Raw genomic sequence first — 144,179 nt, forward strand, 5'->3', positions numbered from 1 at the left:
AGCCAAAATTATCTCTTCTGTTTGCTACAGTGTAATCCACTGAAAGTGTCCAAGCCACTTAAGTATTCAAAAGGAATCAAACTAAATGGGAGTGGAGGGCAATGGGAGCAGATAATCATCAGGAGGGCTGGTCTGAAGGGGAAAAATGGCCCTACAAGTTATCTTGCTGAAATCTAACTCATATTTAAGAACCAATCATTTCCAGTCTCATTGCACTGTGCTCACAGGGGATGATGCATTTTCAGAGCCAAGGTGCAGCCTGCATGTAAAATGTTTCATAATTGAGTCTTTATTCATTTCTTGCTAAATTTTTTTTTTTTTTGTAATTGCAGTGGGGTCCCTGGTTGCCTGGTGGCAGCCTGCTGCAGAGAGATCAAGCATGCAGCTGAAGTTAGGCTCCAGCAAGGGAGCTAGGGAAGAGAAATTAAACAGAAAATAGATGTAATATTGTACTAATCAGGGGCACGACTTGTTTGTGAAGGTCACTGTGCGCCTCAGACCTACTAGCTAACGACATACACAGTGAGGTGAATACAAAAAATAGATGCATGTGGTGCAGTAATTGCAATATTAGAAGAGTGCATGTGGCCAGAGGGGTCTTAACAGGGCAGGGGATCAAATGGAGACTGAATTTAGGATTTACAAGGTACAGTGTTGTGGCCTTGGTGTTACCTGTGGCAGCAAGAGCATGGCTATGAACCCAAATAAGCGGTGAAAGCAAACAGATTTCAAGAATGCAAATCCATCTTGAAAATAACATCACAGTTTACATTTTTGTTTTGCCTTGTTTTTGACAAATACGGTGAAACTTAAAATTAAAAATCCTCCTTCCTTTTTCGCTTAGCCCATTAGGAGTAGGATCACTGCACTCTGTAATGATACACTCAATTTCATCTGTGAGCAATGATTATTGCTCCTACTTGCATGGGAGACCTCTGAGACTACCCCAGGTCATTCTAGAGAAATGTTGTGGTCAATTAAGCACTGTGAGGGTCATTCTTCCTGCAGAATGAACACTGAGATAAAATACTAGCCGGCAACAGGCATCGAAGCTGTTTTCAGCTGAGGCATTAAAGCCAGCATCCAAAAGATACAAAATCATGTTAATGAAGAATGAAATTGTTACTCTGAGCATATTAACTAAATCTCATTTGTCTCATTAGATCTACACTCAAATTCTGTCTATTTAGTAATTAAAGAATTTGTCACTTCAGCTCTTCTCTGTGCAATAAATTTGCAAGGGAATTTCACCTTAAAAATGGTAAAACATATTTATTAAAAATGTCATTATTATTTTAATATTAGCAAGAAGCATCTTCAACTGCATTTCACTGACATCACTCTACTAGATTTAAGTGAATGGATTTTAAAGTGTATCAAACAGTACAATTGGAGAATCATTCAATATTGGGATATTAAAATTTACTGCTTTCAATTATTTTGATTCATTAATTTTGAATTTTATTCTCATTCATTAATTTGATGTCATTTACCATGCTATCAAAATATTCACATCATAAACATTTTTATTAAATATATTTTATGTATCCTAGAAAATTCCCAGCAACAGAGCAGCCCAACTTTCAAGCCTCATTTATTCTTCTTCCTTTCTCTCAGACATTCTAGTTGCTCTAGTGCCAGAAATTCAGAATAAGAAAAGCTTCTGCATCACTCTTCTGTATGAATCCCTCCCCCCCCCCCCAACTACAGACAACTAGTGAGCATGATAAAAGTATTTCAGGAGCCATTACTAGCTTTACATTCCTTGAAATAGTATTTAAAACAGGGATGCATCATAAACCAGGCATAACCTCACATCTCTGATTTCCATTTTCATTTGATTCTAATAACCAACTCACATTATGCATCTGAATCTTACATATAAAAAATTTCCACTAGTGTTTTGCAGCAAACAGAGAAATCAGTCCCCCAAACCAAAATAAAACCTCTGTAGTGAACGAAAAAATGAACTAGTCAATTAACATGTGTGCATAGCAGGATAATTTGGAACAGAAAATGATTATTGCAAAGCATTTCTGGAGAACAGCACAAAATCAAAAAAAATTACTGTATTAGAATGTTTCTGATAACAAAGTGATCTCAAACCTGTGACTACTCAGGGAAATTATTTTAGACTGATCTAGTGTTTATAATATACCTGCATCTCACCATGGACTGCAAACATGACATGCATAATTAGAGGAAGAGGGGGAAACAAAGTGACTATGTAGTGGACCATGCCACAGCTCAGCATTAAATTCTGTTCCGTATTTGCAGAAAAAGGTGGCTACTATGGCTCTGATCCCAAGTTCTGTTTATGTACATTTTGCTCTATGGAGGTAGGCAGACTAAAGGAATTAAGGGTGTGTAAAAAAACATAATGCAGAAGTCAATGGTATTAATCCATATGCAAAGAAAACACTATAGGCAACATTAAAAGCCAAACAACATTTAAATGGGAGCATATTTAGCATAGTGAAAAATAAGTGAATGTAGTTAATAGTTTGAAATTAAGAAATTTAAAAAGGAGTCTTTGCTAAAAATCTTCTGGCAGCAATTCTACAAGCCTGCAGAATTGTCTCTCTCAAGAAACATAAGAAACCGCATACCTGGTGCTGGCCAAATGGCAGAAAACATGTGATGAGAATCTGGATGTCCTATCAATTACTTCCCCTTCTAAATTCCATGAGCTAAAGTCTCTGCAGATGTGTATCTAAAAAAAACCAACACAACAACAGAAAGAAAGTGATTGAGCTGAAGTATTAGATTTTTTTTTTTTTTTCTTCTGCTCTTCAGTTTCTGTATCTTTGAGTAAACATACTGCAGGATAATTAAAAATCACTCCACTAAGAACACAGTGACTACTAATACAATCAGGTTGAACAGGTCTAACTTGAAGTTTTATTAGACTAATACAGCAATAGGAATTGTAAAGACCTAATGTTGACACATCCTCAGGAAGGCTCGTCTTTGGAGCTGTAGCCAGCTGTGCTAGCCTTCCAAGCTATTCTTATGCTCAGATCCTCTGGGTTGATGTACATTCACACTGAGAGGCCTAATTTTCCCACAGCTTTGCATTTCACTTTGCTATAGTTAAATTCAGAACAAGTTGACAGTAAATTTCTGATCGATGGGCTCCTGAAACCCTGCTTGCTCTCTGTGCTGAGCCCAGCCTGAGATCTGCTGGCACAGCTGCACCACTGCACACATGGTGCTCCTTTACTAGGAGATCCCTGAGGGATAGTTCATTTGTTTCAGGTTTAGATTTTTAGGAGAGGACAGTGCAGGAGAGGGTGAAGTTTCCTATGTCATTCTCTAGCCTGTTTTGTCTGGAATTACTCTTTCTGGCACAAGACATTTATATTAAAACAACTCCCCATCAGTGCTCCATCTTGAAGTCATCTCAGTAAGACCTCAAGCAACCTTGAGAACCTCTGTGCAGCACCTAAAGAATTCATTACCTTCTGAATACTGTGTCCCTCTGTAAGTGGCAATTCATATTCAGTCAGCAAAATTCACCATTAAGGTTATTATTATAAAGTTGTGATCGTAATCTCAACAGGTATAGTATCTATACTCTTTTGTGAGTCGCTGAAGTTACTTCTTAACATGGATCAAAGTGCCTTAAAAACATGAGTTTACACATTCAATCTACTGCTCATTTGTGAGGACTGTAACGATAAATAAAAAAGGATATTATTTATAACATAGGGCCTGTAAACATTCACCACCATCTCCTTTTCCGTGAACACACAAGCCAAACTAAATTCATAAAAGTTCTTGTTATTTCAGAATAAAATAAATATCCCTGCTTTTAACCTGTTCAGTCTCAGATCCTACAAAAGCTCTGGCAATGAGATAAAGGCTTACGTCACGGACACTGCTCTAAACTCTTTGCTGCTGTTGCTCATTTGTCCTTACTTGGAAAAAAAAAAGAAAAAAAAAAAAAGGGTAAAGCTCTTCAAGCAAGGATTCATTTCCTGTAAAGCAGCTGTGGAGCCTGCATTCAGATAATTAACAACAAATAGAGAATTTTGTATAATTTCCTGGACTTCATTGCCTTAAATTTCCTCTAATTATTGCAACATCCTCTGTGCTTCATAACTACTTTGATGTCCCCATGAAAGCATTCTAATGCAGTCTTCTCTGATGCCCCCATAAAATTGTTCCAACTGGAGTGGACTGAGCAAGTCCAGACAGTTGGATAGCCGTGTACTCTGAGATCCAAGGGGAAGAAATAGTTTGGAAAGTCTTTCCCAAAGACTGCATTCATACTCAATTTAAAATTTTTTGGCCAGGCAAAGAAAAAGGGGCAACAGGCACAAACTGGAACATAGGAAGTTCCATACAAACACGAGGAGAAATTTCTTTACATTGAGCATTACAGAGCATTGGAACAGGCTGCCCAGATAGGTGGTGGAAGCTCCTTCTGTGGTGATATTCAAACCCTATCTGGTTGCTTTTCCTGTGTATCCTATTGTAGGGAATATGCTTTAGTGAGGGAGTTGGACTAGATGATATCCAGAGATCCCTTCCAACCCTTGCAACTCTGTGATTCTGTGAAACAATTCCTTTTTGCATCCTTATTTCTTATACATCACTGTTCACTATTTTGTTTTGTTACTTTTATCTTTTTCAGTACCCAGAGTCATTCTCTCCTTCCTACATATATTTTTTTTTTCCAAGTATTTCTTACCTCATCTCTTGTCCTAACAGCAGACTCTGAGTTATTAGAGTTTCTTATATTGATTATCTAACTCTCTGTATGATATGAATACTGCAACTGCAATTTCACTGGTCCCTATTGTCAGAGCCAGGAACACTGACACAGCATCTGACCAAAGAGAATCTGAGAGCAAATGTCTCCCCAAAAACAACAACAACAAAAAAAAAAACACACACAACAATCAACAACCCCCACACTAAAATGATAGTAGTAATAATCTTATTATATTCATTCCTTCAAGAGAGTAACAAAATATCTTCCTACAGTTCTTTTTTTAGCCTACAGTATGTGTATGAACTCTAGGGAAAAAAACAAAGCTCACAAATTTTAGATACTGCAGTGGAAAGAATAACTGTAAAATATTATCGATATTCACCATCTGAATTCCAAAAACTGTCACAATAGATTTGGTCCCAAAATAAGATAATTACATTAACTCAGGAAATAACAAGAAAAGAATCAAGAAAGCTCTTCTTGTGCTTGAGAGTTTCATACAAATCCAAAAAAGTTCTGTTGTCTCTTCCAAGCTGGAACTCAAGTGATCAGACAAAACAAATATGATTAAGAAATATCCCAATTGATAAATTTTCCCAGTAAACAAGTTAGAAAGTAGATCTTCCCAAATTCTCTTTCTTGCATCTCTGTCCAGATCAATTTTTCACACTCATCTTCTGGTCCCACTATATGAATGGTCTACAGATTGCAGAGGCTAAGGAACCCCAATCGTCCTCCTGACAGTGGCCAGGAGAAACATGTAACACTTCTTTTTTTAGCCACAGTTATTTGAGATGTCCACAATTCCCGAGTATTTTCCTTCAGGATGCACCTGATTAGGCGTTAGTAATCATCCTTTACAGAAATTTTCAATGAAATACCAGCTCTCACTTCCCTTGGAAAAATTAGACCACCCTTAAAATTTTTTAAGTCTTCCCCAATGGTTGTGTTAAGTTTAAAATCTTGCTCTAAGTCTGCATTATTAGAGAGGGATTTGCACAGGCCACTTTGATTCAGTAAGCACAGTAGAGCACCAATCATAGAATCACAGACTCATTGAGTAGCTTGAGCTGTAAGGAACCCAGCTGGATCATGATGTCTAATTCCTGGCTCCACACAGGACCACCCAAAATTCAAACCTTATATCTGACCACAACCCTGGGAGCTTGTCCCAGTGTCTGACCACTCTTTTGGAGGAGAATCTTTTCCCAATACCCAGCCTCAACCTCTCCTGATTCAACTCCACACTGTTCTACTGGGCTTTAAATTCCAGTGAAATCATATGTCTTCTAATGAAAATCAGTGCTAGCACTTTTACTTCATTCTGGCAATGTGGATGCAAACTGGCTGCCCAGCTCTAGCTGCAAGCTAAGTAATGAAAGCTTTACACATCTCAATGTCCATAATCTTTTCTTACTCCAAAGATTAAACTCTCATAGCTGTTCTTTCTGTCCTAGTGCACTGCTGAATGAGGAAGTAATCTTTTTCAAAGTACATTAGCAAAGTCTTTTGAAGATACATAAGCACTATGACACACAAACCTGTATCCTCGCAGACTATATAAGGCACAGTTTAAAACCTGACTGGAAAACAGACTCTGCTTCTTTGTAGTTTGTCTTAAAGTTCAGCAAAAGCCTAACATTTGAAGTTAATACCTTTCTGGATAGATTGCTTTTCTACAAAGAAAATATCAGTTTGTCAGAAGAAGATGTTACCTGGTATAGTTTGAACTCTGTATGCACCTACCCCTATATAAGAAGGATGCTGCACCAAAATAAAAGCAGCCTAATAAGAAATTGAAGAGCACACATCTCTAGCAAGGTATTTAAATTAGCAATGCTTGATATATGCTGTATAGATAGAAATCACAGAATAGTACTTGTAGGGGGCAGCTCTTCCCTTTTTGTTATTAGGCGCTATATATATATATATAGCAAATTAATAACTGACATTTCCCTAACATTTCTTAAGCTGATTAATTCTGAGAAGTAATTCCAGTAAAGGTATCAAGCCAGGCTACATTAAGTGATAAGGATTACACTAATTCATCTGCAGCATCTTGATAAACAGTTTTTCAGTGACAGATGAGACGAATTTAATTTCTACCAACTATGGCCTGAATTCCTTCTGATTAACTCCTGAACGCAGACATGCAAACTGACCCTACTGACTGAACAAATCAAAATAACATCTGCCTGACTTCTAGTTGTAAATCTGTGAGCAGTAATTTGTTAATTCATAGTATTATGTACATAAACAATAGTAGATTTATTAGGACACTTCAGAGGAATCTTGATACTACTTTTTCACAAATTCCTATGGGCACCCTTTTCCAGTTCCTTTCTTAAAGTGCATGTCATGTCTTTCTTCAGCTTTATTACTCCGAGATTTGTTCCAAACTCCAGCTAACTAGGAAAAATGATCCAGAATAAGTTTTACACAGAAGGAAATATAACTTTTCCTAATAGATAGGCAAACCTGAGCAAGGCCATCTCAGTCAGCATAAACCATTTTAATATGATTTCACAAAAATATTGCACACGAGTTATGATCAATTATCCAGCTGGAGAAAGAATTGCCAAAAACATACCAGCTAATCTGTTCCCATAAATTTCAGTATAATAATGACTGTAAAGTAGACTATAATATGCGTTTCATTTCTCTGTAACACATACAGTCCTATTATTTCCCCTGATTTATCTTCAAGTATTTCTGTACCTTATGAACTCCACCATATACATAGTAATTTGTCCATCTGTAGGAAATACTTCATAATAGCAGGCTAGACAATATATGCACATTTTGCTTTTGCAGTCCAGTAGTTTAAAATACATTTTTCTTCATGACTAATATACACACATGACATCTCAGGCTAACCTCACCCATCTTCTTACACACTGTCATTCCTAATAGGCATATCTTCATATCCTTCAGAAGGACAATATCAAACATTTGTCTATTATACTAACCATTTTATTAGAAATCAAGAAGTTTACAGACATTTCTCTACTCAGAAATAACAACAGGTTTGTATTGTGCTACTGAGGATAGCAGAGTGAATGAGAAGTGTAGACAAAAGATACCGATAGACTATTACCTGAGCAAACAGGACGCAATTTAGAGAGCAAATGTGTGTACACAAATTTCACCTAAGGATTCAAACCACAACACCATGCTTTCACTAACTGGTTTTTACTTCATTAAAAAAGAAAAGAAAGAAAGCAAAGATGAGCGAGTAGGGTAATCACACGAGTATCTGGTGGCATATAATTCTTTCCTTTTCTTATACCCAATGTCCAGGCAATAATGTAATGTTTAATATTTATATTAGAAAATTTGCTTAAATGCATTAGCAGTTACAGAGTGAGTTTTCATACTCCGTACTAGATTTACATCCATTTTCAAAGCTATTTGTAGCATTAATTTCCTACTTTAATCTCTACTGCTGAATGCAGTCAGTCTAGAAAGAATCACAATCTCATTCTTTCTACTTTCCCAGTTCCCTGATATCCCTGTTCCCTGGTTGTCTTTTTCTATAGGAACTATGACATTACTTAGATGTATTAAAACGTGTTAATGAATTACCTTATGATAATGATTACAAAAATATGTAGACTTAAAATGACAGTTAACACTGATCTCAGAATACTGTCAGGATTTGACAAGGCCAGATCACTCCTACAAACTATCCATTAAACTAGGACAATTTCTATACCTAATTTTTTTTTTTTTTTTTTTTTTTTTTGTAATGTCAGCAGTATTTCTTTAAAGAAGTTTCTGTATCTTCTTATATAATGAGCATAAAAGAGAATCTTATTCTCAAACTAGGCATTAAATAAATGCAGATTTTAAATGTGCTCCTGTATGTAATCTCAGCCATGTCACAGTGCAAAGAGTCAATGACATTAAAACAGAGCTGTCTGCTCTTCTCCTTCATGTTTTGTGAATATTGTTTAACCAGCAATTTTACACAATGGGTTTTATCTAAATTAACATTGTTTCACACTCAATTTGTTGTGCTTAGTTTACCCTGCCTTTCATGCCAATTAACTTCCAGAAATGCTTGGTGTGCAAAATGAGGGTGATTTAAATGAATTAAATAGGAGCTTAATTGTACTGTGAGATAATAGCTGCTTTTCAGTTTACACAGAAAACTCCATTAATGCATATGTGTTTTAATAAGTTGCTTTTTTAAAAGTATTCAACTCAAAATCATCTGGGAAGTCAAAGTAGGTAGCGACTCAAAAGCTTGAAATCTATTTTACTGTTATATTTAAAAGATTTACTTGATAAGGCAAGAAAGATGCTAAACAGCTCTTTGAAAAAAAATTACATAATGTCAATTGGGAACAAAATTTCTTGTGATTATCAATTGTCTTGTCTGATCATCTCTAGTAAATGCCAATTAGTTAGCAGAAAGTTGATTCCCTTTAGGTGCACCATAAGAACAGAACCGAGTAACATTTTATTTTCTATGACCAAGGTAACGTCAGAGGTAAACAAATTTTTCAGATGCTTACTTAAACACTAGAAAGTACTTTCTGCTGGTCATAACACTTCTCTTGCAGTTTTTGATGGGGGATTATGTCTGAATCCTCCACAAAATTGGTCTTTTTATTTCTGAAAGTCCTCACCATCAGTACAGAAAATAAACACACATATACATAAATATGTATGTACACATTTTCACAGAAGATAGTTAATATAGTTAATTATTTGTAAAAGTTTTTGAAGAGCTGCAGATTTTTTTTTTATTTTTATTTTTTTTAATGACTTCTGAAAAAGAAGGAAATCGTCTTCAGTGATATTGAATAAACAGACATGAATCATGGATCTTAATGAAGGGTTTATGAATGCTATGAATTAATCTGACCTGAGATGGTGGTATTTACACAGATGCAAGCTCTCTGTCCTCATTTAAATGTGAGTGTCATCCATTCCCACAAGCACTATTTTTAATGTTTACAACTACAGTGCCTCATTCGTACACCCAATCTGAACATCACCTGTCAGAGTGGATACACCATGCTGGTGCACACTCCCTTCCCACACATCTCAAGGCTTAATGGTAGAGGACAGCTCAGAAGCGGTACAAATTCCTGCTGGCAAGAAAGCTAAGTTTGCTTTAATGTCAAAAAGGGACTAACCATCTGGTTCAGATATTACAGACTTTCCAAGAGCAGTTATAAGTCATCCGCTGCAGCAGTTATCTGCTAGCATTTTGCATGTCTTTAAACAAGCAACAGTTCACCTCATATGTTCAGCTGTTAACATATTTTATGAAGTTTACAACAAGATGACATATGACATTCCTTTGTTCAACTGTCAAAGCTGAGATACTATCCCACTGTCTCTAGGTGATCAGGATGCAGGAGTACTGTAATGGTGATGAATGTTGCAGAAACATTAAAGAGAAATATATAGTGTCAGAATCAGACAGGCAGATGTTTTCTTCCTAGTCCATACTATAATCAGTCCCAAAGGCTAGCAACAGAAAAAACAGACAGAAGTTGTTGAAGTGAGAGTGCAACAGAAGTGATGCTTATGTTTCTCCTTTAAAAAATAAATAAATAAATAAATTGAAGGCAGCACTCTAAATCTACCTGAATTCAGAACGGTAACATTTGTGAGTGTAACCTGCAAAGAGGCTTTGTGTAAATGTTGACATGTAATAAAGCTGTGTATAGAGTGTAAGTGTAGTGTAGCTCACACAGTTTTGTCAGTAGAGAACTTTAAGAAGCACCCCCTCCTGCTGGTAGCAAAGAGTCAGCACCTACCCAGAACAGCAAATCTCCTCCTTCCAGCTCCCAGCCTTAGCTGCTAATGATCAAAAGTGAAAAGATGCAGTGCCACCAGTGACCACTAAGTTTAAAACAATGAGGAAAATGGTCTTTACAACATGCCAAATGAAAAATCATATAAACTACCCATAGCTGAGTTCTACCCTTCATTTCATATGACACAAGTTCATAATGTTAAACAGAATGAGAGTTTGCCTAGACAATGCATCAGAACAACTTCAAAGGATGATTTCTGACAGATGTGATAAACTGTCTTAAAATTCAGTTAAATGCTAAATAAAAATGTAGACAACCTCCTGAGTAGACATTATTGAAAATAAGTCTATTTTCACTTCATACGGAAGGAAGCAACCTTGTGAAGCACTTCACACACAAAATGAAACTCGAAGGCCTGTTTAATAATGAAATCCAGAGAAGCCAAATTAGAAGCCTCTGTGCAATTTCACAGGATTCAGAGGGGTGCCCAGCATGATGCATCCACTCACATGTCTGCGTTCTTGTGAAGAATAGTTGATGGAGTAGACTGTGTTTGCCTAAATGCATGACCCACATCAGCGTTAATTTTGCAGACTGAGGGACCAAAGAGTAATTAGACAAACAGGAGTATAATTAAAGAGTGGCACTTTTTCCTTCTCATAAATTTCAAGTGCAACTGGGTTGTTTATAGATGAGACAGAAGTCAGTGCTTGCTGCATTATTAAAATTCTGAGTTAGGAGAGCACCTACCAGCTTTCTCAAGACAAACAACAATAAAGCACTGGCTTCAGCAACTCTGAAGTAAACATGGTATATTCACTTTCCAGCAGATGCAGAGGTTTATCTGTGCTACTTTTAGGATCTGGTGAAAGCAAAAGTGTATCTCATTTGTGGCCAACATAATCAGCTTACTCTAAATCTTTTGTTTTCTATATTAATAATGAAGATTTATTCAGTTTGAGCTGTCTAAAACCAGAGCTAACAGAGAACATCCAAGAACATTAATCTCTGTCCTCTGCAACTTAATTTCGGAAAACTGGAGGCAAAACAAAGGGGGAAAGAGGCTTGCAAGTGCTTTTAGAAAGTCAAACACATTTCTTTCCAGATTCTGGGGCTGTTTCCTCTGAGCTAAGGTATGGGCAAAAGCATTTTTTTCCCAGCAAGCTGCAGCATTTCAGTTCAAGTATATTTTTGAAGGAAGCCTTTATTGATTCAACTTCTTTTTAAAATCCATCTTCACAAAAATTGTTGGCAAGTTGCCGCCCTTTATTAAAACGCCTCCTCCCAGAATACTAAACACCAAGCATGGATTAAAAGAGCCAGTCAAAGTCATTCATCACACTGATGAATGTCAGAATTTGGCAACATTGGTGGAATTAGGGCTTAAGCTTCAAACTGAATCAAACCAGATATTAGCGACACAGTTGATACGTTACAAACCTTAATTAATCTTATTAATTTCTTGCTTGCTCTATTTGGAATGATAATTAATGTAGTTATGATTAATAACAGGATCGCTAATTGCTATTTTTCCTCTATTCTCTGTAAGTGCCTGTTTCTTTCTTTCTTTTTTTTTTTTTAAAGACAGTATTTTGTGTAATTTGTATTGCATGTTTCTGAAGCATTGATCTATTCTTACACCCAAGTAGCTTATTACAAATGTGTGATGAAGTGATAATTACTGTCAAGCTAAGCAAAGCATATCACACATTCTTGAGTATTATTTAAATATCTTACTGCATTTGTCAACTTTGCACCTAATGAGAAATAGCAGGAAGAGACAAAGTTAATACAAATATAAAGGACAAAAATTAATGAAAGTGATAAATATCACAGAAGGCTCTTAAAGCAGGCCATGGATAGTAAGCTATAAAACTAAGACTGGGTTACCTTGCAGAGGTCAAGAATTAAATTTGATTGTCTTAAACCAACACATCTGAGATCACAACTACACTACAGCTGTAAACTAAACTGAAAGCCAGATCCTACACATCTTATGTTAATTCTTCCAGTGAAGCAAACAAACAACAACAACAATCCTTTAGACTCAGCAAAAAGCACTGCACATTCATCAGCATTATCCTCTTTCAGGGAGCAGGTAGGGGAATTTCTGTACATTAGGAATGATGTTGGTTTTGGAAAACTAGTTTGAAATTTTATCCTTCAGTACCTCTTAATGTAAAGATACTAAATGCAAATATATGGATACAAAGCTTTTTTCCTTATACCATTAAAAAACAAACAAACAAAAAAAAACTTTAAAAAACATTCAAATAAAGCAAGATTTATTATTACTATTTTTTAACCTAGGAGGTAGAACTATACCTTTCAAACTTTTTGAGATAACTCTGTTTTTTGGCTTAATGAATCAGAAAAAAATTGGAAAATCAGCTGAGATTGAGGATCTCTGTGGAGGAGGACCTGAGTGTTCTTGTGTACAGCATGTTGGCCATGAGCCAGCAGTGTGCTCTGGTAGCTAACAAGGCCAATGACATTCCGTGCTACATTAAAAAGAGTGTGACCAGCAGGTTGAGGGAGGTGATCAGCCCCTCCACACTTACAATATTGAGTCCAGATCTGGGCTCCCCAGTTCAAAAAAGACAGGGATTTCCTCAGAGGAGCCCACTGAAGAGCCACAAAGATGATAAGTTCCTGGAACATCTCCCAGATAAGGAAAGGCTTTGTAACCTGAGTCTATTCAGACTGGGGAAAAGAAGACAGAGAGAATCTGATGAGTGCCTATAAATATTTAAAGGGAGATGAGAGACAAATGGATGGGGACAAACTCTTCTCATTGGTGCGTAGTGTTAGGACAAAGAACAATGGCCTAAAACTTGAATGAAAGAAGATTAATACAAACATGCAAAATAACATTTTTGTAAGAGTAACAGGGCACTGCAGCAGGTTGCCAAGAGAGGATGTTAAGTCTCATTCTATGGAGGTATACAAGACCTGTCCAGCACCTTCCTGTGTGACCTGTTGTAGCTGGACTCAATCTCTTGAGGTCCCTTCCAATAACAGTGATTTTATGACTTTGTGATTCTGTGATATTATGATGCATTATTATGCATTACTTTGATTGTTTCAAAGCAGCACAGTAAGAGGCAGCTTTTGTATACAACTACAAAACGACTGGATCTCTGCTCAGCTCTGTTCAATATACAGCATTCTTTTGTCACTCACCACTGACAGCAGCTGATCAGATCCACAAGTGTTATTAACATCCTTTAAAATAATAAAAAATAAAAAAGGTAAACGCAGAACAGGCCAATTGTTTCTTTCCTCCAGAGAATTTCTAAAATACTCCTCAATCTCTCAAGCATACAATCAACAAATGTACTGCAGAGTGGCATGGTCAAGCTGGTATTCTACAGGTTGCGTCACTAGAAGGATTACCACAACAGATAATAAAAAAATAAATGCAGTGCTTGCCAGCATCCTAGGCTTGCAGAAAAACTTTAAAGAGAACAACCTCCAAAATGAGATCTTTTCCCAGGGGCAGTCAGCCCTTAAGTGGGGTCTAGGAGAGGTGCAGCCAGGCTCTACCCTGTCTGATCAAACAGCTGAATTGCCTTCACCTGTGCTCCGGTGGCTAACTCACTCCTTGCCTCAGGTGACCAATCAGAGGTTCAAGCTGTGATTCAACAGTCCCCATACACTCAAGATAATTTTATGCATTCTTTGATGATTTTAAAAGTTCTTTTCCAGAAAATTATTGTTCATGTGATTACTGTGTACAGTTCTCTTTCTAAATACTCATTAAACATTATTATAAGATCCACTGCTTCTTTCCTGACAAGATGTTAAAACTAATTTCCAAGAAACTTCTTGTTTCTTAGCAAAATATTTTCTTTTTTTTCTGGGAAACAGCATATGGCTTCAGTCAGCTCATCAGTTAGGTTTTAATGGACAGTGATATCACAGCCTTTGAAAGATTCAGTCTGCCATGCTTGGAAGAAAAAGTTTGGGGTGGGATATGTGTGTGTTTGTGCTTGTCTGTGTAAATTAGATTTACTAACAGTAACTTCTTAAGATTATTCTTTTATTGTTATTCAGATAAAAACCAAAGTTTTAGTATTTGTGCTGTTGTGGATGACGTTTGCCAAACTGTATTTATAACAGAAATTTTCGCATCTTGTCAATATGGAAGAGGAATTATCTCTTTTCATGTGCAAGAAATTATTAACTCTAGATGTGGTGGTCGTGTTCCAACAAGCCATCATTTTCCATTTGCTACAGACTTAATATATTGTTTCCAATTGTTTTGTTGTCTTTTAAAATCCCTGCTTAGCTGTTGACTGGTAGCATGCTATGGAATAAATAATATGTTCTACTTCAAACAGGGCTGTATACCAAGTATAGAAAACTGACCTGCTAAACACCCACAGGGGAATTAAAAAAAAAAAAAAAAAAGGTATCATTAGAAACTTGCTATTCTCTGCTCTAAGTAGCTGCAGTAACCATGGTACTGTTGTATATGTAACACTAAAGGTACAGTATAACAATCCCAGTGGAATGGCAAACGTTGAATTTTAATGATTCCTGCTTTGTTTAGGTTGTAAAGTGCTTTGGGATAGGTATCCTTCAAGATGAAAGGTAGTTCAGAAATGTAAGCTATTGCTATTATGCTTTGAATTAATCACTTGCTTTCCCTTCCAGAGTTATGCAGGAAAAAACAAACAAACAACATCTATTTTACTCAAGTCTGAAAAAAAAGGAAGAACCCTACTCCTCATAAAATAGAATAAAGAAAGGGAAAATAAAAAGCTCCTTCAAATCAAATGGGAAAAAAAATCAGTCTCATGTTGATATATGTAGCTTTCATCCTGCATTTCTTAAAATCGATACCCATTTGAAGGAAAGAGAATGAGCTACAGAAACAGGTTTGAACCTTTGGTTGTTAAATACCTACTTGGAACAGATTCTGACTTGGTTGTGTCTGTGATCCACTGAAGTAACTGAGAAGAGAAAGCCTACCACCCACTTAACACCTCCAGTGTGAACGAGCCACTCTCATAATGCATAGTAATTAGGGTAACCAAGATGCAGACACTTACTTAATTAAACTTCACTGCAGTGCATGAGACACAATAAATTTATACAGAATAAAAGTAGAAACTATTTATAACTAAGTTGGACAGCATATTCACGCAAGTGATAATAAAATTTATGTATATGGACGGACAGATAATTAACACCTGTAAACTACTCAAATATGCACTGGCACACAAATAAAGATTGCATGTATGAGCAAGTGATTAATGGGATATAAAGCAAACTTCTTTGATCCGATTTCTGAAAAAATAATAATCAGAAAATCAGAATCACAAAAACTGGAGAACTGTTATTAAGGCAGGAGCATCCTACTTTGTGAATATGCAGAACAACGAATAAAGACTTATACTGTGCAAATATCTAAGAAAATTCTTGCTGCCATCTCACTGGATTTATAATCTGAATGTTTGTAGGTGCAAGTGAGAAGCACAAGAAGCAAGGAAGTCAATATGAGAAAAGGTTTGCTCTTCTGAGGACTTTGTCAGCATAATTGTTATTAAAGAGATGAAATGTATAATTATGTAGTTGGTATAATTTATTACAGTCCCCTAGAGCAAACAAACATTATCTTCACAAAGACTTTTTAAAATGTATAATCCTAGCCATGGAGTTAAATGAGTAATGATTTGGAATATTTTAATACCCATAATTGATAAAGCTCTATAAAGAAAGTTTCAAGAATAAAACGATCTCTTTTGAGCATGAGAATGGTTTCAGATAGCTGTTTCACTCTTCTTGTAACTAGTTCATACTTCACACTGGCAGTGGTCAGAAGGTGATGGCAGCAGAAGCTACAAAAGAATTATATTTTACTACACATGGTATAGTACTGAAAATGTTTGATTATAGACTTTGATGTACACATCTGGCCATGAATTCCTGAAATGAACCTTTTCTTAGCTCACATGTTCTTTTTATGGAAACTATTGGCAATAGAAATGACATTTCATCTAATTTTAGGGAAAAAAAAAAAAAAAAAGAAAAAGAAAAAGTTAAAAATATATATGTTTAAGGACCAGAATATAGTTGAACTGGAGGATTCCCATCTGCACAAGGACAAAGAGCAATAGGCACAAATTGTAACACAGAAAGTTGCATATGAACATGAAGAAAAAATATTCATGGTAACAGTGCATTGGAATGAGCTGCTCAGAGACTGTGGAATATTCTCTGAAGATGTCTGAAGATGTAGCCAAAACCCACCTGGAGGCTTTCCTAGGCAACCTACTCTACAGAATTTTCTTTAGCAGGAGATTTTGGACCAGCTGATCTCTAGAGGTCCCTTCTAACCCCTATGACTCTGTGATTCTGTGTTTCTGTGGAAATACAGCAATAATAATTGGCTATAGTTACATCAGTGAAAAATATCTGAAGTGTAGTTCTATCCTTTGACATAAGCATATGTGTTGTACTTCTTTCCCAGTGATACCAGAATCAGTTTCTGCCTGGCTTTCTAAATGGCCTTCAGTCACTCCTATACTTGACTCTTCTTAATACTCCCATAATCACTGCTTTGAGTAGGCAGCTTTGTACTGCGTGTACAGTGCAAGTATGCATCAAAGTTATTGATTCAGCATCCACTCCTAGCTTGCTGTGATTTTTCGCATGCTTTGCCAATTATACTGGCAAAGTGCTTGTTAATGTCTTCTTCATCCCTTCTAGAGAGTTCAGACATGTTAATGGGTATATTATTTACTGTAATAATTCCAGAACCTGCTATTAAATTAATAGGGTAACGCAATCAAAAATCCCACAAAAGCTGTTTATTCCTGATCACTGTCCAACTGAGCTCACGTTATGGTGGCATTGGCCATTTGAATTCCATGCTGTCCTATTGATAATGCATAAATTACAGAGGGTTATCATAAGTTAATTTGATTTTCCTCCTCAGCCAATTATTTGAAGCGGCAGTTGGTAATTGAATCCCTATGTTACTTTACTATTTGTCTTTTCCTTTAAATTATCACTTCCCATTTCTTCCTACAGATGGAAGATATGTCAGTGTGTCTTGAGTAATAGTCTGTATCATGTTATTACAAAGCTAAATCATTTTCCCACTGATAAGCAAGTTCAAAATTGGGTTTTCCTCGATTGAGGAAAGAATCAAGCACCTGTAGGTGCTTTCTTTGAAAACAGTTACATCTGGGAGAAGGCTGGGAGACTTTCATTTGTACATCTACTGCTATTTTTATTTTGCCTCTCAAGAAAAGAGTTATAAGAAGGGCATTTTAGTCACAGAGGTTTTGTTTGAAGAAGTAGAAGAAAAGAAATCTCACTATCCTAACCTTATTGGCAGCCACAGTGTGATCACAAAACACTCCCCTGTCAGACTGGACATCTAATACAGATTCACATATAAATGACTGTCACGGGTTAACTAAGAAATATTTTATTCTCAGAAGAGCCCAATTTTGCCTCTAGACTGACTAATGATTTCAGTCTTCTGGACCAAATGCTCAGGTAGTATAAATTGACATTATGTCACTGACTGTAATAGAGCCAAACCAACATCTATGTGATGTGTATCTGAATATTTGTCACAGTTTGCTGAACCAGGTTCTATGCACTAAAAATTGCCTCTATTTTCAGACTTCACTTCTGAAATAAAGATGTCATGTCTAGCAGGACATCTGAATTCTTGTGCCAGAGACTGTGAGAGTGTTTCTCAGGTATCTCCTGTCTTGCTGGGCTTTGCTGATTTTTTGTTAAACAGTGCATGAAACGGGTTGGACATGTGAACATAGTGAGCACTGGGGAGAATTTTCATTTGTCAGATGATCACAGATTGCTTGCTTTCTAACATAAAAACTCCACACATCCTAGACCAGCTTCCTCACAGAACCGTGCTTCTAAAAGCCTTTGTAAATCTAAAATTGAAGGCAGGAGAAATAAAGATATTTACTCTTAAAAATGATCAGCTCAGTAGAGTTACTCCCATGGATCTGTATCTCCAACTACTGAAGAATGAAGCAGCTGATACATTAGTACATGGGTATGTAGTCTACCTCTCTCTGAGACTGCCATATTATTGTTATGTTGAGGAAAGTCTTTAAAAGATTCTGCAAGTCATTGAGACAATGCAAAGAGGTCAGTAGGATGGCTGATTGACCCCATGCAGAGAACATTTATTTTCCAGTGGCCGAATGGGCTGAAGAATAGTTCAGGTGGAACAGAAAGAAAAACACTACCAGATTTGCCATTTATTTCATAACGAATCACATAAAATGTGGTTTCACCAAAAGACACAAATCTAGCAATTACTTGAGACTACCATGTCTTTTTTATGTTAATCTTTTGTTTGTTTGTTTGTTTCCTCATGCTTGCAGAACAAAAAATGGAAAAAAATAATATTATCAAAATGAACTTAAAGTTTCAAAAGCCATAATCTAAAGAGAATCATAGAAACATTATTATTTTAAATCTCTTTTTAAAACTTAACCTCTATTCCATTCCTCCTCAAATAACAATAAGAAAAACCAAAACCTAATGATTAAGAAGGCTTAACCTCTGACATTTGAATGCTTGTTTTTGGTGATTCTTTTCATCTCAGATTAAAGGGTATTTCTTCAGTGCTATATAATGATTGGGCTTTTATGTTGCTCCCAGAGTTTCTAGGGCAAAGTTTTTTAAAACACTCCATGGCAAAAATGCATTTGTACTATTCTGATTTACAGTGTGTTTTCATTTCTTGTGACACTTATTAACAGTTCTTAGAATTCATCAGCGAAACTTGGAGCAAAGAGGGAAGGTGGTGGGTCAGCTTTTAGAATAACAGAGTGCCAAAATGTAGACATAGTCCAGTTCTGTTTATATCATGCACATCCTAGAAACTGAGCTATGAATCTAGTAGAGCAAGAAAATGCTGCTGAAATCTATTTGTTGTGGTTTCCCATGTAAAAACAGAATCTTTTTATCGGGAAAAAACTAAAAGCAATGTAATCTCCTTTTTCCTTTTCTTTTTTTTTTTTTTTTTCCTTTCTTCCCTCCCCCACACTTTTTAACGACAAATTCCTAGGAAGTGCATCAGATTTAGTTTTACAGTTCACCATGAGAACTTTAGTTTTGACAGCTCAGCTTGGCCTAAGTAATGCTCTTGCTACAGTTATCTGTCATTTACAGGTAGCAAGTCTCTGCTGACTTCCTGAGCAGATGTCAGCCACAAAGCCCATCAATCATGGCTGGGAAGACAACTTGTTCAAATAGAAAAGGAAAAGAGAGAAAGAAAACACATGTGAACATTTCTTATTTTCCAGCCAGTGTGTCTGTCATATGGAATCTTAAATCCTGGTTCCTTGGAAGCACCCTTCCTCTATTCCCACCCACCACAACTTTCAGAGAAGTTGCTAAGCCTTGGCCATAATGCTGGTGTACTGTGAGGCATAAAAGGCAGACAGACAGGATGTCCCCTTGTTAAAAGTCATGAAACCTAACAAATTGGTTCTACAATCCACTCATTGCGACTATATTTTATCTCATTTTTTTTTAAAGACACATATGAGTTCTACTGTGTGAACTCTTATCTGGTGCTTTAACCCCCATGTCAGGATAATTGCTTGTTGTGATGTGAGCATTGTGAGTCAATTGCACAGATGGGGTTCTGATCTTACTGCAACAGAAGAGCTGGCCTCTGTTACTGTGAATTAAAGAACGTATTAGCTTTAAGTAAGAAAGAGACAATTAGAAACAAAGCCATTCTTAACTTTTGCAGGAGGATGTAACAATCATAAGCTAGTAATGACAGTATTTAAGCTTCCTTTCTCTATATAGAAGTATTTACTCAAACTGGCAATTATTTTTAATATTAAAGAACTAAATTGACTACGAGGGCCTAGTTTGAGGTGGCAAGCCCTAAGGAACTAGAAGGCTGCATTTTGAACAGAAGTAGGGAGATGCTTTTCTTGCTTTATGAAATGCTTAACAGTCCAATAATTCATTGCTTGACACTATTTCATAGTATCACAGAATGGTCTGGGTTGAAAGGAACCTCAAAGATTATATTTTCAACCCCTCTGCTCTGGGCACGGCTGCCAGCTACCAGACCAGGCTGCCCAGAGCCACTTCAGAAGACTATAGTGGTGTGGCTAGATGTTACTTTCATCTGATAGCAAGAACATCTGAAAGAAAAAGCACTTCTGACAGGCATGTGAGCACAGGGTGTTTTACATAAATGTTCTGAAAACTAAAGAAAGATGTGAAGAGTTTTCGTGGTTTGTTATTAACCATTTGCATTTCTCATTATTTGTTTGTTAGCCTAACCTTTCAGAAGTTTGTATCTGAATGCAGATCAGAAATGGCATGTTGTGAGTCAATGGCCAGTTTCCTAATTTAGATTGTGGTGGGTGAACTTTAAGAGCCTGGAAAAGTGAAAATTATTTACCCAGTATCTTTTACCACCTTTAAAATCCTCCTGGTCCTTAAGAAAGAATCACAGAAACCGAAGCCAGTCTTCACTACAGAACTGAAATGGGTAATTTGGTAGCTTTCAACATACAGAAAAAAATCTGATACAGAAAAATGGAGAGGTGGGATGAATGCCAAATAAGAGTAAACATACTGATATACTTAGAAGACCAGAAATTCTATCAGAATTAAAAGAATTCAAGAATATACTGAAGTTCGAAGAAATAGTGAAAGATATGATATATTCACTCATAACCGTGATTCTTCTCGTAAGAAATATGATACACAACTTTTTTACCTGCTTCTCGTGAACAAAGTAATTTACTTCAAGTCTCTCTTGTTTACTCAGACCTGTACCAGAGTGCCTCTAGGCAGGTTCATTTAGAACAGTAAATATATGAGTCACTCTGAAAGTAATGATTCCTACTTACTTCCATGGAAACTACAACAAATACAAAGAGCACAATAACACTATTTGGTAGAGAAAATTCTCAGGTACAATAAAGTACTTATAAACAAATAAAGTACTTATAAACATAGTCACCACCATCACCAGCACTGAACAGGCTTGCATGTCATCCAGAGTGTGACCCGTCACTGCCACCACTGCTGAAATGTATCACCCACCACCTTACAGTGCTCACCTCCAATGTTAGGTCTCCGTAAACATTCAGCAAGCATTGAATGAAAATCAGTGGGTGAATTTTTTCCTTATGGAGGAATTCAGTTCCACACCTTTGCTTCATACACACTTTCATGTCACATGCCATTTTGTCAGACTGTCCCTCTGCTGCCATTTGTCATACAGCAGCAAAATGGAATGGCATATTAATGGGAAGGTTCTACCTCTACAGCCATACCACCAACATCCACCTCTGATGCTGAGGGCCAAAATCATGAAATAAGAGGCATTATTTTCAGGGCAGCCCTCATATCTATTTTCTAAGAGTTTTGGCTATATAATTTGAATGGAGACTTTGCTGGTAAAGTGCCTCTAATTAACACATGTATGAAACTAATCTTAACACTCTGGAACAAAATTGCAGTCACGTTATTTATGTGACTGCGATGATGCCATATGAAAAAAAACTCCACAACTGACACCACTTTTGCAGGCACTCAACGACTTATCTGCTACTACCCTGAAGACCAGTTGTTATTTATTCTAGGAGCTAATAGAGATTTCTATCTTCTATCCTGAAAATAATTCAGTATTTTTGAAAGTCTCAAAACAGAGAACTTCAGTTGAAGAAGAAACACGATTCTATACACTGTCTTTCATCACAGCTCTCAGTTACATGTCTGATTCAAAGTTACCAGTGTCAGTGGTAAAGTCCATTGGCCTCATGTTCCATGGGAACAGGCAGTGGACAATGAAGGCACTTTGTTCTCTCTTTCCTAAGTCTTTTCTTCCTTGCAGTTTGACATTTTTGGCACTGTTTATGGTAACAAGGACAGGTTCTACTGTCAATCCTTATTTTCTTTCTTTCTTTGAGATTAGCAGTCCATGAAGTACAGTTGCTTTGTTCCTGACCTTCTAGGGCTGTATCTATTACTTGTTGAAGTTAGGGCGGATTTTCCCATTACGATTCCTTACCCACCAACAGAAAGACAGAAAATAATCTTCCTTATAACTATGTATGCAGCACATGCAATAAGCTGAAAAACAGGGACCATACCTAGAAAATGATTGCTGAATGGCCAGGGAATTGATGCTCTTAAAGCTTCTTTGACAGACAGATACCTACAAGTGTTGAATTGTCACAGCTGGAGGGCACTCAGTCACCTCACAGCAGTTCATAGGAAAAGATCATTTGCAAGCAAAACAAGTTTGCTTAAGAATATATATATATATTTTCTCTTTGCAAACTGTATTAAGAGATTTATTATTTTCTAAATGCATTCTGACCTGCTTACAGGTCATTTCCAATCAACTGAGTGTGAATGTCTGATATTCAAAATGCGAGCAGTGGCACTGGCACTGGCACAGGATTCACACAACTCAGTGGTGCAGTCTTTGTGAGTCAGGTTCATATGCAAATGGTCACATTAATAATGATTTTAAAATGAAGTTTCTGGAAAAATCATTCAGCTTTTTCTTTCCTACTGTTTGTGGAAACTACTAAATTTACCAAAAACTGCATTACAGGTTAACTACTGGAAGAAAAAGAAATAAGCAAAAACTACCTATCATTGATTTTCAGCAATGAATAGAAGCCTACCAAGGTCAACCTGAATTTCTCATGAACTTGTTGGACTTCTGTTTATTTTCCATTCACTAACACACTGTTTAATTTCTGGTCAGTGTGGAGAATTCAGGGCATAAAATTATATTCTTTTAGCTGTTCAGAAGTAGTAACCAAATGAGAGAACACAGCAGCGAGGATATATTGTCTTATGCATTATCATAGTCATTACCTGCAGGAGACAGCTATGACAGTGTACAGATACATTTCATTTACAAGGGCTTAATTACACCCAGATCGGCTAATTTAACTTATAAGTTACCACCAACCAGCTGATGGAATATTAATTAAGAAAGGCTTTCAATGAAGTTAGGATTATATTCACAGGAAGTATTTCTTCCTGACTATTATTTCTAATGGCTTCCAACTAGAATATTCAAGTGCTTAGCATTACCTAAAAAGTGAAGACTCACACAAGTACATTGATTCCAACAGCACTATTTACTATACCTATTTTTTCTGTTTATATAAATAAATGGTAGGAAGAAAAAACTATACTGATGACATCTCATTACTCTCTCAGATAAAATGTAAATCATACAGTATAACACAGTATTTTTAGGTGTGATGAATCGAGCAGTAAGATGTTGTTTCTCTTCTTACTTTTTATAGATGACTAAATTATATGCCATGCATTCCTAATTCTACATCTTAAAATAATTTTATTTGACCACTGATGGAAGAAATTATGACTCTGAGAACTGGATAAATTTGGATAAATTTCCAAATCTTGCCAGCTCAAAAATAACAGCATTCATTTTGTCACCTTGTTTTTGCCCAAAAAAGAAACAAATGGATTTTTACACCAGTCATAGACAGTTATTCACTATATTATTTCAGCTGCTTTTTTAGACCCAGTCAGATCATTCACATGTCAAAACTAATCGTAGTGAATGAACTACAAACATGGATTTAATAATTGCTTCTTTGCTGGAATTTAATATTTGTCTTCCAGTAATCTAACAAGGGAGTTAGTGCTGTTCAGCACAATTCCAAGAGATTTGGAAGAATTTCCTAACTGTATTTTTACTCTTTCAGATAACTTCTAATTAATGGAAGCATATCACATGAGCATTTATTTGGTTAAAAAGCATTTCATTATCTTACCCTGGGTGAATCCACTCTGAATTTTAATGTGGCTGTAATATCTCCTCCATTCTGACAATTTCTGTCTGGTTTTGAACGCTGCTAAATACTCTGCCCACTACATCAGGTGGATAGTTGTGGTATGGCAGCAGAGGTTGAATCTTCCCGCCAATATTCCACTACATTTTGGTGCTGTGTGACAGATGGCAGCAGAGAGGCAGTCTGACAGAATGGTGTCTGGCATGTCTGTGAAGCAAAGGTGCCTTCTGGACTTTCTCCACGAGCAAAAAAATGAACAGATTGACACTTACTGATGCTTTCTGAATGTTTATGACCAAAAAGTGGATGTGAGCACAGTCAGGTGGTATGTGGTGCATTTCAGCAGTGGCAAAAGAGACAGTGTCACAGTGGTTATGACTGTGGCATAGAATCACAGAATTTTAGTATGGCTTACATTGGAGGGGACATTAAATATCACCTGGTTCCTCTTGTTCACTGCTAATGAAAATGCACATCTAATGGTGGTGACTGTGTTGAAAAATAGTGTTTTCTATCTGAGAACTTGCTCTATCAAATAGTATTATTGTGCTCTTTGCATCTGTTGTAGTTTCCATGAAAACAAATAGGAGACATTACTTTCAGAGCAAGCTACATAGTTAGGCCAGTCAGTGTACATTACTCTGCACGGAAAAAATAAATGATCATGCTGAAATAGAGGGATTATCAACATCCAGTCTCAAAAGTGGCAAGTCTGACAGCAAGTTATCTAGTTTTAAGAAAGAGTACCAATGCTTCCTTAATAAAATACATTAACTACCTTAATTCAATACCCATAACCAGAAAGGCATCTTCAAGATTAATCACTGGCCCATTGGGAATGTCTTTTTCTAAATCCCTTTACTGACAGGTTGTTTTCTCTCCTGAAGAATTTTTTTTACACAGATGAATCATATGTGTTTGTGCATTTTCATATGTTTTAGTCTCATTTCTTAAGAAAGAAAAAGGAGGGATATTAGAACCAAGAACCAAGAACAATCCAGAAACTAACTATTGTATCAGAAAGCTACCTACTTGCTTTTGCAGTTGAATTGATAGTAAAAACACAAAACAATACAAAACAGAACAAAACTTGAAACCCTGAGAATAATTTGATATTTCATAGGTAAGAAACAAAGAAAAGAAATATGAAGGTTATAATTCCTGCTATTTGCTTACTTGGCAACCATAATACTTACTAATGGATGGCATTAAAAACATCTGTTTGGTCATGCATAATTTTGGTCAGATGTTTCATGGCTGACTGAACAAAAGCAGTCAAGATACAAATTGGGTCAGCGCTTCAGGCAGCTGTAACAGTAACACTTAACACCTGAATGTTGTGCCTAGTATCTCAATCTGATTATGATCAAATATTTACTACTAAATTTAATAGAGATCTTTTCCTTTTTTACATGAACACAAGCAGCTAGGTGGAACCAAGACAGATCAAGTTAAATGGAAGATTTTCTTAAGAATAGTGGAAATTTATGTGCTACAGCATTACTTAGCAGAAAGATCTTCCTATTTTATGTATGTGTTTCTGACATAGGGAAGTTCTGGAAAATTAACGTAAGATACTTTAGCAGTTTAATGATTTTAAATAAGACTGGGTTATATTCAAATACTTGATCTGCTTGTTTTTCAATGGGTCTCAAGAAAAGAAATAGAAACCGATGCTGAATTTTATATGGCTAAGCGCAGCAGATACATTCCAACTTGAATGTATACATTTTAGGTCCCACATTTAATAATTTTTTATTTCTCAATGAAAAAATAAAATAAAATTGAAATTTCCTACTACTGTGATTCTGATCAGTGAAACAGACCAAAATAGAAATGACTGAGAAAATGTTTGTATTTGGCTTGCAATTCTGAAATAATAGCTCAACTGTGTAACTTGTATTTGCATGATCACATGATCACTGCATGAAGTTCATGTCTGAAATCTCATGATTTTTTTTTTTGTTTGTTTTTTGTTTTTTGTATTTTTTTATTTTTTTTTTTTTTTTTTTTTGTAGGTATGGTCCAAACTTTTAGTTTGGAGATGAAAAGGATTTTATTGCTATTTTCATTATCTTTCCTCATATTTCATTGCTATTTACTATTTTTCTAGCCAGAAGATCAGCAGAAGTCATAGAATAATGTGAAAAATGGCCTCATGCATGAAAATTAATTATAAAGTCCACTAAGAAATTTTAATTAAATATTTTCAGTAAGGTAAATTAAGAAAGGAACTTCTCACAGTTGTGGAGACAGGACCTACTTCAGCTCTGAAGCCCACAAAGATATATGACTGGAGTTTTTATTCACAGGGTAAAAGATGTTGTTCTTCCAGAGGACCATCAGGACAGCAGTCTACTTTCTGACTGATTATCCTGCCTTGATCATTTGTAGCAGTTGCTATTGTCTGTGGCTTGTAAGGAGTTTAAGAGTATTTCTATGCTCCATTGTTGATGCAACCAAATGATTTTGAATCATGGTAGTCTATATCTAATACGACAGCTACTGTGCCTTTGTGGCTGGAAAATTGTTGCTACATTACTCCATCTTCAACATTCTTTCAGGAGGATGATAAATTTCACTTTCTTGAAAATGGGCTTTCTTTTCTTTTTTGTCTCCATTATTGAACTATTCAGGACCTCCTCTATAAGTAGAAATTGTGACAAAAATCTCTCCTCTCCCTGCAAGATCTTGGCTTGACTTTTTGTTTGTTTGGTCTGACCTTATAAAACATAACTTTTGTCATGAAAAAAAGAGTATTGCTGTTGGCAATGGGACTATGGTAGGCACAATTATTTCCTGGTTTAAATATTTACTATTTTGGGTATTTTCCTGATACTAGGTATCTAAGGTTAAAAAGAGGTAACTCTTTAACTCTGGAATGATCATTAGAGCCTTTTCATCTATTTTATGCTTAACGATGACTCCTAGCTCTCATTCCTGGCATTATGAAGTAGTATTTTACTTTTATTAGTTTCTACCATGTAAGGACTTGAAAGCACTTTAGAAAATAATAACTATTACATACATATATTACATACATTTTGTAGGCAGGAAAACAGGAGAGAGAATGGATGATTGGATCAAGGTGTCCAAACAATTCAGTGGGAGAGTTAAAGGGCAATTCCAGAAACCTACTCCTGTTTTATTTAAAAGGTGTAAAACAAGGGCATGCAGAGACTGTGAGGAAGCTCTTAACAATGCATATATAGCAGGCAGTGGTAAATTAAAGCACAGGAACTGCAGGTATTTCCTGAAATCTATGGTTTGGAATGCAACAAATTCATTATCAGTTATATTGAAAGATCCTGATCAACATCACTAAATATCAAAATCTTCTTTGTTTAGAAGTTTTTGGAATAGCATGTTTTGTTTTGTTTGGAATTTCACATCTGACGCAACAAAGAAACAGGATTCTTATGCTGACTTGTCTGATCTCTGATGATTTTCTCACAGCATTTAAATCAGATAACATCTCTAATCCCATTTTGAAGTTCCTTGATCTCTACCTACTGTGCTAATCACTTTGTTTCTTCCATTTGCTCTACTTATTCAGGCTGCCATCCGGTTTCTCAATCTGTCCGTTGTCCCAAGGTTGATGCAGGCATGTTGGTGTGTCTGAATCCTCCAGGACACCTGATGGCAGCTGGCAGATGCTGCTGTACACCAGCAGAGCTGGGAGTGATGCAGGCAGGGCTGCTGGCCTGCTTCTGCTAAGCTAGGGCAGCAGGGGATAACCATGTGTGGGTAAATGACATCTGCTGCAAAATGACAGCTTTACCCTCGACATCCATTAGCTGCCACCAGTACACTTCTGTTGCACAAGGCTGGCACTTTATATAGCAGCAGGAATTTCAGGTGATAACATAATAAGAGAAACAATTAATCAGCCACATAATAAGTAAAATTGTGTGCTGTGAAATTCTGCTGTGTGAAATACACTTGTGTCTCTCTGTTGACAGCAGCTCCTTCCAGCCAAGGCTCAGGTCCTGGTATGTGCTGTCTTTATAATTCCAACATTACTATGGATTATCTTCTTTTCAAAATGTTGGAACATATATATGTGTACTGTTAGAAATGTTCATAGCCCAGTGGACGTTAGAAAACATCTTAATTTTCTCTTCCTTATCTCTTTTATTCCAGCCTTTGACTCACTGAAAACACATTAATGAATTTCTTATGTGTAATTAGCATTTAATGTCTATTAATTAATGTGCCCAGGAAAACAGAACCTTCTCTATTCATTTTTCAAAAATCCATGGAAGCTGCCCTTTTGAAGACATTACTGAAACACTGCCATGTACTTAAACAGTGCTGTGAGCCTCAAACAGCTAAGGACCCTGGATGGCCCGAATCCTGTTCCTTCTGGCATCAGGAGCATCCTCTCCTTCCTCTCCAGAAGCCTGCTAAGAAATGCTGCAGAGCTAGTTCAGCAGTTGTTGTTGCCATCCCATGGATATCAATGCAGACACATGGGTGGCATTCAAAAGGGGAGGTAGTACAGGAAAGGTAAAGGTGAGACACTAAATCTCATACCTACTTCTTCTTTAAAAATAAATATATATGTGTGTGCATTTCCACAATTACAGTAACAATTTATGTCTTGCAGGAAAACCTTTCTATAGAGCCTGAAGCGTTATTACGATCAAGGGAATAAGATTCATTTATTATTTTATGCCATTTTAGGTTTGTTGGCTTCAATAAGGTTGCTTTTGTGAGCATGTATTTCTGACTTCATATATGAAGTCTCAATCACTACAATTTACTTGTTCTTTTAAAGCAGTAATGGAGAATCAAGGCACAGAAAGATTAAGAGAGTTGAGTGCAACATATATCTAAAAATATATATATAAAATCAAATTCCTTTATTTAAATTTTTGACTCTAATTCTACCTCTTTCGTAGTATGTGAAATTTCTGAGCTTAGCAGAAGACAAGCACATTCTTTAATTTATTCACATTCAGAACACTGTGAGGAAACACAGTTTTACTGCTATTCATAAGTCCCTCCAATCAAAATATCTATTGCCATGCCTGATTAGCAGTATCCAAGAGTGTTGGCATGCACACTCCTATCCAATCTCACTTCTGTTTGACAGTATCTATGACTCCTGGCCATCTTCCTTTGTGTGAGCTGGGATGTGCTGATGATATCCCATGATAATGCTCTGGGAACGCTTTCTATACTCTAAGAACTCTCTTATGTATGTTTTCCCATCAGTTTCAGAAAAATAAAAAGATACTGTACACTAACTCCTGCCAACTGCTTCCTTTTGCCTCAAGAAATAACCTTGTAGGCAGACTCCAAAATGGCCTCATCAAACAGAAGGCTGCTTTTCTGGTGTCAGCGTTTCATCTTGAAACAACTTAAAAAGAGTCTCCCCAATCAGGCATTACTATAGAGCAGTTTGCAGAGATTCTGCTTTCAAAAACTGTAAATAACAGCCCAAAGTCTAAGGGATCCTAGTGTCCACTAAACACTGGAGCTTCGTTCTCATCTTGCGTAAGCATATACAGTGCAGGAATTAACACCAGACTTATACTGGGAGTGCAGCTGTGTGCCTGAAGCCAGAGATGACCATTGCAATCATTCTGTTTCATCTCTTACTCCTACATCAGCCACAGCGTTCCCAGCAATGACTCTTGTATAAATGCAGAATCTTGTTTTAAGTCTGACTTTTTCCCCTGTTAGTGTTTCTGGAGGAAAATGTGAAGTTAAAATTAAAAGGAATGTGATTGGCATGTGGAAAGATGTACATAAAGAAAAGAGAGTTAAGGTAATTAACTGGTAATACATATGCAAGAAATTATGCCTGAATTGAAATCAAAATGTCAGAAGCTGATTCTCTTACAGTTTTTACAGTACTGTAACTTCATTTTGCTTAGAATAAAAGTACTTCTGATGTACATACAAGTGCAGGAAAAAGTTCATGTCTGAATTGCAAAGGAGCTTGTACTCTTTAAATTCTCAACTTGTTTTGGAAGGATCACACCAGCAATGCACTTGAACTGGAATTTAAGGAATTTGCGATCTGCGTATTACAAGTAAGTTTTAGTTTGCCAACCTCCACTCCCTTATGACTTATCAGCTAAGTAAAACAGTCTCCACATTTTCACAGGTTCTTGTGGAATTGCAGACATGTGAGGTTTGGATCTCCGTTTTTTTTTTTTTTGTTGTTGTTGTTGTTGTTTTTTTCAGTTAGCTGTACACTTGTACAAAAAGTTATTTCCCTCAAATCTCAGCAACTGACCTCAAGCATTTCCATGACTCACAGAGTACAGAAACATCTGGAGTCTTCCATAATGTATGCTCACTTCATGTTCCTATTCACTATGACTGGAAATATATCTTTATTTTCCTTCAATAAGGAGAATCACCATCTTTTTCAATACAATCAGGAAGCCAAGCCGGAGCATTTGCCCCAGTGTGCTTTCTCAGATGAGCTGGGAGCTTGGAAGAATGACAAAAAGCTGATCAACATGAGATAGTAAGCATGTGCATAGGTGGTGGAGAGTATGTGCCCATGGATGGCATTAATAAGAATCACTTGCAGTGACTAATTTCTGCCTTAATGTGCTGTCATCACTCAGCATCCTGAGAAATTGGACAGTTTAATTGGATAGCTGCTAATGAAGGTACAGTTCTTCATGTTCAATCAGGTTTAATTCTGGATCCTGTCAAATAAGAATGCTGCCATGGAATTAGCAATTTAAAAGTTCTAGTTCACATAAAGAACAAAGATACTGTTAAAATAATATTATCCTGAACTTCAAATAAACTACCCCAAACACAAGCCCTATTTCACTATCTTTAGTACTATAATTCAATGTGGTTTAAATTAAGAAAAAAATACATAAAATTACAGCTAGCCTTTTAAAATTTTTTAACATTTAATTTGAGACAGAACTTGTTATTTATGTTAGTCTGCAATTATCACTATTACAATTTTTCAAAAGAATTTACTTGTATTAACCTGGGAAATAAAATTGTTTTAATATAGGTATATAACCACTTCATTGCAACAATCAGTTTTTAAAGTAAGTAACAATGTTCAGTATGATTTTTTTGAATTTAGGAATAAGAAATAATTTCAAAAATTTGTTTCTAAACATAAACTGTTTTAAAGGTCAGGGGGTGTTTTGATCCCAAGTCAATTTAAATATATATTTAACCTTAGGAACCAGAGCAATCCACTGAAATCAATGGAACACTGTTGACATATGCAGTCAAGTTATTAAGAAGGTTAGTAAAACATTCTAGAATCACTAATTTCAGGGAAGTTCTTCGTTAAACATAAGTGTTTACAAACTGATTCATTTAAATTGTCTGAATTTGTTTCTTTTATGTTCAGTGATTCACTGAACATATGATATTAACATATTAATTCAACTACCTGCAATGCTGAAATAGCTAAATAGTTATGTTTCAATTTATAGAGGTATGTCCATTTTAGTTTACCCTCTCCAATTTCTTTGCTCTAGCATATTATGGCCAGAGTGAAAAGAAAAACAATCACAGCTAAGTCTGCCAACAAGCATGTTTTTCAGTTTGAGAAAAACCCAAAACATTATTTTGATAGGCTACAGAGTGTGTAATCAGAGATATTTGAAAGCCACATAGACAAATAATGCTTTATTGTCCTAAATTACTCAAATCATTTGGAATGAATACAGTGATAGAATAATCAGTATTTTTGAAGGCTAAATATGTAAAACCCTTGATATTTTTTCTTATTCTAGCAATATTACTACTTCACAAGTCTATGGGTCTGGATGGGATCCACCTGAGGGAACCACTGAGCTGGTGGAAGTGTTCACCAAGCCACTTTTCATCATTTATCAGCAGTCCCAAATGACTGGAGATTTGTCAATGTGACATTTACAACACAGGACAGAAGAAGGACTCAGGGAACTACAGGTCTGTTAGCCTGACCTCAGTATCAGGGAAGGTTATGGAGCAGATCAACTTGACTAGGATCACACAGCGCATGCAAGACAACCAGTGGATTAGGCCTAGACAGCATGGGTTCATGAAAGGCAGGTCCTGCTTAACCAACCTGATTGCCTTATATGACCAGCTGACCCACCTAGTGGACGAGGAATAGGCTGTGCATGTAAGTCTACACAGACTTTAGTAAATACCTGAAAAGAGGTTGTAGTGAGGTGGGGGTTTACCACTGTTCCTAGTGAAAGGACAAGAGGTAAGGGCCTCAAACTGTGTCAGGGGAGGATTAGGTTGGATATTGGGAAAAAAAATATTCTCCAAAAGAATGGTCAATCAATGGAACAGGCTGTCTAGGGAAGTGATGGAGTCACCGTCCTTGGAGGTATTCAATAAATGTGAAGATGTGGCATTAGGAATGTGGTTTAGTGGGCATAGTTGTAATGGGTTGATGGACTAAATGATCTAAGAGGTCTTTTCCAAATTTAGTGGTTCTATGTTTCTATGGTTCTGTGATTCTATTCATCAAGGACTGGACTACTGAAATGTCTCTCTAGTGCTGCATCCAAGAAGGACTCTAAGGAGATATTCTTTAGTTTGTAGAGGAATAGGTTACATATGCTTACTGCATCATTTTTCATTCTTGCTGTGATAGTTGCCAAGGAATGGATTAATGTTGTTCCATTTCACAGTAGCAGTGAAACTGTAATTCACAAGTATAAAATGCATTCTCTTTGGATAACAGCTTTCTAATACTTAGAGGGAAAAGAAGTGTTATATTAATAGAACGAAAAACTTTGGGTGTGGTAATATACTCTTTTTACCACTTTACAAAAGCATTAACACACGAGGTACAGACCAACAATAGCAAAAATTCCAGTACAAAGATTGAAAAAAATGTTGTTATCTGTTTTTTTGACCAACTGTGTAATAGCATCACTGAAACAAATGTGTTGGCAAAATATTGGAGCAAAAGACTCTCAAGACTAATTCCCCTAATGATGGCTTTCAATTACTACTTTTCTTCCATGTTCATGTCCCTATAAGCTGATTTCAGTCTTCTCTATGCATGTTTGTGATATATACATTACCAGCCATGTACGAATTTAATTTTTAGAGTCAGAAATAATCAAGAGTGAAAAAGATGTCTTGGTAGCCAACAGCCAAATCATTTTACAGATCTTCCTTGGATGTTTTTGCATTTGCTAAGTGTTTGTCAACCATCCACTTGATCCCACACCTCTGTAAGTCTGATTTAACTCAAATTGGACCCAACTTTGCTGAAGGTATGGAAAAGCTTTCTATTCTAAAATGAAATCTGAGAAGGTCATTTCTTTCCCAGGGCATAAAAGTAATCCTTCACTCTTTCCATTGCTCTGCTATGCTATTCTTAGATCAGGAAAATGCTATGTAATGTCTATTTTCAATGATGCATGATTCATCATGCTCTTTCCAAATCATTTAAACAATTATCACAGAATAGCTAGGATAATTGTGCCAGTCTAGATGAATCTGTATGGCCTGTTCATACAATGTTTAGGTTTTGTCCTATAAAAATAACACTCTGATTGCCTGCAACATAAATCTCTAGTGTTTCAGATACTTAATTGTAAAAAATAAGAAAATAAAAAATCATAGGAAATACTATCTTAAGATCAGCTTGACACCTTATGTAAAGGTGTTTGTCACCTCTGTATACTATGTATACTACTTAGCATAAAACAAGCTTCTCTAAAATAATGCTTTCTATCTTATGATCTTGGCCCACAGCATCAGAGGTGGGTATTGATGGTATGGCAGTAGAGGTTGAGCCATCCTTCCAACATTCCATTATATTCTGTTGCGATATGACAGATGGCAGCAGAGGAGCAATCTGACAAAATTGCCATCAACGTGGAAGACTGTATGAATTAAAGGTGTGTCACTGAATTCCTCCATGTACAAAAAATTGCATCCACTGGCATTCCTTGATGCTTGCTGAACATTTCTGGAGATCAAAAAGTGAATGTGAGCACAGCAAGGCAGTGGATGGTTTGTTTCAGCTGTACTGATGTTGACAGTGGGTCACCTTCACTGGTGTAGACTTTTATGAATGCAGGCTTTTGTTCATCACTGATGAAAATGCATAGTTAATGGTGATGGCTGCTGTAAAACAGCATTTTGTAGCTGAGAATTTGTTTTATTCAATAGTGTTATTGTGCTGTTTGCATTTGTTGTAATTTCTATAGAAATAAATAGAAGACATTACTTTTGAAGAAACCCATGCATATGCATATAGCAGACTCCCTTAGAGAACCAGCTCAATGAAGGATGGCTGTGAACCAGTTTGAGCCATGTGGTTTCAGGAAACATCCCATGTCTCCCTTTTTCTTAGCAGTATGGATACAGGCTCAGATTATTTAAATACATCTCCTGCTAGATTATTTCCAGCACCAGAAACAGGCAGTGATAAAGAAGCTGATCCTTGGAATCAATGCAAAGATTCCCATTACATTTTGCAGACCTTAATAAAAGCCCAGGTGACCTGTTTATCTGTGAAACTGCTGCAGTTACTAGATGGATGAATTCCTGTGCATGAAGGGAGATAATAATGGTGAAGAGTTTGATTTAGGACAGATACACAACATCTATCTGGCTCAAGGAGATTCTGTGGAAGATCTTGCCTGAAAATATGGAAGTCCAGCCTCTACATTTCCTTGTACTGAATGAAATGAAATTGTTTTAAGGCAGGGATTTATTTTCCAGCTGTTGATAAATTCTACTAGTGACCTGGTAAAATGGAAAGTAAAACAGAAGTATAAGGAAAAGTCATTTTTTGCAAAGTTTTTATCAACAAAGCAGTAACTGGAAATTGCCAGTTAGAACTCTGAAACTGAATTTGCATTTCTGAGATCAATGCAAAGGCAGGAGAGCTAGACAGAACATGCAACTTCCCATTCATTGCAAGTCCCACCTGTCTGCCCCAGTGGTGGTGAGAAGAGCCACCTCCCATGGGAGGGATTCACCCTGTAGCTGGGCCACGGGCATGGGAAGAAAGTTCTGTTTGGTTAGAAACTCTGCTTTTAAAGCATTATGCAGACAGGAAAAAAAAATGTCTTGGTCTTCTCGCTGATAGAAAAAGATACCATTTTCCTCTTCCCTCAGAAATTTTTTCCAGGTCCAGCTCTGGCCTGGGAATTAGCCTGACAGCCTGGGCTGCCCAAGGCTGACTGGACACGGTCTCTTTGCTAGCGGGTTTGCCTTGGCCTCACTGTTATCTTCCTGAATGCTAGTGAAAAAAAGAATCAAACCTCACAACTAAAGAAATGAGTTTCTTCTTCAAGTCCTTGCACAAGACACAAATGTACTTATATAGCTGCAGAAAACTGTAAACCCTGGAAGTTTAGCCAGATATGAATTATCTGGAAGTTATTTGTTGCTACAGAATGTAGGAAGTAAGCACACAGGTGTGTTCAGCATAAACAGTCTAATGACAAGATAACTAGGATGGGAAAAAAATTTCCATATGGGTAAGTAAATAAATAGAGCTAGCATATGGTACAACACCACTGTGAGCACAAAAGACACATCCAGACTCTGCAAGGTCTAATTCCTGCTGGCAGGAACTGATTCCATTATCTAAGGCAGTATTTCAAGACTGCCTATAAATATGAAGGAATTTGTGCATACACATCAATGAAAAGAAATGAACTTCTATTTAAAATGTAAATTCATCAAGTGTATCACTCATTTATAATTACATTTTGTGCATCAGTTGAGCCTTCAAACCCTGCTGGAACTGATGCCACCTTGTGTTCAGTCACTGCCCACAGCAGAACCTGACCTCCCTGTGTAGTCCTGTTGAGATGAAATGCCTCCAGCAATACAACCAGGAAATCAAATATTGTTTTCTTCAAGGCTATTTCTATACTACTAAGGAAGAAGTACTCACAGTATTGTATTTATTTTAACATTGCATGAAATATGATTTTAGGAAGTTTTCTATTATTAAATGATCAAATTTACCTAATGGATCTGTCGGTAACCTGAATAGTAGAACACTGGTGAGCTCTGAATTGGGATGGCCAAAAATAGGTAGATGCCATGGAAAAGGCATTTATTAATCATTATGGAATTCTTTGTTGTTTAACATGGCTAAACATGCATTCTGTTCAGATCTGCTCTAAAATACATTCCTAGGAATTATTATTATAATTTGTTATTTACATTTACAAATGTTGTGCCTATTGCATAAGCCTCCGGGCATGCTTACAATTGTTTTAAAGACGCTTACTAATACTGAATTGTAAAGAACTGCTAGAAGGCAGATAACACCCATATGGAACTGATGAAGTCAGATATAGCACTTGACTATGAACCAAATGCTGCACATTTTGGTTCTTGAATAAGTACACTAAAGCTCCTCAAACTGTGATTCATATAGAAGTTAGTTTTCCTCGCTCTGTTTTTCCTGCATGCTCTTGATTATAAATCTAACAAGCTGTCCGTTTCATCACCACTGAAATTAATATTTACATATCATAAATGTCCTTTACTTCTATGTGATTATCACCTTTCACTTTCTCCTCTGGGACAAGAAAGCACTGCCTAATGAAAAATACATTCTCATAAAGGCCACCATTAACAGAGGTCTGAAGTGTCCTTCCATGCCCTTATGTGACCAATGATTACATGATTAGAAGTTATCTTACATTTAAGATTCTAAAATAATTACTTTCTGCTGCCTGGCTGAAATATTTGTTTTTATAGGAGAAATAATTCTGGAAGTCTGGTACTTCTATGCTATGCTAACCTTTATACTAACCTTTTCCTGATAAGGCAAAAAAAAGCAGGCTTAGGCTGATTCCACCAGAGAAAGAGGAACAGAAAAGAGACAGTATGGTGCTATACAAAGAATTTGCAAAATACTTCTCAGCAGAAGTAGCCATTGAAAATTTGTATCTTAAAATTTTTTGCAGAATATAAAGGAACACTTAGGTCTTCCTAAAACTCATCATTCATAGACTAAAAGACAAGACCATAGAAATGAGGCTGATTTCAATGTATAGTTTGCTTTATTATAACACCATTTTATTGGTCTTTTGGGACTTCTGTTCCTTTTAAATTGTGTTTCCAAGTATTTGTTTTTTGTTGTTGTTGTTTTTTGTTTGTTTGTTTTTTCCCTGCAGTTAGAAGATCTTGAAAATATTTTGAAAAAAGAAGAAAAAGACAGATACAAAGCAGCTCTATGAGGTGGAAATATAATGGTAACATCTACAAGCAAGAAGCTGCTATGAACAGGATGCAGAGAGATGATTCTGGATGGCGAGACACTGCTCATCTCTCTAGTAGTGGTATGAGTTACTGAAGTAAGAGATGAGAAAAAATTACTAATGACTTACTTCTGCTTCCAGTAAGAGGCCTGCTATTTGGATTAACTTTTTAGCAGAATGTTCAGTCTTCCTTAAAGATTTCAAGTGAGAGCTGTTAGAAGTGGAGAACCAATCTATACCAACTGCATACACTCATGTACTCACACAGTATTTTTTCCACACAGGACTTTTATAACAGCACAATTTCAGCTGTTTTCCTGGAGATACATAGATCATGAATGACACTTTCAAAATAGATAGTAAGGTTGCGACTATGTCTCGTATTTTGTGTTAGACTCTAATGCTTTCATTTATCAGAAGACCATACTTAAATGCTGTCTGAAAATCAGGTCTCTGAGAAATCTCACAACAAATAGTCACTTTTGAAGTTGTTGATCTCTGCTGTTGAAGTATTTCTATTTAGTATTTTACTTTTTATTCTTATGAAGGAAAAAGACCAGATACTAATACTAAAAACAGTCATTGAGGCACAAGGAAAAAGCAAAGGTCTTAAAAATCTTTAGTTCCATTGGGGGATGTAATTAATCTACAGCAATTCCATTAGTATACTCTTAAACAAGAACTCATAAGTAGTTTAAAAAGAAAACTTCATATGAAAAATAGTGCAAACCGTCTGTTACCCCACTCACAACAAAACAAAATAACAAAAAAAGAAACAAAACAAATCAAACGACAACAAAAAGAACTAACAACAACAACAACAAAAAAAAACGTTACTCAAATCCCAGTTTTTCTTGTATATTAATACCCAGATGTAAAACCAAATGACATTGTTAACAACCAGGTCTAAACCGAAGTTTGAATTTCCTATATAGTGACAGATTAAGACATTTAAACCATATATATCTGCTAATCGGTGTTAACTGGCAGAGCAACGTTTGCACAGGCTGGCTATTGCCTTATTCTAAGAGAAGCATAGACTCCCTTTGCTTTGCTTCTTCTTCTGTAGGATGATGTACCAGTAAGTAACTTTCAGCAGGAAAAAAAAAACACAGCATTGCAAACCAACAGTTAGCTTCAGCTGTTTAAGTTAAACATTAAATATTTCACTTGCTTTATCACTGTAATTTTCACATTTAAATTTTCAGTTCTCTTGTCAAGCACAAAGTTGTGTTCATGCCTCCGACATTGCAGTGAAAACTTTTACACCCACCTCCTCATGATTATTATTCCTAAAGCAATTTAAAACAATCTCACAAAAACATGATTTCTTATATTATACTTAGTGAAATAGTATACTTAGTAAGTTAATGTTATCATTATTGTCCCAGGAAAATGTATTAAGCATTTTTTATCATCTTTATAGCTTATGAAACATTGTGTGCCTCGCACAAATGATCATTTTCAAGGGGCAAATGGATTTTGCATGCTTACCAATATCTCCACCAAAGCACGAGACTGAAAGCACCCAATAAGTGTAGACTATATATATATTTTTTTGACCATTCATCAAATAGCTGTGAAGAACAGCTAGTCTAGCACAAGGTAAAAAGAATATCATCATCATTTGCTGTTACTGACTACTGCAAATTACCAATCAGATTTAAGAGTGTAGGAGAAAAGCAATTTCAAGTTCCTGTTAACTTCTTCAACCAGGTGATACAAACTTTATACTGATTATTTAAGTTGCATTTCTCTGTTTCCAGAGAACTCTGGCTATATTTAAGAAACAGTTGGATGACAAAGTTGTAATTATGCAAACTTATGGGTTAAGGTTATCACGTGTTGGGGAGAAAGAAGAGAGAGAACAGTAACAGTGGCTACCTAACAAGCATAGATGCTGTGTCAACTAACAGTTTTTTGCACAGTGTTCCTTGTACTCCCATATTTCAAAATATAATTCAAATAAGAAGTATGGCTTAGTTCTAGAATGGAAGTAAAACTGAGGGTGAAAAGCTATAAAGAAACAACAATTTTGCAAGAATCTATATATGATGTATAGTATGTGCTCTCCAGACAAGTGTTATTGCTGTTCATGTCTAACTAGCAGAAATCAGTGAAAAATGAGACAGAAGAGATAAACGTTGAACTTGTGGCAAAGAGATAGCTGAAATATAATCTAACTGGGGGGAGAATGACATGTGGAAAACAGTGCTCGTGGCAGAAGATTTGAATTCTGCAACATGAAGAGAAAAGGAAAAACAGCTCTGTAAAAATAGCATGCCAAAATCTGCTCAAGCTTTTCATTCACATGGAGAACAAAGCTGGTCACATCCAGTCAACACAAGCACATTGCTGAAGTGCTGGCATACTGCACTGATTCAAATGAAACTACTAGAGATCCAGTTTGTTCCAATTTGTTATTAAAACTGTTGCTATATTAGTAGATTTGTGGTTTGTTTGGTTTTTTTTTCCTTCGTCTTTTTTTTTTTTTTTTTTTTTCTCAAAGAAGGTATGGATTAACAGATAGATGAAATAGAGTTGAATAGAATGAGTATGAATTAAACCTACATAAAGTAAGGCATAGTTTTGCTCTGCTTATCAGAGTTTGCATCAGCATACCATTCCACTGGTGAACCACTGATCTAACCTCTTTTTAGCTGAATAATGTCCCACAAACATTTATGTTCCCCCACAACCATTTGAGAATTTAAATACACTACTGGGTGCTTTTTAACTGGACAAATGTTTTATAATTCTGTTTTATGACTTAATCGCACCTAATATATAAGCTATGTTACTGTTTGTACCATTGCGGTATTTAAACTATAAAAGACAAATTCTGCTAAAAGCTTTATTGCAGTATATCTAGAATAAGTCCTTAGAAATTTGTGTCATATTTTGTAAAGAATGTTCCCAGATAAAATAGGTTGATTTATATTGCTATTACTGGAAGAAGTATTTGGCTCAGCCTCTCTGGACAACACTAACTCTAAACACGAGAGTGGTGTGTATGTCATTACCAATGGCTACAGCCTCAGTAGACAAATTAAAATCTGGAAAGTTAAATGACTAGGAGAAAAACAGTACACAGATAAGAATGTTTCATTTCCACTCTATTTCATTTTTACACTTTTCAGCAGGGAAAAATAGGTCTACAAAGATTTAGGATGAATGCCATCTTCATGGACGCCATTGAACATAAGTAAATCCCAGAAATGCAGTAGCATATACAAGGCCGAATTTCATGCCACAACCTATTCTTAATATGTGTGTAATATAATCAATAGGCTATTACCTTAGTCTTATCCACAAACTAAAGTAACAAAATTAACAGATCACAATCTCCAAGCCAAGTCAGAAGCAAGAAAATATCGACTTTGAGAAGTCCATTGTGATTTATGTTGCAGAACTCTGTTTCTCTGTAAAGTTTGGATCTGCCTTTATCATCAGTACAATGAAATTCAAAGCTTTGGGTTTTCTATGAAATAAATTCTACACTGCTGAGTTGTGGTTTATGATGGATAACTTAGCAGTCTTGGGCTTATTGATCAACTGTAAGTAGCAAGGATAAAATATTTATTATTTGCAAATATATAGTAGTTATAATTGATGTAGCAAGCATGAAGAACAGCAGTAATGGTACTTTACCAACATTTATTACATTTCATGTAACACTGTCCCTGAGGGTGGCTCAATACCAGAAAGAGATTTGGACAGAACTGTATTTCTCAGACTCTTGCCAATTAAATGGCAGGCTCCAGTTGATGTGGATTGTTTTAAAAACTAACATCCAATGCGCTAGCTGCCAAAATAATGTTTATTTTTCACTTATGTAAGACACATCTGCATAGATGATTTATAAAATGTAAAAGGATTAGAAAAAAAAACAAAACATATTATTTTCTGAGGCAGCTGGGATTCTTATTACTGTTGTGATCATCAGATGAAGTATGGTCATTTTGTTTGATTACCCTTTATTCTTTCAGGACACTCTTTCATGCCACATGTCAAATAAATACAATCAGAGACAAGATTCAATTTTACTTTCCCTGGAAGGTACGGCTCATCATCATACACCATCAAATAGTCCATGCACAAATATCAATACTTCTCTCTTTTCTCTTTTCATTTATAAAGCACTATCCACTCTGAAACTGATGAGTCTTATTTACTGACAGAAAATCTGCAGTAATAGTAACAAGGGAAGGTGAAAGTAGTCACTCTCTGCTCCCAACAATACAGAAAACATAAGGAAACACCTGTAGGACAAGAATGATGCTACTTTGTTGATCTTTTAGCAAATATAAAGGAAATCAGGATGATTTTTGTTCAAAGTAGAAATAATTGACCATCTGTTGTTTGGGCAACCAACATCACTGTGACTGATTTGTATCCAAGTAATTCAGCTAATATTCAGCTGGTATATAGATAAAACCCTTCCTTACCAGAACTGAATACCATTAGTAACTTAGGCAATATGCCTCCTTATTAAAATTAATGACTGTCTTGTATTTCCAAATTTTATATAGTTTATTTACGAACATAATAATATGTAACCTGTTCACTACTGAAATTGAAACAATTTTACAAAAATGCTATGAAGTATTTAGAAACATTAAGGGAAATGTAATAAATACAGTTAGGAGTGTTTGCTCCAGAAAGCTAGTTCCAGTAATTATACACATCCAAACTGCAAATAAACACATGCTGTGACCTTCTGGTACAGATCCAGTGAACACACTTCAAATCTCAAATGCCAAAATGTTTGACTGATCTCTGTACAAACAAAATTATTTTTTTCAAGAAATTGTAAATGGAAAAAAGTAATGCTTTGTTTGTTAGTTAGAAATACTAGGTAGTTATGTTTATTTTTTTTACATTCAGCCCATTATATTGATAATGATTATTTTCTGAGATCAATATATTTTACTGATAAATCGCTTGCACATGTTTTTTTTTTGGATGGTGTTGTAGGGTAGGATGAGGTTCTTACCTGTCTACAAATGGCAGGAATCAAAAATTAGATTCCTGATATAATTATGTTGATATAGCTGTATTATTCAGTACCTTAAATTGGACTCACTGTAGATTTTTCTTAGATGTGTATAACACGAGAAGCTGTATTTGTTTAAGATGGATTAGATATATGGAAACAGGATATGGTCTAAAATACTGGCAAATCTGAGAAAGATTTGGGTATTTCAGCTGGTACATTTTCTAGTATTCCTGATCAATAGTTTCCATCTGACCTTAGTCCCAATCATTCGCTTTTTCTTTTTTTTCCCTTTAATTTGTTTTTACTTTTATTTTTATTAAAATGTCCTAGCAAAACAAGTGAATACAATGGCTACTACACTGCAAACTAGTGATGGCTTTCACAAAAGGCATGGCTAGTTGTCTAGGACAGAATTACATCCCCCTGCTGCGAGCTACTGAATGTCTCCCTGGGATATGGGGAGGTCAAAGCATATGCTGTCATGCAAACAGTCTAAGAAAGAATGATCTTGTGATTTTGTGAGAGGTTTGTGACCAAACTGCTCACCTACGCCTTGATAAGCAGTTTAGTAGGAGATACTAAATGAAACATAGGAGAGAGCTTTTGTTTCTGACACAGATTCTCCTGATCTTGAACAAATGTAATACTCTTTCTGGTCTAGGATGAGTGAACAAATCAATCCACATTTTCTCAAGTGAGATTGTGTTTGAAACATGTCCATTGTGCCTTCTTGACTGGGAAAGTTGCTCCTTACCTAACTGCTCTAGAAGGCACATGATGTGCTACTTTAAATGGCAGGGACATAACTATGTATTTACTTCAACAATCAAGTGCTAAGGCAGCTTTACCTACACCTCAAATCCTCACAACATAAGAGAATTGGTGCTATTGCATGCTATTGAGCCCAGTCAGTTTTCTATGAACTTCTCATTTATAGTACTTAATTAACAGAACCCATCCACTCTGAAAAGCTTTTCTAAAAACTAAATTAACCATGTGAAGATATCAAGAACTGTACATGCAGCTACACACAGAAAGATGCAAAGTATCACTGTCAGTACCTTCACTTCTTTAACAAAGGCCAGGAACTTGGGATCAGCCATGTGGGAGTGAGCCCTACTGTTCAACTTAATCTCTTCTTTTCACAGCAGTGGTGCTGTAACCACACAGGTCTAGGGCTTGAAGGAGCTGTACTGAGTTTGATAGCCTAAGGAAAAATACTGCACCTTATACTACTTAAATGCCTTTCAAAACAAATCTGAAAATATCATCTTATATTTCATGTATCTTCAAAAAAATACACTGATGTTAATTTTAGCTATTTAAATTTAAAAGTAGCATTCTATAAACTGGTCAGCATTGCATTCACATTTTTTACAACAGTCAGAAAACTACTACTGGGCTGATAAAAAATTCCTTTTGATACAGTGTATAAATATTTATGCTGTACAGAAGATTCTTAACAGCTTGTAGAATTCTTCAAAATATGCTTAAGGAAGTGAATCCCCATTTTTTTTCTACTGGATTATGCCAGCACACATCAGATACGCAGTTGGCCTAAATCTGTGTAACTACAGTGTGACAACCTGACTGTAACTCCGCTGAAGTTCAGGATCTGCCTCAATAATTATTTAGAATATAATGTTGTTGTTGTTGTTGTTTTTTAAATCAAGAGAAGAAACAAGAATATCAATCTGTGTCAGTAGCCCTATTGGAATGTATAACAAAAATGAAAGAAAAAGCTTGTTATTTTTATTTTCCAAATACTGCTGTCTTTTCTTCTTTTTTTCTCTTATGAGAAAAACACCTTCAGTGTAAACATCCCCAGTCTAGACATAATGTATTAAAAAACAAAACTGATGCTGTTGTTTTGCTTTATACCCCAAGGAAGTAGCTACAAATAGAACCACGCTACAATTCTGCATGTTTTGTCACATTCTGTCTATTTTGGCTGAATAAACCCTAATCCTCCTTGCAGTGGGTGGGAGGCTTCCCATTATTTTTCACATGGAATTCCAAACTACCATTTGTTGGCAGTTTGATAGGAATCAATGTAATCATTACTTCTATCAAGTACAATAATCTCCATCTTACTGCATTGTATTAGTCAAGGCATGAAAAGATGAAGATGGGGTATCACAGAAATGTCTGAAATTTCCACCAGTGTAGTGCATTTTAATGTAGAGGGTTTTTTGTTTGTTTGTGTTTGTTTGTTTGTTTTTGCCAGCATTTTCACATTGGGATGTGCAGTGTTTGATGCTTTTTAGTTTTCACCTGTTTAAAATGTTTCATCATTCAGCCAGTTAGCCAAATTGACCAATGGCATAGCAAGCAACCAAGTGAACGGTTCACAAATAGCCTACTGGCTGACATTTGCTCATGTAAGTTACTGAACAAATATTAAATGAGCAATGAACTTATTAGCAGAAACCTGAGCCCAATTATATATCTACTTTGACCAGTAAATATCACAAAACTCAGTCACCAGTTTGTTAGTTCTGATAGTGCTTCTCTCTGCTGCAAAATCGAGTCACTTGTGACTAAGTTGCTGATGGATTTTAATGCTGAATTTTTCTAGCTGGAAAGAAAACCTTGTTTAACTGTGAACATGCTCAGCAGACCGGATGGATGTAATGCATCCACAAATACTGAAAATTAGCTCTAAAAAGGACTGCAATGAGCTTTAAAACAAATTCTGCATGTTGCATCATATTACGTCTGAAATTAAACAAAATCATGGCTGCATTTACTATTATTCTTCCTCCTCCAAACAAACAAACAAACAAACCAAAACAAAACAAAATAAAAAAACCCACCTGGTTTGGGCAATTTAGAAATGCTAACATGGGTAACGTTTGGGAAAATATAGCAGTTGATTCACTGTTTAGCAAGGAAACAATATGTTTATAGCCAAAACATGAAGCCACACAAAATGAGACTACAATAACCTAAACTGCATATTATCTAGGTTGTATTTGTTACATTATGACTGGAAGGTTCAAAAGTAAGACTGGCCATTTGCCTCTGTTATGCTATAAATGGAACAGGATCTGACACCAGGACATACAGCCCATATCAGAAAGCCTGGCGAACATTCTGATCCACTTTGGATTTTCATCTTGGGAGTCTGTGCAACATCAGGACTCCATTTTCTTTGCACAGTACTGGGCGACCAGCCATCAGAAAAACCCAGTCTTAAACAGTTTGCCTAGTGCTGCTTTGGCTGGGAGTTTTCCTTTCTCATGCTGGGCTGCTTTTTTTTTTTTTTTTTTTTTTTTTTTTTTTTTTTTTTTTTTTTTTTTTTCTACTCTCAGTTTGTAACTTCCACAAATCTGTCTAGCTGTATATTCATATGAAGATTGCTGCTGCTGCAAACCGAGTGCTTTTGATAAGCACAAAGAGCTGATCAAAGAGCTAATACAATGATCTTTGCATTGTAGTAACCTACATGTGAAGTTCTGTGCTTCACTTCATTAATGTGGAATCTGCTCCACACTTTACTCTGAATTTTTATTATTATTTTAGGATACCAATTTATTTCATTTTGAAACTTTTTATTCTGCTTATTGAGCCTGTTCACGTCAGGCTAGAAAAGTCAGGGAAAAGAATAGATCTTGCTTTGATTTTTCTTATTGAGAAAATAAGTTTGCTCTTTATAAAGGAAGGGGGTATCTCAAAGCCTAGGGATCTTGAAATTGTGGAGGGCACAGCTGTTCGATATCTACAGCCCTCCCTCCAGGTAGCAGAACTCCATGTGAAGCCATGCATGCATAGTCTCCTACTACTGCCTCAATATGACTCATCTATTCTCAGAGAATGATGAGATTTTACTGTTTAGGAACAGTGTTAAAGATGTGAATATAAATATCTGTTTATCCCTTAAAGAGCGTAGAATAGATGCTGATTGAAATTGGTCTGGTCCACATCTGAAATAGCATTATATAAATTAGATCAGGATATGTGCTCAAATTCAAAATCAAGCTGGTAGTCAAATAAATTATTTTGTTGTTAATAAATGGAGAGAAATAGTAATGGTAGCCAATTTTTTGACAGAATCAACTTGAATTTGTTTCGGCTTTTTGAAATAGAGCAGAATAATTGCATTCACAGGAGCTGGCTGAGACTGGGCAGTCAATTCACAGGTGGAAGAAACATCTGACAAATCCCTTTTAGCAGGGAAGCCGCCAGTGGATGCACCTGGCTTTTTGTTGGAGTCATTTCCATCTGCTTAAAGCATTGGTGCAAAATGATGGGGAAAAACAAACACATGCTAGAATTTAAGCAAAAAAAAAAAACAACAAAAAACATCTTGCCTAGGTCTGGGAAAGGCTAGGGGGTCTAGCATTTTCCCAGTCGTGAAACTGGTGAATATGAAGAATCTGTGAGAACTTTATCTACATTTCTCATGTTTTTCTAGTATTTGCTATTAGATTTTCAGCAACCCTGAAAACCATGTTGTTGGACAAAAGCTGCATTCTTTAGGGATTTTAAAAAGGCAAGCAGAATTCTGGGTCCTGTTCCAAGGTGTTAATATACAGTGGCTTGTAAACATTTGCAAATTATGTCAAGCTCTTTTTAATGATACTTAAAAGCTGACAACTTGTGTTGTACAATCCACGTTCATAGGCAAGATATGTACTACTGGGCAAATGCAGTGTACCAGGAGATGCTGGCCTTACTAACTGACATAATTAAATGCCCAGAATGCAACAGAAGTTCTCAGGAGGCAAAGATTAGAGTACATGATGAGGACAGATTAGGTGGAGAATACAAAAAAAAACCAAACCAAACAGTGATCCTTTGCACAATAAAGCTACATCTCCTGCTACAGCTGCTTCATTAACCAGTTTCAGTTAATTATTTTTTCCACATAAAATGATGATAGAAATGACAACAATTATAACCTAAAACTGAGAGTAAGTCTGGGTTCTCCAGAGCTGATCCAAATTGAATCTACTAAAAAATCTCACAAATCCTTACTTAAAATGGACAATGGAAGTGGCTCAGTGCCACTCAGAATGTTTCTGTATAGAGGACATGCCAGGCAGATTCTTAGTTCTTGTCCTGTTGGTCATTTTTCATGCTTCGTGCATTTCTTACTGCTGAAATAGTCTGTTGACAGCCAAAAGCAGCCACTGCGCCTAATTCTTTAGTCCCTTTGCCAGACTCATCACTGGCAAGAGGTGAATCCAGCTCTGAGCCTATAAGCTGAAGCAAAACACTATAACTTACACCAATTTGCTGTCATGCTTGTCAGATCACTCCAAGTTCTGGCATTGTATATTTTATATTTCATCCTGTTCTGCCTTCTCTTTTTTTATAGTGTACTCTGTATGTGGAAGACAGATAATTGCCACTGAAAAGAGACCTTCCAGATAAGATTTCCCACCATTCCTTTTTCTGACTTTCTGCTCGGATAGAAAAGAGAGAGTCCTCAAGCATCCTGGATTTGAAAAAGAAAATATACATTTACAGGAAAGGAAGAAGGATGAGACAGGGAAGAAGTCTAAACTACTGAAAGCTACTGCTTGCAGCAAATGCCTTCTCTTTCCTCTTACCTTCTCTCAACAGTATTTAGCAATACTTGGCTGCTAGCTTGAAAATCCTCCCCTTTTTGGATGAAGTAGACTATAACCAAGTGTTCAAGCCCTTGACATGAGCAATACTGGGAAACGAAGAGCAAAAATTATCCCACACTTCACTAAAATATGGAATAAAGTAGATATTTATAGGGACACCAACAGCAGTTCCCTGGAGGAGTGTTAGAATACAAGTGTTGCCTCTATTTTTTAACCAATATATACCCCACTTTTACATAAGGGGAAAGAAACTGCTTGGAAAAGTATCTCACAGCTATGTTTTGACAGAAAGAGGCAGTTCTGGTATTCTTATACTCATTAGTAACTTGCATATTAACTCTGTACTCCAATATGTTTCTGAAAATATTCGCCCCTATTTTGCTTCATTTTCTCTGTACAACAGCAGTTTATTTAATGCATGTGATGAGAAGAAAACTGTTCCTGGTTTTACTAAATAAAGCAGAACTCAGGCACGTCATAGACTGAAATGTTTCCTCACAAACTTCACAATGGATTGGCAGATATAAAGATGGATATTTTGAAAATTTACACTTGTGCTCAAGTTTCTCTGACCTATGGTTGTGCTCTTTAAATATAGAAGGAGGATGATTAAATGGCTGAAGATATTGAATACCATGAATGTCAGTGGGTGCAATTTTTTCCCTATGGAGGGATTCAGTACCACACCTTTGGTTCATATGCATTTCCTTGTCAAATGTTCTTTTGCCAGTCTCCCCTCCACTTCCATCACACAGCAACAAAATGTAACAGACATCAAACAAAATGTAACCAACATCCACATCTCCTGTTGTGGGTCAGTGTAATATAAAATAGGAGACATTACTTTAAGAGTAACCCTCACTCCACATCTGAAGCCTTAGCTGGTCATGGAAAATGGTGACCTAAACCAGTAAAAAGATACCTTTCAAGTGCTGGATATTCTCCATCCCTTGTTAATGTTATGACAGGAGAATCAATATTTTTATTCCTTTTACATTAAAATCAACAAGAACCCTCAGATTACAGTCATATCCTCTCTGATGCCTTTAAAAAAGGAAATGGAGAGGAAAATACACTTTATGCTTCATACAAGGATGACTTTCATTTTGTTCATCTGTTCCAGCTGCTTATTCTTCATCTAGAGTCATAATCCTGTTTTACACATCACAATTAGCAGAAGTCTGGGATTCACATTCAAAGGATTATGACTTTCAGAATAGAAAAAGAAGCAGAAGTGAATGAAGTAGGCAATATAAATCCTGTCTTCATGCAAATATATTTAGAACCAAAAGCAAAATTTCATGCATATACAAAATAGGTAAAATATAGGTTTAGTATTCTCTAAGACATCAAGAAAGCAGAGGGAGCCAAGTTACGCTCAGGGTCATCACTCTTTTCAGACTGTATTGGAAAAAAGACAGAATATTATTCAAGTTTTAAAAAAGTTCTATAACTTCTGACAAAACACAGTGAACTACTTCATGAGTCAGTGCCACACAGAAGAAGCAACCACACAACCCCAGGTGTTTGTGTTACCAGAACGCATCAGTGAGAACAGAATATCTTTTTTTCTTGTTTACAGGCAAACCATATGATTGTTTTCTACTTCAGTGATATTTACTGATAAATGATAGTGCCAAGGTAGAGCTTTTGCCAGCTGGATCAGTAACGTGGATCTAAGTCTTGAGTAACAGCAGATCTAACTTGTCTGCGGTATTGATGGTTTCTATTAGGAAACACATTTCAACAGCCATACTCATAAGAATATTAAAAACAAAACAAAACACAAAAAGACTCATCATGTAGTGTTAAATATATTTAAGAAAAAAATGAATATTGCACTGATCCTTAAGATTCTGTGAAAAATATGACAGTTGGAAAAAAAGTGTTTTCCTCTGACTCATTAGAAATATTTGTTATAGGAGATCAAGTGTTTGGAACAAGAAGGCAGCAACGTTCTGATCCTTCTAAAGTACTGTTCTTGTTCTTGAAAAGAGTCCTCAAATTTCCTGAAAAAATTGGCTTCATACTTGAATTCCTGTTCCTGTGCTGAGGAAGTAGTTAATATTTAATCTCTTAGTTTCAAAATCACAGACTGTGATTGTATCCCTCATTAGAATGTCAAGATGACAGAGAAGAAGAACTAAATTATGCAGTGCATTGCACACAGAAGAGAGAACCTACTGCCAATCCCTACTACTTCTCTCTTCCTCTGCCATGGCTTTAAGTCTCCTGCCCCTTAGCTTGTAAATGAAAAGACATTTCTACTACATGTAACTTCCATGTATTATGCAAGTTTGTAGAGTATAGCAGCAACTCTTTAGCCTGTTTCTGTTCCACACAGCCAAACAGGTCATTACAAGGCTTAACTATAATTTCTGTTATGCAGTAAAGAGAGTATTTGATGGTAGGTATACTTGTACTCAAGTCCAGAAGTAAAAGCCAACTAATTACATGTCCCCCTGTCTCTATCCTGTTTGTTGTTTTTTTTCCCCAGTGAGTTATTGCAAGTTAATGTATAGTGATAAATCACAATGTAGAACTCCAGCTAAAGATCCTTCCATCTCTGCTATCAGCTGCATTCACTGATGATACTGTTCCATTGAAAATACAGCTATTTCAGTCTTCCATGATAGATAGTATCTGATTACAGTTTACAGGATTTTTTTTTTCCTTAGTAAACATATAAACAAATCCATAGTATTTGAAATAATTACTGTGCTTGCTTTCAAATTATAAGGAAAAATATATCAGATTAACAGTTTGACAGAACTAATCTCACCTAATCCACAGTTTTGTTCTTAATGGCTACTAGCCTCACGCTCTGGAGTCTTCTCCCTTTATCACTGCTGAAAACCAACTAGATTCTCCTTTGAAACACTTTACAATGCTATTACTCAAATATTACTCAGTGTCAAGGAATGACAGGAGACAAATCATTACTTCATATTAGGTAAACTGGTAATGAGTTTATAAATTCTTCGAATAATTTCACAGGTACACAGAGCTCTCGGTCAGCAAAATGCAGCCATTCTGTCATTAACAGCATAAAAATGAAATCCGATCTTTTCAAAAGTACCTTATTTCTATAAGCAAGTAAACAAGATTAGTAAATATAGTTTATATTTGTACATCATAGCTTATAATTTTATATATTTATTAAACAGAACTTCTCACACTTTACTGTTGTGTTTATTGAGAAAAATTATTTAGCACATACCAGAAACAATAACAGATGAGGCAGATCATTAACCATTATGTTTTAGGAATGAGCTTCCATTAACCATTAGGTTTTAGGTTTTAACCACTTTATTCCCTCACAACTCCAAGAGTTCAGTTAGTCAGGTACTGTGTTGTCTACAACCTAGACACATGACTTCAATTAGCTGTCTATTTAAAAGCCCTAGGGAAAAACAGACATCCAAACAGCAGAACTATTTGTGCTTAAAAGTTGAGGATGACAATGTTTTTATGTTTTGAATCCAAAATGAGAAACAGAATTTCGAAAGATACTTTAAAGTCATATTTGAATATCTTAATGACTATTAAACTCCAAATATCTTCTAATTTACTTGTTTGAGTGATATTTGCATACAATGTATGTATAACTGTCGAGCTCTCTAGCTCTCTCATAGGTATCAGAAATAATACCTTCAGTGTCATATATTTCCATAGAATATATAAAATGGATACTTGAGAAAATATTCCTGTTCATCACCACTACAGTACGCTATAAGGTCAATCTATATTAACAATGCCTCTGTAAGACTCAGTAGAGAGACCATGGCTGATCATACTATAAATTCTGAAACCACTCCAATTGCAAAAGAGATTTTCCACCTTTAAAATAAATATTTCAGATGGGAAATCACTTCTTAAAATACAAAATTTAAGAAGTCAGTTAAAAGAAAACACAAAAATGTAGAATAATGTCAACAAAGGAACTGTATGTGTAGTCTGCTGGAAGTTGTATCTGACTAAGCCAAATTAGGGCTTGCTATCTGCTATCTGAAGACAGGTATGACCTCCAGAAATGCTAGGTTAGCAACTTGCAAACTGTTGCAGTTGCCTGGTTGCTCATTACAGCTGTAAAGGTGTTAGATGAATTGTCATAGAAATGCAGAACACTTAGAAAACTCATCACTGCACTTAGTTTTCTGAGATAGACATAAAGACTGTGAAGATAACAATGCAATCAGAGTGAACACTCCTTTTTAGTCCTACATAATTTTTCCACAACTGAAACATGATTAGTAAACCACCAACATCTGGTTCTATATTAACCAGCTACAAGGCTAGGCAAAAAGACTGGTTTGACTGAATGCATCCCCATCTGTTGTTCCACATTCTAACTTCTTGTCAGTGCAAAGCACTATTTTCCTTATTTCTCAGCACCTATTATCATTCAGAAACGATAGGAGCATTACATAGAACTGTTTCTATTTGTATGTCATACACTCACAGAAGAAAGAAGCCTGAAAGATGAAAAATCAAAGAGTTGAAGTCTTACCTTTTTCCTGTAAAGGCAGAAACATTTTATTCTCTGAAAAACAAAAACAAAGAAAAAATAAAGATGAGTAATTATCCTTGAGAATAAAATTTAAGAGTATTTTTGTTCAGAACCAAAGTACAATGGAAAGCAAACTATTAGAAAATAATAAATTTATTCTACAGGCTTCCCCCAGTCCTATCATTCTCATGAGCCTGGTAGAGAGATAATGGTACAGAACATTCATGTTCAGCCATTTTTACACTTTCTGCTTAAGCCTTTCTTTTTGTTAAGGTATGAAAACCTCAATTCTCATGAACTGTCCTTATCTTGTGGAGAATTAACAGATGAGAAAAGGCTTGCATTTATTTTTAACTACTGTCTCAAAGAGGATAGTTGCTACTATAGGACTTATCTTCCAGCTTAAGTTAAGCTGAAGTTCCAGCAGCAAAATAAAATGCAAGAACTTTCTATCCTGCCATCATAATTATAAATATGTCCCCCAGAAAATAATATCGACAGAGCTGATTTCTCCGATTCAGTGTGTGGCAATTAGTAAACTAAGCAAATGGAGTCTTTGTTGAGATATATTGTCTGGATGCTGCATTCAGGGACAACTGAAGCTGAATCTTCTTTGATAAACTAAGACAACGCGATGTGTACATTAGTGTTTTAGTGAGGATCAAGGGTGCAGTCTTGAAACAAAACTGATTGTGTCCGGTCACAAAACACCAGCTTGCCTCAGAGAACAGTCCCAGAGCATACAAGTTTTATTTCTTTTGGGTGAAACTATACTGAAATATGCGCAGACAGTGCTCATCTGATGCACTTCAGTAATTAATCCACACAATTCCTGGTACTAGAGTAAAGCTAGTCCAAAGCAGTTCCCTTCCTCCCCCATAAGGCCTATTAGAGATATCCAATCCTCCTTAAAAACACTCCACAGATCTTTTACGCCATTCTAATATAGCCATAGAAAAGGATGACATAAATGGCCTCTTGCTCACTGGAAACTTTATTCTCCTGCATTTGCTCTAGAAATATTTAATTGTGTTGGAATATTAGTATCAGTATGAAATCTGTTATCAGAAAATGACCTTTATTAGAGTCTAAATGATGGTGAGATAATTCAGCACCGTAAGCCTTTCAGCCAACAGTGTTATCAGAAATATTTTGCCCTACAGAAAGAACTCAAATTCAAGGTTAGCTATATTCCTATCACCTTATGTAACAAAACAGAATATTCAATCTGTGCTGGTGAGATGTTAAAACTTTTCCACTGAGGATTCAACATTTTCTATATAGTAGTATGTAAAGTTTCATGGCTTGAGGAAAAGGCAATAAAAGAGTATATTTTTATGTGATACGTGTATATTCTAGTTCAAAACTGCAGACAATATCAAGTGGCCGGAAATTAGCAGTTTCTTGTCATGCTTACTCTTTTAAATCTAATGCTCCCATTCATGTACCTTTCACAAGGAAACTGATAAAACACCTTTTGTTTGACTGAAGTTCTCTAGATTTAGTAAAGAGCTCCAGCTTACTTAAGGATTCTAATCAGCTTGAAACAGAATGGCATTAATCAAACTGCTGGTAGAATATTAAATACAGACATTCTCTAATTTGCCCTCAATAATCAATGCACAGATAGATAATTTTCATGCATGTAGAAAATCATTTATCTGAGGACTTACGGAACTATAGATGCTGCGCATAGGAATAGCTCATAGAACGCTTTTGCTGAATGTTAAACTACAGTCTACACCCTATATCCTGACAAAAGCAAGCATACTGGGGCAGAGTCCTCATGGTTCGTTTTTCTCATGGGCAAGAAATCTACTTTCATTTTCAAGCTTCAGAACAAACCAAAAGCTTGCTTAAAGCAGACTTGCTTAACAGTCAGATCACATCATGCTAAATAAATAAATAAATAAATAAATAAATAAATAAATAAATAAAAATGAAGGAGGTAATAGTAAATACTCTACTAATAGTAGACATTCAAGACTTTTTTTTTCTTTTTTTTTTTTAAATATATATATACATTATTATATACACCATCTGAAGGGTTTGGTATTAAAAAAAAAATTGCTTTACAGATACAAACATGACAGCTGCAGACATCAAAAGCTCCACAGCTCTCACAGTTTACAGTACATTACATGGACTACTCAAATTAAGAACTATCCTGACCAAAAAATTAACTCTATTTCAATCCTGCAAGAGCTGAAAGTTTCTGACCAGCCCTAGGTTCACAGTATGCAAAAGGACACAAGGTTCTTTTGTCCCTCTGAACCAGGTTTACTGAACACATCTGAAATCTATTTTGAAGGTGTTATATTTAAATGATCTTGAATGCAGTAGAGTGGAAATGATTTAATACAGATGAATATTAAGCAGTAGCCTTCCTCTTCAGCTGTTAATCGCCATGTTTCCTAAATGATCATTTCTCTGAGTAGCTAAAGGGATGGGTAGTATCAGAAACAGCTAATAAACCGACAATTGCTGCACCAGTTCTTCACTTTTTCTTTTTCTTTTTCTTTTTTTTTTTCTGTATTATCCAGAAACACGCACCTGTGTATGGCTAAGATCCTGTGGCCGAAACAAGGGCCTAAAAACATCTTAGTGAATAAACATTTTTGTCTCTAGGCCGTCAGCAAATGATTTTTTCATAATGTGACTCCGGATGCTTGTTCCATATTATTATTTAAAACAGTTCTGGAGCAAGGGCTATAGGACTGACATTAAAATTGGCATTTAGGGAGTCACTCATGGCAGCTGAGGTAGTTTTATTTACTTTCTTTTTTCCCCACTAGTGGGCACTCCTGCACAGAGGAGGCATTATGTATTCTGAATGCATGCAAAATCATCTGAGATGAGCTAGAAGAACTCAGCTATTTCCATGAGATCTGTGATGTTTTTGTGGGAACATAAATAGCAACTACTGCATTTTCAAGATTGCTTGCAGCTGGATTATGAAAACTATCGTCTACTTGGAAATCACTGAGAGTGACTTCGCAAGCACATTATGAGAGTGACTTTGCAAGCACATTAGGTCTCATTCTGAACAAATAAACCTAATTTTGTATTTGAATCTTGCAACGGAACTCTGCAGAAAAAAAATACAATAAAAATAAAAAATAAAAAAACAATGGAAGAATGAGGTACTCGTAGGTCTTAGTGACAGGAAGTTAGACTCTCTTTTCCCATCTAGATGGATTTCACTGACTGTGAGGCAAACCACAAAATTTGTAAAGCTAAGGAGAAGCTTCCTTGAACAAATGTAGCCAAATGAACCAAGGAAAACACTCCCAGAAGAGCTGGAAGTGTTTCACTGGCAACTGTGAAACTCAATCTGTGTTCTACCCCTACATCATCAGGAGAGTATTTCAGGAAAGCTAACAGTCTGTAGATGGTACTGTTCAAAGAAATCCTCCTTGCCAAAAATGCCATCTTATTTCCAGTAGATTTGCGAGCAGTCCAATAGGATCATATTTAAAAGACTATTTTTTAAGCAGATTTCTGAGTGTTTCACAAAGGGAACACAAAATTAGATATGCTGGATACACAGAAGCTTTGTGTCAACATAACTCCAAAATGGGAGAAATTATATATTTAGTAGGTAAGACTTTCTATTCCTGAAGAAAGTTATATATGCAGGACAGAGCTTTATGGTGTTGTTTATCATATGTTTTTGTTTTGTTTGGGTTTTGTGTGTGTGTGTGTGTTTTCCTACCTATATTGTTACTACCACTTACAAAGACAAAGTATTTTGTTCATCAATTGCTTGTGTATCACCATTACTTTACTCAGAACCATCAGCCATCATGAACTACTATCCTGTAAACACAGCAGCATTAAGGACAAGGGTTCAGTATTGCAATATTGATTCCTATGTTGTACTGTTATTCAGATCATTTATTAAAGGTAAAAGCTGTAGCTACTAATCTAGTAAAGAAACTGCAGCTGTTCACAGGATAACATGAATGCAGATGCCCACACAATAACTTTTCCTTATCAGTAGAAAGTGCCTGTCCAAAAGCAGTCTATTTTTACATCTGTGCAAAAGATATCTATAATGCCTATACTTGAGAACAGCATGAATCAAGATAGAAAGAATATTAGTTTGCCTTCAGCCCAAATATAAGCATACTAAGATATTATAATGAATGTATTTTGAAATAATGTGATTGCATGTCCAGGCATACTATATAAGTATTTTGCATAAGTATGTGAGCACCGTGACCTCCAAAGAAGGCAAACAAGAACTTGTATAGCTGCACTCAGCCAGCACAGGAAAATGCAGACAACAATACAACAATTTGCAAGATCAAGAATAAAGAGCACAAAGAGCACAAGAGACTGCAAATGAGCAGGACATCTTGCTGAATGCAGAAGGACAACTAGCAAAATCATACACAAGATAAGCTGTACTGGGAGTAGATGAAGGCTTCCATTTGGATGGGGAGCAAGCAATATAAAAAAACACCACACTTGAGTGAGGAGAGATTTGGGAAAACAAAACAACTCCTCTTATGACTGTCCTCATGGAAGAGCTCTAAAGCCTACTCACCTTGACCTCTGGAACTTCAAGGATCTCAGCTGTCAGTAATCACTACCCAGCATCATCCCTGTGGTACTATGCTCTAAATTAGCGAGAACTATACACAGTAAAAACTTAACACATATGAACTGAACACTGACACTAACAACTTATTTTCTTGCAATGTGTTAATGTAGCTTAGTACTATTTTAAACTTTAAAATTGGCTTAATCTGTGAATACTGGGAATGTTCAGTCTCTACTGCCACACCACATATGTACACATCTGATTTGACAGACCAACATCATGAATTAGGAGGCATTACTTCCAGTGCAGCCTGTGCACATAGACACATTTGTTCACTTGCAACAGCTGTATTTTTGCTTCAACTGTTAAAGTGGATGAATCCAGAGGTACCAAATAGTATTATTTCATTTCCTTGAGAAAGAGAGGAAGAAGAATTACTGCATTGCCACAAAGCACAAGAGTAATCAGCACATATTAAGAGTAACTAGTTTTCACAGGCAGTAAACTCACTAGCTTTTCAAAAGCAGAAACGGTGGTTCTTTAAATCCAGAATCCCTATTATCCAACAGCATCACAAGCATGTTAAATATCACTGGAAGCACCAATTCAACATGTAGATATCCACTGCTTGCTTGGTAGATGAGCTATTAATTGTTTTTCTGTTTATACATGGAGCACACTAGAGAAGTTAATCACTTTATTTAGGCAAGATCACTTATCTCTCATGAACATACTGTGAGGCTTACTCAATACGTAAGAGTTTTGTCAGGGCCATTCCTAGTACAGGCTAGCCCAGACCGTGGGATATATAGATCTCAGTTACCCTACAGCCATATCATGTTATTGAGCATAAATTTTTAAGACATTAACATTAAGTGAAGATCACATTACGTACAACATTTATTTTTCCCTAGAATTGCTGCTAATGATACATAGTAACTGTTGTTGTTTTTGCTATCTATTTAGAGGAAATAAATTATTTCAGTGAATTGAAATACTTTTTTTAATCTAAATTGTATCTCGGCTGCTCACAATCAAATCTTATGCATTATGCTCAGACCATCAGCTAGAAAACACAATTTGCTTGCTAAAAGCTATATATTCTTACTGACAAACTTAAACTATGCAGCTGTATCAAAAATTTTCCACTGCAACAGAAAACCTCTTATTTTTTTTTTCCTCTTTGATGCTGAAATACAGTATTTAAGGATATTTACATGTGATTTTTTTTTGTAATGCTTGTAATGCTGGGATAATGCTTGCTATTTTGCAGTTGAAATAGGCCTACTGTATAGTCCTGATGTAGGCTGGCAATCTTTTTCTTTAGGCTTCCAATATTGCTAATATATAGAAAAGTACCAGGATTAGAAAACAATAGTATGATTCCCCCCATAAAAGTAGGCAGTGAGTGAGTAGATTTCTGGCTGAAATACCACTGTAGACAAACCTCAGTGGTACTGTAATGTATGACATGGTAGATGGGAATTTCCAGTTACGTGTCCCGGACAGATAGAAGGGAAGGCTGTATTGATAAAAATGATGTCTGCCATTTGACTTTAGAATTCTTATGAGCTCCTGCTTTCAGAATCTGTTTCTCTTCCTAAATTTCCTGTTTTTCAGTTGCATATTCAATACTTTTTTTTTTCCCGTTTGAAAAATAAATATTAATAATCAGTGAATAATATCTATCCTAACCTTTGTTTGCAGAGTTACCTAAGATACTCCCGAAGACAATACTTCTGTAGTGACATTTAAAACTATATTAGTGCTTTCATACACTTCTGAAAACAACTGCACTGTAAAAAATCCATATCCATCTTATTAGATTATTCTACAGTTCTGAATTCATAACAATAACTGCTCTCATAATATTTCATAGACACTGTATGGAAAAGCAGGTTAAAGGGCTTTTGTTTTTTTTTTTTCTCCTTATACTTCATAATAATAAAAACCAAAATGCTCTGTTTCTCTGTAATCAAAATGAATTGTCAGAAGACAATCAAACAAATATAAATAAAATATAAATAAATACAATAAACTAAACATCAACACTGCTGTAATTAGATAAGCGCTAAAATCTTTATAACGAATAGTTGCAAAACTATTACATCCATATGTTTTCAATTCTATGTACACATAAAGAGAGCAGATGAATGTACATACATACATGGCAATTAGGATTAAGTTTCAACACAAGATGGAGTAGGAGCCGTTTAAACATACCAAATATAAAGTCTGGCTTTGGCTAATGAAATCTTTACTTGTGCTATCAAAAGATTATATACTGAAGAGCACTGAGAAAGAAACAAGGAGCTCATAATTGGAGTAAACTATATATCACAAGATGTAAAGGAAAACTCCTATTTGGAATGACATAAGCTAACCACATACCCAGTTGTAAAAGCTGAATGTTGCCTGCAGCCAATAAAGTAAGCAGTCATCAACAGAAAACATTAATTATGATGTAACATGTTGAAATTCTGATTTGAAGAACCAGTCTAGCATCCTTTCTGTTTAAGCGTGCACCCATATTACATCTGCCTGAAGGGTTATTTTACTACTGTTAAAGTAAAATGGTTTCACTGTTTGCATTTTTGTCTCGCATTCTACTGTTTCTCCATGTCTGAAACCTGCCCTTGTGGCTTTGCTGTAACTTGGGTACAAGAGAAGAATTCAATGAAGTCAGCAAGCAGATAGATTGGATGGTTCTTCTGACAAGAAAACTGTACACAAATAAAGCAGAAAGCATTTAAATCAACTGGTACACAATATTTGTTTCTGTGTATGTAAAAGAAAAGTCCAAGGATACAGAAGAGGAGGCACCCCAGCTCTGAGCGACTGGCAGCCCAAGACAGCAGGTGCCAAGTGAAGTGCTTTGCACACCAGCATGAAAGCAATCACATCAATTCCTTCAAAAGGCATATTTAAGTTCTTAAAGTTGAACATAATGATTGGCAAGATCATGCATTTTGAAGGTATTTAAATTGAAGAGATGTACTGCATGGCCTCTTTTGGTCTCAGTTTTCTCTGTTGGTATTGCCATCACCTGAAGTTTAAGAACACTAGCTACAACAGTTTAAGAAGTTTAAGAAAGGCTACAACAAGAACTAACTAAAGAACAATTTAAACATTAATATAATGAAACTAACTAATAAATGCAGCATTGATGACAGAGAAGAATCTAGATTAGTATTGACTATAAAATAAATTTTTGTATTATGCTTCCTTTTTAAGGATCTTTTGCTTCTGTTGCTTTCTAAATTAACTTCTACAATATTTTTTGTCTAATTAATGTCAGAAACGGAATAGAGAAAATAATAATAAAGAAATTTCCACATGCTTTGGTTCTCCTCTGCTTCCCACACAGAGACAATAGAAACAGCATGCAATAGAAAATACTTGTGAAACAATACTTGTTATTTTCACATAACATTCTAAAATTAATACTGGCAGAATCCACAGGAAAGAAAAACAAAAACATAATTGAGTGCATTTATATATATATTTCCATATCTAAGCCAATCATTTAATAAATAAATTTCAGACAACATCAAGCTAATCTATAGGATTGCTTAAAGTCTCCAAGTAGGAGACATTCCTAACTCGTACAGAAAGTAAACTCTGCTTTTTAAATTAAACAGATCTTACTGATCTTGCAACAATCTGACTGTTTCTAGTTAAAAAGCAGATTAAGTGTAATAAATTAAAACCTTCTATTTTCTCTCCAGAGACTGTTCCTCCATCATAGTGACTTGGACTTTAATAACACCACCTGAAATATGTACATTAACACCAAAATATATGTTTTCCTCTCTCCATAAGGAAAACAGTTTTATTGAGTTTTATAATAAACTTGTACAACAAATGAAAGACAGCAGTAATACAATCACTTAAAGCTACATTAACAGTCTATCATATGCACAATGCTGTGATGTTTAAAAATATATTCAAAATTTGAAAGGTCTATTTTACATTCTTCAAATTAACACTATGTTCTCTTGACACCAAAGGGAATTAACAAAAGCATCTTTCACAAATGCATAAGCAAACAGCTTAAAATGGAATTTATTTTAATAACAGCAATCTCCTCCAAGGAAGCAAGTGCTTGCTTCTCTAAGGATGTTTATTCACAGATAAAATAACTTTGATAAGAACAAAATGCTACTGTTGTTTCTAGCTGCATCATTCTAAAGAACAAAATGAGATGCAGATTCCCATATTTTTCAACTCAGATATGCAAATAAGTCAAGCTGAAATTAAATATTCTTAGTCATATGTTCCACATATTAGTTACCTAATGAGGAATGGCATTCTCAGGTCCCAAAAGCTCTCATTGTCTAAAAAGAAGTATATGGAACATCTCGTAACTATTAGTCTGGAATGATTTTACTTTGTGGCTTTGGTTAATTCAGTTTTGGACTAAATGATGCATGACACTGTAAACAGAAAGAAAACATAATAAATCAAGTCTTTTCATCCCCTATGTCCCTGCTGCATTTGGTGTCAGGAAGAAGTCAACTGATAGTGACTACAGTTCCTTTTACAAACTAGATAACATTAAGAGATAATGTGCTATTCATAAACATATAATACATTTTTTTTGCATAACTGTTGATGATACAACATGAACTGAACCTGATGAAAAAAATAAACTACTGATCAAAAACTATGATAAGAGAATTAAGACTCAGAATCTCTTTTTAAACCTCTACTACCCTCCACATTTCCAAGAGGGATCCACTAATTGGTCACAGACCTCTTTCTTTCAGATCTGAAATTAGTGAATGCCTGACTATAGCTGTTTCTGACAAACAGAAGCTATTCTTAGAAATGCAGGGGGTTAGTCACATACAGGTACTGACCAACTGATAATTACTCATTTGTAACGAAATTGAAGAATGAGAGCAAATAAGCTCTTAGATCATACTAAGCTCATGATATTCTCACAGTGAAAAGCTCTGTTAATTTCTCAACTGTTTTAAAAAGAAAAAATATTAATCTTTGTCATATTCAATATTCAATAAAAAAGAAAATGCTCCAGAGTATTTAATTATTTTTGTTTCTGTTGAAAGACACATTGCATTGTAACTTGGAGTTCTTTAACCTTTCTTCCAAAAATTTGTATGTTCTTTACTATTTCTAGGAGCAAAATAACTTCAATTCATTTAGGCTGTTTTTCATTGTGAAGGGATACATATAAACTATTTTTTCGGTAAGAATATTCAATTTAAATATATGCAGAGAGTAAAGAGTCAGTTATAGATAAATTCTGCAAAGAGACTTATGCAGTTCTGTCTGAGAAAGGGAATTATTCACAAAGGCAGTAGAAGACTTCACTGAAATAAGTCTAAATGCTTTCTTTCTTCTCAATTCACAGAGGCGTATCAATCAGCAAACTAATAGAAAAAAACAACAGTAAACAAAACAGTACACAGAAAGTAGTATATAGATACTAATTATGCTAGGGAGAATGTGGCAACCCCACTCATCAACAAGGAATTTGCTAATCTGCAAGGAGAGAAAGCAATCTAAGTAAATTGACCATTTGGATATCACAAGTCATAACATTGTATACTTCTCCAGAGAAATATACATTTAACTCTTACTGGGACAATTTCCTTACTCCCTTGCCATATACCTTCTTTTACGATGTTAATGATAGGCTGATCACAGGTCATTCACAAAGAATTCTTAGCCAACTAAGAAATACTTCTCTATGTTAGCTTTATGAAGAAGAAAAATCAACTGGTCATTATCTCCTACAATAATTTGTAAATTATCTCTATGTTTATGTTTTAAATATCTACATCTTCGGAAACTAATTTAAAACTTCCGTTACATTGTAAAGTTATTGCAGATCAAGAAGTTAATTGGCATTCACAATCATAACTGCCAAAAGGAATTAACTAATGAGTCTCATTAACTTCTGCCAGTGAACAGAGAAATTCATCTCTTTACTTTTAAACAGTAAAAACTCCTGCAGTGGTTAACTGCATTAGCATAAAGAGTCAGGAAAAAGAGAAAAAACGTAGTGCTTAAGGATGTTTTCTTTTCCGCTATCCCTAAAAGACAATGGAAGAATAAACTGCTGGAAGGTGAGTTAAAGGAACTAGTAGCTAAAGCACAGATCAGATAGTATATATGGTTTCCATTTTATTTAGATCTTTATTTAGCTTCCAAGCAGTGACATGAAACTTCTGGAATAGCTTGATCCTTTGATAGAAAAAGGATTGAACTGAGTAATAGCAATTACTTGCCTCTGGTGAAGAAGATGAATATTTACAATTCTGCATAAAAGATGTAGAATTGATAACATAGTTTCATGGAGGTAATTAAACTTCAAGAACCTCAACTGCTGAGTAGCTATGTTATCAAACAGCAAACAATAACTGAAAGCAGCTAAGATTTACTTCAGATGACTCGTTATAAACAATATGTTTGCCCATTGCCAACACATAAGAACTTACGATGTTCAAAATTCATTCTCTTTTGATGATAAGCTAAATATAGCAAGTGCATATTAGTCACTTTAAAACAGACAAATTTATGATGACTAGTATCAGTCTAGAGCAAATTAACACCAGTCAAAGCACCCATTATTTCTGTGAATATACTCATTCAACAACTTGGGATATATACATCAGATCCGGTAAAACAGATCTTCAGTTGTTCTAAGGATGGGAAAACTGCCAGACAGGATCAGATCAGAGGACAAAATCCCCTACAGCCAATTAGGTTCTGGAAAGGGAAAGCAGAATTATTGAAGCATATGGAGAGAAAATTTACAAATAGAGGAACTGTATGAAAACCCACGTGTTTCACAGATCCCACACGTCAGTGTGGTAAAAATAACAACCAAAATGGTATGCACTCAACATGTAACCCTCTTTATTTTACTTTTTGGGGATTACTATAAAAAAATACACTCTCTTGCTCCCTTCTAAGGCTTTTTACAGATGCGGTTGAGTTCCAAAGTGGCTTCTGTCAAGAGGGCAGTTTTTGCGAAGCTTGAACATAAGGAACATTTCAACAGTGAATATATGGTGAAAAGAAGCCAACACTTATGGCACAGGGCTAAAATCAACATTATAAGGAATTAGGACAAGTTTAGTATACAAAGCAGACAAGATCTTGGTATCAAACCAACAGTTAACATGTAGTTCTGACAAGTATCTGAGAGAAGAAGTAGTAAAAGCATCAGGTAAACTTATAGATATCAGCTGGCCAATTCACCCATCCTTAGCCAGAGACTTGTATGGACATCTTGGGAAAACAAAAGCCATTAGAAAACTTATATTCCTTTCCTAAGTATATTCAAAAAGCACTCTCACTTCCCAAGATCTGTTATCCCTTTCTGTTTAAGAGTGGAAGCAGAAGTGAAGTCTGTTGAAATCATAGCTTGACAGAAAAACTAGAAGAAGCAAGGGACACAGAATTATTACAAATACCAAGGCAAATGATCTATAGGTGGTGAACACTACAGCTGTAGAAAGTGAAGTACTACAGTTACAGAGAAGAAAAAAGTAATTATCAGGAGACAGCACATACAAGGTAACAGTAGAAACAAAAGTAAGTTTTAAAATGATGTCAGGAACATCTGTAAAGCAAGCAGTCTGCGGAAACATATATAAAATTTCTAGCATACACACTGAAGGAGCAGCTGTCAACAAAACGCTGCTTTTTTCCCACTAAGAAGAACAAGTAGCGCAACCTAATTCATACAGCTGCTGCAGGAACATGTAATCACAATCAGAGTCTCATTTCATTCATATATGGTCATTAACAGTGTTGCTTCCATCTTAACTCATCTGCTGCATCCAATTTTGCTCTTGCCAAGGACCAAAGAGAAATGTCTCTGGGCTAGAGGCTTCTTTTATCTATCTGAATAATATATCATATTTTGCTCAGTTTCTTTGGAGTGCTTTATGATGCAGATGCTTGCAAGAGGAAGTACAATAAAACTAGAATAGTTACAATAGAGCTAGCACTTATTTTCTTGCTTATATGGGGAGTTTAAGTTGTCAGATGGTCTTCTATTACAGCACAGACTGTGAAATGGCTGCAAAATAGTCTGCTAGCACCCAAAAAACCACGTGTATGTGGGTAGTAAGGCTTCAGCTCTGTTGGAACATTCATCATACCTGTGAAGATTTTAAGTGTTACTTGGGTTACTAAATCCACCTAAATGCCCTAAAAAAACAGCTACATGGATTATGAAATAATGTTCTAGGCATGATTCTGTCATGTCACACATTAACCCATTCATTTGACTTCATTGCACATAACCCATATCTAAATGGCTGCTGATTTTTATACTTGATAAAGGTCTATTGTACATTTAAAAAAAACACACACACTGAAAATTAGTTCTATTGTTTTTCGGAAACTTGAAACTAACTATATTTGCATAATTATAGTTGCTTACCCACACTTATAGGACTTCATCTCTGAAGCAAGATGAAATAATTACTAAAAAAATGATTCTAAATCTTATAAACAGTCCAAGCACTTCCTCTGTGTTTTTGAAGAGTACCATCTCCAAGATTGTTGTTCATGAAATAATGAAGTATTTATTTATTCATTTATTTATTTATTTAAATTACATTTAGGTTTTGGTTTGTTTTGTTTTTCTCTTTCTGTCTTCTATTTGCATCACAGAGCTTCATCTTTTATTGCTGTCCCAAATTCTGTTGCAGTTGTATTGACTAGCTCTTCTAAACCACAGATATCAATATGTACTTGTAAATGTGCCATCCACGCCCTTAAGGCTATGCAGAACAGTCAGAAGGAAAGTTCATAAAACAGTAGGACTTTAAATAAAGAAATACATAGATAGATAAATCAAACCACAAAGTACATACTCAACAAGAGATACTTGGGCAGGGTTTTCTTCCAAGTTGTACAGTTTTCAGTTTTGAACTTGATAAGTGAAATTTTCAGATCCATTTATCAAGTTAGGTTTGAGTATTCAAGCATGAAAGTAGTAATCCTCTCATTAAAACTGATAATAATATATACTGAAGTAAGTATGAGTCAGACAAATCAACATTAAAATATTTAAGAAAGTTTAAAAAATTCATGTAATGCAGAGAAGACTAAAGATTGACAATCAAAAAGGATTAGTCTGCAATGTTCATAGCCTTATTCTCCAAAATTTCCTTGGCATATATCTAAGTGGAAAGGCCACAGACTTGTTCAGACTTCACATTGAAAGGATCATGCAGTTCTGAAGTGATGAAGACTGGGATTCTTTGATTACTCTAACGAGGAATAACAGTAAATGTTTCTATTAGACTGATTAATTCCTTACTGACCATGCATTTAGAATAAAAAAGAGTAGCATTATGCAATGTGTCTTCATGAATTACTATAGCTTGTTTGAAATCTTTCCACAGTGACCAATTAGAAGAAACAAAACTAAACTAAACAAAAACAAACAAACAAAGAAAAAGTATAAAATCACAATAAAGAGGGAAAAAGAGACAGGAACAGAGTCTGAAAAGCACAATCTTGGCATATCCACCTTTTATTTTTTGATTCTGTCTGTAAATCAGTTTCTAATCAACAAAATTAAGCACTCCAATCAAAGTTACGATAAAGGTAGGCTGCTAGTGGAAGATAAACGAGGTAACAGCAATTTCAGTTGGTGTTAGAGGAAAGAAAGAATAACTTCAAATCGGTATAGATTTGATATCAAGTTTGATATGAAATGAGAAATTCTTTCATCATGCTGTTTTTGTACATTGCCTGAACATCAACTGTAAGTTTGCATACAAAGTCTAATATCCTTAGAAAAACTCCTCAGATGACTTGTTTCTGCCTTTCAGCTTGAAAGCTGCAGGCTGAAATATCATTCTTTAGAGAATAGAGTACATGAATTTGGTTGAGTGTGTGCAAAAGTGAGAAAGAAAAAGAAAGATAAATATGTTGTGGCAAATTTTATTGTCAGTCAGGAAGAAGGAGCCTTGGCTTCTGTTTGAAAGCTGCACTATAGACTGCTGCCTGACCTGCTGTTACAAAACAAGCCAGGGCAGAGCTAGGGCTATGTGCTTAAACTTCTTTTTCCCACTCCTGGGAAGCATCTTCCTCTCATCTTTTTATTAGAAGTGTAATTTTCCCCATGCTCCAGATGATGTCCTACACTTTCAGCTTAATCCAGCAGAAAATATTCTTTGAGGAAATGTGGCCCTAAATTTCCATTTACTGTTAGAGTTAGTCTTAGGCTATTGCAGTGGTGGATATTTCTGGTTTCTGTCTGGGTTTAAGGCCTTTTCATTGGAATTATCTTTATTTAATGGTTCTTGGCATATAGTAGTCTACTGCTGCAAAAGTACTCCTTTCTCAGATTAACAACCAAATTAATTTCAATCTCTATTCTCCATTTTTCTGTTCTCTGTACTCTTCTCCCTGCACTATCATTTGTTCAGCTGTTTTCTGGCGCAGAAAGCTGGTGTAAAGAAGAATTAATTTTCCAAATTTGGCACTGATATGAAGAAGTTGGAAGCATAGGCTGATAATTTTTGAAGTCATTAGTGAAATTCTAACTCATTGCCAACCCTAATAAAGGTTTATAATTTACAGACATGCAGAATGAACTTGAAAAGACATAAATGATAATGAACACTTCATAACTGAATAGACAAATCATGGCAACCAAGTGACAATAGAAAAATAACCTCATGTGCCTTATGGGAAATCAAAACTATGTGACATATGTATGTGACATGTAACATTGATTCTAAAGCTTCCAAAATATCTTGGAAAACAATTATTCTAACTTCTTTCTCCAAACAATGAAATTATTTTATAGAGTCTCAGAATCCTTAGAGTCAGAGGGGATCTTTAAAGGTCATCTAGTCCAACTCCCCTGCAATGAACAGAGATACCCACAGCTAGACCAGGTTGCCAAGGGTCTGATCCAGCCTTGCTTTGAAAGTCTTCAGGGATGGAGCATCAACCACCTCTCTGAGCAACCTGTTCAGCTGCCTCACCACTCTCACTGTTTAATACTTCTTTCTTATATCTAACCTAAATCTAACTTCTTTAAGCTTGAAATCATTAACCCTTGTTCTATCACCACAGAACCTGTAAAAGACTCTGTCCTGTTTTCTCCTGTAGTTCCCCAATAGACACAAAATGGCCACTATCAGGTTATTTCACAGCCTTCTCTTCTCCAGTCTGAACAGCCCCAGCTCTCTCAGCCTGTCCTCATGGAAGAGATGTTCTATCCTTTGGATCGTTTTTGTGGCTCTCCTCTAGATGCACACCAACAGATCCATGTCTCTCCTGTACTCCACATCTGGATGCAGTACTCCAGGTGAGGCCTCAGCAACACAAAGTAGAAGGGAAGGATCATTTCCCTTGACCTGCTGGCTGTGCTCCTTTTTCACACAGCCCAGGATAAGGTTGACTTTCTTTACTGCAAGGGCGCATTACTGGCTTCTACCATCCACCAACACCCCCCAGATGTTTTTCAGCAGGGCTGCATTCAATCCTTTTATCCCCGGCTTTTATTGGTAGCGGAGATTGCCTCAATCCAGGTGCAAGAACTTGCGTTTGGATTTGCTGAACCTCATAAAGTTCACCTGGACCCACTGCTCAAGCCTGTCTGGGTCCCTCTGGATAGCATCTCATCCCCCTGGTGCACTGACTGCATCCCACAGCTTGGTATCAGAAAATTGCTGACAGAGTGCTGACCCCACTGTCAAAGTCACTGATAAAGATATTAAATAGTAAGTAGCGTTTATGTCTGTACTGCTATGCCCATTTGTCCAATGATCTAAAGACATTTTTTTCCCTTACTAAAATAGCGTGTGTTTTTTATTAGTCCACAGACTCACAGTTGGTTTATACATACTACAAGCCATGTTATGGAACAGGTAAAAAACATTTCAGATTCTGGGAAAAGGTGATCAGTTTCATATGAAGGATTTCAGCAAAACTGTTATTTTCACTGAGCTTTCATGCAAACTCACCAAGAAGCAAAAAGATAGCATGGATTAATCATACTTCATATGAGTACATTCTTTTTCTGACCCCTTACTGATTGAGAAAAACTTCCTTAAAAACAACAGTAAAAACAACAAAACCACCATATTTTGTGAGAACTATGAGTGCTGCTTATCTTACAAGTTAACACTGTATTTTTTAAATCTTATTCTTTTTCCTCCATTTATTTTTTCTATTTATCTGTTGGGATTTCCCTTGTACTGCAAATGAACCTGACCTGAATGGAAGCCTGATTCCTGAGTTCAGCAACATTGTGGGGTGCATTAAATGCAGTCACTCACTGAGAAAGTTAGGTAGGTGTGTCCTCTGCCACTGAGAGCTGTTGTGAAGGTGTGGGACCCAGAACTCAACTCCTCCCCATGGCACCTATCTCAGCCACATAGCACTTAGCTGCACTCAGTCTGACCCAAGTTTGCTGATCTCACTTTTCTGGGCCTGGGACCTCCTTGCAGCTGCCTTGAATGCTGGGCTGAGGCTGACCCTGAGCCTTTCTCCAGTTGGAATCCTGCCTCAACCTAATGCCACAGTTCCCTAGATCCTTAGAGGGGGAGGACCTTGCTCTCCAGCTTGCCCACCTGTTCTGCTCCCTGACACAGGGTTTGCTTTCCCTCTGTGTGCGTAGATGGAAAGTGCATGTTTAGTAATGTTGCTTTCATTTAGACACCAGTCACTATCTGTGCTGAAAATCATCTGATTCTTTGGCTTGGACAATATCTACCCCTCCTCCCCCACTATGTAATTTCCTCTTCTCCAACCTGAAGCATTCTTTTTTTACAATCACTTCCAGCAATGCTCAGGTTTTTATCTTCACCTAAATTCTCTAACTTTCTACCCTCGGGGAACAGAGAGAACCTTACCATTGAAAAGAAAAACAAACCAAAATAAACAAACAAAAACAGGATAAAACAAACAAATAAAGTGAACAAAAAGAAATGATTGATAAAGGCATACTTCCAAATGCCATCAGTAAAAGGAATAGTGCCAATATGTGCCTGGAATACCTAATCATAAAAGGATGCAAATCAAAACCCATTTCCCTTACTTTTTCTTTGTTGACAGCAGATGTTCTGAACATTAAAATCAGACAGCAAATATGTGGAGAGATGTATTAAATGAGCCTCTAGGATGACTGGCAGTCTGGAGTTGCAGGGAACTGACTGATGATCGAGTTTACTGACTTTGATGCTGTCATGGAGTTATGTTTGTGCAGTCCATAAAAAGGAGATGCTGACTCACAGTTTGATTAATAGTTTTACCTAGGAGCTAAATTATTCAACAATTAAAAATACACCTTAAGAAGGAGAGATTCCTTTTTTTAAAAGTCTTTTTTAAAAGCTTAGAATGCCAATAAGAAATAGGCTATAAAATTTGTGCATGCATGTGATTTTTTTGCTTGTTTTGATTAAATGTTGTTTATCTGAAATTGAACATACAGTAAAAAGCAATAACGAAGATCCCAGTGTTTTACCTATGGGAACTTGTTAGGATAGCTTTACCAAGACTTATTTTGTGGTTTTTAAGACCATTTTATGTAATATTCATGGATGTCAATGTGTCAGCATTAAATCCTACCTACTTAGGGTAGATAATAATAAAATCTTGCATCCTCTCTCCAGCCGATGATCTACACTAGTGACTTCAGCTGCATAATGAATATTTAACCTTGCCTTTGCTACCATACCCTGCTATAATATATATGTGAAATTTGAATGGATACCTTAATCTTTGTTTCTAAAAAGCAAATATAGTTTTCACTCTACTTCAGGAATTGGAAAAGTTGCAAGACAGATGATACGAGACAGGAGTTTCCAGAGGACATGTTTCTTTCCAATGAGCGGGAAGAACTGCTGTTACACAGCGCCAGGGAAGCATTAGGTGATGTGTCACTACACTGTGCTGAAGGCACAGCATTTTTGTCAGTCTGATCACAGCTACGGACTGATGCCATTCGTTCATGCTGGATCTAACTAAATAACTTGGATACAAGGATGTTGCAGGCTAAATTTTAAATGAAAGATGTGGAATATCACAGACTGACAGTATGTTAGATAAGCTACATTCATATTCTTTACCAATGCTATAAATTAATTAATTGGTACACAGCAGTAGTTCATGGAGGTGCAGGATACTGAAATTCATAGTTACTGACTGACCATAGTGCAGATTATTTCTGTATATGTTTATAACAAACTGAAGTAATCTATCAATATTTTCTGAACGCTGGTATCTTCCTTTACCTTATAGTTCAATCAGTGATGGTGGAGGCCACCTTAGTGTAGGTGAGACACCTCTTAATTTGCAACATTAGTCAAGGAGATGTTTGCAATCTTACAGCTAACAGTTCTGAACCATTCATCTACATGAAATATCTGCTCTTCTATAAAAGAAGGGGAAAAAACAAACAAACAAAAAAAACCCAAACAGCTAGAATGGAGAGGAATTTGGTTGCATGCATTCATTTTCCATTTGTGATGATAATGAGCAAGCAAGCCAGGGCTCTCCATGAAGCCTTCATTGGTACATTGCTGACTCATGAATTGGCTATGCAGGAGAAGTAAATTGATGTCCTGTCTGATAGTCAGGAAGATAATCCATTACCTATGCTTATTTTTAATTTGTCTCACTTTCACAGAATCACATACTTTCAGGGGTTGGAAGAGACTTCAAGAGATGGAGTCCAGCCACCCTGCTAAAGCACAATAGGTTGCACAGGTAAGTATCTAGATGGGTTTGAATATCTCCATAGAAGGAAACTCCACAACCACTCTGGGCAACCTGCGCCTGTATTCTGTCACCCTCACTATAACATTCTTCTGCAGCTTTCCTATCCTATCCTCCAAATCTGGGACAAAAGTGGATGCCTCTCCCTTAGCCACACATTTCAATAGATTACATCTCCATCCTGGAAATCTCCTGACCGCACACAGTGCGAAGTAGCGTATAGCAAGAATTATAATGTGGGAATGTGTCTACATTTTGTAGAGCTACACAAAGAGAGATTCACAATTGGTCTGGAAACACTTTTATTTTGCACTGGTTCAATGGAATGAAAATGCCTGCAGGAATGCAGTTTCTCTGTCTGAAATCCCAGATATTTTAAGTGCTTCCTTCTGTATAAGAAAGGGAGAAATATAACATCCAGTCTAAAACCAAGTATCTAGTCTGGACAAGGTGTCTCACCTAATTTTAGATAATGCTGCTTTCTGTTGGACAAATCGTAGCCATAGTAAAAGGGGGATAAAACCTGTGAATCTTCTGAGTTTTCCTTGTCACTAACCTGCATACTTAACAAAACACAAGCAAAAGACCCTGGTGGGTATTATAATGCCCCCATACATTTGCTTATCTAGAGAAGAGTAGTTCACTGCTGTTATATTCTGAACAAGTCTTATAATTCCCATTAAAGATCTCATAGCACATCCAGGTTTTTTGGCTTGCTTTTTTTGTTTTCTTTTGGTTTGGTTTTTGGTTGTTTGTTGTTGTTGTTTTTGAGCAGCACTGGTTAGGGGAAAAAACGAGCTCCTCGGCAAGAGAAGATACAGCTTTTATATTTCTTCCCTGAAAGCATCTATTTTAGTTAAATTGTCAAAATATGCCAGTCTCTTGACAGCTAGAAATTATGTGGGTGTCTCATTATAAGGAAAACTATTTTCTTTTTAATTGTGGCAGCATCTGGAGGAGCGTCCAATCTTATCAGTAGCTCATGCCTATCTAATTTAAAGAGCTGCCAGCTGGTTCACACTACACACAGGTTTCATTTTTTTTTTTTCTGTGGAAAACTGAAGAATTCCACTGAAGCAAGACACATTGAACAGTGCACAGTGTTACTTGCTGAGGTGTGGTAACATTTTCGTGGTGTTATGATGCACTTCACTGAGAGCTCTTATTAATAGTACTAGGGTGAATTTTTGAAGGTATTTGTCCAGGCAGCTGTTACCTTGTGTATTCAGATCAATCTTTCAGAAAATCAAGAGCAAAATTAGTGTTGTTGCTTCAACGCATATGCCATTCATCCTGTACTCTTTCATTATAAATGTTAAATACTTGAAATTTACATGATCAATAACTTGTGGTCTTTTGCTTAATACACAAGTCTTTTACTCTCTGTAGAATCTTTGGCCTTATTAAGACTAAAGCTGTAGTCTTTGAAAATCAGCTAAGATTTTAAGAAATAACCTACTGGCCAAAGCCTCTGGGAGAAAACTTTCATAATAATTAGCATGATTGTCCTAAATTTGTTCAGCTGTGGTTTTTTTGTTGTTGTTTGTTTTCCCCTGACTCTAAGAAAAACTGTCAAGTGGGAAGATTCTGTCCACATGCAAGACATGCAGTCAGAATGATTTAAGTGTTTAAGGTTAAGGTTTAAGATGTCTCTTTCCTTGCTGAAAATTTGCAGCCTATTGAATCTACAAATATTTTCAGAGGTTCACAGAGAGAAAAGCCAGCTTAGCTCACCATTTCTGTCTTTCCAGCATAGTTTCTATCAATTTTTATTTCATGTTTTTGTTAGTCAGGTTTTACAAGCATCCACAGACAGGAGCTCTAATTATCTCCCAGGGGGAAATTATCCCACAGACTGACAGACCTCTTGGTAAGGAGCAAAGTGAATTCAGACCTCCCAGTGAGAAGCCTGCAGTTATGAATTCCCAGCACAACTGGAGAGGCAAAGCCTGCTCTCCCTTGATCAGCATCTCCATTTCTGAAAATGCATTAACCAGGAAGCTCAGTATTCAACAGGACCTGAATCATAGAATCATAAAATCATAGAATGATTTGGGTTGGAAGGGACCTTTAAGATCACCTAGTTCCTCCCTCCCTGCTCCCTAGACCAGGTTGCTCAAAGCCCCATCCAGCCTGTCCTTGAATGCTTCCAGGGAGGGAGCATTCACAAACTCACTTGGCAACCTGTGCCAGCATCTCACCACCAGTACAGTAAAGAATTTCTTCCTGATATCTAGTCTAAATCTACCCTCTTCTAGTTGAAATCCATTTCCCCTCGTGCTGTCACTACCTGCTCTTCTAAAAAGTCTATTCCCAAATGTAGGCCCCTTTCAGGTACTGGATAGCTGCAATATGATTCTAATAAGGTCTCTGAAGAGCCCCAGCTCTCTTGGCCTGTCCTTGTAGGAGAGGCGTTCCAGCCCTCTGGTCATCCTCACAGACCTCCTCTGGACCTACTCCAACAACTCCTTGTCCTTTTTGTGTTGGGATCCCCAGAACTGGATGCAGTACTCCAGGTGGGGTCTACTGAGAACAGGGTGGAGGGGCAGAATTACCTTCTTTGACCTCCTTGTCATTCTTCTCTTGATGCAACTCAGGGTACCACTGGCCTTCTTGGCTGCAAGTGCACTTTGCCAGCTCATATTGAATCTTCCATCAACCGGCACTACCAAATCATTCTCCTCAAAGCTGCTCTGAAGCCATTCTCTACCGAACTTAGGATCGGCTTGGGATAGCCCTGACCAGGTGCAGAACCTTGCACTGGCCTTCATGAGGCTGGTATGGGCCCACCTTTTAAGCCTGTCCAGGTCTCTACAGATAGCATCCCTTCCCTCTAGTGCATCAAGAGCACCACTCCTCTTAGTATTGTTTGCAAAGTTGCTGAGGATGCACTCGATCCCACTGTCCACATTGCCTGTAAAAATATTAAATAACACCAGACCGTCCCAGCACCAATCCCTGTGGGATGCCACTCATCACTCAAATCTTAGGACAAGCTGTAATATGAGTTAAAGGTGCTCTGAACCTCCTAGGATCACGTCCTTGTTTCCTGACATCTTGCTAGAGTACTCCATTGTAGGCAGGGAATATGTTACAAATTCTACTCCTCATACTTGAGATGTTTCATTAAAACCCCATTTCATTAAAACCCAGTAAAATATTTGCAAAGGCAGAAGTTAACCTTGTGCATAGATGATGACTTTGCAAAGCCTGGAAATAGTGGGAAACTATAAAAAATGACTTGTAATAGTGCCCCACACAAGCTTTAAATCTAGCCATACTCCAACAATTCTTATTTAAAGGTGCTATAAAATCACCAGTTTCCATTCTGACCTCTGGTTTTCCTTAAAATATAACATTAAAAATTATATTACAGTACATACTTCTTCTATGAGCAATAATACATGTAATTTATCTCTGTAAAAGATAGTACTGTAAATACAGCAGATGCATACAAATTTTTCTCCGCATTGTAATAATGTGTGCATGAATAGTTTCTCTTGTCATGCTTGAACGATCAGAATATTATATTTTAAGAAACATAATTTATTCTTACTTCTATTTGTTTTTTAAAAACCACAAGCAATTATACATGCTTTAACAACCAGTACTGTGTAATCTCATCTTTTATATTTCTGTACTTGAAAATATTGCTTAAGGGGATGAGACACACATATTTCATCTGAAGCCTCATTAAAAGTGTTCTGGATGAAGCACAAATAATAACTGAGAAAAAGGAAGTTGTGCTACTCCCTCCACCTCCATCCCATCTTCTTGTTAAATATATATCACCATGATATTAAAATGTTTAGTATGTTATAAAGAAAATCAGAATAATGCAGAAACAGTATTACAGTAGGAAGCAGGAAATCTAAACTCTGTGACACAAGAAACAGCATGCAAGGCAGCTAATCTTTCAGAAACCTGGGTAGAATGAGAGACAACAAATATGTTGGTTGTTCTAAATGGTAACTCCATGAGGTAACCTTCATGGAGGGTCACACATAACAATCTGTTGCAACCAGGGATCGATTTTCAGACTTGGTTTTGGATGAGAGATGATAGACAATATTTGGGTAATGCGTTTTACTATCTTTGGGCAAAAACCACTGAACCATTTCCTTCTTTTTATGTTGCAGAGGATGTTTGGCAAGCCATGCCTGAACACTGTGCATTCATCTGGTATAGATAATTTGACCTTGCAGCCACAAACACAGTGCCCACTGATAAAGGAAAGTGGCAATGTCGGACTATAACAAACTCATTATCTTTATTCCAGCTGTTCACAGTGTAAGAGCAGTCTTTCTCTCATATATTCAGCATAACCTTCAGCTGTGTATATGTCTTTGTTCACATGTAACAGTTTGGTTAAATCATGTTAAAACAAGAAGAGTTAAAACTTAGTTTTCAATCTATTCAAATGGAATGGTTAGGAAACCTGTGGCATGAGTTTGCATTTAGTTTGCTTAGCTATTTAAAAAAGTTAATGATAAATTAAGTTTCTTTTAGAGGATCGATCTAGTAATATTGAAAAATAGCAAAATAATAGAAAGGGAAAAAGAAGCTTTCTCTATTTCCTTAATTTCAATGCAATATTTTAACTTCCTTCTGTCTATTCTGATATCTTTTGGACAGAATGATTTATGATGAAAGTTGAGATCACTTTTGATGGTATTATACACTGCCCATGACAGTATATTCTGAAGACAGACCATAAAGACATCAAAGAGCCTGTGTTGCTGGTGCATTTTTCAATGAAACATAACTTTCTCCTGGAAAATAAACTGATACAATCTGTTCACATCACACTGGCAACAGAACAGCCATGAAACAAGAATACTCTTACTGTCCTGAAATGCTACTTCTTTCAAGACAAAACAAGACTCTTGTGAACACTTTGGAAAGATTTTGCCAGATTGTTTTTATATAGACCTATGAATTCTCCTTGGCTATCTTACACCTATTTATGTACTCTCAATCCTTTAGATAAGACACAAAAATAGAAGTAATGATTTGTCTCCAGTGAAGAAGAAAAATAAATTATCAAAAATAAAATCACAGAGTTAAGGGAGCAACAAACACCCTACATTTCCCATAAGCCCTGTAAGATCCAAATAGCATTTGAAAGGCTTGAGTTTTTGTAAAGTTTTCATTCTATCTGAGGTGCTTGTTTATGGAAATCAATACAATTGTAGATAATTCATGACCACGAACGAAGCATTCAGTGTGTTTCTAAGACAACTTTGTCCATCTAGAATAGTTTGCATGCCATATAAAGTGTTGGAAGAACCAAAGGACTAGCAGTAGATCTGTATTTTTTTGCATTTCTCCATTCATTCCATAATGAAATTAAACAATTTAGCAATTACCTTCAAACATTTGTCACTTAAATTCTTGAACATTTCCTAAGACCAGTTATCCCTATATGGGGAAAGAAATTCTGGAAAACAAGTTATACATCTTCAGGTTCAATAACTCTAAATCTAACATTGTAATATGAATCATTTCCAACCCAATTTTTAGGAATAGAATTAAATACTTTAAAAAGTCGATTCTTACGTAGCAAAAACTCAGATCCATAGTTACTGCCACTGCTATTATTAGCCAAGTCCATCTATCCTAAGTAATCTCAAATCATTTTTAATTAATCCAGATATTGCAGGATAAATTTCATTACAGGTGACCCTTGTTTCATATAAAGATTCCTTGTTTCATATGAAGTATTTTTATTAGTAATGTCTGAGACATTGACTCTGTGATTTCATTTTTGCAGTAAGAGTAAAGAGGCTATGCTTTCATGGCCTGGATCTGTTCATTATGAGAAAATTGTCCTGTTTTTATTTATTTATTTATTTATTTTTTCTAATTACCATCCTGTTACTGGTGCTGAAAAGAGTAACAAAATTGTTTAATGCCACATCTTGTACAATGGACACACAAAGTAGGATTCATCTAATCTATTTTCAGCCATGCTTAGTGAATGGAAAGAAGTTCCTCTGTTGGCCTTACTCTATACATTTTAGACAAATTTGTGTAAAGGAAATATCTATATATTGATATCCATCATTGCCTGTTAAGTAACAATAAAACTTATAAGATAACTAAATCATATACTGGGTTTACACAGCTGAAGCTGGAATAGGCAAATGATACCTGCAGTTCCTCAATGAATGCTAACAACATTAAATCTCACAGAGAGTAACTATCCACACAGTTAAATAAAATCAATTGCAAAGATTGCACCCTGTAATTGTGAGCAATGACTGTCCCATGTCATTGTGAGTAACATATTTCTCTTTACTTCTTTAAAAAAGAAAAAAAACAAAACAAAAAAACAAAACAAAAATAAAAGCAATAAGCATTTAGACATACTAATAAATAAATAAAACTTCCAAGCACTTGTTTTACTTTAACTGAATAAAATGTACCTACATAAACAAAACAAACAAACAAACAAAAAACCAAAGAAAGCATCTGATATCACTCTGCGTAAGAATAACATAGAATATGCCTCTTCTTGGGAAATAAATAAATAAATAAATAAAAAAGATGGCATTCAAAATCCTCATTACGAATTTTCTGAGTTATAAAGAGAGATTTCATATAAAAGTTAGCTGAGTATTGTAGATACAGAAGACAATTTTTTTTCTATCGTTAACACTGTATTAATCACCTACATCACACCAATCTGTATAGAAAGAACATTATTCAGACCAATAGAGACTATATTTTCCAACTAGATTGTAAAGGCTATCCAGAGCTGTTTACCATCAAAGATAATATTCATCTCACTGGAGTCTGGGTTTATTACTCCAATTTACAGATCATTCCTGAAATCTTACAAGAAGATTAGAATATGACAGCAAATCTCCATGCAAAGTTGAAATAACTGAAGACACTAAAGTAAATAACTGAAAGTGATAAAATGTTATATTATCATCCTTGTTAGCATCTTCCATACTGTGCTACAGAATGAAGAATTTTTCATTTAATTTACCGATCAGTAGTAAGAAAATAGCATAGCTTAGTAGAGCAGATGTAAATTGGTTTTCAATGATGAATCAAGCAGATTACCATTCTAGTTGTATGTTCTGAGGAGTAACTAAATAAATAACTTTCAGCCAATAGGGTGGGAAAGTCTGCTATCCTAACAGAAACAGAGTAATAAAGGTCTTAAAAAAACATCAGCTGCCTATACTTCCATGCACAGATTTAAAGTAAGGTTTAGATCATTATTAAAGCAGGGAATAAAGAAGGTCCAGATAGTGAATTTTCAGCACTATGTACCGTTCTTTCATCTCCACACTAAAAATTTATTGCGTTTACAAGCCATGAGATTTGAAAGTATGTTTTCTTGGCTTATTAATTTTTATTTATGCTAACTGGGATAAGCTCAGTGTCCAGAGGCTCAAAGAAAATTACTTACTTAATAATTTTAGTAAGATTGATTTTGTAGACATATTAATTGCCTAAAGAAAAAATATACTGAGGCTACTGCTGACACTGTAACTGGATCTCATGCTGCTCCACAAGCAGAAGGGCAGCAGGGTGTCTCTTTCTCATCCCTTCTCACCCTATAGTCATTTTGGAGAGCAGTGGAAACTGGATAATTATGCTTGCTTGCGTGCTCCTTGGTGTACCCATCCACACATTCATCTTCCTCTCAGCTCATCATGGGTTGCCTTCTGTAGAGCCCCCACAAACCTCCTTGCAGATGCAAGATTTATCCGTGGTTTCATAAACTATCTTCCCTTCTTTCTGAGTTCTGCACATGGCAAGTCCCTGCTTCTGGTGCCCTAGCTGAAGACTATCTTGATTTATTACATCAGACTTGAGTTCTAGAAAGTACATGTGTTTTCAAATATTTTGCTGAAATGGGGTTTAAATATCATTATTTGTTCCCTGGGGACATGCTGTTGTGATTCTTGACAACATTATTTGTTATTTATACTGCACCATGAGCGTGTATCATTCAACAAATAAATGTTTCAGACTTATTTGAACATCTGCTTAACCTCTTCCATTATTCTAAACCTTGACTGTTAAAATGAAAGAGAGGAAAACAAAAAATGAGAAACAGATCACATCTTGGGGCTAGCAATTGTGCAGCACTGAATATAGATTAGAGCTCTTGATACATCCTGCTAAGTACCACACCAGAATCAATAAAAATAAACGGGAGGTATGACTGATATGAAGACTGGCATCATTGAGTCACTATCCCAGGCAGCCCTGGAAAATAGGCTTTGTGCTATTCTGCCAGATGGAACTGTTTTTCATCAAACACTGCAGTCCTTTAACTTCCTTTCAAGTGAGACTGCCTAACCTGTTCCAGAGTGATCTAGGAACTTGTCTTCACCTCCAAAATCTCAGGTGTGAGCCATGACAATCCCACAGTAATTCAACATTGAACAATTATTAAAAGAAAGTTTCAAAATATTATGCTACCTTAATATCTAGCTATATCTTTACTCAGAACTATACTGATGGCTGGACAGGAGCAGACCTGGCCAGGTATCAGTAACTGGTTATTTAACAACATGTGTGAGTGGCACTTTGCACATATATACATGTGATTAACTCATGGTTACTGGAACTAGAAAACACAAGATTTTGTTTAATAATTACATTCTTCTGAAATATGCTTGGGCATTTCACTTTTCCCTGAATAATAATGAAACACTATGTAATTACCCAGCACCTACACATGCCTATTTTGGCAAAACATACAGTGTGAGCAGGAGAAAACAAGCGATTGAACCACATCCTTCAACCATAGCAGTCTGTGCTGAGGTACTATATCTCTTCAGTGACTTCTGTAGACCACAGCTTTTCTTTTCATAAAAGCAAAATCCACCATTTCCTTGCTCTATATGATCATATACACAGCTTCAGAGCTACCTTTTCAGCTTGGACAGTTTTGGACCTAATACTTAGATGGATTATTAGAGGTAGGGTCTAAAGAAAGTTGTAGATTAGTAGGAGTGCTTTAAATGAAGAACCAACTTGTTCTCTGCTTCTAGGTAGGGAGACCAAACTAAGTGTGAAAAAGGGTGGAAGAGAAAAGGTACAATTTAAATGATTTTTTTCCATACTTTGATCCCAGACATCGTTCTTAAAAACTTACAGCCCAATAAGTGCTGTTCATCCTTGACAAAAAGAAAAGTTATCTGCAAAATCAAGCTTTATTTCAAGCCAGTTATCTGCACAGTTTGAAAGAGAAGTAATACGTCTGGTGAAAATACTATGATTTCCAGCTATCCTTCACTTTTTTTCTGAAGAACAAGTATATTCCTGAACAATTAAGAAACAATTAATGATTAGGACAGGCTGTTGCATCAGAGAAACAGTGGACTGAGCTCTAGCAGTCCTGGTGAGAGATGAAGGTGAACACTTCACTTGCTACTCACTAGTTCAAAAAAATGGGTTTCAGCAATCCTACAGTGAAACCTTAAGTTCCTGTTAACGAGGACAGAAGCTTCTTACTTAACCCCACTACAGAGAGGTATGTACAGAGATGCAAGAATGAAGACTCAGCTGGAGGCTACATCCTTCACAGGATCCTGAAAACATGTTTTCTTTCATTTATCTCCTGGAAAGGAGCCAGGAAGAAGGCTGTTAGGATGCTTTTCCATTCTGGATGAACTGAAAGGGAGGAGGATCATATTTGGAAAAGCCATAAAAGGAGAGGAAGCTTATGCTTCTGTGAGTAGTGACTTGAATTTAGATAAGACCTTAATTTTTTTGTCTACGATGTGCCATGTTTAGTTTGCCTGGTAGTTCTATTCTTATGTGAAGATTCAAAAGATGTTTATAAAATAAAATATCTGTAAATAATTAGAGGAAAATACACAGCATTCAACGACCAAATCTCCTGAACAGTTACAATAGAAATGTCCCCATAAAGGAGTCAGTAAAACTGTAATTTGTTGCCAAAGTCAATATAACATATAGTGTATGTTTTCTCTGGAAAAATTAAAAGACTCTCTGGAAGTTCCTTTCCCAAATATAAGTGTGTATTTGACTACGCATGGTACCATGTAATTTCTCAAATAATAAATCTCTGCAGAGGACAAACACATTACCGTCAACAAAGTCATGCTGTTGTGAAAAAGCATCACACTGGGAAGTATAAACAGGCATACAGACTGCAAGACATACAGTAATTACTGCTTTCAGCATGGGTGATGCCTTAGGTGATGTACTGTGTTCATTTTGGGCACCACAATTCAAAAACGAAGTGGACAATTTGGACAGCAAAAAGATTAATCAACCATCTAGAAATTATAACTTTTGGAGGAAGAAAGAACACATCAGAGTTATTAAGTCTACAAAAGGAAAATCTAGGGGAGACAGAGTAACAGTCTACAAATATATACTGGCTTCTGTCAAAGACGAATAAATTACTCTCCTGTCTCTGGTGAGCAGGAAACAATGGCTTTAAATTGCAGAAAGGAAGATTCCGCTTAAAAACTTTTGGAGTAAAAATGAATCTAAGGAACATAGAAGTAACATATTAAAATTTACTATGACAAAGAAGATTTAAGCAGTGATAATCTGTAGGGATCAGAATAAATGAATGTTTTTCAGGAATGACCCAGATGTGTGAGAAGTTATTCTGAGGAAAGGACCAACTTAGTGCTGTTTCTCTTCTGCTTTTTTCTAATATTCTGAGATGCCTGACAGTGTACTTGGGCACATTTCAAGTCTGGAATACAAGGAGATTGTGGTATTCTTTTATCTGATTTGAAGCACAGGCTCCTAGGCTCAGACCAGAGATTAATTTAGATAAATATTTTGAATCTGGCAATGGATGCTTATGAGAAGTGTAGGAAAAAGAACAGGATGTATGGAGATCATACAGTATGATCAGTATACTTAGTTTCCAGCTAGTAGTTATTATATTTGTTTCTAGTTGGACTCCCTGAGCCTAATAGAGTGCATGGGAAATTGTATCTAACAACGTGCAGCTGGATTTATCCTCCATGAATTCAAATGAACAAACATTACCTTAGAACAGTCAAACTTGAAAGCAAAAATTTATGCACAAGCCTAGGACTCAGAGAAACAGAAACTTTCATGCTAAAGAGTAAAAAAAAGTATTAAGTGAATGTGCTTAATCAGTCTATTTTGAACTTTGAATAGTAGACATAAGTATGAATACTTTTTGTTCTTGCTTCAGAAATATAATGCCTTTTAATTATTTTTCTTAACTACTTCACAGATCTATAAAATCAATAAGAAACAGACCAGAAAAATATGCTAAGAGAGTTACACAGAATCAGAGTTGTAGGGGTTGGAAGGGACCTCCAGAGACCACCAAGCTCAACCCCCTGCTAAAGCAGGTTCCCTACAGCAGGTTACATGGGAAAGTGTCCAGGCCAGTTTGGAATATCTCCAATGAAGGAGATTTCACAGCCTTTCCAAGCAGCCTGTTTCAGAGCTCTATCACCCTCAAAGTAAATAACATTTTCCTCAAGTTCAGGTGGAACTTCCTGTGTTCCAGGTTGTACCTCTTGTCCTTTGTGCTGTCATGGAGCACCACAGGAAAGAGTTTGGACTCTTCCCTAAAGAGCCTACCTCATTAGATATTTATTATGTGCTCATAAGATCCCTTCCCATGTAATTTCCTACAGCTTTTTACCACATGGAATGGAAAGTTGTGGCAGATTCACCACGTAATGATCAACCATGCAACAAACTGCAGTCCAAAAAGTTACAACTCAGAAATTCCTATCTGCTCCATCTTGCTCTACCTCGAGCCATGGCAGTATTTGTTACTTTCCTCTTCCATACTCACTACAGGATCCAATACTTTTGCCACTGCATCAAGTAGCAAAGGGTGCTTTAAAGTCAATTCATTTTGGCCTTGCAAGCAGGTGATGATGGAGTTACTATCCCATGGTAATACTCATCAGACTGAATGTCAAAAAGGACAAGAAAAAACTCCACAAAGCTGTTTATGAGCATGCACTGATAATCAGCCTTCTGCACATTAGGCAGTGATCAGTAATTATATGTGTTTGTCTCCTTTTTTTTTTTTTTTTTTCTTTTTAATTTGGGAAGAACTATTGATGACTTTAGTTTTGTGTCTCATAAGTTGATTCATGGACTTTTGAGTAATAGCAAAGAGAAGCAAATATAATCTTTGCTACAAGCTGCTGACAATTTGGGGGAAAAAGTTAACTTTGCAGACTTGATCCTCTTTGTCAGAAAGAGACCAAACTGCTCAAATGGTCAAGTTATTAATTGTCCTAAAACCTCTATTCACATTTTTACTTCTGGAAATAAGAGGAAATAAGTTTCAGAAGCAATTTTCTCATGAAATTCATCCCACCTTTTAAAATCTCTGCAAAATATAAAGTAAATCACAAGACTAAAATTAGCTGCTTGTAATACTTTCAAAACAAAGGGTATTTCCTGACATCTACATCTTCAACTGAAAATGTCATATGTCATTAATTAGATCATTTCAAAATAGTTGAATAGCTGATGTGATGTACAGAAATGTATCAGGATCACACCTGGCAGAAATATTTGTTGTTGTCAACAGTTCATGGGCTGGTTCATCCCAGTTCAGTGACGAGTGGGAGGGAGGGATTTTCACAAAATCTGCACCTCCAGAAAATGGAAACAGGGGACCCCAAAATAATTCAAAACAGTGGCAACGATCTGAGGAGAAACAAACTAATTTACTGAATATGGTATCAGAATGCAAGATAACACACTATAATACAAAAAAATTAGAATTGAAGCTAATAAATAAAATACAATGAGAGAAAGACAGTTTGAAAAGCTGAAGGCCTTAGAGTAATACTGAAGTGATGCACATAGTTGGATTGCAGCAGCGAGGAGAGGCAAAGGAGAAGTGAGAGAAGAGAGCAATCAGATGATCTTACCAGGAATTCTATCTATCTCCCCTCTGACTGCAACGCCCCCTGGGGAATGCAGTTCTTCTCATCCAGACAGGTACCCAGAACTGGAGCATTAACACTTTAGCTCCCAGTGCACAACATGATGTTATGATGTGGAAAACCAGTAACCAAAAATCATAAAACCATGACAGTTGTGTTACTATTTTTATGTATCTTGAATACAAATAAAACCATATAGTGTAAAAAGAGTGGAATCAGAAGAAACAGGTGTAAATTGGGTTCTAAATATGACTTTACCCCTACAATACATTTACCCTTACAACAGATAAATTTAAGCTTTATATGTTCACTTTTCAATATAACTGAGGACTATAGAGAGGCTGTGTTCTGCATTAAAGTTGGAAGCATGTTCATACTGCAGGCAGAGCTCCCATGGAGAGACATGGGAGGTCCAACATGAACGATGGAGGTAATGGCTTTCAAACAAAGAAACCCTAGACAAAGGCAATGGGAAACTCTGCTTCTGTCATATAAAAAGTTTCACTAAGGTGACAACAACCAAAGACATTTTGAAGATAATTGAGAGTAAGTGGGTGTATAGCTATGTTTCTGAATAGCAGAAAGTGTTTAGTCCTGTTCTACTTGCTGAGCTATGTTTGTCTGAGATGTTACAGCAAGGTGAAGAGTTCGTATTTCCTACTCCTGCACTTTAGGCACTGTATTATTTCTGCTTATATTCACCACTCTTTTGCATGAAGATAAAGTAGCTGAACAACAGGAGGAATTAATATGACTGTTTTGTTACTGAAAAATGCTCATTATGGAACTAAGCATAAAAATATTAGTTTATTTAAACCGTCAGATCATAACTGTAGAGGAAATACAAAAGCACCTCCATATTCTGTTAGAATAATGCCATTCATTAATTTAAAACTGTGAAATCGGACTGGATTTATTAGTGAGAGCTATATTTTATTATAAGACACAATTATATAATAAATGTCAATCATTTGTTTTCGTTTAATGTTTAAATCAGAAAGGCTTGAATGCTTCTGAAGAGTCTAAGGGAGAGTCGTTTGTGTCAGCAATTCAATATCAGATGTTGTGAATAAGGAAAAATGCAACATTTACTTTTCAAAACCAGACACAAAACACAGACTGCTCCAATATATTCCAGTTTTACTCCTGTTCTATCACTGTATTTGGGATATACTATTTTATATAGAACCACCGAGGAGCCTGGTAATTTTCATTTTATCATGCTATATTAACAGCGTGTCCTTCCCCCTATCTTTGACTTTGATGTATGGATGTCAGAATCTTTAATATTTTTGGTTTGAAAACACAAATCCAGGATGCGTAGAATTATAGTATACCTTTCTGAATTCTTTAAATAAATTTCTGGCATCACCTAGTCCCATCAAACTAAGAGTTTCAGAAATGATAATGGGATCCTGTTGTGAAGTGATAAACTTCCCAAGACGGTTGAGGTATTTTTGATTTGGCAGACGACAGCAAATTAGACATTAAAATTATGACATCTTCAAGACTTTTTTCCTCACCTACATGCATTAATCATTTTTTTGAAACATGGTAATCAGCTTTGATTTCCATCTTGCTGTAACAGCTGAAATTAGAATAGGATTAGTGCATGAGAGAGGGAGAAAGAGAGAATGGAATTGTCCTGAAAGGATAGAATCAGAAAAAAAGATACAGAAGACAGAAAGGAAAACCAAACTGGCATCTCAAAGATATTTGATCTTAATCTTGTTTCTTAAATTTTCTATAACAATAAATTAATTACGGAGTTTAAGCTAAAATTTCCCTTTTCTTGTTGTACAGAAGTAGTGGCAGTACTACTTTTTCTCTGGTAGTCTGAAAATTAGATGAAAGTTAAAAGAATTAACGCTATGTAATTATTTACAAGTAGCAATCTGTGCTAAATGTGTTTAAATAAGACTGCATTCATAAACACATGCCTTCACAACTTCCTCCTTGGTGTGAATTCTAACTCTCTTAAAATTAGTATTACTAACATTGGAATATCACAGCAATTTAAGAATATTCAGAACTCTGAATATTCATGCTGTGTGTGTTGGATTAGTAGCTGTAATCATAATTTGGTGTTGTTTTTCAATCTAAATACAATAGAGCCAAGAAGAAACATAAACAAGTCTTAGGGGCAGAAAAATAAGCTTACAGAAATTAAAAGAGAGCTTTTTCTTAAAGTATGTTGAACTTTAATGTGATAAAGATAGAATATGTGAATGTAATACTGTATTTTATTTCTCTATATCCTCATTCTTGAGTTCACCAAACTGCAAGTTGATTTTACAAGAGCTTAAAATCTACCCTTCCAGCTGTCTACAAAGCCTTAGGATTTATGATAACACTGAGTAATAGGAGTTTCCATCAAACTGTAAACACTGCCACTGCGCTAGATTGATCCTACAGATTTAATAACAACACCACCATAGACAGTGTTACTGTTATAATCATACCACAATTGTTGTGCACCAACTCTATGAATGGGAAAGTGAGTCAGAAATTTTATTTATTTATTTATTTTTACATTATTTCCCGTGTTTCTTCATCTAGGAATTAGAACCTTGTATTTATTTAAAGGCTGCCAGACTGATACAGTGTTCATACAGCAGGACCAAGGTTTCTAGCTACAGCTGGACTTCCTGCTCATTCTGAGACAGAGATATCTAGGAAATTCAGTGAAGAAATTAAAAGCCTTAGGAACATGGCTGTTTTCTGTCCATCTGACCACTGGTATTTTTTCTTCTTGCAAGTAATCTAGGAAGCAGTTCAAGTGTCCTGCATCCAAATATCTATGAAGTCAACATGGAAGCTAAATTAACATGCTCAAAAATAATACAGTGTTGTAGAAAATGTGGGGGAAAACTGCCAGGTAGTTTTAACTTTGCTGCAGTAGGGTTACTGAAATCTCACATAAATATTTCTATACTAATATTTACACATTTCTTCTTTCAGTCTTAGTAAATTGAATGAAAATGTATCCTTAAATATTTAATGTCCATATTATATGCAAATTAATATAATACAGAAATTATGTCCCAAACATATATTTGACAATGAAAAAAAAAGGATTTGTTTTCAATCTTAAGATTAATCCTTGATGAAGTCTTATGTTATGTGACACAGCTTATGTAAACCGAGAGGTGGCAAGGTGAAGTTCTTCTCTCAGGAGTGCATGGAAAATTATGTGGAAGTAGAAATAAATGTGAAAATCAGATTAGTCTGCATCAAAGCATATGTAGTATCTGACCAAGGACTGCTATTTATGTTACCAGGTGGACATGCTGCACACATACACTGTGTAGGCTGATGGTACACTGAAAAACTGGAGAATAGCCTTCTCATTTCTAGGTCCTCCCTGTGCTCTGAAAAACTGTGTGTGATCTTAAATCCACAGTGGAAACAACAGAGTGAAATCTGATTAGAACCTATGAAATAACTAAAATATAAGCTATATAAATACATAATATGTATATAAAGTAAGCTGATATTTTGGTAGATTTTCACTTTACTTTTAAGATAAAGAAAAGTACCTAAGAGAAAGTGTACAAAAAAGGGGAGAAGAAAATAAAAGCATGATTAGAGGATGCAAAAAACAATCATAGCTGAAGGACTTACTCAAGCAAAAGTCCTATGAAAATGAATTTATTTACCTACTATTTCCCAAAACACTTAAGTAGTCATTTATTTGGCTACAGAGCACTAACTAAATACAGTATGGGTTTTTGCTGCTATCAGTTCAGCAGAATATCACATAACATACTGGCGTTATTATTACATTGTTCTCTGATTACATTGAAAACATATTTGTGTCAAATGCTTGTTATTATAAACCTTTCTCAAAATTGTGAATAACCAAATTCTATAGTGGAAAAAAAAATACTCAAAGCAATGAACCTATCAATATTAGAACTTTTTCATTTTAAAATATGAAATACTTCAATTATTTCACTGTACTCCCTTGGAGACAGATGCCTAAATGGCAAAATCCTTCATGGCTTCCAAAATTAACTGATTCTCCTATTGGCAGTCAAAGCCCAGTAGCCAGCTATTCTTTCTGTGAAAATAAGCCCTCCATGTTCTGGAAGGAGAATGGATGTACTGATGTAGGCTAGTGTCAAAAGACAGTGGTGACTTCATTTCCTCTGTTAATTGATTGCAGTGAATCTTCTGAGAGCTGTCCTACTTTCTCAGCTTCACAATAATTAGCTCCTGAACTACCTCCTAGTATACACTAGTGACCGAAAGAGCAAATAAAGTTTTTATGAACCTTGCATTAAATTTGAAAAACAGGCTGGGGTGTCTTTCTAGGTGGTATGGTATAGACAATAAAAATTAACTGGTGTCAATACAACAGTAACTAATTCACTGTGTCTTCTGACTGTTTGGAAATCACTCAGCCTTTAAATTCTGCTTATCAAACAAACTCAAACCCAAACAGAAAACAGCAGTGGACTACTGATGCAGAGAAAGAAGTAGAGAGAAAAACTACCTTATATTCATGAAACCAAGGTAAAAAACCAGAAAATATAAAGGCAAAGAAAAATAACGAATCATAGCTGATGTCTGCAAAAACATCATACACTATTCATGCTATTGACAATCATCCCAAATCATTTCAAAAGCAACTGTGTTAAAACTCTGCTGCTTGAGGATTTCACATGACATTCATCTGAGGATAAATTAAAAATTATTAATTCATAACTTCTATACAGCACACAGAGTATTTTCAACTTTTTGAAGTCCATCTGTTTGTAGCTTTAACTTCATACTGTCAAGAAAGTTAGCATAAACTAACAGGGCTGATAAAGACAAGAATTAGTAGCACAGCTTGCTGACCTGGTTCCTAAACTAATTGTGTTTGTGCTTTCCTGACGAACTAGTAAATAATTTCATAGATCCCTGAAATGTAACAAGTAGAGAACTTCTTATACGCTGAATATGGTTAGTGGCAACATAGAAGTGAAGGAATGTCAAAGATGAATGAAGATAGTATTGAAAGTTATCTTTCATTTTTCATTTAGATTGTATCCAAAGATTGGTTTTTCTTCTCAAAGGTTCAGTAGGACAAGGCTTGATAGTGCACTTTTAAACCATATACAAAGGTAATCACACATTGAAGCAACTCTCTAATTTATACGACAGATAGAAGAATACTCATTTTCAGTTTCATCAATTCTTTGTATGCCATTTATTTCAATATTACAGCTAATATCTTGCCATCTCTAATAGGTTCACTTCAAGAAAGGTTTTCATTTCTCCCATCTCAATCAAAGGAGACAGTAGCTTCTTTATGCTCACTATTACAAAAAAAAAAAAAAAAGTTTATTACACTTAAAATCACAAAATTATTTTTAAAAAATTGTAGATAGAAATTAATATGTTGAGCAGATTGTTACTGTGTCTTTTTCTGAGTAATAATGTTCAGACATAGTGTATTTTACAGGTTTCTTTCTAAATTTCTTGGCTCTCAATGAATGAACAAAGTGCCACGTGAGCTTACAATTTTTTCTTATTTTATCTGGAAAGGTTCATTATAACAACTGTGGGTGGGAAAAAAAAGTCTTTCTAGATTGGCTACTTATGGACTTAATGCAGTATGTGTATAATAGACGTATAATAGAAAGCTAGGTAATTTTACGAAGTTGTTTAAAGTCTTTACAAGCGGCATTTTTTTCCTGAGTGTTTTTTGTGCTCAATTTAAGCTATATCTGTGCATTTTCTGGATTTGCATGGTCAAAACAAGAGAAATGTATCTCCATAGGTTCTACCTGGTAAATTTACTTAAACTGTGATTTTTAATTCCAGTATGGCTGGCTATTCCATACAGGTAATGTTTCTGCAGGAGAGATTTGCAGTACTAACCCATGAAATGCCAAGAAAGTCATATACGGCATCAACACATTCCCTAGCATCAGAAAATGTCATAATCTGCTAAAATAGCAGTATGTTTTTTATAAGGCTAACATTTCACAGAATAATCTTGTGCGTACTGAATACTGAATAGTGAAAAAGCATTGCACATTTGTGAGTAAGCTTTGCACTGTAATTTGGTCTTTAAAACCTCTGTCTCCTGTAGAGAAACATGTAATCACATATATTTGCTAGGACCTTTTGCTTGACTCTGCTCAAAGAACAACAATATTCAAAAAGTCAAAGTATCATGACAGACACACTAAGTAATTCTTGCGAGTGATTGGAACCAGATGAAGGTTTTAAGACCCCTTACAACCCAGGGAATCCTATGATTCTATCAGTATATAATTATATGATAATTTCCAATTCTTTCCATATAACACATCCTGTGCAGTTCTGACTAGACTCTGGTTTAGATGCCCACTTGCAGAAATATCTTTATTCTGAATTTTGCATGACAGGTAGATATGAGATATGAGGCAATCCCCCTTACAGGTTTTGTTTAGGGTATATTTAGACTGCTGAAGCATTCACTGATCCACCTATGCCAAAGAGGGATGAGAAAGGACAAAAGAAAAAGAAAAAAAGAATCAAGAAAGAATGTGGATGTGATAAAATCAAATTGTTCAGACTGGTTTTATAGTAAGTATGGACAAATGAAATCTCTTCACCAAAACATATCCTGAATTTTACAGGGTAAAAAATCATGATTGTTAGTATTTTGCATGACAAACTTAAGCTAGCTCTGAAGCAAGAATAGCATCCTTTGTCATGAACAGGACATTGCTCTGGATGGACCACATGCTTCCAACATGATTGTGCACTTCTGAAAACTATCTCTAAAACTGTCTGATATTTTCACTTCTTGGTTTTATACACAGTTCTTATAAGGGAAAGAGTGGTGAAAAATCAAATCACTCACTCTGTTGAGTATGGTGTTAGTGGAAAATGCAGGGATTTTATTTCACAGCATCTTTAACCAGAGATCGATCGCAACCAGCTACAACTTTTGGTTTTCTTTGGCAAGACAAAAAAGCTTCTGTGTTTGGAAGGCTGAACTGGGTGCCAGGGCAGCAGCTTTGCCTTTTGCCTGTTCTAGAGATTTGAAATTATCCCGAACAGCAACTGGAGTGAGAAAAAACAACAGGCATGCTGAAAACCCATGGACCACATTCACAGAGATAACCCCATCATAAAAGGTTTTACTTGGGATAAAATCATAAAGGCCCTGGATCTTCTACACAAAACAGACTGGCATATTCACTGCTTTCCATCACTTCACCACTGAGTCCAGCAGTGTGACTCAGCTTCCAACAGTCTTTTGAGAGAAATATGATGGCCATGAGCACTTCTGGCTCTAAAGCAGAATGCAAATTTCTATAGCCTCCTGGCAATGGACCTAACGTGCCCTCTCCCATGTGGGCAGAGAGAGCTTCAGACATTTTGTGCTGTAGATACTTCCAGATGGCAAATCTTCAGAAGCTCCTGATTTCTAAGATAAACTGGATCAGTGTACTGTTGTGGGAATTCTGGATTGACTGACTGTAAAACTGTAAAGTACATCTAGTTTATCATCCAGTGGCCAAGCTGTAACACAGATGAGTTTTAGCCAACTTACCAGTACAAAGACCAGCAGTACTTGTGAAATGCACATACTGAGATGACCTTTGGACAGGGTGTTTGAGCGGACCTGCCAAATATCAGGGAGGGGAGAAGAGGTCTTTTAAGTTTGCACTGCTTGTGCTTTTGACTGAACTGCTACCTCACTGCATGTGAGGGATGAACAGAGAAACAAATGACATGTTTAAAATGTTAAAAGTCCTTTACTATCACTCTTATTTCCCTAACACTACCATGGAAGTTTAATATTGCTAAAAAATAAAATAAAATTATATATACATATATATATATATATTATATATATATATTAAAAAAAACAAAACACCTCAACTGGAAACACCTTGAAGGGAAAGGCAAAACAAAAATGCATTCATGCAAGTACCTGTTTTATCAGTTTTGAGTAACAGTGACATGCTATTAAGAGCTACTGAAATATTGAAGAAAGATGCATACTTCATTTGAAGTCTAAGCAGATGTTTTAATCAAGTATGGGGAAATTTTTAATGCTACCATTAATAGGGTGTCAGTTTTATGTCTCACATCTGAACGACAGCTGCCTCAGTGCAGAGTGGTGATATTCAGGTGCCAGAGCTGAGCTCTGGCCTAGCCTTCAGATCTGCTCTGTGTCTGTGCCTGGTGATTTCCAAATGCGCGGAAGACAATTCACGAGGAAACAAAATGGCGCAGTTTTAATGAAAGGGGATTAGAGATTCTTGGTCCAGTACTCAGAGCAAAAAGAGGTCCCTCCTGATTTTGATGAAGTTTCTGGGAGCTAAGTGGTGCAATAAAGAATGAATTCTGCAATTGTCTCTCTGTCTTACCATTAGATCAGTGTTGAAAAAAAGTGACACTTAAAAGGTTTATTGACGCGTTTAGATCTGTAGCGCTGCTGCTAAGTGGATGCTTTTCTTGCAGAAATAGTAATGCAACAAAGAAACTCATGTTTCTTCCTTTTCAAATTGCAGCTTTAAATCTATTCATAGTTCTAGTTCTAGACTATAACTGGGAATTGACGGTTGACTTCCACACTCCCACTCCACACACACATACTTCATTTACCATGATTTCAATGATATTAACAGTTGTGAGTTTAGAATCAAGCCTTTTTACAGTTCATGTAAAGTCCTTTCACATTTTTTCTGCATTTCGCTGTCTTTTCACAGGGGTAGATTTTGTTTGCACATATGTCAGCAGGGAGATATGCTGCATGTTTTCTCTTTCTAAACCCTTTCTTCCTGATTGCTCATCTAAAAAAATGAATTCCATTTCAATTCTCTCTCCCAAGAAGCGTGAAGTTTAATATGCTCTTTTCTAATCTCTTTGTGCTACAGGAATATATCTTTCACACCATATTTCTAGAGATACTTTTTATACAAGCAACTTTTGCATTGAAAGGCTGATGAGAAGAATTTTGGTTCAAAGTACCTCTGTCTTGTGATCACAATTCTCTTTAATCTTAGAAGCAAAATTTTACTGCTCATGTCTTAAACCTATATGAAAAATAGTAGTAGGTGTTAAAAAAAAAATGACTGCTCTTGGAGTCCATTGCAACACTGACTGCAAATGAAGCACAGGAATGAAAAAAAAAAATAAAAAAATCCAAACTCTGCAGTATCATATTAGCAAAATCTGAAACTAGGTATAAGACAGATATCCTCTAGGCAATACAATGTGCTGTCAAGACACAATCATTTTCCTAGGGGTGTTAAAGTACATTTCAAAACCAGTCTGATTCCTATTTCACATGTAAAATATGCTTCCATTTCTTAACTACACTCATAGCTGTAGAAAGACTGTTTATAATGCTGTCTGCAGTTCAGCAAGGTCTGAGTTTTCTTGGAGAGTGGGAAAAGGAGAGGTATTGGTGATCTGATGTTGGTTGTGAGTGGATGAGAATCAGTGGAAATCTCCATGCTGACTTCAGCTGACATATATTCAAGAGAAAGAAAACATAATTTTGCTTTGGTATCATAACATCTTATACCTAAGAATAAGAGAGTAGCTTCAAGCAACTAAGTTTCATTTTAAGCTTAGAGAAACAACTTATTTTCATAAAAGGGAGCATAATAACTTGCTTGATAACATTTTATATTGAAGCAGAATCCATCTCTCTCAGTGATTTTTTCAGGCAAGTTGAAGAGTTCTATATGGTTAAATCATGCTTCTCGTAAAACAGAATGACAGCACCCTCTTTTTGTTTCATAGCTTCCTAGCTCAAGAAGATTGGTTAAAGGAAAGACAGAAAAAATACTGTTACCATTTCGAGAGAAAGCAGAAAAAGTCCAAAAAGATTGTTTGGTTTGGTTTTTTAAATTACACTTAGGTTTTTTTTCATCAGAAGGGAAAAATGAGGCACTACTGTTTTTGGATTTTGAATTGTATTCCTTCATTTGATTTATTCATCCTACTCCCAAGTGTTTTCTCATAGGTATATAATTCAAGATCCTGCTCTTTCATGGCATCACATGCATGCATGTGGTTTGGAATAAGCATGTTACTATTTCTAGTGGTGAAGATAGATATGCAGTCCTTACATCTACATCTAGCCATCTTCAGTCTCAGATGCTGTCACAGACTCTGTTCTTTGATTCCTAATGGCACTGTCACAGCTTGAAAAATTTGAATGCTAAATGCCCCACAGAGAGAAACCAGCTCTCACATGGCATTAATAGCAAGAAACTCTTTCATAGTTCAGATTTACTCATTAAGACAATCAGCTGTGGACATACTAAAAGAGTTTACTGACAACTCATAAACAAACAAACAACAGCAAAAACCACGGAATTATTACCAAATGACATTATTACTAAAAGGTTTTGGTTTTATTTTTAAAGTAATGCTTACACAAGATACAGAAATTATGGAAGTCAGTGCAAAACTCTTTCCTAAGTAATGCATCTTTCCTATGAAGTTCAATCCAAGTACAATTTCAGATTCAACTTTTTTTCCCCCCTGGTAACAATTTGGAATTTATTCCACTTTAGCACAAGATTAAGCATAATATTGATCAGACATCTATGAAATGCACAGTGAATGCATGGTACTTTTATTGTTGTTGTTAGTATTTTAAAGAATTCACAAAGTCCAACGTAAGCATGTTGAGTTTAGAATATTAAAATGCACCACCTTGCAGCATCACCAGCATTTTTCCTTATTATCAAATTACGCAATGTCAGCTCATCTCCCTCGTGCTGCATTTCCTCCCCACGGATGCAAGGTAGGGCTGATATGTTCTCAGCAGTAATGCTGGGAATTCAGTGAGAAGCTTGAGATTCTCAGGGTGACTACCACAGTGGAATACAGTTCCACAGACAATAAAGTAGTTTTTTCCTTTCTTAAAATGAGGGAAAGGAAATAGGACAGCCAATAAAGTCTTAGAATACTATTGCCCTTTCTGCTTCAAAAAGATGAGGACATACTTCTCTGAAATTAGAGTTCTCCATTAGTAATGGTGTAAGTGGATTTCATACTCTGTGTTCACCTTAACCTGATGAGGCTCCATCTCTATCTATAAGCCTCTCTGCCAATTCCCCTTGCAGCTCAAAGCTTAATGGACCATTCAGGAGCTAGACTGCTCTTCTCCAGTCCTACAAATAATAATTTCTAAAAGCCTGGGACTGTTATCCACAGGTATTCCCCTCTCTACAGCCTCATAATTCACCTCTAATTACTGTTGCATGAACACCACCATTCTCTTAGGTTCAATTCTATATCTCTTCTCCTTTGTGCTATTCACTACATCAGAAAATCAATAGATGGCTAAGGGAAGCTCTTCTACAGCTCTGCCTTCCCCAGATTTATCCCTCCTTAGCAATTCTGATGCTAGCTTCTCCCTCCTCTCCCCAGCCTTTGAATGAAACCATTTTTATTTGCGGAACCTGCTCTGATTTCAGGTGTTTTGTAAATGCCCTTGAATTTAACTCTTATGGTATTTCAAAATCGCAGTATTTAAAGCCCTAGTTGTTGCAGAAATAGTGATGCTGTCCTGTAATTTTCCTTCTGTTATGATGCATCAATTCTCACAAATTAAAAATTAGATTTGTCCTGATGTAATTCTGCACATGGTTTGAGTCTATGATTTTCATTACAGGAGTAGAAATAGATGGTGAAAACTGATCAGCAAAGTGATTATTGTAAAATGTCTAGATATAGATAAAAAGTACATTTAGACAATGAGATATTTGTCATTTACCAAAAAAGGGGAAAAAGTAATAATCAAATCACACATAAAAATTATTTTTTGCAACATAATAATGATTACCTATTCTGAAAGCTCAAGTGTTTATTTTACGTGTACTCATTTTTAGTAGACACAGGTTCAGGCCAACAGTTTTAAAGATGACGCCATGCAAACATGCTGCTGTCAATCTTGAACAATGAAAATTTCTAAAAAATTTCCTCCACGTAAACCAAACTCATCTTTTCACAATGGGAATCTTAAATGAACAGAGAAGTAAGACCTGAGTAATACAACTTCAGTCCTCACCATGGATCTCACAATGTTTGTGTTCTTTTCTGTGTGTAATTTTACCTGTAATGTGTATGTATGTTTTCTGCTACTAACTATTAAAATATAACATAGCGAATGAATGCTTTTGATACATCTGAGTATATGTAAGCTCGACTCTTCTGCTAGTTTATTTTGGAAAAGACTTTCTGTATACAACTAGTGCATGGAGTAATTATCCACCTGAGAGAATTTCTGAAGCCGGTTGTACCCTATTATTTCCTCCAGAGCATTGTGGACACATGTTTTGTGTCAACGTGCTCTGTTCAAACAAGTGAGATCACACTGAAACTTGGCATCTTGCCCCAGAGGTCAAGATCTCAGTGCTGCAAGAAGAGCAACGCCAGGAAATTGAGATGCAAATTGACTCCATCAGCTACATGCAGGGAGCAAGGCAATAGCTTGCAGATGGATTATCTTCTTCATGTCATTGGAAAGCTACCTTTTGGTTCTAGCTGTGTGCAAGCAGATTGAAAAATGGCTCAGTCACCAAGGCTTTTACCTGAAGATGATAGTGATCATTTCATTTCTGGTCAGTTTTCCAGGTATTACAGAATAAATGTTTTTCCATTTTTTACCTGGGCAGATAAATTAAAATAGTATTTGTAAAGCTGGGAAGAAAAAGCTTGAGAAGAAAATCTGAGAAGCATAATAATAATCAAATTAAAAACACCCCAAAAATAATTTTGCACAGTAGAGAACTACAGAGAAAGTGTGATGAGGAAAGCTTCAGCCAATACTGAAATAATAAAATTAACAGAATTTAACAAAACCAAATAAAATTGTAAAAGCAGTGACATTAACAAACAGCAGAGATATTATGCAGCACTGCTTGTCACCAGCATACCACTTACTGCCTGGAAATCAAGTCTGCAACTGAAGGCCAAAGCAAAACATGACACCAAGAAACACTTGTTTACTTATTTGTTCTTACTACAAATAATTAGCCAAGATTTTTTTTTCCTTGTGCTTGAGTGGATATTTCTAAACTATGGTATCTTTAATGAGAAAGAAAAGTAGTCTCTCTCACTCTCTCTCTTTTTTTTTTTAGATTAAATTTCTTCCAAGCATTTTATTTTGGAAAAAGATGGGAGCTGTTTTGCTAACTTGTTCCCAGCTTTCCATCTTCCTCAGATTTGGTCTGTAGTTTCAGCTGGGAGGAAGGCAGGAGCTGTTCTTCACTTGCCCTTTCCAACATCAGACAAAAAAAACACTTCTGCATACATTATGTGGCACAGACTATCTTGTGAATTATTCAGAAGTGGCTACATCTCACTGGCAGAGAATAATCTTTATATGGCTGAAATCCACAAAGCAATTTCTCTGCGTAGCCATTTTTATTTTTAGCTTTGCACCTTTAACTGGGCTCTGAGTACACTGCAGTTCTTTGGAATTACAGTTCTTGCAAAACTGTATTTTCATTGTAATACCCTTTCTTATGAAAGATGAAAGGAAATGCTAACCAGAGCCAATTTGTCACACAAAGAGAGCTTATAGTCTCGATTAAACTCATCAGATGAATGTTAAATACAAGGTAGAGTGGATACTGATCTGATGGCTTCCACAAAACCCACATTGCATCACCTAATCCTGTTTCATAGTGTAGTCTGTTCCTGATTCAGTAAAGTACTGTTCAAAGTATGGCCTCACCATTGTTTCAGGCAGGGTGCAGCTTTGGTTTTAGAGGGTGATGAAAAGCCTGAAGCTTTTCCTGTCGGGGATGTTTACCAAGGTCCTGAGGCAGTCAGTTCAAGCAAGCTGCAGACATGGGAGTGCATTCATGTCACCCCACGCTACCCACACTCAGCCCACAGCAGATAAATGTCCCATACAAATGGCCATGAAAAAACCCTAATGTTACACACAACTGCAGCCCCAAACTAGTGATGGAGACAGGTATCAATTCAGGGCTACTTTGACCTCTGGACTGTTATAAACAGAAAGTGAAGGTGACTTCTTCCATTTGAGTCTTTAAGGTATGCATGCACTGGCATGTGCATATTTTGAGACAGCAGCTGAGGAAAGTGGATAGACTGGTAAGAGAGAAAATGACTGTAGTACAATAGAAATTGTGCAGCTAGAATGGTTTTAAATTTCCTCCTTAACTCTTTAGTGATCAGAATGACCACTAACACATAATTCTGAAGATCTGAGTTAAAAAGAAAATTAAATGCACATTCATTTTTTCAGGATGGAAATTGTATTTTGAAGTGCTTTGCATAGGAGGCATGGTCATATGCAGATTTGCAATTTTAAGACAAGATTTAATCCAGAGGTGGACAGTGAAGGGAAAAAGGATAATTCTTAGACTCTGCAGACATAGCTCTACAGTTAGAGTACAAAGGGTTTCTCTGAAATTCTTTACAGACAACTTTGCGCCATCCGAGGAATCTACTGTTCAAAAGTGTCTACTTTAAATTATAGTACATAAAATACTATTATCCCATTTAAATATAAAATATATTATTTCAATTCTGCTGCATTTTACTAAACCTGATACTATAATTAAACTAATATTGTAATTCTATTAAATATTGTATATATAGTAAGTATATAAAATGCTAAAATGGAGAACTGTTCTGTGCCAGCACTAGTAATTTTCTGTTCTTATGTTAAAAAGCAAAATACTGAAAGATGCCATAAGCAAGACTCACCGAAAAAATAATAATAATAATAAAAATCTTGTCCAGTTCTCAGTATGAAATAATAAAATAAACATGAAATAAGACTAAATCTTTTCATAAAATACTCATAAGAGACTTCATTTCCTGAAGCTGCAGTTTCTGTAGGGGGTGACTTTCCTTTTAACATCTGCCAGCCTTCATTGTCATATTGCAGAAACACATCTTTATGTATAAGCAGGGAAAATGACTGACAAGGTCTATGCCAGTATGAAGAACTCTTTGATCTTTCTGCCCAAAAAGAGCGATGAAAAAACAACACTAATTTGCCTTTTTTACTTTCTGGTTGATGAAACATTACCAGTTGTCAAAGGATTTTTAAGTATTCATGAATACCAGTACTCTACAACATGGATAATACAAGTGCCCTCGATTATTTATAACCTGAGACATCAAATTGGAGGCTCTGAGCCAGCCAAGTGTTTAGTTTACATTCTGGCTCTTTATTCTGTTTTGCTTTTTGCTTATTTGTTTCTCCAGAAGAGATTGCCTTCTGCTCCTGAAACAAATTCATTGCTGAGAAGCATTTGTAAATCAAAGAACAGTCTTGTATCCTTGCTGTCCTTCTCTCACAGTGTGTCATTTTAGGCTGACTAAGCTCTGTTTCATGCATTTGAAGTTTCTCTTCAGCTGTACCAACTGAAGGGCATGTCGTTTTGTTCATTAAATAGTAGGTATCTGTTTTCCAAACCTGCCAGTTAGTGAGAGAATGGTATCTTACTTACAAACTTTCAATTTTCCTTTATTAATAGTGGGCAAAACTGTAAGAACCAGTTTTCCGGGGGTTTATGTAATTTAAGATTTTATTCCTAAACTCTATAAAGATACTACAAAAAACACCAGTTAGATCACAAAAGATACACCATGCTTAGTTGGGTTAACAGCCATGTCCATAAATGAGGATCACACTGTGTGGTGCTGTTCTCCCAATCTTTTCCTTGCATTCCTTTAGCACTTTTCTAGTCTCCTTAGCTTTCTCTCTTTGTATAACATCTTGAAAATGAAGCTCATAACTGACATCTTTAATCTTGTTTCCCTATTGTTTTGTGCTGTCTGGAACTCCATTATTAATTGCTACAATTACTTTCTACTGTTGTCACTATAGCAGTCCCAAAAGATACTATTTACTTTCTCTGTTTTTATGTCTTCCATTCTGAATTCTTCTTTCTCACAGTTGGTTGTTAAGACTTGATTTCTTATTTCCACTGATGCAATCTCTACATTTCCGCTTGTCTCCCCATCTTCTTTCTGATATACTTGTCTGAACGTGGAATTTTCTAATCAACCTGTATTCATTCACATGTGTTTTGTGGTTCCTTTTAGGTCTCTCTGAAGCATTTTCCACAGCTCAAACATTTACAAGTTTTTTCCCTCTCTCTCCTATGAACTGCCCGGTGCCTAACATAGTATGAATCTGCAGGGCAACATTTTTATTTTTATTTTTTGTATTTCAGTCATTCAAATAAGGAAATCAAAGTGTCAAATTTGTATCCATAGATCTATATCAGGAAACACAAGTGACACATTTATTTTTGGAGAGCCCTACTGCTATACCAGATTTCATCAACATCTATTAATGGATGTGAAAGTTATTGGAAAGAGAGGGAGTGGGATAGGACTGAAGAGAAAATGGATATAAAGCAAGACAGTAGTCTGTACCATGGCTAAATATTTCTCATTTTAAAAGCAAAGAGATTTATTTTTGGTTATTCTAGAACACTCATTAAAATACATTCATATTTTTTGTAGAGTATTAGTATGTCATTTGTATTTATCAACATGCTAACTTCCAATACTTTTGCTTCATTTTACATTCTCTTCATGCCCTTTTTTCCTAACTTGGCTTTCTCTCTGATCAACTTGATGAATCTTACACAAAGCGTAATTTTGATGCCGTGCATGATTTGATAGTGCTGCATTTCACACACAGTGTTGTGACTTAAGATGGGATCTTACATTTGCTATTTGACCCTTTTGTATTGAAAAAACACTGCTCTAAAGGCAGAGACTGAAGCAGCTATAGACAGAGATGTTGAAAGACAAATGGGAAAGAGCAATCCAGTTGGAAAGTGACAGTAAGGAGAGAGGTGAGATACTCATTACAGTGAGTTGCTGGCTAATCAAGAATAAGAATTAATGCTACTGTACTTCTGCTTCTGCAAGTGAACCCCAAGGAGCTAAGCAGGAAAAGGAACATGAGATTCAGTTCAAGCCATTCTACACATCTATGTGTTGTGGCACTGTGGAAACTTGCAATCCATATCTGTTTCAATTATACATATAGGAGAGCTTTTAACTTTTTTGCACCTTGCTTGAGAAACCACACAGATGAGCATTAAAAGGATGCATGAGTCTCTCTGACTGTGTTATGTGTTATGATTTTTGGGGCTCTTCTTTCATAGGCAGCATGAGCTGAAAAATTGCCTGGAGTAGATACTGATATGAACAATGGTCCAATAACATCCATAGCCAAGGGGAAATTTAGCTGTGTAGGAAGGATTACTTTGGCAGCAGCTGGTGGTGTAGCCATGGGCTATAGTAAAGCTTATGGAGTAGAGATGCACTGCTTGCATATTGATGGTTTAACTTGCAAATATATCCCTGTATCCTAGGGCTAAAGAACTCAGAATTCCTTATTGAGACTTGTAGGACAAAGAGATTTAGTGGCCATATCTGCACCATCTGAATAAACACATTTGTCTGGAAATTTCAGACTCTTCCCTGGCATGCAAAATACTGAGAGTTTCAGGGGAAGTACTCTTCGCAGAGTCCCAGTCTTGCTGAGCTCACCTCTAAGCTTGCCTGTTCCCTCCTGTGCTTTGTACACAGAACTGCCAGTGAAGGGCCCCTGTTTTGCCTTGCACACTCTTACTCTTTTACCTTCTGTATGATGGCATTTACAGCTGTGTTTGTGTTCTCATGTTAGAGTCTTGATCTCCAACAAAGATTTTAGCTACAGTCTATTACTCCGAGATTTGTACAGGGAAGTAGAAGGTGTTTGTGTTTTCTTTTTATTTTTTACAAATGAGGAAACACTTGCTGAAAATAGATTTGGAAAAGCACTGTGTTGGCCCAAGTCATCATCTAAAAAAGGAAGAAAAGAAGGATGTTTTAGAAGCCTTTTGCATCTTCCTTTTAAACTAGGAATCTAAGCTTTCCAAGAGGATTAATAAATTCTAAGTAAAAGGTGGGGAAAAAGAACAAACCACAGGATGTCTACACAGTATCAGAAGGACATGGAGTCTGCATGTAACACAACAAAATTTATACGCTTATTAAAGACATATATTTCTGTAAAAGAGAAAAATCATATGTGGGTTTATTGAAAACATTCTGTGCAGTAGCTTGCACTTAAGAGACAAGCTTTTACTTCCCACTTTGATCTACAATTGTGCAGCATCATATTTTACTGCCAGAGACAATGGCAAATATTAAAGTGCTTGACAACTTTCATCCTAGTCCTGATGCCAAATATAACTTTGAAAAATGTATCTGTCCAGTGGAGATGAAGAAACTGTGTTATTATACCTGTAATGATGTTTACAATTCAACCTCCAGTGGTTATAAATAAGACATTTAATTGCCAAAAAAAATACATAATATTATGCCCTGTAAATTTAGTGTCCTGTTATTGATCTCTTCAATAAAATCTATAAAATAATTCAATTTTCAAAATGAACCAGCATTCATAAAGTATGTTCTGTTTCAATTGTACATCTGAATATCATACATAGAATTTTAAAAGATACTATGTTTATTTCACAGTATCACAGTATCACAGTATCGTGCGAGTTGGAAGGGACCTTAGAGATCATTGAGTCCAACTCCTGGGATTCGAGCCCTCTGTGAAGCAGAGCAGCACTTCTATTTAGGTAACTTGGAAGCCATTGAATAGTCTTGAAAGGCTATTTTCTGTCTCTGTGTGAATTATAAACTCTAAATAGTAAAATATTTCGGATAAAAAAGGATAGAAGTATTTTATAATGAACTAATTGTTTAATCCCCTGAGATAATATTTCCACAGGAAATCAAGTTGTTCCTCAATCACTGTGGTGGGAAACAAAAAGAAGAACTTTTGTAAAAGCACTAAATATGAATAAGCAAAGAATAAAATCAAGAAAAAGAAGAGAAAGCAGGAGAAAGAGGTGAATGTAAACTCTGAGGATTCTTTGCAGTCATCAGATCCAGAAATCTGACTTGCAGATCTATGGTGATTATAAGGAATACAATGTTTTCAGAACTGTCCTGTTTGTGTTTCAGACAGTCTTTGATAATAGAAGCAGGAGATAGAAAACCATGCAACTTAGCTTCTGTAACAAACTGCTGCAGGACTTAAAAGAGATATGAAGTTCACCATTCATAATTACTTATAGTATAGTATCATTTATGTAACTTGCTACTGAATTGGAAGTAGAAAAAATATCTAATATGCATGAAAATCTACCTTGCAAGAAGTTATGACCAATATTTTGGAAGAGAAACAGAGATTCTCTCTCATCTGGGACTCTCTCTTTCTCATCTTGGATATTTTCCCTTTTGGCTTGGAGGCTTTTTTTCTTGGCACAGAGATCCTCTCTCTCAGTTCAGAGATTCTCTCTTTTCATTTGGAGATTATCTTTTTTAGTTTGGACTTTCTATCCCTTGGCTCAGAGACTTTCCCTTTTGCCTTGGAGACTTTCTTTCTGAAATCAGAGACTATCACCCTCAGTTCAGAAATTCTCTCTCTTCATTAGGAGAATCTCTTGACTTGAAGAGTCTCCCTCTCAGTTCAGACTCTATCCCCCTTGGTCTGGAGACTCACTTTTGGCTCAGAGACTCTCTTGCTCAGTTTTGGAGACTCTCCTTCTTTGGAGTAATATTGAATAAAGCTCAGCAGGCACAACTCAGGAGCAAAATAATTTGTGCCTCCTTAGATCAGCAGGGGCCACAGACATCCTTAAATACTTGCCTAAATTTTCAGGGTTCTGCAGATGTTCAGGAGTGAAATTTTGTTACACTGGGTGTGACCCATTTCTCTAAGGTCTCACCCAAGTCCCTGCACACTCCCTGTCACTCAGTATTTTCTGGCTTTGGAAAAGACTTCCTCCAGATATTGTAAATATGAATACAGCATACTTGTATTAACAGCATGATTATCAACTGAACATTCAAAGAACTTATAAGAGATCCAAGGAAGAAAATGGAAGCCTGTTTAAAAGTAACTCCCTCTGAGGCATAACTTTCAAGGTTCAAGATAAACCATGTTGTACGCAGGCACTAGACAGGTGTTTCCACTGGTGCTTTTAATTTTTTATATATACATATAAATCCAAAGAGCCGAGTGGCAGACTTAATAAAGATTCACTATGTGATAGGTACTAAAATCTGGAACATGATAGAATATAATCCCTTAAAGAACTGTTTTGAAAGAAAAAAGTATCATCTTTGTCTCTTTAAAAGGGGAAAAAAAGACCAACACAAGCTTGGCACAGGGCCTGAAAACTTTAATGGGAGGTTTTAATGCAAGTTCAGAAAATCTGTTATCTTAACCATATCAGCGAATCTCCTAATCTCAATAAGAATGTTGCCCCATGTTGGGTGCCACTGAAGTGCCACAATTTGTAGAGTTAATCATGTGAAACTCCTCCTTCCTCTCAGAGGGAGGAGAAAGAAAAAGAAACCCAATTGAAATAATAGAAACTTATTTATTAAAAGGAATGTGAGATAATACAGAATTATTAAGAATATTAAATCAAATCAACCAAAAATAAACAGGAGGAGGATCAGTCTGAGTGCAGGAAGTGCACCCAGCACTGTGCTTAAGCATCAGACAGTCTGCTGCATGATACCATGACATGGAATACTGATAAAACCAGAAGAGAAAGGAAGAACAAGCTGTCACTCACTAGTGCTCCTGATGTACCAGTGTCTTTAGTGTGGGCAAGAACTGAGCAAGAGAAAGCTGGTTGCACAGTTACATGGATACGTGGATAACTGGATAGTTCATGTACATGGCTATAAATATCTATTTTTCATATTAAATAGTAGGTCTAGGGAAAGCTGAGCACCTCTTCTAGTCCTTGGCTTCATGAAGCAGTATAGGTGAAAGCTGCAAACAATCTTTCATTCATGAGATTGTTCACATTGTTATCTAAAAAGTGAAGAGGTCACCATATCTTGTGAAGAGGCAGTTAATATATATAAATGTATATTTCTAAAACAAAATAAAGCATGAGATATAATACTGAAGGAATACTGAAGTGTGAGTAGTTGTTAAGGTTGACTTCTGAGCATTTCAATCAACATTCAGAACAAACACAGATACCATTTTCTAAGTGCCTGTTTTACTGTTGTTGAATGGCTTGTGAGACAAAACGCAGTTTGCTTTGAATCAAAACTGCATGAAATCAGAAATCAGGATGAGGGGCCATAAGAAAGCAGGATGTAGTCTTAAAGTTGCTGAGCAGCCTGGAAGCCTTTCATGTGACAGCCTGCCGTAGCTGAAGCCACTGCAGGTGGGAATTTCTGCAGAGCCATATGTTACCTGTAGCAGAATACCTCTCACAGCTGGACCCTTACAGCCTGTTCAGATAATTATGTGCTGTGGTAGGGCCATGCATGTTGATGACACCACTGGAAAGAGATTGGTTGCAGGGAAGAAGATAAAATAAGTCTTCAGCTGTAGTAAGTTGATAAACAGATTTTCACATAAGTGACAATGACAAAATATTTGGTTGAGTTGCACTCCTTCACTGGAGATGCTGTGTATAATAAAACGTGCTGAATTACTCTGGCCAAGGCATTGCTTTATGAAGCTGAGTGACTGGCAATTGTAAAGCACACATCTTGAAACTACACACACACTGAGAACAGAAACTTTCTCTTTGTCTAAAGACAATATAGTTTAATTACAAAGACCATACAGTTTAACCACTGTGCAGCTAAATAATTCGATTTCTTGAATTTCTAGAAGAACCACAAATTGAGAACAATTTCTAGATGTATTAAATAAATAGCCGCAAAGGTGCAAAGAATCACTGTGCCATATGGCTTTATAGTACCATCCAAAACCGCTGGAAAAATTTCCACTTATTCTATTAAAGACTGAATTTAAGTACACCTCACATAACAGTTGTCTGCTGAGATACTGCATCCTAATATTGTTTAACTTGTGATATCTGGCTGTTCTAAAAAGACTTAACAAAGTCAGAAAATTGCGGTGATAGTGATGGAAACATTTGTTTTGCAAAAAAATATTCTTTGGTGAATCACAAACATTCAAATCTTGGCAAAGTAACTAAGAATTAAATGGCAGGTAAATCACTAAAGCTTAAAGAAACAGATCTAACATCAGGTGTGTATTTTCCCATCTGAAACTGCAGAATTCTCTATTAACTTCAAGAATGCTTTGATCAACTGCTACTCTATTTACAAGTCTGATGACTATTTTTCTAATTTCTGAATTCACAAAGTCACAATGGGATCTGAAAAAGTGCTGTAAAAAGCAGCTGTGTATCTATAACTATGTCCCGTACGACGAAAGAATACAGGATAATAGTACTGGCAATCAAAAGGGTGTTTAATCTTAAATAGGTAAATAGGTACTTATTTGAATTTAGGTGACATACTACACCTTCTAGCACTGATAATTTATATATATATAAATATATATAATTATATAATAATACAATATAATAATATTATATTAAAATTTTATATTATATATAAAATTTATATATATTTATTTAATATTTATTTTTTTTTTCCTCTGGTTGCTAGCACCACGCTTCTGGATTAGACACTCATGTCAGCTGTTTTAACCTCTGAAATAATTCTCTGCTCTGCATTAGATAAAATGCTCCAAATTAAAAGAACATATATATTCAATTTAAAAAAAAAAAAAACAAGTTCACAGTGAGGATGGTAAACAGCATCTGTAGCTATCCTATGAAGCTAAACATTTCTGTAAGTCCAGAAGAAATAATATCTTTGAAGTAAGAATGGAGAAGCTTTATCTGAAAGCTTGAAAGGAAGCTTTATTCTAGTGGGTTTTCTTATTTTTCATAACTAATGAAATTTTAATAGACTGTTAAGGAGAGTTTTACAATAACTAAAAGTGCAGCTAATGAGAATGAGAGATATAAAAGCAATAAGAATTCAATTTACTGAATAGTCTTGGGTTACATCAGAAAATTTATTTCAGGTTAATTTGAAGAAATTTCTACCCATTATATATATTTCACATCGTTAAGAAACTTTAAAGACAGCTTTTCTTACAGGATAGAATTTTTCTACTAGCACCAGCTGCACATATTTGGCTAGTCAGGAAGAAGTCCAGAAAATCTGACCTTTCTCATTATTGTAATTATAACTTTTCTTTTTGAACTATTTATTTCCTCGTAAAAACAGACTATCTGTTAGCAAGATATTTATCATCTCTTGAAAAAACAAACAAACAAACAAACATTAGACTGCTATTACTACTTCACATCTCTATTAAGAAAGGTTTTATTGATCCTGATAGCATAAGCTACATCAGTGCACAGTGTAATATTTTAGGTGGGTAACAACTTCCATCAGAAAATTTGTTCTATCTACATTAATCAAAACACAGCATTTTAAGCAAAATATTTGAAATACAAGTCAATGAATATATCTATTATATATAATCAGTGTTTATAATTTCTCCTTGCTTTCCTACATAAAAACCACCTTTCCCTTTAAAGGTACACTGAAGCATACATTTAGATTAGTTTTAATAACAAGATCTTTAACCGGGTATCAGGGTTTCAAGACAGTTTGTTGATCAGCAATTTTTAAAAATGTAGAAAGTCTGTAAAAAGACATGAACTGAATATAATGTATCCTATGCAGTAGCTTGTCAGGTTGGTCAGACAGTATGATGATATAGCAATATTTTCAACACGTTGAGCAATAAAAACACTTTAATTTTGATTGCCTTTTTCTGGTCAGCAGATAGCTTGGTGTGAGGGATGACACATCTAGGCAAACACCCAAGTCAGTGTGCTGAGCACTGTGTTCAGTGTAAGCATTCCTCTAACTAGCTGTGGGAAAAAGAAGCAGCAGAAGTAGCTAAGAGGGTCAAAGAGGAAAAATGGAATAGATAAGGAGAAAATAAACAAGTTCTGAATAATGAGCTTGATTTATCACTCATTTAATCAAACACTGTGCAAGAATACAAATGCAATGAAATCAGACTGTCTTGGTAGATTTCCAAAGATTTAAAAAACTGAGGACTCATGATCTGAATGTTTCTTAGCATTATAGAATGGCTTGCATTGGAAGGGACCCTGAAGACTGAGCAGTTCCTACGCTCCTGTTGGGAACACATCCCAGTCCTGTTGTGAGCACTAGGTCACATCCCAGACTTGAACACCTCCAGTGATGGGACATTCACAGCTTCTCTGGGCAACATGTTACAGTGCCTCACCACCCTCTGAGCAAAGAATTTCCTCCTAATCTAAGTTTCCCATCTTTTAGTTTAAAATCATTCCCTCCTGTCATGTCACAAATTCCCCATGTAAAATGTCCTCCTCTATCTTTTTTATAAGTAAGTCCACTATAACTAATGAAAGGCCTCCGTGAGGTCTCCCCAGAGCCTTCTCTTTTCAATTCTGAACAACTCCAGACTCCTTAGCCTTTAGAATCAGTTAATTATTATGATGATGTTTAATCTGAAAAAAAAAAAAAAAAGAAAAAAAAAAGAAATAAAAAAGAAATAAAACAGACTTCAAACTTGAGTTGGGCTGCACATGGAGAAATATTGTGGGAATATTTTGGGCTGTTAATGCAATACAAACAGCATTTTATTCATTTGTCCATTATTCTTGCCATTCATCCCACTCCTACATTTCTACTAGGGAAGCAAGACATCTGTTACGATTCTGCGAGCAGCTTTGATTTCCCATTATTTGGAATCTGATAAGTTATCAGAAAAGTTTGTCTTCAAGCTTGTTGATCACAGAAGAAAATATCCAAATATGCTATTTAACAGAGGTGTTACAGAATTCCCAAATGAAGGAAATTTAAACTCTTTGTAGGCAAGTTCGGAATTACCATTTCTCCAGGAAACACTTTTTGAGGCATGTTTTATTGCACCAAAAGGCTAACAACTTCCTTAAAAACCTTTACAGTACATAGACAAGAAAATTTAGTCTTCCAGACATGGTTGTAACAGGATCCACAAGTGGATTACTTATAAACTCAGGCAGGGGATAAGAAAAACAAGCAGGCAGATGCATTCTCTGAGAAACACAGCTTTTGAATTCCATTTTAGGTCAATGGAATCCAAAAATCTTTAGTCTTCTGGAGTCTCTTTCTCATATTGACATGCCAGCATATACAGATTCAATGTTTATTTGAAACACTCAGTTGCCAGGAATAAATGTTCCAGTTAGGATTTGGACTAAAACAATTTTATGAGCCCTTTCTAATTCAAGATACTCTATGATTCTGTGTGAAACACAGAAGCTCCTTAACTCTACCACATGCCCCAGATTCAGGATGCACCAGACATTTTTCCATTGTCTGCTCACTGGTATGTGACAATATAATTCTTTATTGGCTAACATAATCCTTTATTCTTGCAGGCTGTCAAGGAAATGAAAAAAGACAGATTTGTTGTTGTTATTGTTTGTTTGTTTGTTTGTTTTTTGGTAAGGAAAAAGCCTACAAACACTTTAAAAAATCCTAAATAAACAATGCTTTATAAAAAGATGCTTGGGACATTTATACAACAATATGTATACGACTAAGCAAATTCCATTCAAGAGTAGAAATACAATGCTGTAAGACATATTCTAATTCATAGAATTTAAATTAATAAATTTAAAGCTACTTGTTAAAAGAGTGTGCCTGTTTGTAAATGTGTGTGCATGTGTGTATATGGATTGTGAGTGAGAGAATATCATGTATTTAATTCTGCACTCAAAACCAACATCACTTTTACTTATGCTTTGTATAATATAAATAAAGTTTACTAGAAAGGAAATAAAAGCTGATTGACAGACATTTTCATTGTCCAAGAGTTTTCAAATGTTGACCGTAAATAAGACTCAGCAGTATGAAGACTTGCCATTTTATGACTTTGTGAATAAATTATAAAATTTGTTTACAACCAACAGTTGAAAGTACATTTTTAGATAATTTCTGTTTCTTTTCGATTTCTGAACGTCTAGGTGTAACTTCTAACATGCTTTAAACTTCCTGTTTTTCCTTTTCACCCAGTCTGCAAATTTCTTGCTTTAATATTGTTTCTTACTGTTACTTTCTGATTTATCCCTTACTGAATTTGTGAGATTATAATTTGTCAACTGACTGTGATAAAATGTGAGGTCTTGAACAGTGGACATTGATACTACCATTAGGTCTGGCAAGAGGAGGAAAGTAAATTAAGGGATGGAATGTGCTTAGAGTTCAAGGCATTATAATAAGTGTTGATGTGAGAGAAGCATTGTGCAAGTGGGTGACAATATAACATGAATTTATTAAGTCACTGAGAATTTTAAAGTATACTCAGTTATGATAGGACTCATTTGAACATTTTACTTAAAATTACAGTGTGTATTTAATATGAGAAAGCAATATTACATCTTGAGTGTTTTACCAAATGTGATGTAATTCATGTTGGAAGTAAATTTAAACACTTTTTGCTGCTTCAGCAAATGTCTGTTTGTATCTACAGCTTTCTCAAAAGGCAATAAAGCAAAAAGCTCATTCATTTTACTAAGGGGATGTAAGTTCTATTTACTTAAAATGAAATTCTAAGACATGCTGCTTCTGTTTTTGTCTGAACAGTTTATTGCTGTCATTTACGAGAGTATATTCATCCTTGGTAAAACTGTCTTCCACGTGAAAAAATATGATGCTTACTTAGTGATGAACAATTTTCAGATAAGAGGGAATATTAATCCTGAGGTGAGTCATCTGAATTTTGAAAATTAAAAGTAGTAAAAGCATGTATATTTTGGTGGCGTACTTAATAAAACAAGTACTCTAAGTCTGTGGAAAAATGAATGTTTCCTACAATCATACTTCTCAGAACTGACTTTTCAGATAAAAAAGGAGAAAGCATTTTATGTAGAATATCAACCACCTCAGATGGTGGTAGATATTCTACATAATCAAGATGATTCTTACTCTTGCTTTTTTAATGGTATTAAAGCACAACTTGGAACAGAGTAGTGCAATACAGATTTTTTGTAAGTACGGTATTCAGTACATTGCAGTGAGCCTATGCAATCACTGGGTTTAAAATTCCAGTCTTCCTCTTGCAAAAAAGATCAGAATCCATTATCCTGAGAGTAACTGATAAGAATATATTTTTCAAAATTGAATAGATTATGAGGGTTGTTTCTGTCACAGATGTTATACAGAATGGTTACTTATGGACAAGTATTAAATAAGATCCCTGATTACTGTAGTATTAATGGTAGTATACGGGTATTCAGTCACTGACTGATTAAATAATAAAAGGTAATGAAGCAAAACATTATCTGATGAGTAACCTCTTGCTATTAGCTTTTCTGGTCACCATCTAGGTTACATGACATGGAAAATTCTTACAAAATACTGATATGCTTTTCAGCAGGCACAGGTACCACCTTTTGTGCTCAGATTCTCTTTTTATTGGGTTTTTGCTTCAAAGTTAAAATTTAAATAATATTTAAGTGACAATACTTAAACAATTTAGTCACAGATACTATCTCTCCTGTTTGTTGTAATATAACTTGGACCTTTAATTTACATTACATCATAGTTTTTGCATATCACTTTGACTGAATTTGTATCTCCTTGTTACTATCAAACAGGTAAGAAAGAATGAGAAAGAATATGTTATGTGACCTGATTATAATTAACCAAGATTGATTATAAATGCATACGTGTACATATTTGTCTGTAAACAGTTCAAAATAGTTAATCCCTGCAAATTCATTTACACTTATGTTTGACAGTGTTTATCTGCTTACTGCAACTTCAACAACATTTCCAATGACTTGAAATCTCTGATTTAATGCACAGCAAGCTCTTAAATCTTTGAAATATACCCTTCGTTATTCACCAACTGACTAGACAAAATGAAATGCTGAACTGTGATATAGAAGGGCAAAATTTTCCACATTTATTCTGGCTTTTTACTTCTTGTTTCCGGTTGCAGTGGCTAATAGGATCTCTAAGCATATGTTTACTGAAGAAAGCTGCACAAGGAAATTATTCTCTAAAACACTGGCTTTCCCAAGGTACATTTAATGTAAAATTTATTTTCATTACTTTTGGATCTTATTCTGCAATAGTTTATCACAAAGTCTCTTGTTTCCTTCTTCACAAAAGGGAAGAAGTCCAGAACAGCTCATTTTTAAAACCCTACACTCATTTTATTGTTTCTGGAAACAGAGACTTTTCAACCTAGCTCAAGATTGTCCAGACATCAGCATCTGCAAAAACTACAGTATTCACTTGATTACAGTGCAGTTTAGCTACTATACTGCTAGTGCTGATGCACAAAAAGGGAGCTCCAAGTTGAAGTGATGGAGCCTATGTTGTACCTGCAAGCTTGACTCTTGAGGAGAAGAGTCTGATATTTTAGTTGTAAAAGTAGTATATGAGATAAATTACCCAGAGTCAATGAAAGGAGGTTCTCTAATGTATTAATATAAAAAGGAATTAAATGACAATTGACAAATCATAAAGACATTAATTTTGTAAATGCGCTAAATAAATCTTGATGTCTCATATGGCCATTTAGGGCCACAGAAATAATTTGGTACCCGCAGATGTGTAGGCCTAACCCAAGTGCTACAGTGAAGATCGCCTGGAATAGGAGGTTAGGAGCTAGAAAACTGACTGACATTTTATTCAAGGCAAATAGCAAGAATATCACTGGAGTTTCAGTTGAGGATCTAAAAACAAACCACCAATGTACACCAAGCCGAAAGACATAGATAAGAGCATCACCATGCTCAGACTGAAGTCCTGAATGAAGAGCTTATACAAAAGAGACATAATCTGAGGCAAGGCATAATAGGCAGGCAGATCAAGGCTGAGCAAGATGGTCTGTGATGACAAAGTCTGGATCAAGAGTCAGATTCGAGATCTAAGAGCAAGACGGACTCAAAGCAAGAACTATGGCTGGAGGCAGTTTAGTGAGAAAGCTGTTGCCTAAAATTTCTTTTCTAGGTGGGAAGGGGGAGATCTGAGCAATCAGAAACCATTAATTGGCTACTTGACAAATGAGTTTCCCGATTCTGCTGGATGGATGTCTCAGGATAAATTCACTGTTTACCCTTTGTTGTTATGTATTTAGAATCATGGAGTCACCAAGGTTAGAAAAGACCACCAGGATCATCCAGTCCAACCATCCACCTACCACCAGTATTTCCCCACTAAACCATCTTTCTTAGTACAACATCTAGAAGTATCTTGAACACTTCCAGGGATGGTCACTCAGACAGAACTCCAAGCAGACTGTTTCAGCACTGACCACTCTTTTGAAGAAAATTTTTTTCCAAGTATCCAACCTGAACCTCCTCTGGTGCAACTACAGGCCATTCCCTCTGGTCCTATCCCTGCTTACACAGGAGAATAACTTGTAACATAGGAAATTTGTATTTTAAGAGAGTGTAATATACTGTTACAAAGGAGATGGTAAAAAATTTGCTCTGAACAGATTACTTTCTTCTTATCTTCTCATTAAGGAGTTATGCCATTAAAAGGGATGCAGAAAAGTCTTTTGCTGTTTTTCATTCTTTTCATACACAATGGACAGAAAAAGAATTTTACTCTAATGCTCATCCACTCCTCATTTGAAAGCTTACTTGCTTTTAGTTTCACATCAGTGCTAATGTTATACAAGTTTAATGCGTGAATTAACTTACTCATAAATCAGTGCCTCCATTTTGTCTTTCAGTTCATTTAATTTTTTTTCTTTGAGTGCCTTGTGTGTAAATAAAGATGGCATATTTTGTGACAACATTTTTTCAATACTTCATACCTCTGGAATAAATTATGGAACATCATTCTAGACAGGGAACAAAGAAAAAAATAGACTTGATATGAATTTATTTAATTCTTATAATATGTGTTGTGCAGTGGGTAAAGCATGCATAGTTGGTGGTGAATTCCTAATGTACAGAGCCAAGTAGAAGAGAGACCCTGGTTGTAGGAGATGCACAGGAGGTGTATCAGCATCTGGCCTGTATGCATGTGACAAATCAGGCACAAAATCGACTGAGACAACAAATGCCTATCAGTTAATGAATGAGTATTTTTAGCAGAATATCAAATATGAAGAGAAATATGATGATGTCTGACCACAGTCTTTAGATTTGGAAGCTCCAATTAGCCATGTGTGAGCTCCATACTACCAAATCTGGATTATTTTAGCAGTTTCCCAGTGGATGGAATTTTGTAGTCCAGTTATAACGCATTTAATGATAAATGAAGTGGAGATGGCCACAGCTAGGAATTTCTGATCTTCTTTGTATTGCAGTGCACTGCTTGCTATTTGCTCCCTAGGCATACTTGTCATAGCATATAAAGTATCTCTAAATTTTATTTAAACTTACTAATGAGAAAGAATCTGAGTCACACTTCACTAATACGATTTACTACACTTCTCTTTGTGTTCTGAAAGATGCCTAAGTGCAGCACATAGGTCTACATGCAAAGCAGACATAAAAACAAAACAAACAAAAAAACACAAACAAACAAAAAATAGCATACAAATTATTGTGGGATACTGAGATACTACCCCGACAATAACCTGACAGTTAGTATCCTGTCAATGGGCAAATAGTCCAAAAGCACAATAAAACATATGATATATGATGCACTTGGAAGTTACTAAAACCAAACCTAAATTAGTGCATAGAATAAACAGAGTTGCAAGCAGCCCAATGCAGTCACAGGATGTTGTCTTCTCTACATTTATAAGAAGTACATCCCATGAATACAGCAATAAGAAAAAAGAAAATACACTATTTAGTAATTCTGTGATTGTAATAGTAGTAATTGCATCTCCTGAGAATTATTTTCCTTTCTTTGACTCGTACAAAGCATTTAAAGTAATTCCCCTAATGATTATCTCATGCCTTAAAAAGCAATTGAATGTCAGTTCTATCATCCTGTCTATATAAGCAATATTAATATATATTTTTGACATTTAGTGATGCAGATGCATGATTATTCAGTAGTACATACTTTCAAAGCTTTAATTTACAGCCTGTGTAATTCTGTTCCTTGGCCAGCTGTTACTACAACAATCAGAAGGCCATTGGGAAAATAGATTTCCTTATGAGATTGTCACAGTATAGATACGTTTGCCCCATTTTCCCAGTCAAACTAATGAAACTGTGCACTGTTAATACTTTATTTTCTTTATTTTAAATGGGATATCCTATCTGTACCTCACAAGTAAAGAAATGTAATGTCTGCTGAAACATATACACTAAGATGACATGGTTTTGAATGGCAGAAGCCAAGATGCAAGAAGTATAAACTATTCCCTCCTTTTTAAGTGTCTGCACCCAAGGCTTCTGTGACTCAGCTTCTGGAGCTTACCATATCACTTTGCATGTTTTAACACCATACTTAAGCTTTGTGTATTGGAATATAAAGTCTGTTGGGCTAAGGTTAAAGTATATGAATCTGTCTACATAGAAAATAATTTTAATTTTAATTTTACAATGGAAGACCATAAATTGACAATAGATTTTAAGGTTTAGATATAAGAGCCGATCTGAAAGACACTGCTCTAGTTTTATTGTGTTGGCCCACAACATCAGAGGCAGATACTGTTGGTATGGCAGTAGAAGCTAAACCTTCCCACCAATATTCTGTTACATTTGCTTGCTGTGCAACAGCTTGCAGCAGAGGGGCAGTATGACAAAATGACATCCGACATGGAAGTGCAGATGAAGCAAAGGTGTAGAACTGAATTCATAGAATCACCATAGACTCACAGAATCATAGAATACTTTGGACTGGGAGACATCTTTGAGATTATCCTGTTCCAATCCTCCTGCTATGTCCTCAGGCAGGGACACCTCCCACTAAACCAGGTTGCTCAAGGCCCTATCCAGCCTGGCCTTGAACACCTCCAGGGAGAGAATATCCTCAACCTGTCTGGGCAACCTGTTCCAGTGTCTCAACACCCTCACAGTTCTTCCAGGCAGAAAAAATTGCATCCATTGACATTCATTGATGCCTGCTGAAGATTTTTGGAGATCAAACAGAGGATGTGAACACAGTGTGGCAGTGGGTAGTATGTCTCAGCAGTGGCTACAGCAGTGTGAAAGACAAGCCACATTCTGGACAGACATACATAGTTGTTGCATCACAAAAGGAAGAGCATTCTTGATCAGCTCCTTCACATGAATCAGCTAATTGTGATGACTATGTTGAAAAATAGTGTTTCGTAGCTGAGAATTTGCCCTATCATATCATCTTATTGTGTTCTTACTATGTGTTGTAGATTTGATGGAAAAAAGCAGAAGGCATTACTTTCAAAACAACTACTTAATATAGCAGTAGTTACGATAAGACAAAGACTAAAGACCCTAAATGTCAAAAAATAGTAATATGTTTATAGCTGGAAACACTAATGAAAATCAACTTGAAAACAAATATATTCTTCCAGTTAAGTGATACAGTGCCTTCTCACATCCACATTCATAAGAAATGGCAGGTTTTTTAGCATTTGTAGAAACTTCAGGAAGTCATATTCAAGGCAATAAGCATACTACAGTTTTTAGTGGATGTCTGACATTTTATATTAGCACTTAAGATGAGAGCTTAATCTCTGCTATACATTTTCTGACTTCTGTGGATGCAAAAAATAGTTTGGCAGACGTTGCTAGCAATTAAACAAGTAGCTGGCATTTTCACACCACAGCTTCTCAGGTTAAATGTGTTTGTCTACAGCCTTGGCAGCATAAAGCTTTGCTTCCTTTCTGACACTGTCCTGTTGCTGAAGCAGTCCAATACCATGAGGTATTTCCTTTGATTTCTGTATGAAATTAGAGCTACATAGACAGATTCTTACATTTTCTCTCTGATATTCTTAGAGAATGAACCAAAGCCATCTTAACAAAATCTTTCATCCAGTCCTTGGTCCATGTACCATGTGCTTAATTAGCGTAATCTATGATTTTTTCCAGCTCCTTATCAATATTTATTATGATAGTTACATTTAGATTGATTGACTTCTAGATTATACTTTAATTAGACCCCTTGTGTTTTACAGCGTAAAATTGAAGTATAAATTCTACTGCATGCTACCACTAACAGCTATCAACTGTTTGTCTGTACTAAAACATGTCCCTCTCAGTACTTTACTCCAGTGAGTGACATATATAGAGAGAACAGGCTGTACAGAAGTGTTGGCTGACAAATAAGTTTCCAGTTTGGAACAGCTAAGGCAGTTTCCCACAGGCTTACATTTGCCACAGAGGAATGAGCAAACAGACAGGCCATCCAGGCAGCAAAGGCACCACAGCATGCAATGAATCAAGGACACTGAGGCATTGGGTGTGGGCACAGCACATTTCCTTTGTGGACAGGCAAAAGTGAATTTGTGTTGTATTGCCAAATGATTTATATCACCAAGAGGTGAATTACAATTTCAGTTCTATTATGAAGCAACTGCCAGCCAGGCTGATAAAAAATTACAGAAACTGAAGAAAATTAAAAATCCATTTTTTTCTGCAATTTGTTATTAATGTTTGAAAAATCAGCCAGCTGGGTGCATTCAGAGCAGGTACAGATTATATATTTAAACAAGCAAACAAGCAAAAAAAAACGGGGGCTGGGGGCTGGGAAGGGGGCAGAAATTACAGGCAGACCCAACTATTTCCTTCTAATAGGGACAGCCATTATTTTATAACTGTGACCATTTAAGATCTGGCACAGTATTCATCTAATGTTTAAACATCCAGCTGTTGTGTCAGGACAGAACCTGTAGAGCTGCAAAGGGAATCCATGGGCACTAATACAGACCTCAAGTCAAATGAGATATTTGCAAAACTAAATCAGCGTGCTATGTAAATTATTCAAGGACAGAAAATCACTAGCAAAATAAATAAATATGTATTCATGCACATGCACCAGTATGTAGCATTAATGAGTGCAGTGAATAAAAAACACAGACCAGGAGTAAAAGGGAAGAGCAGAAGAAAAGGACTACCAGTCACATGTAGCTGGCACCTACATGGATGAATTCTTAACTGTAATGTATCCATTCATTGTATATTCAATATATTCAGAGCCAAAATCAGTGGCAGTTGCAGTAGAAATATTATTATATTATACATATGACAGCATCTGCTGGCTGCATCAAGCAGGGCTATTTGTTTGACTGAACATTAACATGATTCCATGAACACAAGGAATTTTTCCCAGCAAATTTACTGAGGCTGTCACTTGTGTTACAAAAGCAAAACAGAGGAACAACTTATCTATACAGATGACTATTAAGGGAATATGCCATAACAACTTCTTAGTTAGAAATTACCTGAACTATTGGTATCAGTTCTGACATGACAACAACTTTAGAAATAATAACTGAATTGAATTGTACTGCTCATATACATAATGTGGCAGCTTTCCCAAAATATTTCAGAAGTGATTCAAGACTCTATTTAATCACTTATTCTTCCTCCTAGGCCATCCAAAAAAGTAACATTTGATCAGTTCTTAACTGTACATTTTAGCACATTCTACTCTTCAGCAATCCAGATATGGAAAATTATGTGTGCTGGCATATTACACCAATTTATTTGCTGTGGTTTAATTTCATTAGCACACATGATAGGAGAGATTGAGATCAACATTTCTCCTTTTATGTAGAAATAACCCCCTGGGTGACATATCACATGAAACCCAATTACTGCACATAATAAAGTGACACCACAAATAAAAATGTATTTCCTAATTTGGTTATACTTGAAGATGAACAGTTCGTAAGCACACATTTGGCATGGCATCAGTAATCAGCACAACTTCCCTGGTTAGGGAATAATATAAAGCATATGATCCCTTGTAGCAGCAGAAGTGGGTGAGGAGCCCTTGCTGGTTCCCAGCCTAATGCTCCATGCTTCTGGCCCACTTCTGCAAAGGGTGAAGTGAGAATGGCTGCAGAGCAGCACCTTGGGGCACTCCTGTGACAGATCTGGGCTCTACACCAGCTCTTCATAGGATAACCTTCCGGCATTCCTCCAGAACTGCAGCCAATTGATTTGTGAACCCATCTGTTTGGGACATGCAGATGCAAGTTTGGCATCTATAAATAAATGTGCTTCCATTTATTAGAAGCATTTGTCATTTCTATTGTAATGCAAGATAGGTTAGCGATTTCTTGTCTACAGTCTAGGAACTGATTTAGAAAGAGCTACTCCCAGTTCCAAAGTGCTCACAATACAGTGTATTTTATGGCTGCTTTTTAAATGCCACTGAATAGACTTACATTGGTAGGAAATTGACATCTGAGCAATGGAAGAACTGATGTATGGAGATGGGCAACAGTATGACTGCTGCATCTCAAGTAGGTAAGATAGTCTGAAAGCCTGGATGGGGATGGTCAGCAGCCCCAACACAAGGCTGTATGGGGAGGGAGCATGACTGGAATTCATGCTTTAATGACTGAAATTATGCTGCCCACTTTGCCATTAACTTCAGCTTCCCTTGACATACAGTATCAGTTTAGCTGTTTTTATATGAGAGTTAAACCTGAGAATTGCAGTTAAATGAAACCTGTTTTAAAGGCTACTGCAGGCAGTCCAGTCTTTATATTCCCTGAAGATCATATTCTGATTCTTTGAATAATCACCAATATACTGATCTCAGCTGAAGCAAGTTTAATGTACAGAATAAATGCAAGTGAGACCTAAAACTGATACTAATTTTTGTGGTTCCCGTTCTCTCTCCTGACACAATAAGCGACGTTTATCTTCCATATTTACTTCCAGAAACATGTATGCCACTTTACACTCATTAAAATACAGGCCATATAAATAGATGTTACTTAGCAGTAATCTTGACCCTTCTCTAGAAACTGCCATATTTAAATTTGTCATTATTAGAAATACACAATTTCAGACTTCAAGGAGTTAATGACACGAGATCAGATACCAGCAATTACCCCCTATGGGTTAACAGACACCACAGACTTGCTTGCTGCACCAGTTACTGTTTCAAAATGTCATGATTTTGTAAACTTAAAAATAGGATCGAAATAAATACATTGCCTTCTACATAAAAGCAGGACCATTTATCAACCCTGGGGATATTGTCAGGAGAAAATAAGGAAAGTCAAGTGCAGTAATTCTCTTGATATACTGGTTGATGACACAACAAGATGTAAAACACAGCTAGGAAAAACAAAAACAAATTCAATGAAGGGGTCAATTTTCCACAAGATTAGCTTCCTCAGGGATGTGCAAAATAGCCCTTGAGAACTTTGAAAAGGAGAGAGCAAACTTACACACAGAAATAAATGATAGAGTACCTTTACTCTTTTCTCTGAAATTTTGGGGGAATCAAATGATGACACTGCAGGAAATTTCAAGTACATATTTTGTGATTTAAGTAATTATTTATAGTAGAATTGGGAACAACACTAAAAGATTCTGATTTTGGACTTGATTTAAAAGTGTGGAAGCTTCAGTGCAGCTTTTGGACAAAATCAAATGAGTGCATCCATACCTCTAACTTGCCTTTGCAAGTGACACAGAGAAGAAGGACAATTTTGAGATTAGAGCTGATTCTCAGTCTCAGAAAATGGGTAAGGCCAATTATTCAATATGGTATCTGGAATCTCATATCTTTACTTGATAATGTATTACCACAATCAGGTATCACACACACATACACACATGCACTCAAAAAAAAAAAAAAAAAAAAAAAAAAAAAAAAAAAAAAAAAAAGCAGGTAATTTTTGTTGAAAATAAGAAGGTTTGACATGTGACACAGGGAAACTGGATTCAATTTGTTATCTCTGACATTATTCTTTCAGCAACATTTTTTATTTTGGCCTGATTTGTATTTCTGATTCTATATCCTAAATAGATGAGAAAGAGTTTCAAGTATTCTAAAGGAATTAATGATAAAAACATTCTGTGAACATTTTATGTAGCAGCCAAAGAAGGCTTCGGGTAGATTTACTTCAGTAAGAAATGCATTCATATTAAAACAAACTGCTCATTCTTATTAAAATAAATAAATATAGCTCATGATATGCTCTTGTATATATGAACCATATATATAAATATATATATTACTCAGTTAAATTTTACATTCAATTAGTGTTTGAGTAATTCTCTCCTTGTTGATGCAATTCCTATACTAATGTAATATTAACATAAATTTACGCAAACTTCCCCTTAAATTAAGCATGTCGGCTTGCAAATGACAGTATGCAAAGTATATAAAGATAACTGTTTATCGTAACATGCTGCTCTATTTTATCATCACCGAAAAATGAAACTAATTGATTTAGGTGAGTGGTGCTTCAAAAAGTGACTCATGTTGAGTGGAACCAGTATCAAATCAGGTAGAATTCTGTTGGCTGAAAAAGCTGGTTCCAATGCCTAACAGACAAATACTGCAGTATATCACCTGGTTGCAAGCTATTTTAGAAAAAATATTACTAAAAGCAAACCGATAACTTTCTTGATTGGTTTGTCCCTATATTAAATAGTTGTATCCTACAGAAGTATTTTCACAATCTCCTTCTCTACTGTGGCATCTTATGTGCTTTTTCTGTTTTCCCTCATTCCTATAACTTCATTTGTTCAACTATAGAGGGATTCCAAGTAGGTTAGTTAGTGACAACTAAAGTGAGTGAAATAATAGACTTATCAGCTATCACTGTTATTTGTTTTGTTGCCTCTCTTTAGTGGATTATTTTTTTTGAAAGAAGACTACATAGCAACTATAAAGCAATAAGAAAAATGACACATGATAAAAGTTATTGTAACATATTCTAAGCATCTCAAGAGTACTGTCAAAGTAGCTAATGATAAATACTTAAAGCATCTAAATATTTATTAGTTCTTAGTAACATATCAACCACTAATTCTAATAGCTTAGTGCAAAGAAAACTGTGGAACTTATTTGATTTATTCAATATGTTTTACACTGTTCAGCCCGCTAGCTATAAGGATGCATTTGCAACAAGGTAAAGTACTGTGCATCAACTTATGCTGGAAAATAAAGGAAAATTGGTCAAGTTTAGTTTTTTAGTTAAAAAAGATATACATATATGTCCAATGTTTAACTCCAGATCTGAAAGATGTAAACTAATAGTAATGCTAGTCCTTTGGACAAAACCATTTCCCTAGGAAGACTATGGTACTAAACTTTTCAATCCTAAACTTAGAAGACTCAAGAAATAGGTGTGTGTGTGTTGAGGGTGAACAACACTGGAATGAAATAATGTATGCTTTAATAAAATGAAATAAATTCTGGTCAAATAACAATTTTGATCTCTCCTGTTCACATGTTCTTTATGATTCCTCTTATCAATTATCTGTTGATTGTGTTTGGGAGACCAAATCCATGGGCATAAACACCAATGATTTATCTGGGAGAACTGAGAGACAGCTAACAGAAAATGGAATGCAATGAAAAACGGAATGTTTTCCATGTGGTGTCAGAATAACTGAACACTAAATCTTGAAATCTCACAGTTGATGTGGGAAAATCTAAAGTACTGTTTTATTCTAAATGACTTTGTAACTGAGGGATGGAGTGAGAGACTGCCAAAGAGAAAATGAATCCCAGTTTTGGAGGAATGTTTACACAAGTTTACAAAGCTGTATCTATTATAGTCTTTATAAATGGGATTAAATTTTTTATTTAATCATTTTTAATCAAATAAATTTAATTTCAAACAACCTAGAATGTATGCAAAAGAAAAAACAAAACCAGCAACTAGTGTGTATTATGAAAACAGGAGTATCAAGTCTCTTATGGAGAACTTCTTTTTAACTTCTACTGAAAAAGCCTGTATTGTGGATTCAGTGGCAGTTGGGTTCTTCAAGCTCTAAACAGCTTTTGATTTAGACAATTAGGTCTCCAGATGTTTCCATTAGCATCAGTTTATTACAATATCAACAGGACCCAACATAAATATTTCAATTCTGAATAACAAATAGGTAATTATTGGGAAATTTTTTTAATACACAAAATGCATAGATTATTTTTTTTTCCCCAAGGATTTCTAAATTGAATTATAAAATAGTTAATAAGAAATGACAAATAGCTTCAGAGGTTGGAATCCTGCTTACCCATGTTGTGCTTTAAGCTGTCAGTCACCTAAGCCTAACACAGCTATTCATTCATCCTTCACCACCACCCCCTAGTAGGATGAAGGATAGACAGCATACATATGTATCATCAGCAAGTCTTATTTTGAAAGCTCAGGTGGTACGTCAGTAGTACACAAGACTTGAAACAAAAGTCCATAAATATAATGGATTTCAAACTAGAAGAATTATAGCAGCAATAGAATGGCATTGAAAAATCAGGCAATTTTACTAAGAACTGTGAATGTGGTGTACAGATAAATGGGACCTTGATAGCAGGTCTGATAGGCAAATCTGACAAATGCTGTGAAAAAATCTAAAAGGAGATTCTGTCAATACACATGAGTATAAATCATTTAAATAGCTGTACCAAGTAACGTAGCAAGATCACTTATCATTTCTAGTTACAGATATATAATGGGGGACAATGAGCAAAGCATAAAAGACTGCTGAAGTGAACAGCTTTATCTTCAAAATTGTGAACAAAACTATTAAAGATTTCTTCTAGTGGTAACTGGTTTATTGCAAAAGCCTAGTGATATCCTTGTGATATAAAAACCTAAAACTTGAAGACTAAGTAAGTAAAGCTAAAAAGATGTCTTTATCTTTTCAGCTCAATAAGTTTCTTCCTGGAAACTCCTGTCACCTAACCAAAGCCCTTCTTTTTGACCAGTCCTTAAATTTGACCCAATTGGTCCTCTAATCAGCTCAACAAATTGTTTTGTTGGTTTTTTTTTTCAAATATGTGATACTTGTGTGTCTAAAGATTTTCTGTCAGAAAGGGACTTGTCTTCATATGAGGTCATCAGATGTTATAGAATCAATGATTCCTTTTTGGTGTTTGCACTGTGGAAAATTATATATATATATATATTTTTAAACTTGGCGTTAGATCAGGACTCTAGTCTTACTAATTATTGCCCATTAAATGAAAAGTAGCTTAGCAGTGCTTCAGACAGCATGTCTTTGCTGAATGGGTATTCAAATTTTCTCATAGCTGCCCTACAGTCATTTGGCTGGTTATCTCTAGCTTTTAGAACTTTTAGCCAGCAAACTGAATGTAGATATTAATAAATATTAAAAATGAACATGAAAATAGTCGACATTAAATAGAGGAGAGGCTAAAGTTTACAAAGCTCACTCCATACTAGGTGAGATTTTCTTTTTGTTTGAATGCTACTAAATATTCAAAGGCTGTTTTACTGAACAAAAGATACTGAAAATCAGACTTCTGTGCTTCCAAAGAAGAGTATATTCAAAACATTTTTAAATTGCCCTCTTACATCAATTGAATTCTTCTAGCATTCGTAAAATCTGAAATTTCTGACTTCATTTGCAGTTTATAACTTTGAAAAAATGTTTTGTTATGTGTCAGATCTCATTGTCAAAAAATTTCTTCAGTGAATATCCTCAAAATGAAGAAAGTTTGGTGCCTTGTATCTTAAATGGATTACTCTACTTTCTTTCCAGCTCCAATTATGCTATTAAAGAGTGCATGATGAACATTTTGGGAAGATGCTTCCCTGGAAGTCACATGGGTAGTACCTTTCCCAGCCTCCAGGAGTCCTGAAAATCAGCACACCAACTTGGAGGCTGCCTAGAATTACACAGAACTAAGCCTTCTGCAAACAATAATATTTTGGGTTACTAATCACATACTATACTTAGGTCTGAGAGGGACATATAAATTTATTGGTATATTGCTGATGTTCCATTCAAATTTGTGGAACTATGCAAATGTCTTGCAATGAACTGAACAGCAAAAAAAATGCAGTGGAATAGTTAACAGAGTATTTTGCTGATAATTATTTTAACTGTAAATAAGATCCAGTCAGCAGAATTTGAAACATTTCTAAATATCTCTTGGGTTATGTCAAATCCTTTGGAAGAAAGGATTAGTATACATGAAGGTGTAATAGCCAGGTCAAGGGATGAGGCAGTGGAGAGGGAGGAGCATACCACCACACACTGGAATATTCTTTAAATGTTAATGTATATGCCCAAATAAAAATTAAACATTCTTCTTTCCTTTCTTCAGCTAAAATAATTATTCAAAAACTTATTTGCTGGAATACAAAAATAACAATAAATAAATATAAATAATAATAATAATAATAAAAACAGAATAGCTAGTCTTTAGGTTTCTAAAAAATTTTTTAAGATATTGGATTTTTAGTATGAAATCCATTTTCTCACATTGTTGATTTTTTATTAGAAATCTAGTTTTCATATATACAAGAGAGACTAGAAATTAATGCAAAATATTTTTAACTGTGATAACCTGTTAAGATTACTTTTATCCTTTGCTTTATGATCCAGGGAAATTTAATCAAGTGCCTTAAAATGAATATTGGCTGCATGAGTATTGCTCATTTTATACCACTGGTTAACTACATGTTCACTTCAGAAAGCCATTGGAAACAACAGCCTGCTCAGTCTCTTCACATAGTATAGGTGATGACTTTCAGTATCTCAGTTATATTTTCAAAACAAAAATGGGACACCGCTGAAAAAAACACCTTATTTAATCTGTGTACTGAACTTGAAATTCAATAGCTTCGTGGCATCAGAAGAAGGGGTGTAAATTCTGCCTAGATCCTACTGGGGGCTTTACTCTTGGGCCTTGCTCAGATGTGAATAAACTGCTTTTTAACAGTTTGGTTTTTTTAACAGCTTGAGCCTTAAGAGAGCTGTTCTTGCCTTGGTTTGAAAGCAAAAGTTAAGAAGCAGACAAGAGAAAGCTGATGTTTTTCCTGATTGACAAGAAGTTAAAGAAGTATCGATAGCAATTGAGAGCTTAAGTCTCTGTATCTGTTGGCGTACATACATATGGAACTAAAAGATATTTGGGATCCCTTTCAATCCAAGCCACTCTGTATAATGTGATGATCAAAATTAAGAAAGAATTCCATTCATCAATTAGCTTAATTCTGAAATCTAATTGTCGGGTCTTTCTAATGTACAAGAAAATCTCTTGGCTCATAATTACTGTTTTTAAGCATGAAATTCTCTATCTTTCAGTGCAGCTTATATTCTTAGTCATACATATTAAAAAATGAAAGCTTTCTTTGTCTCAAGTATTTTCTGTTGACACCTGTATTGATACAAATATCAATTACAAGAGAATTTTAAACACAGAGTGAAATGCTATACAGAGATACGGAGAAGGAGGATAATCAGGGCAGTATATATGTTAAGAAAAAATCTGTGAAAGAAAGTATATACTGTTAATATCTCTTAAATTCAAAACTAGCCTAATGCTTTTGTTTATAGAAGAGCTGGTCTTTGGGATGGAAAGCTATTCTCACAGAATCAGTTGTCACAAGTGTGCCAAGAAAGTTGCAAGCAATTCAAGTTTCTCTCTTAGTTTTACCATGTCTTTGAATTTCTTAGTTCCTGATTTCAGACTTCATAAATGTCAGCTAAGCATAAACTCTTCACTAACTTCCAAAGACTTTCCCGATAGAAAGGAAATTGGAGAAGAAAACTTATAAAAAAATATTTTAGTAATAATTTAATATCTCATTGGAGTGGGATAGTAGGTCCTGAAACTAGCCCCTGATCCCTACAATTTCAGAACTGTAAAACACTGCTAGTGAAGATACTTCTTTGACATCCCATCTTGGAACTTGTAGCATGCTGGACTCTCTAAGAACCAGCTTGGTTTGGACTGAAATTACAATTCCAGTTTCAGCGCTAAGACAACAGAATAGACAGACTATTATAAGAAGGCTCTATGTCAAAGTTTTCAAGTGCAAAGGATGATATAAAGTTGCAAAATAAATATATATCTGGCATTTTTTTGTTTTTTCCCCAGAACAATGTTATTACCTCATCACATATCTGAGGTTCAATGAGGACAAGTACAGGGTGCTGCACCTGAGTTGGGGCAGCCCCAGGTATTCATACAAACTGGGGGAAGATCTCCTTGAGAGCAGCCCTGTGGAGAGGGACCTGGGGGTCCTGGTGGACAAGAAGCTGGATATGAGCCAGCAGTGTAAGCTTGTAGCCCAGAAGGCCAACTGTGTTTTGGGCTGCATTAAAAAAGGGGTGGCCAGCAGGAAGAGGGAGGTGATTCTCCCCCTCTACTCGGCACTTGTGAGGCCCCATCTGGAGTGCTGCTTCCAGGCCTGGGTCCCCCAATACAGTAAGGATGTGGAGCTCTTGGAGCGGATCCAGAGAAGGGCCACCAAGATGATCAGAGGGCTGAAACACCTCTCCTATGAGAAACGGTTAAAGGAACTGGGCTTCTTTAGCTTAGAGAAGAGAAGGCCCTGGGGAAACCTCATTGCAGTCTTCCAGTACTTGAAGGGAGTGTTTAAACAGAATGGGGAATGCCTGTTTATGAGGCTGGATAGTGATAGGACAAGGGGGGATAGTTTTAAACCGAGACAGGGGCAGATTAGGAGAAAGCTTTTCACGCAGAGGGTGGTTGCACAGTGGAACAGTTTGCCCAGAAAGGTCATGGATGCCCCATCCCTGGAGGAATTCAAGGCCAAGCTGGATGTGGCTATGCTGAGCCTGGTCTAGCGGCAGGCAGCCCTGCATATGGCAGGGGGGTTGAAACTAGATCATTATGGTCCTTTTCAACCCAGGACATTCTGTGATTCTATGATGATTCTGTGATCTTACAATATAAACTGTATTAAAAAAATGATTTTCTCAACAGTTTTCACTATCATTTAAATGAAGTGAAGCCTAATACTAATGTTTTAGATTTTTTTAAACAGAAAATCTGAAAAACATCTCTGAAGAGTGAAATAGGAGGAGGTTGAAATATTAAATAACACTCAGATAATCCCATCCTTAAATCCACCTAATACTTTCCACAGATAAAATAAAAATCAGCAAGCTGCTCTGAGAAAGAAAGACAAACAAACAAAAACAAAACGAAACAAAACAAAACAAAACAAAAAAAAAACAACCCACACAAAAACCATATGAACTCTTTACTTCATCATTAAATTAATACTCATTTCATTATCCATTTAAAGGTCATAGTTCTTTGCTGTAAAACCTTAAATAGGCTAAGCCCTCTTGATGCCAAAGACCTCTGCATTTCTGTCAGGCATCTGTCCTTCATGCAGATTCAGCAATCTGCCTATTTTTTTTTTTTAATTATTTTTATTATTCTTATTATTTTTAATTCCATGGGGGTGAGCAGCAGTTTATTCTAACTGCAATGACCCTCAATGCAAACTTATTATCAATAAGATATTTTGCAGCATCCAAATACAAGAACTTGGAGGGATAACTTCCCTTTTCCCGAATTTGTTCAGTCCATCTAATGGGGCAGATCTTAATACTGTGATAATTAAAAGTTTGTTTAATAATACCTCAATCTTAATTTTATACATTACAATTATGTTGCTTTTATAAGGAAATGCAGTTGCATTGGGAAATTTTGAGAAGTAGTAATTTTTATCAGAATGAAAACAATCACAATTGATGTTTGATGAAACAGAGTAATAGTATGATGTGTTCCTTTCAGAGAACAAAATAAAACAGGTACTACCTTGTATATCTTGTCATTGCATCTGATATTTGCAAAATATTCTCTTCCAGAGTTGTTGTGATTTACACTGCTATTGCACTTTTGTCCACTTAAGTGGTTAGTCTAAGGTCAAAGCTCTTCAGAAATCCCTCCACATACCTTAAGAACAAACAGATTATAGATTATATATGATTTTCCTCAGAAGCCTAGACTACTTATTTCCTTCCAAGCAAGAAGTTTCCAAAGAACAAAGCCCAGTTTAAATTCTCAAGGAAATGAAGGTGAATGTGGCTTTGCGCTCCACCTGCTTTTCCTGGACTGCAGTATCTTATTCTGATAATACTGAACACAGCATTTAGTCTTCAGTGAAATCATCTAAGCAGCTGCAAGCACAGCCTTCTGAGGAACAGACAGGAACATCCTGAAATAAGCTTAGAAGAGTCCTGGGGTTACACTTGTAACAAGTAGAAACAATTTCAGTACATGTCAGGTGGAACACTGAATTGCTTAGAACACTGAACTGAAAAGACTAAATTGAATGGCAGCAGTTTGTAGAAAAAACAGAGACATGAAACCAAGAAGCTGTAAGTAAGAAGAAAATGGAAAATCATTGGCATGCAGGAGAAAATATAAATACAGGAAACAGTGCAGTGAAGCATCAAGTGAATGGAGAGTACAGAAATTAGAGAAGGATGGACAGAGGTGATGTGAGAAAAAATTAGGGCAGAAGTTTTTGCAGAGTGAAAATGGTGAAAGGACTTTAAAATCCTCACATGACATAATCAATTACTTCCTCTGCTAAAGGAGAACTCTTCAAACAGTGAAGGGTGAGGAACTCTCAAACAACTTCAACACTTAAGAAAGTAGTAATAGTAGGCAAATATTATTTGATATTCTCATTTCCATTTGTACATACATTGTTACTTCTCCCCATCTTTTCCTGCCTATATGACTGTAAATCATCTTTTCAGTGGCAAAGTTTATGGAAAAACCAAACAATAAATTTCCAAGACTCCAAGGGATTCACCCTTAGTTCTTTTCACACCTCAGCGCTTGTCTTTTGCATGACTGTGACTCTTCACAGCTTTTGAAGGAAATAGGCAATGATGGGATAAGAGAGAAAAACCTGTAAGGGGCAAATAACTGCTCCAAAAATAGAAGACAGAAATAAGAATAGTTAGTCAACTGTTGGTATAGAAGGATGTCAGTGGTAAAGTTCTACAAGATGTTGTCTCACTATCTGCACTGCTTAACACATTAAGAAAGCATGTGGAAAATGGGGAGCAGGAAGGCAATGAAGATTGCTTCTCATGAGAATTTACTCAAGATGGAAAAGTGCAGACAGTGAAGCACTGCTAAAGGAGTACAGAAGTCTGACTGAATAATGAAAACAACACATGAAATCTACTATGGAGAATTTTAAAGTGATGCACATAGGAATAAAATTCTAATTTCACATATAAAATGATGGGTTCTGGGCTGACCATTCTTACTGAGGAACACAGTTCTTATGTTGTGATAAACAGTTCAATGAAAAATTCACTTTCTTCTCATGATTCTCTATGGATAGGAATAGCCTTTTATTTTCATTCTCTCAATTTTGCTTAAAAATGATGCTGCCAGAAGTCCTCCAAGGGTTATCCACAAATAACAAGTATTTTAAAGCACTAGTTGTTTTTCCAGTCTGAAAAGCTGCAATGTTTGCCTTGTGCCACATTAATCTTATTTTTTTGCTCCATTGATAATTAGCAAAGGACATTCATGGTGGCTTCTTAAGAGTCGTGAAATGCTTTTTTATACCCGTGATACCATGCTGGGTACTCACAGCTGTACTCACAGCATTTTGTATCAAGCTACTGAAATGATAGGAATGCTAGGATTTATAGTGGAAGCTGACAAGTGCACTCTAAAAAAGCTATAAATGTAAAGCCTGTGTCTGAGTGTGAAACAAAATGGTCAGTGACTGAAGACAAAGGTTAACAAGATGTCAGCAATAAATCTGATTTAAGTGAAGGGCTCTTCAAATCTATCTCAATATCACATCTCAATTTTCCACACCACATGGGATTTTTCCCATTCCGATTCAATAATTAGATAGATACTTGAAAGCATAATCAAGAAAACAGAGTGATATTATAGAGTATGGCGTTGCAGTCTATTTATTATTGTTTTGCCTTTTCAAGGTATTCTAAGACATTTTTCTTCTAAACATTGAGCTTCAGACTGAGCTTGAGAGGAAATCACATTGACTTTAAAGATGTGTCTTGGGAGAGTTATATTGGTGGACAGTTCTACCCAATGTCCAGAGTCTTCAAAATACAACTGCTACCCTTTACAAGAATTTTAAATTCAGAATTCATTATAGCCTGTACTGGAACAAGATTATTAATGTTTCTTGTCTACAGGCAGTCAGGGATTAAAAAAAAAAAAAAAAAGCCTTAGAAGTAACCCCCCTGTTTTGATCAATAGGTTGAATAAGGTGTAAATGCATCCACTTCTAGTGCTTACTGACAATAACATTATATGAAGATTTGAATAATTCAAACAGAAATTGAAAAAAAAAAAAGCAACTGCTTCATTTTGTCTACAGGGGGCTGAGAGCTCATTGAATGTAATCTGTAATACTTGAAGAAACCGGTTCACATTAGTTATGAATTTTGAAAAACAAGCTTTTGAGTTCAGAAATGGGTGTACATGCAGATACATGAATATTGTATTGTATAGCTCAGCACCTGTGATGACTTATTTTCATATCACAAATATTCAGAGTCCAAGCAGTCCCATGGTTATTTTATTCCGTTAGAATGAAGCAGTACTAAGTAACAGTGAAATCTAATATGCTGAACAACGAGCATGAAAAACATTCAACTTGAAATAAGGAAAGGAAGAACAGATCAAAACCAAACAATGAAAGAACAACAACAAAACAGTCTGCCCCAAAAGACCAGAAGAAAAAAAAAAAAAAAAAAAAAAAAAAAAAAAAAAAAAAAAAAAAAAAAAAAAGCAACAGAAAACTTCTGGAGGAGAGAATGAAAACCTAAATATGTATTTATCCACATAGACAAATAAAGAAACTGCATAACCATCTTCAAGGTCACCTGTCAATTTTCACAAAACAACTGCTGAGAAATTACCAAAACTCTCATCCTTGAGTCCACTGAGAATTTTTCAGAACTGGACCAAAATTCAATCAGTAGGACTCAGAATTAACTGCCACACAATTAGCAAGATAAATCATTTGCTTCTTGCTTGTTAACCGTCTTGCCCAAGTAGTTATTATTAAGACAAAGAAAAAAATTACGTAATAATAATAATAATAATAAGTCAATAGAATAAGCCATTTTGCATTGAATTAGACCTACAACACAGATTACATATCTAACATCTAAAGAAGGATTTTCACTGCATATACCCAGAATGAAAGCACTAAAATATCGCTAGATCGTTTTAAGACAAATGCGCAATCATCACCGTTTCAGTACTGCTTGGTAATGTTTCTGTTAAAAATCTACATCAGCTTCTGGTAGCTGTGCTTGGTGCACTGGGCAAGATATTATCTTCCACTTTTTTCCAGGCTTTATTCTGATTTATAGCTAAAGACTGTGAGATCTGATTTGAAATAAATACAATAAGACACAAGCAACTGATATCAAGAATACTAAGGCAGATCTCATCTGACAAAACAAAAAAAAAAAGACAAATTATTAGGAAATTAGGAGAGTTATCTCAGGATTGTACATTCTCTCCCTTGACATCAAACCAGGACTTGCAATAGCTTGCCAGGCTGCCTTGAAATGCAAGGTGTACTCCATCATCTTGTAATTATTGTCCAGAACAAAGTCCTCAATACATGATATTAGAGAGATTCTACTTAGGAGATGCAAGTCATTATCCAGCTAACAGTGAGAGAATGGATATAGCTGAAGATTTGCTAAACTAGGATTTCCTAGTGTCAGGTTCCATCTGTGTGTGTGTGTGTGTGTGTGTTCTCAAGCAGCAGTTTTTTGCTTTTTATTTTTCAACCAATCTTCTTCAAAGTCTGTAGAATTTCTCCTCTGAACTCACCATACAATGCACTCTTTGGAACATGAGTCCACATAAGTCAGAAATTAAGAAAAAATGCAAACTATTCTGGGGAAAAAATCACTCAGGTAGAGTTATGACCTTTTGATAAATGGATTCATTTGCTTCAGAACTGGAGTCTGGTAACTATTAGACAGAGTAGGCTGCAGTCTTACCCCAACCAGCCCCATACCTCAGACATTTCTGCTATTGCTGTTGCTGATGCTTGAATAAAAAGCATTTTGAAGAAATAATTCTAGGATGTACTGCCAGGGTTTCCTCATTGAAAAGGTATGAGTCTATCAACTGCTAGCCCTATGATTGCTCAGGAATTCAGAAGCATGACTATTTCTTTGTAGAAAAAGCACAGCAGCCAAGACTTTTGAAATTATTATCAAAGAATCAAAAACAAACAAACAAACAAAAAATCCAAAAGCGTTACAAAGACAATTCCAATCTGCAGGTTTATATTGCTTTTTAAAGAGAGGTTTATTTTACAAGGTAAAACAGATGACCCTAAGTCCTTAACCCAATGATTAGGTTACTGCCTCTGCATGTTATAGTATTCATAATAGATGCACGCATTTGAAACCTATGAATGACGTCTATATTGTGGAAAATTTAGTTTAAAGCATTTTCATGCCTTCTTTAGGCATGAGCTAAAGTTTATGTATCTGAATGCTCTCTTGAAACACCTAGTTGCAAAGGAAAGAATGCCTTTTTCTGGATGATCCACTACCCGAAGGAACAGGAGAGGGCACTGTTCCACATGGATGCTGCTGTACCTCTGATTTCCCCTCAATTAAATGAGCCATAGAGAAATTTGGCTGCAATTTGTACAGCAAACACGGTTACTATCTGTGAACAGCCTGTGATAACAAATAGATGTGAAATTTGCTTGCTGCAGTTTGGGCATCTTTGCAAGCACCTTCTGGGATTTCTGCACACCACAGCAGGCCAGTGTTACCCCAGCCCAGCCTGCAGAAAGCTGGATTGAATGCCTCTGGGCCGTGTGCACTCTGCATTTTTACAGCTATCATGCATACTTTTTATAGAATGTTTAGGTTACTTGAAAGCTCTGGTTATGTAATGCATATGAATGACTTACAACACTGACTGTTTTCTGTCTAGAAATTCCATACTGCTATTTATATGGAACCTCTACAATATTCATCGCAGTACTTCAGAAAAACAGACAAACAAACAAAGTCCTTTGTAATGGTACCAATTAAAAGAAGATCTAGTAAGAGAGTGTAGGAAGAGCTAAAAAATTACCAATTTAGACTGACACACAAATCAGTTGTCCATATAATTTTTCCTTTGTGAAAAAAATCATTAGCCATGTAGAGAAATTATATTTGGAATAGACAGATTTTATTACTTTCATGGATATGAAGCAAGGCTAAAATCTGAGTTGTTCTTCATTACTTTGCCCACTGCCTACTTGTTATTAGAGCTCAGAAAATCAAGTTTACTTTAAATCAGGGAACAAACACAAAACTTCTACCTATGACCAGGGCTCACACATCTTCTTGTCTGGGTTCTTTGGTATCATTGCTACACATGCTACATAAGCAGCTATACCATGTGAAACAAGCAGACCTTCTTAAGTCAAAAGATGCACACAATGTTTAAGTTATACTACTGCATTAATATGAACATTACCTTTTCTATTATGAATACACGATACTTCACACTGATGGAGAATAATTTAAGACACTGCACTGTGCAGTACATAACCAAGAAAAATATCAAAATCTGGGGTAAAAAGCCCGCATATGCTCTGCACACAAATCAAAGAACTGTCGTTTTACAGATAAGCTTATATCAGTGAAAATTTCAAAACTAATATGACTTCTCACATTCTTATCATGTTATAAGGAAATTGAGGATGGAACCATTGATAAAAAAGCAAAAGAAAGATAGAAAGATTTCTTTGCATATAGTACACCTTCTACTAGAACTTTTTTTTTTCTTCTGAAAAGGAAACGAGAAATAAGTTTGTCAGTACTGAGACATCTTAATTCAAATAATATCTTATTTAGAAAAAGGATTAAAACCTCATCTTTTTCTAATTGAAAAAAGGTTTCCTAACATTTTTAAGTAAAGGAGACTACACAATAAATTTGAGAAACATTTTAAAATGTGAACATAATAAAAAATTCCTGTTATCTTAAATTATTTTGTTCTACACGTTATACTTGAAATTGTACAAAATTTGCTTTGATTCAGAACTAAATGCATTTCTACAAACCTCAGGCACTTTCAGATAAAATTGTCTTCTTTAGAGTTATGGTGCTCAATTTGTGATCTTTAGCACATTTCTGAAGGGAAAATCTTGATTCAGGAAAACAGGTTCATCATCAGCAAAAACCAAAATATCGTTATGTCTTAGAAATAAAGCATTATTTTATAAGGGAAATATTTAAGGTGCTGCACTTTTGAGAATTTTTAAGCTGCCTCTGGCATTTGAACACTGTGTTACCTCTTGGACTCACTGACTGTCAGATACTCAGTATTAACACATTTTGGTGTTGATTTGTTGCCGTGAATTGATTTAAGAGCAGAAATACTATCATCCTTCTTTTACATAAGGAGTTTATATCTATAAATAGATTACTAGAAATTACTCGAGTTAAAGAAACATCATACCAGTCATTTTGATAACAAGAACTGAAGTCAACCTAGGGAACTTCGATCCATAGCAGCAAAGTAGATACAAAACTCTCCAGCCCCACAATATGCCTTAGTAAATGCAATTTTCTAGATATCAATTGAAAAATTTTGCCTAATAAACATATCCAGGAATGAATCCAAGTAATAATCATCTGGGAATGTAGTTATAAGCGGGACATTTGGGATACAAAGATGCAGATTTCTGATTTATAATGAGCATCATGAAGAATTTAAAATACAAGCCTCATCAAAGATTCTATAATAAGAGTTATTCATTGCATCTGTTCTTAATAAGTTTCCTTCCTGCAGTTTCATGGAATATCAATAGATAAAATACTTAGAAGTCTGAATCTGAAAAAACACTTTGGTATGAGCTCAGTACATTGGAAAGCTCTAAGTCAGGGAAACTAATCAATAGATTATAATTGTTATGACTCCAATTAAGGAAATCCTTAACAATTTTTTTCCTTGAGACCGCCAAATGTTATAAGTAGAATCAAGTTTTATGAGTAGATGACATTTTAAAATGTTAAGAAGCAAAATTGCTAATGCTCTCAAAGTCTAAACAAACGCCATTCCTTCAGATAAGTGTGACATGTGGCACATATCAAGATGATAGATTGATGTAACAATTTTGACTGTGCATATCTCATTTTATAGGAGCCCTACCCTCAGTAGATAAGATGTCAGTACTTTTGCTGACTAATTTATAGTTTGCTCCTTAATTATAGTCTTAGGAAATATTCTGAAAAGAAAAAAGATACTGGCTTTAGTGATCTAGTGAAAATCTTAATTTCTGGGAGAAAAAATCCAGACTTGCTTTGTCTTCTTTGACAGTGAAGCATTTTTTCTGAATAATAATGGAAAAATAATAAAATGTGGTGTTTGCATTCATTGTAGCCACTTCCTTCTATTTACTGTGGAAAATGCCATCAATCACAAGCATAGCAAAGGCTTAATAGGGACATTAAATGTATAGAGCTGTGAATCTAGGCACTGCCCTGTGGTGGCCAGTACCACGTTACCTGCAAGACTGGCAAAGACAGTCTCGACATCCTGACTGTGAATGATCAAACCTGACTTTTATTTATGTTTTTTTAACCACATTGCTTATTTATTTTTGGGAGAGGAAATATCAACAGATGCCCTCAGTGTTAGCCATTGCTATTTCCATTACATGGCACTGTGAGGAGTTAGTAAATCAATACAGGAAACATCTCTGCCAATTCGGTGTTCAGCTCAAACAAGAGAGGCAGCTGCTGCTATGGGTTATTTAGGTATCATTGGAAATGTACTGTTTACTTCAATTGCTCACTTAATCAAGACGTTTGTTGATTAAAACTAGAAATGCAAGTTAATATTTGACTCATTACCACTGCAGAAATGAGATCACACACTGGTGTTTTAGAACTAGGGTCACAGCTAACCTGTGAAAGAGTGACCTGCTCAAGACACTGTACACAAGAATGGTTCTATGGCTATATCAAAACATGCTTTATAAGAGAGGTTGAATGCAGTTAATTTAGAAAATTAAAAAACTTAGGAAGCCTAGGAAATATAATTAAGTTTAGTGAGAGTATTTGTACGAAAAGTGTCCTGATATTATCATTTTGATAAATAGAGTGCAACAATTCAACAGTAATAATGCAGTCTGCTCAACTGAGTGGACAAAGACATTGCTAAAATTGAAAGCATGTTCCTGACAAGCTTAATGCAGACTCTTCTATATGTTTACAAAACTGTCACCAAGCCTCACATCAATATTTATGTATTCAGGCTCAAATGATAACACTCTCTTAATTCTCTGCATACAGTTTTTGTGAAATGACATTTGTCACTGGATTCTATGTGATTAATGATGCAGGAAAATGAATGCATGCACAAGGCATCAGTGCAGTTAAAACCAGAAGGAACATTTAACACCTCCCCAAACTGACAAAGGTTATTGTAGATGATCTTCGGGGAATTTTCAGTATGTTGATTTCTATTAAACACTTGTCAAAATATTTGACTGTTGGATCAAGATGAACTTTATTCTGGGAACTAGAAATCTCTAAGTTTATTCTTGGCTGTTTGTTAACAGTAATCAAACCCTGCTTCATATTTTTAGTGATACTACTCCCTTAGTGTTTCTACAAGTAAGCCTTTAGTCCACTCCGAGGATGTTTTGTGATATGTCCATCTACCAAGCGATACAGCCACCAGAGGTGGAAGCCAGATCCTCTTTTGTTTCACAAAAATACAACATTTATCTGCATTGTGATACAGATACTTTGCAAGACACTCAAACTATAGCATTCAGATATGAATTACACTATGAAAAAACAGATATGAGGATATCAGGTTAAAAGTTTTTACATATGTATGGTACAGCAAAGCAATTCCATTAAAAAAAAAATAGCATGAATATCCTTATAACATTAAAAGGAAATAAATGAAAAAAACATTATTTTTACTAGTCTGGCTTATCTACTGTCTAAATATAAGAAATTTCAGCTTTAATAATAGGTAAGCTCTCAAATGTCTTCCCTTGAGAAGCTCCCTATTCTGACTTCTTATTCTTTATGTCTGAAAATAATATTCCATTTTCCTGATCATGAATAAGGCTGTATGCCACCTTTTTTTTCCTCTCTGTAGAATGGGAGTTTTCTTCTAGGAACAGATTGGGTAAGTATAAGAAAAACATCCACTAAACTTAAAAGATAATGGAATTTGGTTGATGTGTGCGCAAATACCTAAATATAAGAGTCTAGCTGTATCTTCCAATTCCACAAGCCATGTCAGATTTGCATATAATCCATGTGATCTCTATATGGAAGTGACTGAACAGTTAGTAAAGCTTTTCTTTCCTTTGACTCATTATTGCAAAGGGCCCGGACCAGTGTGCTGTTTAGATTCGAATAAAGTAAGCTAGCACATAGGCCAGTGAGATGTGACAAGCATTTAAACAAAATTAAGCATCCTGTTATTGCCTCCTTAGTTATCTAGGCTACCATTTTCAGTTCAGGTCACAGTGATGATTTCATTTCTCAGCTTTACATAGACCTTTATCTGAATAACAATGTCCTCTTGCCAGAAATTTGCCAATCATCTTCAACTTAAATTCTGAGAGACAGCTTGCTACTGGTCCAGAATAGTCCTTCTCTACAGCAAAATCTTTAATGAATCTTGATTCTAAGCCCAATGAAAACACTGAATTATGATGCATGAACGCAGACGAATTAGTGGGTTAAAATTCCCAGATTATGAAAATTTAAAGACCTGTTGTAATTTATTATTTTCTAGTCCTTTCTGATAGTAAAGATGTGTCTTGTAACAGGGCTTTTTATAAAACCTCTCAGAATTTTCCTTTAAACAATCCTTTCCTCTACCATCAATTGTATACAATGCAGAGATGGACACAAAAATCTACCCTGCATATGCTGAGGATAGTACAAATAAAAAAACAGTATATATGAATTTTCACAAAAACAAATGTTAGTAATAATCCCCCCTTATTGTTAGTAGAACAAATCTTTACATCTAAAGTAGCCCCTCCTGTTGAACTCCAGGGAGAGAATGTGTATGAACATTGTGGTATTTTATTTACACCAATTTGAATAAAATTATATTATTTGTATGCATTTTAGCTTCAAGTTGTTGATATAGATGTTTTCTCCATGTTTGGTTAAGGGACATTACAACCACTGGAAAAGAATTACAACCATTTTCTTCCATGCTGTAGCAAATAGCTCAAAACAGTTCATCAAGTACTCTCGTTTCACAGCTTTGCCAAGTTACAGCAAGACCTTGAAAATCCCCTGCTTTTTTTTCACCTTCTAAGGGTCAACAGTTTCAACTACAGCAAATGAACTACTGTTTTGGTATTTATCCGCCTGAAGGCCTAAGTAGTTTAGCATGTAAAATGAAAATCAAGTATCAATTTCATCACTGTGAGATAGCTTGTGGGTGTATTTGACATGCTCTGCTTCTAAAAAGCCATAAAGTAATTAACACTTCTTCGAAGTGCTTTAAGGGTACATCTCCAGCTTCAGCTCTAAGAGAAGTTCCCCTGAGTCTTCACAACTCATCTGGTTTCTGCCTCTTAAAAAGAAATGTACAGCTGCATATTTATGAACTTATTTATTCCTGGAGGTTGGAGTATATTTATATGACACCCATATGCTCAGATTTTTTTGGTAAAATCCAAATAGGGTTCAGAATCGTATTTGTAACGTGTGTACTAACATTTCATTATTGTAGGGGTTTTTATTCCTTTAAGGGAACTAGATAAAAAACAGTTATACCAGTTAAAACTGTAGACTAAAGGGTAGACCATATGATAAAATTGATTCCAATTTAAAAAACAAACAAACAAACATTAACTAATTATTCTAATATGAAAAAGATAAAAAGAACGTATTTTCCTCCATCCAAATTAGGAGCCTTTTTTCAAGGAAAGCATCTTCAAAAAACATCAACTTTCAAAGCTGAATAGGAAGTACCAGTGATTAAATTATGTACATATATTGCTGCAAAACAGATTTCATTCTTGTGATGCACATTCATTACTTAATAGAATAATAGAAAAAAAATAAATAAATAAAGTATAGCATGCTTGAAGTCAAAACCACTTAAGTAAGTGACTCATTTATGCCTCAAGAATCTGAGCAAGGACCTATTATTTAAAATAAGCAAACAGGATTGAGATTGAAATGAATGAGCAGAAACCATCTTCTACGTCCTCAACTATTTTCAAGACGGATTCACACTTCTCAAAACATAGATGACTGTTTAATTTTAATCTGGCAACATTTCCGCTAAAGGTAGAAACTTTCTTCCTTTAATTTAAACAAATACCCGCACGTGCTGCAATTGAGAGCTATGGAACTCTTGGTTGCTGATATTCAGCCTGACAAGTCTTTCAAGAAAGCTTATAAAAGAATATACACATCAGAATACTACAAATAAGCAATTTCAAACACTAACTTAGGATAATAAGAATGTTTGGCCTGTTTAGTCCAGAAAGAGGAGAGGAGTATTTATATAGGCTATAAGTATATTTAAGGTATATACTGAATGTTTTCTAACCTTTAAGGGAATGATGTTCTGGCGGAAAAAACAAAAACAAAACAACAGCAACTACTATGTAGAAAAGAAAATTGGATGTTTTAGAATTAATGGCAGAAGTAAAACAAGTATTAGGTTGGAAACCAAAAGGATAAAGAAGTGATGGTAAAATATATATCTGTTTGAGTTAAGGCCTTAGCAAAGTGACCTGAGATTCTCCTGTGAGAATGAAAAAAATACTGATTTTGGCTTTTTGTCAAGGAGCAAAATTGTAAGAACTGTCACGCAAGCAGAGGAAAACACTTTGGAGACTGAAGAGTATTGCTTCTATTTTTTCTTAAAGAAAATATTCAGAACTACAAACCAAGCAAGTAGCATAATGAACTTAGAAGAGAAAGCAGAAGAGAAACATGAATTAAAAATATATGAACTAAGGAACGTTTAATTCTTTGTTACATCACATTTTAAATACAAAATAATTAAAATAAAATAAAATAAATTCTATTTTTGTTGTTGTTGTAAGTTCTTCAACTGCCTCAGAAGAATGATTGCTTTCCTGCTTCAAGAGCACTGTATTTCTGACATGCTGCATGTAGGTTTCCTCTGCTAGTTGCCCAGATCCAGTCCAAGACAGAGTGTTAGGACAAAGCTGGCAGATGAAGAGCTGCGACTGCCCACACAGCTTTTTAGAGAGTAACTTATTCTGACCAGTGTCAGCTATGCATTTTGGGTCATTTGAAATAGATGTACCCTTTAGACTTCTCATCACTATTTATTACCCTCTTCAACAGAGAACAGCAAGAGCAATTCAATTACATTCAGAGATTCAAGGAGAATAAAGTGTATGCAATGCCAAAACAGCACAACATGGCACAACGTTAAATTTCCATGTAGCATATGTAGGGCTTGCTTTCTAGAGAAGATCTCTATGCACAGAAGCAGTGTTGCTGCATCTTGCTTCATGTACTTCTGTTGTTTTCCAGCAACAGCTTCTGTTTGATAAGTATAAAAAATTGAAAACATTTTCAGTTCACCAGGAAAAAGGGCCCTTTGCTTTCAACTGAGCCATATTCCTGAGTTTGTCTCACTTTTAAGTATGACTTGAAGCTTAACGTGTTGTGTTCATATGTAGGTTGCAAATTAAGTTATTAATACAGAGCAATACTAGTATTGTGTAATGACATCAGTGAATCCCTGCACAGAGCTTGGCAAAGATCACATGATGCTTAAACTAGAATAATTTGTTTATTATATTTGTATATGTTTAGAAGATTTGTATCTTCTAAATAAACCCTTCAATATCTAACCTGGAACTACTGTCAAAGGATATTTGAGCATAAAAAAACATTGAATAGTACACAAATTGTACACATGTACTTCTAGGTCAGTAGTAATAACTTCCACTTTCACTTAGCTTTCATGTGTAGGGAGGAAACACCAGCCACAACTCCTCCACTTGGAGGGACTTAGGTTATTGGGGCATTGTGTTGTGTTCATCAGGATCACATATGCTGACAAGCTGGTAGTAAATTACATCTCAGGAACCTGGAGGAGCTAATTCACATTAAGTGCATACTTGGCTGGAACTGCCTGGCAAATAAAGATTTTTCTGTTTCTAGAAGAGTCCACTAACATCTAGTTCAGATGATTTGTAACTCCTACTGTACTATCATCTGTACATTAGCCAATAAATAATTAGTCGATACTTTCAATTTCTGTATATTCTGCTTGAAGAGTCCTTGCACTCAGCCAAACTGACCCACTGGAATGTTTCATTGTGACTTGTTGCGTCTGTTGCATTTGTGGGGGGAAAAAAAAGCAGCATACAACTAAACCACAAAACTAACAGCCATAACTCAGTTGTATCTGTATTCCTGAAACAGTAAAGTTTACTTGAAATTGTGTGGAAAATAACAGATGTTTAATACCTCCTACAACTTGCATCTGCAAGCACATTTGGAGAAAAAATGAAGATTATTGCACCCAGTTGGAGTTTTAAGGAAAATGTAGTATAAAGCATCCTCATCAGAATTTGTTTAAGAGGACAACACAGTAGTTAATAGCCTTTCTATTCTTCTGAAGAGCATCAATTTTTCCCCATTTATTTTCACTAATTTACATAAGTGATTTTTTGTTTTGAGATAAAAGGTTGATTAGAAGACTCTCAGAAATAGAGACAAAGAATAATGCAATCATATTATTAGTTAAGCAAACAAATAGAATCCTTTATCCATTATTATCTCCCTTTCCTAACACCACAAGAGAAAAAATAAATCAAAAAAGCAGGCAGAAGGGCGAAATATCTGGAATAACTTCTTTGCTGTTGTTGTATAAACAAAAAACAACCTTAGAGTTTTATGCCATGCACAAGAACACATTTCCAACTACGCTATTGGCTACCTATTAGAACTGCATCCCACCTACTGATCAAATTCTTTGGTGGTTATTGAAATGTAAATATTTACCAGTACTCTTACTCACACACTAACATTGTACCTATTGACACTTCTCTGTACCAGGCAGTATTTTCTTCTTATAGGTTACAGAATACCTACAATCCACCTGACAGAAGGAAGAATGAAAGATATACAAATTGATGCAGTTTATTTCAGCTCTGTAACAATGAAAAAATGAAAGTTGTATAGAAAGAAGTAAATAAATACATGATTTTCAAAGTTTTCAGGCAGAAGAATGAGGACCGTACTCATTCTATGCAAAAACATGTTCCTAATTAAAAATATCCTTCGGTTAGAGTCAGAGTGAGCCTAATAGCTCATGATCGTTTCTTTGGACAATTAGGGCTGTCTTTTATTCTTTTAGAGAAAGAAACTTAGTGAGTCTCCTCCTCTTGCCTCTTCAGACATTTTAACTTACTCAGTTTTTAAATGTATCCTCTTTGAAAAATCCAGTATTAAACTATATATGCTAAGTAAACAACAATTCTTCATGGAAAGCACTTTATACATTTGAAGTGCTATGTAAACATTCCCTACTGAAATTACAGAGTTTGAAGAAGCACTCTGAATTTTTCTATAGCTCTATAGGTGCTATTTTAACTTATTCAGAAACTTT

This window comes from Excalfactoria chinensis, chromosome 5 (assembly GCF_039878825.1).
Source record: "Excalfactoria chinensis isolate bCotChi1 chromosome 5, bCotChi1.hap2, whole genome shotgun sequence".
NCBI classification, from domain to species: domain Eukaryota; kingdom Metazoa; phylum Chordata; class Aves; order Galliformes; family Phasianidae; genus Excalfactoria; species Excalfactoria chinensis.